The 141,861-nt window shown below is 39.3% G+C and overlaps 11 protein-coding genes across 19 annotated transcripts in view; 4 read left to right on the plus strand and 7 right to left on the minus strand.

Moving 5' to 3' along the window:
- Positions 1-10,179: 10,179 nt before the first annotated feature.
- Positions 10,180-27,787, minus strand: ptenb (phosphatase and tensin homolog B). The gene is made up of 9 exons (XM_026914998.3): positions 26,810-27,787; positions 19,238-19,322; positions 17,741-17,785; positions 17,356-17,399; positions 17,006-17,244; positions 16,586-16,727; positions 14,449-14,615; positions 14,099-14,320; positions 10,180-13,872 (listed from the first exon to the last, which is right to left on the minus strand). Exons 1-9 carry the CDS (start codon positions 26,886-26,888, stop codon positions 13,687-13,689), a joined length of 1,209 nt encoding a protein of 402 aa, XP_026770799.1. The 5' UTR covers positions 26,889-27,787; the 3' UTR covers positions 10,180-13,686.
- A 169-nt stretch (positions 27,788-27,956) lies between these two features.
- Positions 27,957-42,265, plus strand: atad1b (ATPase family AAA domain containing 1b). Of its 3 annotated transcripts, XM_026914999.3 has the most exons (11): positions 27,957-28,191; positions 29,278-29,368; positions 32,288-32,475; positions 33,575-33,673; positions 35,043-35,163; positions 35,256-35,456; positions 35,830-35,936; positions 36,083-36,172; positions 36,278-36,328; positions 36,411-36,538; positions 40,155-42,265. In XM_026914999.3, exons 3-11 carry the CDS (start codon positions 32,302-32,304, stop codon positions 40,273-40,275), a joined length of 1,092 nt encoding a protein of 363 aa, XP_026770800.1. In that variant the 5' UTR covers positions 27,957-28,191; positions 29,278-29,368; positions 32,288-32,301; the 3' UTR covers positions 40,276-42,265. The 3 variants fall into 3 exon arrangements, with proteins under 3 accessions (XP_026770800.1, XP_026770801.1, XP_053094954.1); XM_026915000.3 differs by lacking the exon at positions 29,278-29,368; XM_053238979.1 differs by lacking the exon at positions 27,957-28,191 and having other exon boundaries at positions 29,174-29,368.
- Positions 42,266-42,849: 584 nt separating this feature from the next.
- Positions 42,850-50,260, minus strand: papss2b (3'-phosphoadenosine 5'-phosphosulfate synthase 2b). Of its 2 annotated transcripts, XM_026915477.3 has the most exons (13): positions 50,242-50,260; positions 49,525-49,585; positions 48,092-48,206; positions 47,701-47,936; positions 47,430-47,568; positions 47,206-47,324; positions 46,256-46,369; positions 45,879-45,990; positions 45,454-45,659; positions 45,194-45,329; positions 43,793-44,061; positions 43,440-43,669; positions 42,850-43,308 (listed from the first exon to the last, which is right to left on the minus strand). In XM_026915477.3, exons 2-13 carry the CDS (start codon positions 49,549-49,551, stop codon positions 43,170-43,172), a joined length of 1,842 nt encoding a protein of 613 aa, XP_026771278.3. In that variant the 5' UTR covers positions 49,552-49,585; positions 50,242-50,260; the 3' UTR covers positions 42,850-43,169. The 2 variants fall into 2 exon arrangements, with proteins under 2 accessions (XP_026771278.3, XP_034165368.2); XM_034309477.2 differs by lacking the exon at positions 50,242-50,260 and having other exon boundaries at positions 49,525-49,673.
- Positions 50,261-51,038: 778 nt separating this feature from the next.
- On the minus strand, positions 51,039-60,069 carry minpp1b (multiple inositol-polyphosphate phosphatase 1b). Its single transcript, XM_026914626.3, has 5 exons — positions 59,391-60,069; positions 56,527-56,721; positions 53,704-53,801; positions 52,832-52,962; positions 51,039-52,250 (listed from the first exon to the last, which is right to left on the minus strand). The coding sequence occupies exons 1-5, from the start codon at positions 59,971-59,973 to the stop codon at positions 51,872-51,874; spliced, it is 1,386 nt and encodes a 461-aa protein (XP_026770427.2). The 5' UTR covers positions 59,974-60,069; the 3' UTR covers positions 51,039-51,871.
- A 5,668-nt stretch (positions 60,070-65,737) lies between these two features.
- cyth3a (cytohesin 3a) lies at positions 65,738-80,071 on the plus strand. Its single transcript, XM_026914923.3, has 13 exons — positions 65,738-66,025; positions 72,455-72,537; positions 72,628-72,692; positions 72,825-72,891; positions 72,965-73,083; positions 74,765-74,845; positions 75,121-75,233; positions 75,795-75,943; positions 76,045-76,156; positions 77,424-77,500; positions 78,257-78,328; positions 78,420-78,574; positions 79,326-80,071. The coding sequence occupies exons 1-13, from the start codon at positions 66,007-66,009 to the stop codon at positions 79,396-79,398; spliced, it is 1,185 nt and encodes a 394-aa protein (XP_026770724.3). The 5' UTR covers positions 65,738-66,006; the 3' UTR covers positions 79,399-80,071.
- A 266-nt stretch (positions 80,072-80,337) lies between these two features.
- Positions 80,338-90,926, minus strand: usp42 (ubiquitin specific peptidase 42). 2 transcript variants are annotated; one of them, XM_026914920.3, is made up of 19 exons: positions 90,524-90,926; positions 87,510-87,755; positions 87,198-87,407; positions 87,002-87,112; positions 86,819-86,918; positions 86,254-86,321; positions 85,988-86,058; positions 85,687-85,769; positions 85,428-85,539; positions 85,174-85,314; positions 84,955-85,061; positions 84,701-84,851; positions 83,981-84,607; positions 83,718-83,788; positions 82,679-83,605; positions 82,278-82,549; positions 82,024-82,188; positions 81,866-81,902; positions 80,338-81,735 (listed from the first exon to the last, which is right to left on the minus strand). In XM_026914920.3, coding segments are annotated over exons 2-18 (3,456 nt in total). In that variant the 5' UTR covers positions 87,748-87,755; positions 90,524-90,926; the 3' UTR covers positions 80,338-81,735; positions 81,866-81,900. The 2 variants fall into 2 exon arrangements, with proteins under 2 accessions (XP_026770721.3, XP_026770722.3); XM_026914921.3 differs by lacking the exon at positions 90,524-90,926 and adding an exon at positions 89,926-90,499.
- Positions 90,927-94,668: 3,742 nt separating this feature from the next.
- Positions 94,669-106,297, minus strand: eif2ak1 (eukaryotic translation initiation factor 2-alpha kinase 1). Of its 2 annotated transcripts, none has more exons than XM_026915378.3 (15): positions 105,530-106,297; positions 103,137-103,304; positions 102,063-102,199; positions 101,924-101,967; positions 101,718-101,811; positions 101,262-101,342; positions 101,029-101,125; positions 99,877-99,937; positions 99,461-99,794; positions 99,246-99,357; positions 99,011-99,117; positions 96,490-96,619; positions 96,220-96,299; positions 95,833-96,066; positions 94,669-95,030 (listed from the first exon to the last, which is right to left on the minus strand). In XM_026915378.3, the coding sequence occupies exons 1-15, from the start codon at positions 105,654-105,656 to the stop codon at positions 94,914-94,916; spliced, it is 1,923 nt and encodes a 640-aa protein (XP_026771179.2). In that variant the 5' UTR covers positions 105,657-106,297; the 3' UTR covers positions 94,669-94,913. The 2 variants fall into 2 exon arrangements, with proteins under 2 accessions (XP_026771179.2, XP_026771181.2); XM_026915380.3 differs by lacking the exon at positions 105,530-106,297 and adding an exon at positions 103,862-104,530.
- Positions 106,298-106,386: 89 nt separating this feature from the next.
- On the plus strand, positions 106,387-116,095 carry pms2 (PMS1 homolog 2, mismatch repair system component). Its single transcript, XM_026915377.3, has 15 exons — positions 106,387-106,824; positions 109,069-109,208; positions 109,318-109,404; positions 109,490-109,592; positions 110,364-110,547; positions 110,638-110,805; positions 111,151-111,248; positions 111,856-111,955; positions 112,030-112,114; positions 112,259-112,411; positions 112,508-113,369; positions 113,471-113,638; positions 113,721-113,821; positions 113,912-114,081; positions 115,717-116,095. The coding sequence occupies exons 1-15, from the start codon at positions 106,811-106,813 to the stop codon at positions 115,858-115,860; spliced, it is 2,577 nt and encodes an 858-aa protein (XP_026771178.1). The 5' UTR covers positions 106,387-106,810; the 3' UTR covers positions 115,861-116,095.
- Positions 116,096-116,248: 153 nt separating this feature from the next.
- On the plus strand, positions 116,249-122,274 carry rsph10b (radial spoke head 10 homolog B). Of its 2 annotated transcripts, none has more exons than XM_026915721.3 (19): positions 116,249-116,480; positions 116,557-116,632; positions 116,742-116,810; positions 117,941-118,114; positions 118,206-118,291; positions 118,384-118,504; positions 118,615-118,791; positions 118,875-119,105; positions 119,301-119,490; positions 119,620-119,728; positions 119,822-119,901; positions 120,036-120,184; positions 120,256-120,363; positions 120,656-120,826; positions 120,997-121,068; positions 121,154-121,211; positions 121,303-121,422; positions 121,695-121,884; positions 122,029-122,274. In XM_026915721.3, the coding sequence occupies exons 1-19, from the start codon at positions 116,272-116,274 to the stop codon at positions 122,234-122,236; spliced, it is 2,598 nt and encodes an 865-aa protein (XP_026771522.3). In that variant the 5' UTR covers positions 116,249-116,271; the 3' UTR covers positions 122,237-122,274. The 2 variants fall into 2 exon arrangements, with proteins under 2 accessions (XP_026771522.3, XP_026771523.3); XM_026915722.3 differs by having other exon boundaries at positions 121,698-121,884.
- On the minus strand, positions 122,264-129,407 carry dlgap5 (discs, large (Drosophila) homolog-associated protein 5). 3 transcript variants are annotated; one of them, XM_026915719.3, is made up of 20 exons: positions 129,258-129,407; positions 128,399-128,625; positions 128,138-128,316; positions 127,998-128,060; positions 127,856-127,886; positions 127,633-127,701; positions 127,433-127,525; positions 127,236-127,313; positions 127,112-127,152; positions 126,813-127,000; positions 126,392-126,679; positions 126,116-126,204; positions 125,846-126,006; positions 125,602-125,703; positions 124,530-124,779; positions 123,653-124,421; positions 123,103-123,151; positions 122,846-123,020; positions 122,690-122,736; positions 122,264-122,517 (listed from the first exon to the last, which is right to left on the minus strand). In XM_026915719.3, exons 2-20 carry the CDS (start codon positions 128,622-128,624, stop codon positions 122,413-122,415), a joined length of 3,003 nt encoding a protein of 1,000 aa, XP_026771520.3. In that variant the 5' UTR covers position 128,625; positions 129,258-129,407; the 3' UTR covers positions 122,264-122,412. The 3 variants fall into 3 exon arrangements, with proteins under 3 accessions (XP_026771520.3, XP_026771519.3, XP_026771521.3); XM_026915718.3 differs by having other exon boundaries at positions 127,856-127,889; XM_026915720.3 differs by lacking the exon at positions 122,690-122,736 and having other exon boundaries at positions 127,856-127,889.
- Positions 129,408-130,110: 703 nt separating this feature from the next.
- Positions 130,111-141,861, minus strand: part of ccz1 (CCZ1 homolog, vacuolar protein trafficking and biogenesis associated) — a 12,385-nt gene continuing 634 nt past the window's right edge. The window contains exons 2-17 of the mRNA XM_026914485.3: positions 140,592-140,666; positions 140,378-140,474; positions 139,459-139,556; positions 139,205-139,298; positions 138,593-138,673; positions 138,370-138,417; positions 138,191-138,274; positions 137,312-137,487; positions 135,963-136,044; positions 134,919-134,980; positions 132,776-132,887; positions 132,509-132,542; positions 132,271-132,388; positions 131,007-131,165; positions 130,753-130,880; positions 130,111-130,606 (exon numbers count right to left, since the gene is read on the minus strand). Coding sequence (XP_026770286.1) covers positions 130,551-130,606; positions 130,753-130,880; positions 131,007-131,165; positions 132,271-132,388; positions 132,509-132,542; positions 132,776-132,887; positions 134,919-134,980; positions 135,963-136,044; positions 137,312-137,487; positions 138,191-138,274; positions 138,370-138,417; positions 138,593-138,673; positions 139,205-139,298; positions 139,459-139,556; positions 140,378-140,474; positions 140,592-140,605 — 1,443 coding nt within the window. The 5' untranslated portion in view covers positions 140,606-140,666 and the 3' untranslated portion in view covers positions 130,111-130,550. The remainder of the gene's footprint in view (positions 130,607-130,752; positions 130,881-131,006; positions 131,166-132,270; positions 132,389-132,508; positions 132,543-132,775; positions 132,888-134,918; positions 134,981-135,962; positions 136,045-137,311; positions 137,488-138,190; positions 138,275-138,369; positions 138,418-138,592; positions 138,674-139,204; positions 139,299-139,458; positions 139,557-140,377; positions 140,475-140,591; positions 140,667-141,861) is intronic.

The following is a 141,861-nucleotide window of genomic DNA, read 5'->3' on the forward strand; positions in this document are numbered from 1 at the left end:
CTGATGGTGGTGCTGAAACACGGCTACGGTTTTGATTCCACATGTCCCACTGACATTAATATTAAAACAAACTACAGCATTGAGAGTGGCATTTGTAACTGACACAGTAATTATTCCTTAAACAAACTAGGAGCTGGACTTTCTGGGCAAAGGAAGAGAGGGGCAGGCTTGCACGGCTGCAGTCCTAATTACATCGAGTAGGGCTGCAGACTGGGGCAGCTTTGATCAAGCTCAAGCTTTAGAAGGCTGAATTCCTCATTTGCTCCTATCCTGTACTGGGGTCTGCATGGAAGCCTTAAGAGGCTTTAGACAAACAGTGCGTCTGATAGAGCTGGAACACAGGGGAGGAGAAAACGCTGGAAGGGAGGTACAGGGCTGAACTGTGCTTGACCTCACTTTACACAGGTGCTCCAGAGAAAAGGAACTCGCCATCCACTTTTATTTCTTACACAGATGTTGCTAAATGTAGAAGGCTTGCCAGCCTATTAAAGAAGAGAGAAAGTAAGGGATAGAGGAAGGGAATGGCCTTGGTGTTGGGAATGCTGGTAACACTGATAAGAGGACCATAGTGGTGCAGGGTAAAGGCTAGGCATTAGGAGTCTGGAAAAGTGGGTTAACCCTTAAATGGCCCCTTGGTACATTGGACTGCCCAGGCCTTCACACACAGATGCATACTCTAGTGTGTACTCATCTGCATAAAGGAAATGACCAATTACTTTACACATGTAAATATATCCACACACATTTGAGCCATTCTAGAAAAAGGCACCATGTTCAGATTTCCTCACTGCTACCTCTGTTGCTGGCATCTCATCTTTGCGGCCTGGCAGTGGACCGGAGTTTGATGACGGTGGAAAGTGGAGGAGGGCCTCCTACATCCAGTGGACATGCACTGTTAGTTTATTTTGCAGTAAGCATGAGGGGGCTGGCCCAAAGGACTCTCACCATCCCAGGAGCTTTACTTTCTCACCCACCCCCTCATCCCTTCCACCGGATCTGACTTCCTCTGGGCTGCGGGCGTCTGTAGAGGCCCAGCCCCACCACGTCACCAGCACACACACACACACACATACACAGGGAGAGAGAGAGAGAGAGAGAGAGAGAGAGAAAGAGACCAGCAGCATCAAGCAGAAATCAGGAGGCAGACGGAGAGCTAAATACAGACATTGTCTGGCTGCCTTTTTCCTCCGTCTCCTGCATGAGAGAGCTGTCTGTTCTCCGCTGCTTGGCCTAATTGAGTGGATGAGATGAGTTCGTGGCCATATACAGACATCCTTTCCCTGAGTGACTCCATTATTGTACTTCAGTGTTAGAAGTGCACTGAATGGCAGAAGAGAATTAGTATATGAACAATAAAGTATTATTTTAACACCATATGTATCTGAAATCCTTTCTCCCATGGTCTGTCTTTCTCAGTCTCTCTCTTGTCATGCTCCTGTCCCAGGCTCATTCTGACATGTTGTGCTTGCTGCAGCCAGGAGGTCTGCTCCGGAGTCTAGCAGATGGTTTTTAATAGGCTGGTTGATACTTAGATACTCATTACACTGTTGTGGGCCTAAAAGGTTCCATCTTGCTGGTTGATAATGTGAGTTATCTGAACGCAATCCAGTTTATTGCGCCAAATGACATTTAATCTGGGGTCCGTCCTTTTTAAACCTCACCAGATCCACTAGAATAGATTAGAATAGAAGAAAATTGAGGTCAGACTCTCAAGAATTACACTATAGTCAACGTTCCTTAGTTGTACAGTAAAATTAAATGATGCAAATTACCACTTGTGTTTTCATGTTTTATTAATACCTCCTTATTCAAGGACATTACAAAACCTTTGAGAAAACATGCACCTCCAGTGAGCTGTCGATACCTACATTCTTTCGGAAGACTCCGAGCTTCAAATTGTCACTGTCTGAATCTGAAGGCATAACCTTCATGTCTCGGGAAGAATCCTGTCTGTCCTGTTTTGCATAGTTGCTCTTGATGCAGATGCTTTTCAGAACACACACATGCACACACACACGGTGTCTCTTTCTATTTTTGTTGCACTTGCAGTGAACTTTGAGCTCCACACATGGAATGAGGAGATGGTTAGAATTGTCAGAGGACTGCTGAAAGTTCAGTGGGTTGGTAGTTCACTCGGCTTGACCCAGCTTTTAGGGCATGGTGTCTCAGAAAGCCTCTGGCCTACAGATCGAGCGCTACTAAACTAACACTTGGAGTACATATTGTTTTGAAAATATGATCTATTAGAATATGGTATTCTTGTTCTTGGAAGAAGAAAAAACTGCAGTAAATAATACAAATAAATGCCAGTGGCTATAGCATGCACAGTCGCATATTCAGGTTGTCTGTAGATGAGCTAAAGTCCAGGCATGGCATTGTCCTCTTCTAGGCAGACAAATATCAGGCAAATGGCCTTAATAGCTCACAGATATTGCATAAGCTGCTTCTAAAAGGTCAACAGTCTTCTTTCTAAACAGCCCTGGACAAGAAAACCCAGTGCAAGTTCTTGCGTGTCGCAGTAATGACCGCCGAAGCCCCCATGTTCCTGATTATCTTTTGTGGCTTTAAGCAGCCGCCCATACAGACACACACACGCATCTGCCACACAGCTTTCGTGTGGTATTTATTCACCTGCAAATGTCTGCTGCAGCTGCCTCCCCGCATTTCTTTCAAGTGTGTCTCATCTTGCGACCTCCGGTAGCACTGAGACACGAGGAGAACAAGAGGAGCTGTGTTGCCCAACATCTCATGGGGCAGAAGCTGAGCACTAAGTACTAAGTACACAGTGATTCTTCAGCCTGTGGGGAAAAAAATGGCCAGATCATTCTTCTCCACTGATATACAGTGAACGGAATAGGAAGAATGCCTAGCGTATATCCTTATAGGCTGATACAGGGGAGGCTGAAGTCTCTGCAATTTCATAATAACAAAGAAACTAGGAATTTGTGGCTAATCAGTTTAACAAAAAGACATATTTGGGATCATTTCTATTTGTTTATCAGGCGGTTCTTTTACAAGATTATTATTATTAGATAGGGATGTTTTCATTTAAAACCTTATATTGTCAGTAATGACTCTTAAGCTTAATTTAAGAAAGCTAAGACAGTCTGTCTAATATTAGAATTTAGACTCTAATGCTGGCTTTGTTGGCATTCAGTGAGCCAGACTGTTCCCACTCATACATGCTAGTGTGACTAAATGAGGAAGCAGAGCTTCTAATCTGTAATAATTAATTTAGCAAGGTGGCATCATCTCTGCCTTACTCCAAGTGATTTAATGTGTTCTAACTCTATAAACAGGGAAAAGAGTTATGCCTTCAGTGGCCCAGTGACAAAAAGGGAAAGAAGGTCCAGAGTTTTATCCTCCTAAAGGTTTTTTTGGAAGATGAAACCAAAAACTATATTAGCTTGGAGTTTGATTAGGATAAGCTTCAGTCATAGCTTGGCTGAGTGTGTGTAGTGTCACAAGCACTCATGTCCAGCTTATTGCCTACCTTGATAATCCTTGATAACTGACAGGAGTGTTTCCTAGCACTGGTACGGTACTTTTCCCAGTTCTAACATATCTGTTTTACTCTCCAGGCTGAATCAGGTGTTCAGAGCACAGGGAATATGAAAAAGTGCAGTGCAGGGGAACTGAAGACCCAACAAGGTCTTGGGTTTTTTCCTCCAGTTCTTGTTTAATTTCCACTTCCTGCTTTATTCCTGGCTCAAACCAAATGCAAGACAGCTGTGCAGCAAGAAGAGGGTCGGGCAGACCGCTGAGTGTTCAGAGAAAAGAGAAAATGCTTCAGCAGTTTTCCCAGGTTGAAAGACTCTATAGAGACGAGAGCAGTATTAAGCTCTGCTGCAGGGCATGGTGTGTGTGTGCATATGTGTTAAAGGTTAAAGTTCCCAGGACGAGGCTCCAGCCGTTTGACCACACTTAGCATTACTGAGCGCACACACAGCTCCTCCATGCTGGGACAGAGGGCCCAATCTGTTCCAAAGTTCATCCCAGACTCTAGGCAGGACCCGGAGCAACATGAGAACAGCTTTGGCTTTTTTTTTCAGTATGAAATGTTTGTGCAATCAGCATGACTGGGGATATTTAAAGATTCAATAAAAAGTCAGTGTACATTGTTTACAGTAAATGTCTTCCCAAAGAGCAACGAAATGGTTGAGTCATGCATGTCATAACAATGCATACCTTGGCAACACTATTAACATTAACATGCTACATTTTAATGCAAAATCACTTTACATAAATTTCTTGTACATTTTTCCACAAGCTATGAAAGAAACATTACAAGCACTTCCTCAGGATAACTGTAACAGATGCATAATTAAAGCGGGAGACAACAGGAAGACACGAGCTTCCATAAAGGCAGAGAAAATAACTGAGTCACTGAAATGTACATTTCTGCTCCATCCATGCCAAACTTTTGATCTAGAATTCTGCCAAGTTCAAGACTTGATTTACAGAGAAAGAAGTGAAAACAAAGAAAGGCCGGTGGGAACATTGTTTTATAACCTTATTCTTTATTCTCTGTGTTGTGTGCTCCTGGCAAGGAAGAGGGCAGTATGCTTTTTGTAGAGAGGTTAAAAGGTTGTGGACTCCCCAGGGGGAGACTTTACTCCGTTTTTGTTCCTCTGGTCCCAGTACTTCCTTTAGATGAGAGTGGAGTAGTGGAACACATCTGCAAGGTCAGTGCATTTAGAGGCTGGAGAGAAGATTCAAAATGTTAGGCCAGACAGAACATCTATCCCTCCAACAAGGCTCCAGAGACCACAGGGACCATTGTCCGGATATACTACCTTCAGAGGAATTCACTTGTAGTGGCAGATGTCGCAAGGCACAGGCCTGCAGCAGTGGAGCTTTGGGGAAAAGTGGATGAACTGCTGCTGCTTGAAACTGTAGTCCAAAACCACCTTAGAAGAGAGCATTTTGTTATAACAGTAAATGCAAATTGAGCATGAACTCAAAATGGTTCAGAAATAATGCAAAAATGTAGTTGTGAAACATAAAGAAAGCTAAATTCTTTAACTCAACGCCTCAAAATAAAAAAAGAGTAGGCAAGAAAAGGGCTGGGCAGGATAAGTAATGTCATGAGGAACTTTATTAGATTTATTGCCTTGTTAAGATACTGCTTGTGATAAAGAAGCTGCTGCTCTTCCCCCTCTTCCAGCAAACATGCGTGCCATTCAGAATCAATAATCTAATCGTGAGCATTCATGCATGGTGCACACGCCATTGGCATGGACATGACCTGCTGTAATGTCATGTGACATGCCTGCTCTCCGTCTGCATTGTAAATGAGACTAATAGGGCTGAGGTAACGATCGAGATTGACGGCGCTCAGACGTCTAGTTATTGAATCAAACTTGTCCCTCTGAAACAAGCAGCTGAGTGCAGTTAATCAATAAAGCCTGAGGGTAGAGAGCTGAGATGATCCATCCAAACATGTGTTAGGAGTTTTCCAGTATTGATTTGACTTGATCTTAAGCCACTTAGTGATGTTAAATGGCTGTGGCTATGCACTTTGCTATGCGCTTTACTATTTTTGATACGTTATAGAGCAGTAGTGGGGTCTGCCAGGTGGTCATGAAGCATAGTCAGTGGGTCTGTGATTTTTGTTTTTTTTACAGTGATGGAAATCACAACCCACCATTATCAAAGGTATATTTTACTATTGAATTATTTTGCTGTAGTTAGTAGACTGGTCACTTGAATTGAATGGGTTTAATCCAAACCTCAAAAACAAAAACAAGTAGGCTTACATTCCAAGAAATAAAGGCACCAGATATTTTTCTTGCCGCTGGGGTGGAACCATCAAGGGGAGATCATCTGTATGTATCTTTTACCTGGGGAGGTGCACATGTACCTTTAATTAGCTTATGGTAAAGCTTTAAAAGGTACAGGATTAGTCATTAAGGTCTGATTGATTCATTCGTTTATCTTCAGTAGCTGCTTTATCCTGGTCAGCAGTGGTGGATCCAGAGTCTATCCTGGGAATACCAGGCAGAGGCAGGACTCATTCATACCTAAAGGCAATTTAGCATAGATAGTCTACTTACATGCTTTTTTTTTTTTTTTTTTTTTTTTTGCACACAGACAGTAACCCATGCTCAGAATCGAATCATGAACCTGGAGCGTGTGGGGAAAAAGATGTATCATTAATAGTATTATACCAGCAATAAGGAAAATGTTGGTACCTTTAATTTGAGAATGTATAAATTTTGTTAGTTTGGTCTTAATGTGTTCTGTCAGTGGAAAGTTCAGGAATAAGAAGCTCCATGGTTTCAGTAGCCATAATATTATTGTACACATTTAAATAATGAGCCTAATATTTGAATAGTTGGATTATGTTCATGAAATAAATCTGATGGGGGTCTGTGAAATTTATTTTCCTGGCTGCAAAAAATTTGAGACCCCATGCTATAATGTCCATTGGATAATATAGAAAAGATGAACAATAATGAATAGCAGTACAGATTATGCTACCTGTGATTAAGCAGATTGGAATCAGCCCCTAATAAGTGAAGTAATAGTGTTTTAAAAGCCCATAAGATCTTGTATTAATAGTGAGACATCTTTATGTGTAATGACACAAAGCCCAGTGAGTTACAGGTGCGTTTTAAGTCAAGTAACTAGACGAGATTCCTGTTCGCTCTTCTGCAGTCATGCGTGCATTGTGTGGCATGACTACATTCACCATGTTTTACAGAGAAGCTAGTTTTGAAACATCAGAAATTCTTCCTACCAGCTTTTCACTTACATGTCAAACAGAACTCTCCATCTTTTCTTGTAATCTTCTTGTTTTTGGTGCTGTTCATAGAGCTGTATATTATTGTTGTATAATCTCTGCATAACTCCATGAGCAGTGGATTGTACCTGCACTCTGAAGGATGTTGGTTGTTTAAATAGCAAATATGTAAATATGTTCACAACCGTTTTTTTTTTTCAGTTGCAGACCATGCCTGCAACTAATTAAGGAATAAGTTAAGGAATGAATGTAAAACTATGGAAGGAAACAGAACTTAGTAAACCTTAGTAAACCTAAAATAAACAGTTTAGTTTTACACTTACACCCATACTTACATTTAATCCGAATATCATTCATTTATCTTCAGTAAGCGCTTCATCCTCGTCAGGGCCGCAGTTGATCTGGAGCCAATCCCGGAAACACCGACCATGAGCCAAGAATACACCCTGGATGGAACAGTTACCATCCAGGACAGTTTAGAGCAGCCCATCTACCTACCAGTCATGTTTTTGGTGGTGGAAGGAACCGGGAGAACTAGTGCAGACACGGGGAAAACACACACAACTCCACACAGACAGCAACCCCGAGGTCAGGATTGATCTGGATACCCTGGAGCTGTGAAGCAGCAATGCTACCCCCTGCACCACCATGCCTTCTGAATAATTAAATTAACTGTAATGTATTTGCTGTCATTGTAATTTCAAGTTATGAAGTATGAAATTCGTGTTTCAAAACATTTAGGAATAAAATTCAGTTCAGTGTTTTCAAGTCAGAAATCTCGTGAACCATGGGGGGGAAAAGAGATCTTTCAGGGAAAAAGTGCATACTGATTTCCTAAATGTCAAAATAATATGATGGTTGTGGTGGTGTACTATTCTTTACATACTACTTAGTATGGTAGTATGTGGTTTAGGATGTGGCCTTGGATGCAATCAAACTAACATGTGGCCAATTATGAAAGCCCTTTTTCCTCCACTTCCGCACTAGGCCGCGTTGGCAGTGAGGCCAGTGATGACTCGGCATTGTTCTGGCCACCTGTCTGTCTCTCAGTAAACACTTATCTCCAGGAGCAGGACACACTTCTCTAAACACACACACACCCTGAAATACTCTTTTTTTTTCCCCCCTTTCGCTTTCCTGCCTAATCTGTTCTTTTTTTCCCTAGGAACACATTATGTAAATTGCAAAATAATGCACATTCTTTTATGAGGCTGTTTAGTAACGTGAATTTATGGAGGTGAATGTTTATCCAGACATAATCGTAGCTCGTATGGATTTCCTCTCAAAATATACAGTCAGGATATACAATGTATGCAGGAAGACACAAATAAATACAGTTGCATGAGAGCCACTGACCGCACACATTTCACAATGACGCAGTGTGGTATGTGGTGACCAGCAGCCTGAAATCCTGTTCATCCTGTAGCAGACACTGCTTTTGTTACTCTTATTTTAATAGAAACAAGATTAGACATGCTTAGTCTAGACAGACCACTAGTGCAACCTCTAATGTTAGAGAAAATCTGCATTTTTGTTTTAGGTGCATTAACTACCGATTACCGATAACTAGCGATTAGTGGAAGAGCACTGCTTTCTCTTTAATTCATTAAAGTTGCACTCAATTATGAAAGTCAATTTTGTCGGTCATTTAGTCTTTTTGTTGTTTTTGGATGGTCATCTTGATAGTGAAGAAAAAAAAAAAAAAAGGAGTGGTGCAACTATTATCGGGAGATTGCAAGTTCGAATCCCGACAGGCTGTACTGGTTGTACTGTCTGAGTGGGAGGGATGGCATACTTTCTCTCCCCACTCAATCACAGTGACACTAGCCAATCGTGGGTGTGTGACCTCATGTATGCAGAAGAGGACAGATAGCATGTTCCTTTGAATGTTTTACACTGTCATGTGACACATGAAAATTAAAAAAGTCTCTGAAACTTCCCTTTCTGAGCTGTTGTAAGCTAAGTAATTTATTTAAATGCCACAACACAGGATCTGCTACAGAAACCTGATGGTTCGTGTTTCGAAATGTCGCTGAACAACAGCCCATTTTTTCGTGGGTCCTCTGCAGTGTGTAAAGCCCAGGTGAGTTAGTGCACAGTACCGTCCTGTCCATCTACATGCATGACACCATGTTCTAAAACTGGGTCTAAAACAAGCACTTTTTCCTTTTTATTTAAGTAAACAAGGCACTTCCACAGAAATATTTTGCTGAGTCTACATCTGGACCATGGTCCTCCAGTTGAAGGCCCTGCACTAGGTGGAGACCACCCCACACACACACACACACACACACACACACACACACACACACACACACACACACACACACACAGCTTATTCGGTAATTAATAATTCAATATGAAAACATGCAGGCTAGAATTCTGAGGTTGTCCAATATAAACTGAATACACCATGAAAGAAAAGCAAATCAGGAAAATCATAGCAGCAGCTCAGTCAGAATAGAAAATACAGAATGAACACTAATCAGTAGCTGAAATAAAACCTGTCATAAGCTGCTTTTCAAGAGACATAAGAGCAGGAGCTTGGTGAATATCCAATGCAAGCGAGTTCCAAACCTTGAGGGAATTTAAACAATAGCCCACGTTTCTTGCCTTTCACTCTCAAAACGTTCAGCAATCTTGCCGTCGGTGCTTTTTGGAATGTAGTTAAGGTTTGTAACATGATCTTTCATTAGATTCTGATGAGCCTGAAGTTTTGTTTAGCACCATATTATCTGCGCTGTCTTCCAAAAGCAGCCATACGTCCTGCGGCACTGCAGAAGGTTAGTGAACTCATCACGCCGCTCCAAATGGTTTTCTTGGGCCGTGACTGAGGAATACATTCATGTTTCCTGCATAAACTCAGCCTGGATGGCTCCACTAGGTCCAGCGGCGACGCCGTTATTTACAGACAGCAGGTCCGGATGGTAAATCAGAGGTCATTAGCATTAACACATCTGCAGGCCAGCACTACGGCACGCCGAAGCTCTGCTCAGGTACATTTTTAAAGCCTTAGATTATTGGACTTATGGACGAAAACATCTCCAAGTGTATTTTTATAAGGGAAAATTGCATCCAAAGAGCAGCTTATTTACAAGTGGCTGTAAATATTTTTCAATTCTGTCCCAATAATGTAAATTATGCACAAGAGGAATTTTCTGAGAAGTCAACAGAGAAAAGGCTTGGGCTTGGAGTCAAGCGGCTGCATGCTGCCATGAAATGTAAATATCGCAAAGCTCCACCTCGTGTGCTGCTCAATACCGAGAACCTAACGTATAACTTCACGGTCATGGCTCTACCTGCTCATTTGATAGAAAACTGCCAATAATATGAGGACCATTCTAACATAGCATTGATGTTCTGTAACAAAATTCTATACCAGTCTGAGGAAATATTCTCATACCATAAATAATCTCTTAATAAGGCTGCAGCAGTTGACAAGAATGAGACTTTATTGGATTTATGTGGGGTTTATAACACTAAGATAAAGGGGAGTTTACACATACAATTACAAACAAACAAGTGATTTGTATGAGCATCATAACCTGTACATAACCTATACAATATTTCATACATTGTTGGTTGTGTATTCTCAGTGCATAGCATTACACACAGAGCAACTGTTGCACATCACAAAATTATCTGAACAGGCTGAAATGGAATAAGGCTCTGTTTCTTCAAACGACTGAAAATATACCGAGTTTACATTGCGCCTAAGTGGAACTGAACCCAGAGGAGAAGTGGAGAGGGGAAAATGAGGATGTGGCAGGGGCCAAAGCTCCGTGGGTCCTCTGCAGTGTGTAAAGCCCAGGTGAGTTAGTGCACAGTACCATCCTGTCCGTCTACATGCATGACACCATGTTCTAAAACTGGGTCTAAAACAAGCACTTTTTTTTCTTTTTATTTAAGTAAACGAGGCACTTTGTGGTAACCACAGGCATCATAGCATATTGCACAAATCAGCTAAAACTAATGACATGAAACTTACACACTGGCACCTTAATATATATATTTTTTTAAATCATTAAAGCTGAAACGTAAAATTTTTTGATGCTGCCTGTGAGCTCCACACAAGTTTTTTTTTTGTTTTGTTTTTTTAAACCCGTGCCACATAAAGGATGCAGATGGTTTCAGGAGGTGTTTGTATTTGATGAATTACAGTACTGAAGCTAAGTTGTCTGAATGTGTTGGAGTTAACATGGGGATGGGGTAGTAGAGTTTGTACTGATGTCCTAAGGATGGTTTGTGACCTGATGCTAGCTTGTGATGCCCTTGAACGGATTTGTCCTATTTAAAACAGCATATATTCAGAAATCAAAATACCTGCAGAGGGTCTTGTGAATACTGTCATAAATAATCCTTTTTTCATGTTCAGTCAAAGGTACTACATGGTTCTATGGGGGATGATTATACTAAGACACTTCATTCCATCTTTCATCCTATATATTTCACTGCTTGCATGGCTTTTACTGAGGGGGGCTACTGAAGTATGTGTGTGTGTTTGTGTGTTGGGGAAAATACTGTGGACTGCTGACTGAAACCCTGCAAAAACCTGTAACTGTGCAAAAGTTTAGCACAATATGTTGCTCTGTTATAGTAGCTTTAAATAAGTACTATGTAGTCAGTGCTTGGGCAGAATGGTAGAAAGCAAGAGCAGAAAGTAAGCATCGTCAACTTCAAGTAAGGCAAAGAATACCTCCCTACTGCCTTTGGATGAAAACAAACAAACAAACAAACAAAAAAAATCATCAAGCTTAATTTTGGCAGGTTTTCAGTGATAAAATGTAAACAAAAAAACTGAACCCTTGATGTGTAAGGATGTCTTTTTTTTTTTCCTGGGTTGGCTACTGTACAGCTGCATTACAGAAGACAGAGAACCTCGTTCTCAAACCTCTGGAGAGTGTTCTTTCTAAAAGAAAGCGACTTGTACAGCACGTGTGCAGAATCGGTGAGAAGAGTGAAGCCATGACGTCAACAGCAGGAGAAAGGCAGCTTGCTCACTACCCCTCACCCCTCAGCGATGATTCTTGCCCAAGAGACTGAAAGTCTATTTTCTTTTTGTTCTGGCTCACGACTCACGGTGAGACAGATGGTAAAAATTTGGCATGCCGAAAAAAAAAAAAAAGGAAAATTATACATATTTAAATACTTGTGTGTGTATGTATGTGTGTAATTTTATATATATATATATATATATATATATATATATATATATATATATATATATATATATATATATATATATATATATATATATATATTATAGGGCTTTAATATGTCTGAAGCAAGCACAGGACATGTAAAATCTGTAGCTGCACCTCATTCCAAAAGGAATGAATCCTGTTCAAGAATGGAGGGAGAAGGGGGGCTTTAAAAATGTAGAGAACCCAGCCAGTCAGACAGGAGACGTCTAACAGTCAGAGCACATACACAAGTAGCACATCTGACAGAAGCACCCCTACACAGACACACATTCTTGGCTCCGAAATTATTGTTCATTGTGAGTTTGTAGTTTGGCAGTTTGTAAGCACCAATGTTGAATAAGCAAATGATCCAGGTTTCATTAGACCACACAATAAGGCTACAAACAGTTTGAGGAGCCAAGAATCTGATGTCTGACCAAAAAAAAAAATCAAGGCTAAAAGAAAAAGAAAAAAAAAAAAAAAAAACAGATGGGGAGAAAATGAAACTATGGCATCAAACTCTGGATGAGGTTTCTTATAGCACTTAGGGGAACACAAGCTTACATTCAAGTCTCTTTCAGACACAGCGTTCAGCAGGTATTCTCCACACAGCCAGACCACGAACACAAGCCCCTCACGCAAACCGTCAAGCACACAAGCTCAAGCGTGTTTAGCACATTGACTAGCATGTGATTCGACCCACTGTGGCCATGCAGAAACCTCAAGACAAGTTCCGTCTCATATTGTTAACTTAGTGACGCAGTAAACAGCCTGACTGACTGACATTAAGAGCTTAAAACAAGAACCCAGAAGAGATCTGCTCGATGCCAGCCGATTAATTACACATTAGCAGTTTTAATAGGGAAAAACCCATGTGATATAAAATATAATGCCGCTGATGGCTTAACAATTAATACTAATACACCTGGTGAGAGAATGACGTGGGGCATCACCTTGTAACTAAACATAACCAAACCTTAATGCCAGCAGAAAAGTCGCATATGAAGGGAGAAAAATAAAATCGTATAACATTTATTTATCAACATGGATACTAATTCAATTAGCATGCAAACCTTTGTCCACTATTGTGTCAACATTATTGCAACACTGGTTTCCCTGCTGTGGTAAATTTAACATAAAAACATCACATCACTGACAGAATATTGGGGTTACGGTGTTTTTCTGCTGCATTTGCGGTTAACAGACAAGGGTAAGAGGGAGGGGGCAGTTAAAAGGTCATATAGTCTAATATGCAGAAGAATCATTATTACTATGTTAGTGGCATTGATGCTAGCAGACTATGAATGTTTGCACTGCACTATTTTTTTTTAAAGGGGTGGGTTAGTCTGCGGACAGCACGAAAAGCTTCACAGTAGGTAAAACAGAAGGCCTGATGGATGGACGATCGTGCACTAGAGGAGGGCACACGTAGGGGATGGATACTGACTTTAGCACTGGCCTTGTTATGAACAGGAGATGCAGCAGCACACTTCACCCCCTCCCCTCCCGCTCCCAGCTATGGAGGTGTCAACAACTTTGTCAATAAAATGGGCAAACGAAAAAAGCTAATTGGTCAGGAATAGTGTCCCTAAAACGGAGGCATCTTACATGAGAAATGTCCCACTTATGTACTTCTGTTTCGGAGAGGCAAAAAGAAAAAAAGGACTTGCTTTCAGTTCATATTCAAGTTTTCTCCTTTTTACAACTCTGGTTTATGTAAAGATTCTTTTTTGTCTTCCCATAAACAAAATAATAAGTTCAAACTTTCGTTATCTGCGTGTGTTGATCATCGTCCAGCTGTTCGTTTTCTGGGTCTGAGTCCGTTGTGTCAGAATATCGATAATGGTCCGGTTCATTGTCACTAACATCCGGGGTTACACACGCTGAAGTGCTGGCCTCTGAGTTGGATGGTTCCTCCACTGTTTTTGTGAAATATAGCTTCACCTGTGAGAGAAAGCAAAATTCTCAGAATTTGAAGACAATGTATAAGCGCTAAGCATTTTAAAATTAATTTGTATTTGCTATAACTAAAAAACACACAATAATCTCCTTTTATTTTTTGACATATTTTCCATGTGTTGTTAGGAACATTACTCAAATTAGACTAGCCTATCGACATCTAACTACCAGATACCACATTGCTGCGTATTGTGTGTGAGCCTGAACTCACCTTGAAGTTTGGGGAAAATAATCTGTTGGCTTTGTCTTTGTTGGCCTTATCCAGGTCATTCTTTGTTAAAACCAGGATTAGATAATCCTTGTCATTCTCCCCCCTCTCTGTGCTCTGGATCCCATCCAGGTCCTTCGGTAAACTCCCGTTTTCTACCTTCTCTGAGTTCTCCTCTGGTCCAGGGATGAAGAAAGTGTTCACCCAAAAGTGAAACATCTTGTCCTGTTTAAAATACACAGCACGGTAACTTTTACACCTGATATTTAATTTAGAATAAATTAAAACTTTGTAGTCTCTGCGACATGTGACTGCACTTGCTGTGTGCTGAGGCTGATTTAAGAGCTGCGTACCTTTTTCTTCATCATGTTCTGTTTGTGGAAGAATTCCACTTTGATGTCGCCACACACAGGCAGCGGCTGAGGAAACTCAAAGTGCACATACTTTTCTTCACGCCGCATGTGTGCTGGGTTAGAAGTGTGGATCTTCACCTTCAGCTGGTACACCACAAACTGTGGATCTGCGAGAGAGACATTTTCATACTGTTACTCTCCTCCTCAGAGCGCACACACGCACAGGCACACAAACACGCACACACATATACACCAGCCTTAACATTAAAACCACTGACAGGTGAAGTGAATAACATTAATTATCTCTTTACAGTTGCACCTGTCAAGGGGTGGGATATATTGGGCAACAAGTGAACAGTCAGTTCTCAAAGTTGATGTGTTGGAAGCAGGAAATATGGGCAAGGGTAAGGATCTGAGTGACTTTGACAAGGGCCAAATTGTGATGGCTAGGCGACTAGATCGGAGCATCTCCAAAACGGCAGGTCTTGCGGGGTGTTCCCGGTATGCAGTGGTTAGTACCTACCAAAAGTGGTCCAAGGAAGGACAACCGATGAACCGGTGACAGGGTCATGGGCGCCCAAGGCTCACTGATTCATGTAGGGAGCGAAGGTTAGCCCATCTGGACTAATCCCACAAAAGAGCTACTGTAGCACAAACTGCAGAAGTTGTTAATGCTGGCTATGATAGAAAGGTGTCACAATGCTGTGTATGGGGCTGCGTAGCCACAGACCAGTCAGAGTGCCCATGCTGATCCCTGTCCACCGCCAAAAGCACCTACAATGGGCATGTGAGCATCAGAACTGGAGAATGGAGCAATGGAGCAATGGAAGAAGGTGGCCTGGTCTAATGAATCACGTTTTCTTTTACATCGCGTGGATGGTCGGGTGCGCGTGCATTGCTTACCTGGGGAAGAGATGGCACCAGAATGCACTATGGGAAGAAGGCAAGCCGGTGGAGGAAGTGTGATGGTTTGGGCAATGTTTTACTGGGAAACCTTGGGTCCTGGCTTTAATGTGGATGTTATTTTGACATGTACCACCTACCTAAATATTGTTGCAGACCAAGTACAGCCCTTTATGGCAACAGTATTCCCTAATGACAGTGGACTCTTTCAGCTGGATAATGCGTCCTGCCACACTGCAAAAATTGTTCAGGAATGGTTTGAGGAACATGACAAAATAATTCAAGGTGTTGACTTGGCCTGCAAATTCCCTAGATCTCAATCTATCTATGGGATGTGCTGGACAAACAAGTCCCATCCATGGAGCCCCCGCCTCGCAACTTACAGGACTTAAAGGACTCTAGTGCTAACGTCTTGGTGCCAGATACCATAGCACACCTTCAGAGGTCTTGTGGAGTCCATGCCTCGATGGGTCAGAGCTGTTTTGGCAGCACAAGGGGGACCTACACGATATTAGGCAGGTGGTTTTAATGTTATGGCTGATTGGTGTATATACACAAACACACACATTCATACATAGATATAATGTAGTAAGTGTCTCTGCCTTATTGGTGGAGGATGAGCTTCATTGTACAATTCTACCCATTTAATGGAGTGTACTTATAAATGTTCATGGAAAAGAAAAAAAAAAAAAAAAAAGAACCCAGAAAAAAAAAAAAAAAAAAGGTTTGGGATGGGTTCAGGGCCAGACGTCATCTATAAGGAAAGGGACTGCAACCCAAACCGATAAGTATGATGGCCAAACTGCTCTCTTACAAATACAAACAGTCCCTTTATGACAGAGTCTTGGCAGACTGTCTCAGTAAAAGGCGTAAGTACATCATAATGATGTTCAGTTTGAACCTTCTTCATCTATGGCTAAGTGAGTGAATTGACTGTTTATGAGGTGTACACGCAAGAGCTCCAATTTCAAACCAAAGTAAGCATAAGAAGTGATCTGAACTGATCTCCTGGCAGTCATATGGCTTGTCAGAGAAAACTACATAAAAAATGCAAACTTATGCCTCAAGGGCTACTTCAGTAAAAATGTCACCCAGTATGATCATTCAGAGCTTGAAGGAAGTGTGGATGTGGGGATGGGAGGCTATAATCAGAGCACCAAGAGTGCCTCGACAGGTTAAGTAACAATTCGAGAACTAATAGCAGCTCAGATGCCTGTGAAAACGAAGCACTTACTGCAGGTCCCGCCACTGAACATGGGCACCGTCTCAAACATCATCTTGTGAAAGAGCAGTGCCACCGGTTTGTAGTCAAGCTGGTTCTTCAGAAGGTAGCTGTAGTAGTAGACATATCGCCTCTGACTGGGGATCGTCACACCCTGTAAACAGCAAATTACCAAAATGTCTTCCTCGGTTTACTACGCATTACAGACAACAATACTGGAACTTGTTTTAAATTCAGTTGATGGACTAACCCAGACTTTACTTCAGCAAAGCTAATGACTCTGAGTCTTCCTATAGCATTAAACCTTAACTGTATTTGATCAGATTCAATGATGTGTAAACCTGATTAACCATCTGTTGCAGTGAAAAATGTAAACAGAGTCCAATTTTTCATCGTGCATGAACACACGCAAAGATAAGGCTCTATAATTACCTTCTTGTCTCTGGTCCTGACCTCTCCATAGAAGTCCAGAGCCTCTTTTGCTTTTCCAAACTTGCCTCGGTGTAATAAGTATGCGCAGATCATTACACCCGTCCGGCCCTTTCCAGCTTTACAATGAATGGCAGCCACATGATTGTCATTTTCACTGAGCCACTTATCCAAGTCTTCACAGAATGGTTTGATGAGCTCCAACTGTGGAGGATTATGATCTTCAAACGGGTATTGTGCAACTGCAGGAGACAAACAGAAAGGTCAATGACTTCTTACTAAACCTAATTATTTCAGGGGTTGGGGGGGATGTTATGTTGGGGGAGCTGGGCTTTGCGTGTTTGGCATCTTACCTCTGCAATTAAATTTGGCAGCATCGTAATGTCTCTCTGCACATCTGAAAAGGCAACAAAAAGAAAACATGGCCTGTATTAGCAAACTCTTACAACCAACAAAAAAAAGAAATACTTATTTCAGGCAGGTGAGCCCAAAATGAAACAGTAGATTACTTTTAAGCTAATCTCTTCATGATTTTTGCATAACTAATTAAGCCGAAAAGACAACTCTGGAGAGAGGAGTACGTTTAATTTCTAGGAGAAAACACATGTAGTCCCATTTTATATGATACTTTATGGCTGAAAGAAACACAGACTGATTTACTAACCACCTAATAAAGCAGTTGGCACAATCTCTCAAAAATAAAAATGATGAAAATTATATGACTTAACGTATACTTACAGATTATATATCTTGTAATGATTTTTATGCTTTGAATCCAGAAACCTGTGGAGAGAAAGCGATAATTACATTTCCAGAAACATACGATGTTGAAAGTTGCATCTGTCTCTATGCCTCACTACTTCTGTCCAAACCACTGTCTGATGAGTACGGCTCTCGGCACACAGACCATTACAACACTCGTACCACTCTGACAAACACACCATTTCAGAGCGGTCAGATGCACTGAAGTTCATGCCATTTATATACTATGAGGGCTACAAATGATCTGTGGCAAAAAGTCACTACAATATCATTTCTTTTTCCCCCCTACATTATGTTAAAAAAATAATAACAACATTATATTTAAACGAAGTGTGCACGAATTCCTGTGCTGACCCCTGCCCCTGTAAAAGTAGCTTTCCTCTGCTGCATCATAATTATTTGAGATCATCTCCAATTTCAGATAAACTACTTTAATGTGCAGATTATGTGATGCATCTATGCATATTCCATCAATCTGCAGTGAGACAGCGGGACAGAGTCATGCATCATATTGCTCTTTTTCTGCCCCAAACATGCTCATTCTCCAAATATCGCTGAGTGCACTGTGTTCAGATGGGAGGAGCTGATAGAGAAGTTTATCTCGTTGACGTTAAGTCTAAACCAACATCCAGCTAGGGCTGGGCAATACGATGAAATAACATCGTATTAAATTATGTCACATTTAGGACTGTACGATGTTGAAGAAAAATGTGATATGCGATAACTTGTTAAATAATGCAATATGTGGTACGATAATGTTATAAGGGTGTAAAATCAATTTAAATTATTTTTATCTATATTTAAAACCTGAAAGAAATAACCAACAGACATGTTTCATGTTCTTCTGAGGAAAAGAAAGCATTCTCTGCTATCTGCATCATCCTAAAACTTTGATTTTTCATAATTTTTTGAAGTATTACAATCATTCAGTTATGGCAAGCCCTTGCGATATGCATAACGCGACATTTACATTTGCGATATTTCGATAATTTCGATATATTGTGTAACCCTAGTCACAATACACTTCTGTGAGAGTTTGCAGATATTGTGATATCTTTTTAGAATTATTATATTAAAAAAATATACTTTATCATTATAAACTGATTGGATGGTATTAAATCTTTGTGATTTTCATTTTCAGTGTTCAATAATGAATTATTTTAGACATTAAATAAGAGCATCATTAAAAGCATGCACTGATTTTATTGTTGACTGTTTTGCTGAGTTTCTTAGCAAACTTATATATCATATTAGCATATTGTGTATCTTAGAAATGTCACCAACTATCATGATACAATATATTTTTGTCAAGCAGATTTAAAGCAGACAATGTCAACATCTCTTCCACATGTCATAACCTAAGAATTATCCCAAAAAGCTTGAAAATCTTTGCAACACACGGTACTGCAAGAAAGCAATAGCAAGTTTAACATTGTGTGAACTTTTCTGTTATATCACGTGAGAGCTACTTACCGTACGACGTCGTCTATGTTGTTTCTGTACACCCCCTCGAGTCTCTCAGCAGGAAAGCCCATAGCAATTATGTTGGGATAAATATCTGTTCTGCAGAATTAAGGAAACCCGGCAAAGACATTTCTGGAGAGCTGACAATGTTGCAGCCAACAAAAACGGCCATCGCCACATTCTGGAAAGTAACTGCGCATTTTCAGCCTGTTATGGCTTATAAGCATACTTCATCTCCGTAGAACCATAAAAGGGTGAGCCAAGGGGTACATTACGTTACAGAAACACTTTGTTTCAGACACAGAGAGAAGCAAACACATGAAGGCAACAATAAGCCAAAGTAGAACTTCAACTACTCAGCTAATGTGCCATCCTACTTTCAGTGTGCAGTGAGAGGCCAGAGAACAGACTCCTGGCTAATACACAACAGATGGGCCTCGCTGTAAGAGACTGATGCATGGACCTCTAACCCAGAAGGCCACACAGGGGCACTAAATAAATCACGCTGAGCCTCGGCCCGGCCTGGAATCGCTTTCCTTCCTCACCTTTCTATAACAAGTGCCATGAGAGCTCATCAGTCCTCGCTGCCTGACATTCACACGGAGCAGTGGAGCAGCACACACGCAGGGCTAGAGACACACTTCTTACGACAGAGGCACCTCATGTCAGGGCTCAGCTCAAAAGAGAAACATGTATACAAAGGGGCGAGAAGAAACTGCATTGTAGGGCTGGAGGATATGTTATAACAGTGAAAAAAAATGTGGCAATACACTTTTCAATTTTTTTTTTTTAAAAATAATTACGGACTGGAAGGAGCTGATCTTACATTTTTTATTTTGACTTCATCTTCAAAATAAAAAAAATCTCTTCTATTAGTAAAGATTTTCTCTCTTACTATTTATAAATGAAATGTTTATTAACAATAAACAATATTATTATTTATATAGAACAGACTTTATATGCAACACTGTATCGCCGGCAGGTTGTGAGCAAACCTATAGGTCTATATAATGATACAAATTGTGTATCGTAATAATGCATTCGAGAATCGTGATATTTTTGTCATATCAGGTCAGCCACCCCACTCAGGCAGAAGGGAAACGCTTCAAACGCGACATGTTCGTTTACAGCTAGTGAAGCAGACGGACATGTTGAAGAGGAAATGCCTTCTGTAAGTTAAGCCCTTTTCCAGATTCATTGTTAACCTCACCAATGCAATTCCCTCGACTTCATTTCACTGTCAAACTACAGCATGTGTAGAAGAATTCACACAACTACAAGCCAGACTAGCATGTAATTCCACTATGTTCCTATATTCCCAATGAAATCAGGCATAAAACACCATATCTGGCCAAAACTACACCACTGCTTCTTGTGTACGCGTACTGTTTGTTTCGTGACAGCCCCTTATTGAAAACTATTAAAAGGGCTTTCTGATATCAGAACCGTTTCCTTTCATTATAAAATGAACGATAATGCAAAGACCAAAGAGGAAGCATTTATCGTTTTAAAGGCCACTATAAACAAGCATAAACCAAGAGCAAATGGCAAAGCTGATCCATTTTGTAAACATTCAGGCTCAGCACTGTTGAAATGATTAGTGTACAGATAACTGCTGAAACAGCCTGGGAATATTTAGTGATGAAACTCAGTTGTAGAGTTCACAAAATACCACATTTTCTGAAAAACAATGTTTTGCCAACAAACATGAGAACTAGAAAAATACCTTGTGAATTTATAAGAAAGACATACAACAACAGTGTGCACTCAAAATAAAAATCCTACATTAACAGTCTTCCTACCCACAGACCAGCTGGCACCCATTGCCCTCTCCGTTATTTTCAACATTATACACGTCATATTGATTTATTATTTCATCATTTATACTAAAGTCATAGAAAATCAGAACTTAACTTGTTAACATCTGGTGTTTCTATGGTCTAATGGCGCTGCAGTTTGTTTGGTAAGAGGCATTTTTAAACTGACACGCACCAACTATGAGAGAGGTCTCTGAACTGAACAGCTTGAGGTCCGTGATTTCCTTCTGTGCAGAAACTCTTTATATGACATAAAACCAGGCTCAGCACTACAGACACCTACTCTAAGAGAGATCAACATTGATTGTATAGCATTTCTATTTGTCACACAGAAAAGGACAGAACCAGAATACTTCTGTGATGTCTACCACAAAACAGTGAGACAGTACACTGTTCTGTCTTACTGTATTTAATCATTCTGCAATAATTTCCTTCATTATACGCGTTTACATAAAGACAGCCAAAGACTTCAGTATTCCTCATGAATAAGTACCACGAAGTCTGTATCATGCCAAAAATGCAAACCATATCCTAACTACATTGTTCCACACACTGTTTAATCCTCTCAGCACTGCACATTTCTGACTTTAAGATGCACACACCAGCCTGCAATAAGAGCTTTCCCTCTCACACAAACAGTGCTGTGCTTAAAACCGACATTTGAGTCACTGTTGTAGTTGGACAGCATGAGGTTGATATGTACAGCTTCCCAACTAGAAGGAAAAAAAAAAATTCTTAGGGCAAACTCTGAAACACTTTTCTGCATTCAATTTCTACTTGAACTTCCACTCCAGCAGTTAGCCCATACTTCTTTAATCTTCTTCCACTATCCTGACTGAAGTTCTCCTACGCTGTCCTACAAGCACACAAGCTCTAGAAATTAATCCAATTCTGCCAATACTCCGGCCTTTACTCATCAAAGCTGCACAGATTTGAGCGTACGGAATGACGTCTGAATAAATCTGTGTCTGATTCGTGAAACTCTCACGACATCCAAACGAGCAGTGATTTGAGTGTAAATGATGAATCAGCTTCAGGTGCATGGACAAGCTTCCACCCACTAGTCCCTTATTTACATGACATGTCCTAATTTACCCTCATATACATCTAACTTACATGAAAATCACCCTAAATTAGGCAGGTATTTTGATAGTGAGCCAGTAAAAGGAAATTGTTCAGCTGGCTATCAAGATCTGAAGAAAGAAAGTAAGAAGGAGCAGTCCAAAATGAATAAGGGAGAAAGAGAAGAAAGAGGGGAGAAAAGAGAGAGAGAAATAAATAAATAAATAAATAAATAAAAGTTACAGGTGCTTTTCTCCAAGGTTGCTACAAATATGGAAGTATCCTCCATTTTTTCCATGAAGCTGTTTAAGGCCATAATCAGGTAGAAAACTGAACTGTTTCCAACCTCACCTGCAGGTAGTAATGGGAACTATATTTATAGCTAGGGTTTTTACTCACAGCACAGACACTGTACTGGCAAATCTCACATTTCCACTGAATGCTCTAACAAATCTCATGTAGCCTGAGCGAGCAAACATGTTCCCACACACGCTGCTACAGAAACATGTCCTTCTTCAGCTAAAGTGTGTGTTTCACCAACCCAGCTATAAATAGTCTTCCTAATCAGTTGTTAACCACCAGGTCAACGTCACAATTGTTAAAAAAAAAATCCATCAACAAAATCAAACACAGTGCCATTTACTTTCAAAATGCCTAAAAATTAGAGTTCATATTGAATTCACATTAAAGCAATAATCCAGCGGTTTTCAACCTGGTCTCTACCTATACATCTGTGCATGTACGTTAACCACAGACAAGAGCTTCAACATGTTTCCCTGTTTCCAGTTGATTCAAAGCTCACTCATGAGTCATGGGGCACTTGTTGAGGCGGACAATAAACGTTTTGTAAAAATGGATTCACTAATACTTCAGTCAAAGGACTTTAAACGATAGCCTAAGTCTGTAAAATTCATCCTTTCATAGGTAGAACTACTTTTTCAGAGCAGAGCACTGATGGTTATGGGTTAGCAATGTAGTTGCCTGGATCTGTGCACAGAACCTATAAAAACTGTCGGGAAAGCGTTAAAGTGCACGAGATGGATTGAGAGCCACAAACTGATTCGGTACTTTGACGCATTTCCTTTCGAAACAGGAAGTCAAGGAAAGAGTGTGTCGAAGGGCTTGAGTGATTCTGACAAGACACACCGCAACTCACAGCCAATCTAAAGAAACTTTTAGCAAGCCAGCTAAATAAGCAACTGAGACTTTTAACTGCTGTTTTCAGCTGCGTAGGATTTCTCACTGCCAATTTACCCACTGTGACTTTGTTGTTCACCATCCTGCAACAGAGGTTTCCAACCACCATGCCTTGGTTTAGTACCTCTACAGCAGTAGTACCACAGAGACAAGCTTTACTAACAAGCCTCAAAATATCTCAATCTTCGCTCTTTCACTGTATCATACACGCATAATAGCTGCGGGTATGCTACCTGCACCGTAACACACAGACCATCACAGTCCATGATGTTTGGAAGTGAAGTCACGTTTGAGCTGATTTTGGAGAAGGAATGAGTGCAGACCTAGACACACACACACACACACACACACACTCCAGATTTTCAACACAAAAGGAATGGTTTTTAAAGGGAACAATGTGCCAAAAGCTGCACAACCAAAACTACACGAATGACCACGTTTGATGTTAACTAGAAGCTAGTACAGCGCGATATCTGCAGTTTGTTTATGGGGGTGGGACACATGCCTTCTAGAGAGCATTTGATTGGAGGCAAATCAGACAATTACAGGATGAGTCATCAAAAATCTTTCTCTGTTTTCATGGAAATGATAAAATGCAAAATAAAAATATCTGGAAAAAATGTCATTTTTAAATATATTTGCGTCCTGAATGGCAAAACACTTGTGTGTACACACACACACACACACACACACACACTAAATAAATAAATAAATAAATAAATAAATAAATAAATAAACACTCCTCCACAACACTGATTCTGACTTCATGGACACTTTAAGTAACAGAAATTACTTTTACTGTTTTGCTACAGTGTTGGGAAATTAAATAAAGCTACAGGAAGCGCTTTTGAATGACATCTCATTTACTCCCTTTAAGACCTGTATTGTTAGTATAAAGGTTATAGCTTCAACTTTACGTCATAGTCGCACACTGTAAACAGTTATTAACAGTTATTGTAAACCGTTTAAATGCAAAAGCTGCTCTCAGATGTCTTATTTCTGTTTTGCATCTTCCATTCTTGTTTAGTTCAGGGAAATGTCAAAATGAATGTCATAAAGAAACAAATATATATGCTATGAATGCAGTGAATAGAGTGCACATATGCGTACAAGAGCAGCTTTATGCACAGTGCAAATGAATGCAAATTTTGAAACGATGACTGTGCACACATGCACTGCAAAAAGAAAAGAAAAAAAAAAAAAGAATTACTTCTTAACGGTAACACTATAGCCTTTAGGTTCAGTAACACCATGTGGTCTGCTAGAGCCTATAGTTTCAAGAACACCATCTGGTCTACTTCTGTGAGTGCAGATAGGTTTACTTATATAAAAGCAACTAATTAGTTCTGGATGGGAATTTGAATCTGTAGCAAGCTCAGGCATCATATAATCTAGGCCTAAATAAAATGGATGATAATTTGTGCTCTCAGAAAGAAGAAATCCTGCTAATAAATCAGCCGACTAACCGCAGATTTTACCCTGGAATGTGGTACGAAATGCTACACCTAGAAAGCAAGGTGAATGAGATGCCACTACATAAATATCTAATTCATGACCAAAGCAGAAATGTGTGAAACTTCACAAATGGGCAGTGTGAAGTGAAAAGGAGTAGTTTGCGTGATGAGCCTAAAGTTTCACCAGCTCCATTTAACAGCCAAACACTGAGCCAACACGATTCATCACTTATCTGTCGAGTAGTAATGAATATAACTCAGGGTGGCAGTTGTTTGGAGATTTGTGTGTTCCCACTTTTAACACAAACTGCAGTCTATGAAGGTCTTGTAATTAACTGATGAGCTGAGGTAGATGATTAAATGAACAAGAATACTAAATCCTGACAGAACCATGGCCATCATTCACAAATGGAGTCTCGAAACCCTTGGAACTAGTCTCGGCCACTTCACCCACCTCCACACACACACACACACACAAAAGAAAAAGAAAAAACGTGACCTTTTAACATCTACCACAACTGCCAATATAATTTTAAGCAGCTGAACATGGAAAAAGGATTGCCACTTCCTTTAACAGGCAGGGTGGCTCAGGCATTAGTGACTGGTCTGCACTAGTGATTGGAAGGGTTGTGTCTCACAAAAGTGGTCGTGAGTTCGAATCCCCAGTCCAGAGGATTCTTACTTTTACTGTTTGGCCCCTGAGCAAGACCCTTAACCCTCAACTGCTCAGCTCAAGTGTAAATCACTCTGGATGAAAGTGTCTGCCTAATGAGTAACCGTAAATGTAAAGTAAAGAGCTGTGTGTGCGTGCAGTCCCAGCCTGTAATGCATTCGGACACAAATCAGACGATAAAGCTGGATGGTAAGGATGAGTGCAAGCGTTCCCCATACAGAAATGCAACATGCAGGGAAGTGTGTGAAGCCTCCGTTCTCCTGCCAAAGACAAACCTTTCATTTACCTGATCCAAAAAAAGCAAACTAACAAAATCATCACACAGACAGACGTAAGGTAATAAGGACTATTCTGTGTAAATGGACAGAACAAATCGCAAAGAATATTCAGCTTAACCCTAAAGATCTGATTTCTTTCAGGGGACAAAAAAAAAAAAAAAAAATCTCAGTAATTTTTTTTTGGATATGAGCCGTCCAATTTGGCAATCTGTTTGGTTTAAAGGGGCTCTTAACATCAGCCATTTTCTGCAAGCAGCTGATGCAATGCTCCTTTGTGTGTAGCCCTGATGGTGAGTGTAATCTTGCGTTATGTAGGCCAGCCGATCCTCTGCGCACAGCACCACACCACCACCACAACACAGTATCACACCACACCGCACCGCACCACAACACCACACCGCCACCAACACAACACAGCACCACACCGCCACCAACACAACACAGCACCAACACCACACCGCACCACACCGCACAACACCACACAGCATCACAACACCACCATAACACAACATTACACCACACATCACATCACCACACCAGCACCACACTTTTGTTTCTGATCAAAACCCCAGCTAGCTTCAGCGAGCTCACGATCACACTCCGACACTGAAGCGACCATCACATGCAACAGCAGTATCAGAAGAAAGAGAAGAAAGAAATCAGTAGGCGAACAGATGACAGGATATTCAGCAGCTAGTCTGCGACCTCTCAGGCAGAACAGAGACACTGAAGCGACCAGCAGCAGCTCTAACAATCACTTCAGGCGAATTAAAACCCATTAACGGAGACATTTCCGAGCAGATGTGTGATGATCCTGATAATGCAGACTTTGCCACTGGATGGAGATGTGATGTCATGCTGACAGACTGTATGATCACTGCTTGCTCTGACAGCCTGCCACTCTCACTGCTAACAGTCTGAGCACAAAAGGGTTAATGTTCACTTCATTTCCTTCACTGATGCTCAGCTGAGCTAATCAGACCAGGGGTCAAAACCTCATTCACATACCTTATACACACACATGCACTCCTACACACTCATTATATTCATGTTAATAAAGAAAGAAACACATGAAGTAGGTGTGATTGTAAAGAGGATACACGTCAAGTCCAAATCAAACCCATCCTCCTGGTATCTCCTTTTGTTTCGGCTGACCATCTTCTGTATGATCGTAGCCATAGCTGTGAAAGGAGTCTTTAGGGTTTTTAAAGTAATCGAGAGTATCGTGGCCTCCGGGTGAAATGCCGTCGTTAAGGCTTTTTTTCCTCTTCGGGCTTTTTTTTTTGTAACGCAGTCCTTTCGGATGCGCTAGCTTTAGCGTTAGCGTTAGCTTCACCTGCTAGCTAGCGGCCGTGTGCTGGCTGCTGCTGCTGCTGCTGCTCGCTCCTACAGAAGGAGGGCCTCGAGCAGGCCCGGCCGCCCAAATCCACACCGACACGGCCAGAAATCCTCCGGCTACGAAGGTACACGCGTCTCCACGTCTCACAGAGAGATGTTTCCGAAGCACGCCAAGTCTCTGAATCCGCCGCAGTCGCCGTGATTGTGCCCGAAATGCGGAGAGAAAATCCTCTCCGACGTTTCTAAAGCAGAATATGAGCAGCAGCAGCAGCAGCAGCAGCGGCAGCGGCGGCGGCGGCGGCGCAGGAGGAGGCGGCAGGCGGCAGCAGGCAGCAGGCAGGCGGCTCCGTGGGGCTCTAACGAGCGGCTAGCTGGCTAGCTAGCGAGTTAGCAGGTACGTACATCTTAAAAATACATAAAAACGCGTCAAAATTCAACCATCCACGTCGTCGTCAGTATTCCAATACATAAAGAGAAATTTGACAGCCTCCACCATACGATTAAAAAAAAAAAACCCTCCTCGGTTATATTTGTAAAGAAGGAGCTGTTTGCGTTAGACTCCAGCTCTCGTCCCCGCTTTTCCTCTCAGTGGCTCCTGCGCTGCTAAACTTCCATCATGGCTTCCAATAAGAAAAGGGGTAGGCTCAGCCACAATGGTGCTCCGCGGCACAAAATAGTTCCCCGAGACACAACGTTTTCAACAGTTATACTTTAGAAAATCACTGCCACGATTGTTAGTTTTGTATAAACCATAGATAAGCGGTTAGGTTCACACGCACAGTGTGTTATTTGTCGATTTTACCCATATTTTTCCCACCGGTGGCGGAGGGATACCAGGCTCGACACTCATCCGAACTCATTTTTTGTTCCTGAGTCACGTGTCTCTCTGAAACGAGGGAAGTGTCCAGTGTTTTATATCAGATTACTTAAAATATCGCCTTTATCCTGTGTAATGAGCCTCTGCGCTTCCAGATAGCGTTGTATTGTCTTCCTGTGAGTAAATCTGTGTGAAAGATCTGTGCGAGTCGGCGGCGTGAGTGTTGCACTGAAGAGAAAAATCTCAGTAAGCGTGCATTTGCCCCCTTGGTGGACAATTCTGCAAGAGAGGGCAGGAAATTACTGAAATGCTTACGCAAGCAGAAAAGTAAGTCAGAGCAGAAACCGCAGTTTAGGGCTCTCGAAATGAAACAAAGCCGTTTTGTTGTAACAAGGTCAGATAGTTTATAGAGCTGATTTGTTTTTTCTGCTTTAACTTTTGACTGGAGTGAGATGTGGGATTGATGACTTGCACATAGTGAGCAGCTCTCTGCTGTGCTCTGTGGCCCAGAAGGGCGGGACACAGAGGGCCAACATTTCACACAGGGCTTTTTTTTTCTTTTTCTTTCTTTTTTTTTTTTTGACGACAAATCGTTATTCTTTAGCGCCATCTGCCAGATTATTCAACACTACTCAAAATACAAAGGCTTCATAAGTGAGCTCGATAAAGAAACAATTAGCTATATCACAAATGAAATAGCAAAATCCTAATATTTTTATTATATGTCCACTTTACTGTCAGTTTACTCGCATGGGGCTAAAAACGTTCAATTAACTATCAATTCTTTTCCTTGCCTTGAAGTTTTAGCCAAAACTAAGTTGTTGTGTTCATATGAAATAGACAGTTGTTGTGATTTCCCTGAACAGCACCTTCACTCCGGATTTGTGTTTTGTGTTGATGAAAACTGCACAGCCATCAAGTAACTCTGTCCATCACATGTGTTTTTTTTTTTTCTTTCTAAGAAAGTGTTTCTGATGAGAGGTTTTTCGCCACAGCGTGTTTTGTGTATGTTAATGTTATTGTGTCACTACATGACAGCACTCATCAGCATGCTGCGTTAGAAAACTGCTCTTAGCTCTTTAACAGGGCCATGCGGCGCCCAGCAGCGTGCGCATGCGCAGTACAGTCCGGACAATGACGTCATCCCAGTAACCCAGCAGCAGGGTGAACGCGCCGCACCGGTAGAGGGAGCAATTTTTAATTTTTTATTTTTTTGCGTCTTTCGCACAGAGGAAGAGCCAGGTTCGGTGTTTTTTTTTTTTTTTTTTTTTAAGTGTTACCCTATATTTTCCTACATACATCGATTTACATATTAAACCATGGAATTGGTGTAAAAGACAGAATGAATAATGTGTAACTGGTCATCACGCATCCGCTCCGCTTGGGCTGTATGCTGTTTACGCTTTCGCACAGTAGGGGGCGCTGCGCATCTGTTCAGTTGGTTTGCAACCGCTCATTAAAGCCACCGAAGAAGTAAAGGCGGAAGAATCGGCGAGTCGTCGAGGTGAGTGTGTTATACAGTTTCACCTACTGTAGAAACCGATAATAGCTTTATTGTAAGCTAAATAAATATACAAGTATACAGTTTTAAAAGTCATAAACCAGCTTCACGCGTGACATTTACTCATCCGCTGTCTAATTCATAAAGTAATCTCTTTACGTGTGTATTTTAGTGCTGTGCTAATGAAAAGGTCAACGCTAATCAAAAAAAGCCAAGCTTTCACTTTTCAGCTAACTGACAATAGCTTAGTGTCCAGCTTCAGAATGAATTACAGTATAATAACAAAAACGCTATTACCTGTGCGAAATTGAGAGAAACAAGCTTTTTGAAGCGACCCTCGACATTAATGTTACAGCTGTCAGGCTATGTGATATATCTGGCTGAGAGCTCTGAGTGAGCTAAGTTAGCTGCTGAGCTAGCTAGCCCACCTCACTGTCATGGCACACAAACGAGCTGTAATGTAGCTCCAAGAAACACTTCAGTTTACTTGTAATCACACACATGGAGCCATGGAGAGGATCTGTTCTCTCTGTCTCTCTCTCTTTCTCACACACACACACACACACACCCCACATGTGCTTAAGAGATGTGTGTGTGTGTGAACCAAATGTGGCCACAGGAATAAAGCCACATGTTCACTTATTAAAGCAACACTTACTTATTCACACCATATTCACTCCACTGCTTGTCACTGGTGTTCCTTGTTGATTGTATGTATCCTTAATCATCTATAAAGGGAGATTTAAACTTGGCTCCACTTATTCCTGCATGGCTCCTTCGGACAGTACTGCACACGATTCTGCAGAAAAGAGTACTTTCTTAGTCTTAAACCATTAAAGTGACTCTGGATGCTCGCGTCTATAGAAAGCAGCACTCATTAAGTAGGAATTAAGGCCTTAGTTTACAATTTGTTCAATACAATCATCACATAGTACCTAACCTGATTATATGGTGCTTTTTAATTAATATACTAATAATTTCTGTGTCAAGAGAGCATTTTTTTTTTTTTGGCTCTATTGACCCTTAAAGTCTAAGCAACACATTGTTTTAGGTCAGGATTCTTCAATGAGAAACATCACTCATACCTAGTGTGTCAGTTAGTAGTCTATTATTTTAATAATGCATGACTGTAAATAAGTGCACAGTCCACAGAACTATAGGTAAATTTCGTATGTGAAAATTAAAATTCATTATATAAAAGAATGGAAAAATAGCACTCATGTAATGAGTCTTTTATGAATCACTGTGTGGAAGAGCCCACAACTGCAGGCACTCTGTGCTCTCTGCATCTAATAAAAGGACTGGGCTTATCAGAGTCAGGAGATGAAGTCAAGAGTACGCATCACATCTCAGCCGTTTAGGGGTGTCCATCGGGACGCGGATCCCATTAGATGAAGCAAAAATGTTGAGGTAGTGAGCGGTTTTTACTTCCTTGTGCACAAGAGCAGGCAGTTATACGTGAAGCTCGCAGAATAAAGAACAGACAGAGAGACATGAGAGCATGCTAGTTGTATGCGCAGTGCTGCGTGATGCATTTACTGCTTTCATTCAATCATCTTCAGTAGCCACTTTATCCTGGTCAGGGTCATAGTGTTTTAAATTGCTAATTGGTTTATACTGTGATAAATACAGGCGTCACAAAAGTCTCCATACACAGAGGACTATGTATTGCAGCACCACATCGGTTGTGCCTTCATCAGTGGATGTTCATGGACGTCTTCTCCTCGGTTGGTCCTCAACACTTCCAGTCTTTTTGAGTTTGTTAATAAGTTTGGCAGCAGTGTCATGTGTGATGTGCTTGCCGTGTTTCCTGTTAAAGTTCATCGCAACCTTGCGACAGCTTCCCTATCCAGCCATGACAATGATTTCAATACATTCTCCTTTTGTCACAGGCATTCTTAAATGTTTTCTGAAAAAAATATATAGCATAAATTAAGTATGAAAAATTTTGGAAGACATTTTTCTAAAAAGTGTTAATTTTCCCCATGTATGGAGACTTTTGGGACACCCTGGAGAACCAACAAAGTCTGTCAGAAAATATCACAGGCAGGTGCAGTGATAACTGCAGGAGGTCAAGCTTTCTATGGGGCAGGAATGGGGGCGGATTTCTACCCTGCTAGCAAATGATTGGGTTTGCCGTTTACTTGGATTCACATATTGCATTTCATATAATATTTTGATGAACCTAAAGCATATTTTATACCAAAAGCGTTGTGGAAGCACGTGTCGGGGCATGCGCCATTCGCATCTCTGCTTTCTGGTACTGCTGTAATAAATGTAACGTGAAAATATTTCTAAATACATGCATCATGACTGTACATGGGCACATAAAGTTGTTAACGCAATCAGAATTTCACTTCTGCGTTGTTTTGTAGCAGAAGTTTGGATTGTAACTGACACCAGAGTGTGAGCTGCTGCAGTAGGCTACAGACTGAAATATCGCCCATCTGCTGTTTAGATAATGGCCATACACTGCAATATATAACATGAACATTTTTTCTGTAGTGTTTTTAGCTAGAAACCGGGACCGTGCAGTGCACAAATACACTCATTTTTATTTTAAATAGCCATTCTGCATTATAAAATCACTCTTTTAGGTGGTGTATTCTCTCCTCTTTCAAACATCTAATAACAGAAAGAGATGTTAAACATTCTTTTAGTAGGAGAAATGCACAGCGTGATTGTTTTAGGATGGCAATGTTCCAGCACTACTAGGAAAGGTTTCTGCACGGGTTCACCCTCGTACTCATTGGTCTGGGTCAGAGTAAATAAGACAGCTTAAATGTTTTGTTGAAACCTCAATATATTATCTAACAAAGTAATTTGTTAATCTCACACCACACACTCTAAATTTAAAAATAAATCTGGGAGCCATCCGTGTTTGTGAATGCAACTGTGTTCTGTGGCCTTTTTCCCCCACAGGCATTTAGGTAATTATGGTGTTGAAGGAGATACCAGCAGACAATATCACCCGGCCCTTGGGCCGCAATGAGGTCATTGGTTTACTCTTCCGCCTTACGATATTTGGTGCTGTTACCTACTTTACAATAAAGTGGATGGTGGATGCTATTGATCCAACAAGAAAACAAAAAGTTGAAGCACAGAAGCAGGTAAATAAACTCCAAATGAATAATCTTTGATCATTTCTTTTTTTTAATTTCTGGTTTTTTTTTTTTTGTTTGTTTGTTTTGGAGCTCTGGTTTGTTTTGGTTTTGTTTCATCAGACATCATTCTTTTAAAGGGTTTTCATTTACCTGGAACTAGTAGAACTAGTTCAGTGTGATTTTTATATTACTGTAATGCAAATTAGTGCTGCAGAGATTATGTGACTTCATTGATTAAAGGAGTACTATATAGGAAAAGAATTCACACCAGGGTCGGTGAATACAGCTTGATATAAAGCAGAGGCGGAATGTCTGGCATAAAATTCATGTGAATTAAATGGTTGTATAAAAAGATAATATATGAGAATGAGCATATTAATATGAAACTATCATTTCTGTTACAAACAGAGCCAATCTCAGACCTGTTCTATTGTAGGAAATCAATCAGCACCTCCAGATCTGAGAATTCAGCTGCGCTGTGGTGTAAGAAATTTATCGACAGTGGATTTTTATATTGCTGATTTGTCATTTACTTAACCAACCACAGAAATGTGTTATAATGTAAGATCACCTAGGCCTCTGTTCCTGGGTAGAATTTAATACGATAGTGAAGCCGCTGGGGGCAGCACACAGCGCTGGCCCAACACTCTTACATGAATCTTAAACGATTTCATTTGCAACGTAAAGTCTTCATGCTTAGATAACAAGAAACCAAGCGGACGTAACTTAATTAAATGTACTACGGGACGTCCGCATTTGTTTGCCATCTTTTTCCCCCAATTTTGTCTTCTTCCAATTCCCACTCACCAGCTGGCTTAAATATGTTATACACGATATTATTTTTTTTAAAAAAAGCAAAAACAAAGTGAAATTAGTTTATCATTTTCATGTATATTTGTCAATTAATTCACATGAGAAATCAACTGTTATTAAATGTTCTTTTTTTTTTTTTTTTTTTTTTTTTTTTTGCAGCCCTAATGCAAATTATGATTGCTACATATAAGCATTGTACTGTGTGTCATAATGATATTGCATATTAGCAACACAATTGTAGATTATACTGGTTTGGTGAAATGACTAATTAAAAATTCCTGCTTTCTTTCAGGCAGAGAAACTCATGAAGCAGATTGGAGTGCACAACGTCAAGCTGTCTGAGTATGAGATGAGCATTGCAGCCCATCTGGTGGACCCGTTAAGTATGCAAGTGAGGATGCTGTTTAGCTTCAGTCCTAAACTTATGCTTTTACTCCAGAGTTTGTGACTTGATGTTTGGATCAAGTCCTCTGTGTAGCCTTGTCTTGGCTGATGATGATAATTGCGAACAGTAATGCACACACACCACTGTTTATCAACAAATGAACATATTAGTGAATTAAATGAGATTTCTGATTCCCTTTAGTTGCCTTGCAATTAAAAACATAGTACAAGTAATAACTTATTTTCGTAATTAGCTTCTTACTCTTAGCTATAGTTTATATGGTCAATTTGCCAGTAGAGTTTCTTTTTTTTTTTTTTTTGGCTAAACAGTCACCAATGAAGCGAAACTATCACCAACGGTATCTTTCCATTACATATTAACTTTTGCTAATTGCAAATAAGAAACAATTTGCAACGTACACATACAACGTGATGCAAACAGTCACATATCCCGACTAAATCAGCGTTACACCACAACCAATAACATACTTCCTGTGGGATAACAACCGTAACACTGCATTGGTGTTACAATCTTATCTGAGTTATTCATCAACTTATCACGTATCCAGATCTACCAGATGCCAGCTGCATGCCAACAAACTATTTGGAAGGCGTGCAAGAAGGCAGCCTTTTCTTTCATCTTTTCTTTCACCACTAAAGTAAGCATTTGGATGTCACTACTGGAATGGGGTTCTATGGTCGAAAGAGACAGAGCTCTTTGGCAATAAACGCTCAAGATGGATTTGGTGTAAAAAGAAGGGTGGCTATACACAAAATATAATCTCCACTGTTAAGTGTGGTGGAGGATCTGTGCTGTTGTGTTTTTGTTTTTCCAAACATCCTGAGAACCTTGTTAGGATGCATAACACCATCGACTCCATGACGTGCCAAGATATTTTGAATGATAATCTGGGTGGCTCTGCCAAAAAGCTAGCAATGGATTGTGGTTGTATCTTCCAGCAGGACAGTGATTAAAAATGTACATTCAAATCCATACAAAAATGTTCACTGATCACAGAATGTAGCTTCTGATATGGCCACCCCAGTCCCCTGATCTAAAGCCCATTGAAAGCCTGTGGGATGAGGCTAGATTCCTGTCATTTTCAGTGTGAGATTCGGCTAATTAACCATTTTTTCATAACCTTTTTTAAACCATCCTTACCAAGAGTGCCAATAATTCTGGAACTGATGGTAACATTTAATTGTGATTACCTGAAATAATCCCAATTAGCTTGAACAATTGTGATTAGGTCATTAGGTAATGATTGAGACATACCAACTTTAACATGAATCAGTGTGTTATCACAAGACTTTTTTTTTTTTTTGTGGGGGGGGGGGGAAGAGAATTGTTTTGTAAAATCTTGATGTGTTTTCAGATAACGTGGAGTGATATAGCTGGCCTAGATGACGTAATAACTGAGCTGAAGGACTCAGTCATTCTTCCCATCCAGAAAAGGCATCTGTTTGAAAGGTCAAAGCTTCTTCAGCCTCCCAAAGGTGAGGACATGGATGAAACTGTTTGTTTGTTATGGTGCATTATTACAAACCATGCTGAAAACAGTGTTATCAGATAGTCTTGTCTTTACCAGGAGTGCTACTGTACGGTCCCCCAGGCTGTGGAAAAACTCTGATAGCCAAAGCCACAGCCAAAGAGGCCGGTTTCCGGTTCATCAACCTGCAGCCCTCCACTCTGACGGATAAATGGTACGGCGAGTCCCAGAAACTGGCTGCAGCTGTCTTCTCCCTGGCCATCAAGCTCCAGCCCTCTATCATCTTCATTGATGAAATTGGTGAGCACATACATGTAAAAAATAAATGGTCTGCCAAGAATTACCCATCGTGGGTTTGAGGTTTTTTTTTTGGTTGTTTGTTTGTTTTTTTAACCCAAATCTAGATAATGTCACCTGCAGTTCATTTTCTGTGTATTGGTTTGAGGAAAAATCAACTTGCACATATCGGCCTTGGGCTGGGATTTTTGAAAAATGATGAGTAAATAATGCTGTCATTGTTGGGCTGCTTTCATTTTGCAACTCCTAGGAAAACTGTCCTAGATACCGAAAGAGGACACTAAGACAATATTAAGAGTTTGGCATGTATGAATCACTCCAGTAATACAATACATGCTAAACCTGAGAATAAATATTACTTCCTTTTCTCCTGTAGACTCCTTTTTAAGAAACCGCTCCAGTTCGGACCATGAGGCTACTGCCATGATGAAGGCTCAGTTCATGAGCTTATGGGACGGACTAGACACAGATTACAAATGCCAGGTACAGTGAGCGGGTCTATGCATTTTTGTGGTGTAGTTTGCTTGAAAGTGTCTCAGGTAATAAATAAAACAGGCTCTTCAGGTCTTAAAGCAAACACACAATGAATTGACTACAAGATTTTGTAAGATGGATTTCCCTTTGTTCAGGTTATAATTATGGGTGCCACCAACCGGCCTCAGGATCTGGACTCGGCTATTCTTCGCAGAATGCCTACTAGGTTCCACATTAATCAGCCTGTAAGTGTCAGCACGTTTCCAATATGAGCAGGTTTCAGGTTTAATTGAATTACCTCTGGCACACTGCTCTATTCATTAGCTGCTCCTGTTTTTTTTTCTACACAGAATATCAAGCAGAGGGAATCGATACTGAGGCTCATCCTGGAGAATGAGAATGTAAGTGTTAAATGCATAGATTGAGCCTGGGTCTGACTGGTGTGCTGAAAATATATGCACTAATCATTTTTCAATTCTGAAGATTGGGGCCAGCGTAGACCTGCGTGAAATAGCAAAACACACAGATGGCTTCTCGGGAAGTGACCTCAAAGAGATGTGTCGAGATGCAGCTCTGTTCTGTGTACGGGAACTCGTGCATGCTGAGGAGAGGTAAGCCTTGGGAAATTTCTAGCTTAGGTAGTTATATCAGATTCTACAGAAAGTAATCATTTGTGTATAAGAAATAATATTATATCTGTATCTATATATTACAAAAGAGAGAATCTCTTGTATTGTATTGTACAGTATATGAATTGTATTATAAGATCACATGCGAAAAGTTCATTGTCAGAATTATGAGCACATGTACAGTATTGTGCATAAGTCTTAGGCACATGCAAAGAAATGCTGTAGAGCAAAGATGCCTTCAAAAATAATGAAATTAAATGTTTCTACATTAAAAAGACTACTAGAAAGAGCAGCAAACAGTAATAAATGAAACAAAGTCAGTATTTGGTGTGACGATCCTTTGCTTTTAAAAAAAAAATAGAAAAGTAGTCTCGGGTGCAGTGTGTGCCGTTTTCTAAGGAAATTAGTTGTAAGTGTTACTGAGCATCTTGCAGAACCAGCTACAGTTCTTCTGGAGACTTTGACTGTCACACTCGCTTCTTATTTTTGCGGCAAAACTCAGCAGCCTTCATTATGATTTTTTGTCTGAAAAGTGTCTCTTACGTAATATGCTACTTTCTTTACTGACATACAAACATTTTTCTGTAACATTTAATTTTGTGATGGAAATGTTTTTGTACTGAATCAATAATGTAGAAGTCATAAAATAAAAATCTATAACAAAGTTTGTACTAAAAAAATAGGGTGCTTAAGACTTTTGCACAGTATTGTATTTCACAAAAACACTAATCGCTTTAAAGCATTGTTTAAAGCTTTGTTAACTTTCAGGTTTTCCTTTTATATTTTCAACAAAGTTTAGTTAGCAAAGCAGCTCTTTGTGGAGAGCCCACACTAACCAGCTATGCAGTGAAACAAAACATTATAAAGAACATACTTGGTTTGCCTATCAATCTTACTAAAAGCATTTTATTAAACTGTGACACTGAAACATTTACCTATGTGTCTATATTATTCATCACACGTGGTGAAATTCAATATTTTAACGACTCAGTATATCAAATATCTCACTGTAATATGGCACCGTTCTTTCATTTAATGCAAACGGTTTTCAGTGGACAGTGCAGCCTGAGTGTAAATCTCCTTTTGTGACCCTAGATTCAAGTACACTATATACTTCAGTAACAGACACCCATGCATGGCACACTTCTCACAGAGCATAACAGTTCAATAAACTATCGTGTATTTGTCTATGATTAAAGACTGTGCAGTTTATCTGGTGTACACCATTCATGAATATACTGAAGACGTGGCCATTTTTATTTTAATCCAGTCATGCTGACTTGGTTGCAGAACCAAGTGATTTATAAAGAAGTGATTCACTTTGTTTCGCTGTCATTTTGACCTGTGACTTTGTTCAGATTTTCAAGGTGTAATTTCACTGTAGCTCTGTGTAGCACTACCAGCATTGAACTTGGATGTAATATCTTACTGGCCTAAAGTGACCATTTGCTTTTAGCTGACAAGTTGTTACACCTGGCTTCATTTTCAGTAACATTATTCTGCAGAGTGACAATATTCAAGGCATTTGAATGTCAAGCAGTATCATTCATTGTTCATTTAAAATAAATAATGAATGATATTGGGGTTTTGGTACTTGCTTAATGCAGTCTTTCTTTTATAATGTATTGATATACAAAGATTGAGCATGAGGCATGGTATTATTTAGGCTGATATTTTGTATTATGAAGGCTGGAAGTACTAACGATCAAGAAGAACTTGTGCGTCTACATACCCTGTAGCAAGCAAGGTATGTTGAAGGTTAGGGTATAATTAAGGTTAAAGCAATCAGTGTGAATTCAAGACAAGAGGTCTACATAGTATGCATGGAGCTTTCTGTGTAACAACCTTGTGCATGTCATGAAGTCACTCCCGTCTCTGTAACTTGTACAGTGTATACAATGCAAATCTGTCATACCTAATAATTGACGTCCAAAGCAACATTGCTTAACAGATGTGTGTCTGGAGAAATTCGCAGTACTATTGAGAGATGGAGAAATTGAGAGAGATATTAACAGAGATTGGAGACTTGTATAAGTACAAGTTATTGAATCTTTTTGCTGTGTATCCTGAAGTAGCCCAAGCCAAAAATGCAGGTAATGTGTCACTTTTGATGTGATAACCACTTAATATGATATACCTTGACTTTGAACAGGCATCCAATGCCTTTTTATTTTTCATCTTTTTTTTTTTTCCTTGGATTGTTGGAAAATGGTGCATGTTGCTGTTGAAATGCAAAACATCTCTCCTCTGGAGGGAAATTCTCCAGGCTCTTTCGTGTACATGAGGTCTGGGCTAATGCCTTTTAATGGTTGAAGGCTTTTTTTTTTTTTTTTTTTTAAGAAGACAAATGCTATAACTTTATCATCATACTATTGTCTTCACTGTTTTTACTCTGACGAGTAACATAACATAGTGTAGACTTTGTTAAGAAAATGAAATATATGATCCACTTCTCAGTCAGTAATGTAATTTAAGAAGTTTTTGAAGTTTTAAGAAGTCTTGCCCTGAGGAGAGGCATCTGTCTGGCCACTTTGCCATAAAACCCAGATTGGTAGAGTGTTGCAGTGATGGAAACTTCTGTAAGTTTCTCCGATCGCCACACATGATCTCTGGAGCTCAACCAGAGCGACCATCACGTTCTTGGTCACGGCGCTTACCAAGGTCCTTCTCCCCGATTGCTCAGTTTGGCCAGGTGGCCAGCTCTAGGAAGAGTCCTGGTTGTTCCAAACTTCTTCCATTTAAGAATTGTGGAGGCCAAAGCGCTCTTGGGAGCCTTCAATGCAGCAGAAATTTTTTTGTAGCTGTCCCCAGATCTGTGCTTTGACACAATCCTGTCTCTGAGCTCTGCAGGCAGTTCTTTTGACCTCATGGCTTGGTTTTTGCTCTGATATGCATTTTCAGCTGTTAGACCTTATATAGACAGGTGTGTGCCTTTCCAAATCATGTCCAATCAATTGAATTTGCCTCAAATAGTCTCCTATCAAAGTGTAGAAACATCTCAACGATGATCCAGAGAAATGGGATTCACCTGAGCTAAATTTCAAGGGTCTGAATAGTTATGTCAATGTGATTCTTTTTTTTCTTCTTCTTCTTTCAGTTTTTTCTTTTTAACACATTTGCCGAGTAATCGCAAATCTGGTTTTTGCTTTGTCATTATGGGGTGTGAATTGTAGACTGATGTCGGAAGAATTTAAAGCATTTAGCATAAGGCTGCAACATAATAAAAAAATGTGAAAAAAAAGAAGGGGTCTGAATACTTTCTGAATGCACTGTACATTTATTCATTTGACAGGAACATTTATTCAGAATGACTTGACGTAGGAAAACAATCCAGTCGTACAGCAGCACTATCTTAATTGACCCAGGAATTCTTTTCACTTTACACTGGTAGGGTGTGGGCAGTTTCAGGAGATCCAGTATTTTGTTAGGTCATGCTGAACAATGCAGAAAGCAGACCTGTTTTGTTTGCCACAAGAATATAACTATGCCAAGTCATTGTGGCCTATGTATTCTCATCAATTTCTGTTTATCTTAAATGACATTTTTGGCCCGTGTGGTGTAAATAGTTTTTTCTTAACCAGCTTGTATTTCTGTATAGTTCAGAGGAAGACTACATCCGACCCATCCAGCAGACTGACCTCCAAAAAGCCACTGAAAAGATGAAAAAGTCGAAATCGGCAGGAGCACCAAGTATGCTGCTGGATGCAGCCTTGGACTGATTCTGATACTACTGGCCAGGGTGAATTATTTCCCCAGAAGATTATAATACTTTTTGTAAATTTAACATGTTTATCATATAATATGGTTTGCATAAGAAGGTGCTCTAGAAACAGGATATTTGATCTATCAACTCTCTCTTTGCAATATGCCTTTTTTTCTTTTCTTTTTTTTTTTTTTTTTGGCTATTTTTGCCACATCATACTATATGCCTTTTGGGCATTAGGTTTGCTAAGAACTTGCTGCATGGGATATTAGGAGAATATTTATAAAACTGTACAGAAGCAGGCAACATGTGTATATAAAGCACCTAGGTCATATTCATTTCAGACAGTTAAAAAAATAACAGATCAGGAAGGGAATGAGATTCCTTTGTATTTCTAAAGGATTTCTACTTGCTGGTTTGTTTAGTGACTTACGTTTACAGATACTGGATATATAGTGTAGACACCCCTGTTAAAATTGTAGGTTTTTGTGATGTTAAAAATCAAAGCAAGATGTCGGTTCTATTTCCACCATTAACGGGACATAGCAGCCAATCTGAAGCCATTCCACTGTTGACTTGGATTAGTGCTTTGGGTTGTTATTGTGCTGGAAGGTGAAATTTTTCTTCATCTTCACCTGTCTAACAGAGGCCTGCAGGTTTTTATGGCAAAATAAATGCTGCCACCACCATGCTTCACCGTGGCTATGGTGTTCTTTGGGTAATAAGCTGTTGTGCGCCAAACATTTCTTTTAGAATTATGCCCGCAAAGGTCTGCCTTGGTCTCATCAGACCATAACACATTTTGCCACACAGTTTGGGGTGATTGTATGTATGTTTTAGCAAATTGTAGGCTTGGATGGTTTTTTTTTCTTCTTCTTCTTTTTTTATGAGAATAAACATGGCAGACTTGTGAAGAATATGAGAGATTGTCACATGCAGGGAGTGAGCAGTACTCGCCACTCTTGAGATCCCGTAGATGCTTTGTAAGCTACTTGTATACATGGTTAAAGCAGTCAGATGAAACCGAGATGATGTCAAGAAAATCCTACATCCATCCATCCATCCATCCATCCTCTGTACCACTTATCCTACACAGGGACGTGGGGTAACCTGGTGCCAGTCCCAGGGGACTCGGAGCGCAAGGCGGGGGAACACCCTGGACAGGGTGCATACTCATCGCCCACACACAAACACACACACACACACACACCTGACAATTTGGAAATACCTACAACGCATGTCTTTGGACTGGGGAGGAAACCTGAGTAACCAGAGGAAACCCCTGAAGCACAGGGAGAACATGCAAACTCCACGCACACAGGGCGAAGACGAGATTTGAACACCCAACATTGGAGATGCGAGGCAAACGTGATAACCACTAAGCCACTGTGCCCCATCCCCAAAAACAGCTGATCTTTTTTTGGGGTTAATCTGACTCACTGAATGTGATTGGTTAACTCTGAGCACAGCCACATGCTTCATTATAAAAAGATGCAACCTGCACACTTATGCAACCAGGTTATTGTAAGTTTTTCTTCTTTCTAAAATGTTTTTGTTTATTTTTCACTTGAATTTTTGGTTATGTTTATGGGTTATGTCACATTAAAGGTGGAAAAATATCTGACGTGATTTATCTTGGTTTCACTTATTTCCGTGACAAAAACCAGACAATTTAACAGGGGTGTGTAAACGTATTATATCCACTGTACAATGGTCTTTGGATTGAAATACAAAGCATGTTTTTGAGCAGTGTACAGAGAAAAGCTTTTGTGATGTGTAATGTGGTATTTTCTCTAGCAATAAATAGGGGTGTACAGACTGTCTGTGACCTAAGCTATATCTGTCCTTTAAAAAACTGTTCAGATGTCTTTTCTATTAGTGTGTGGATTCTGAAAAGATTTTCTACACAGAGGAAGAAAAGTAGAATAGAAGTTAACTTAAGTGATGAGTATAAGTTGTTAGCTCTTATAGTATGTATATAATGCTTAGTAAACAATGTATATCAATCTTTTCAATTTTGTGTGATTAAATAATGCTGTGTAACAGTTTGAACACACACACACACACACACTGGAACACAATGTTTTGTGTACTACTGGATTTTATTGGTAGTATTGCCCATGATGAAAAATGATCAGAGAAGAGATGAAATCATACAAGTATGAATAAAAGGCATAATGTATACTACATTCATTTACTGAATTGTAATAAATAAGTTTAGGTTGTTACTTTACCAAGACTAGCCAATAAATATGTTTTGTCCTTCACATGGATCCTAAAGCACTCTGAATATCCTCATAGACTCAGACATCACTTTGAGTTAGTTTTGCATAGTTAGTTTTCTGTACATTAAGAAATTCTGTAAAAGTTCATCCTGAATATGGGTTAACAATTTCAGGCACATGAGAAAGTGGATATGTAAACTGGATATGTCAATGTGAGTAGTTCACACAGTGTTTTTTGAGGTACGTTACATTTTTGAGTTGTAGTTCAATCTGCTTTTAAGCATTATGCTGCAGTGTATATCAAATGTAATACTTTGAACAAGACTAGACAAAAAGCACACTAAATGGATTTTTTAAAATGTACATAAAATGTAGATGATTACATGACAGGAAAATTTAAAAAGCTTGTAGCTTACATGACAAATGACTGTGTTGAAAAACTTCCCCTGAAATGTTGAGACACAAACCCTACACAATTTGCTTTATACAAGCTCTACAGAAACATTTATTTAAAAATAATCTGTTTTAAATATTGTACAGAAGAAATACAAAATCATTTGAGTTAAGAGGACTTGCATTTATAAATATATTGGACTAAAACCCTATAATTTATGTATAAAACAGAATAGAATAGATAGCGTTTATCTGTTGCCTTTTGTGAGCTGGCGTTTCACTGCCTTACACGTTAATCTTTTTGGAGGGAGCCATAATACTCAGTGAGGACCTTCCATGCCTTGGGTGCCATGAAACCATCTGGAGGATTCTCCCCACTGCGAGCCAGTTTCCTCATTTTGGTTCCAGAGATGAACTCAAATTCACTGTGCCTGAAAAGATCAGTATGCCATAGTTTTAGTAATCTGTTTCCATTAAGCGCCATATCGTTTTTGCAGTGTCTATTTCTGACATTCACATTTTCAAAATTCAAATCCATTGATTAGGAAAATAAGCCTCTAACCTGTCTTTGTCATAGAAGTCCATTGCTTTCTTCACTTTATTGTAAGCAGCAACTCTGAATGGAATGATTTCAACAGAAGTGAGGCCCGGTGCCATGGTCAGCACTTTGCCACCATGTGTGGGCTCATATAGGTCCTGTTTAGTCTCTGGATGGGGCATGCCTGCTGGGTCACGGCCCACAATGTAAAAGTTGGAACCAGCAACCATTCTGGCCCTGCAGTGCCATTGTACCTGTAGGGATACACATTTACACGCTTGAACGGTCTTCGGCTAATATCAGAGTGTGTAATCAGTCTCTTTTAAGCTGGTGTCCAATCAATCAATAGCATTAGTTGTTAGCCATAGTGATCTCACCTCTGTGGGACCAGCATACATCATGGGCGAGGGAAAGATGGCTATGACAGTGTTTGCAGGATCTAGCACACCATCCTCAAGAACAGCAGCATGCTGCTTCATGCGCCAGTCCAGCGGCACATCATCATCTTTGGTCCAGCCACCCAGCGGGTGCAACAGCAGCACGGGCTTCTTGTAGCCACGCTCCAGCAGCTTCTTCCTGGTGTGCTGCATCAGGAGCGCATGGCCGTTGTGCACTGGGTTGCGCAGCTGGAAGGCAAAGACTGCATCTGCGAGAAAGGAAGATGTTGTTTACGTTTGAGAGATCTTCATGTTTCTCACTGCAATTCATTCAACAGCACTGTAACATACATTATAACAAATGTGAGACATGCAGATGTTCTGAGAACGTCCTGAACCTCTTGAAATGTTTACTGTACTGCAAGATGGAAATAATGAAGGCTTGTAGTTTAATTACAGTGTACAAACAGGAAGTATTGCCTAGCTGATATAAGGTTGCAGCTCTTTTGTCCAAAGAACAGCACATGAACACCCATGTGGGGAAAGTGAGAAGGTCTGGTCAATTTGCAGCTTCATTGTTCAAGCTGCTCCTGGATAATCTTGGCCTGGTAGCACCAGCTATTATCTAGCTACAAAAGAAATAAATCTATATATAGAAATAATTCTATTTATAGATGAATATCCAATTGCCATTAAGACTGCTCGATTTGAATGGAAGTGATGTTTACGTAATCTCTGCCATTCAAATACCCAAAAAATTCTATGTTCAATGGGCTGGAAATAAATGGAGAACAGAACCTGATGGGACAAGAAAATCTCCAGTGACACTCCCAAACTCCTGTATGTTAAGGAATCTCTAAAACAGTCTAAACTGCATGTTTTGAAGCTTGTCCAATAAATATCATTTTCATTTCCAGCAGTATCAAAATATAGAACTATATTCACAATCTGAGGCAAACAATAGACTCATTAAGCCACCCTGCACACACGTACACACACAAAATGACTCATGATAAACTGGTGATACTTTACACTTTATTGCATGTTCATGTTAATGTCTAACTGTGTCTAAGGTTACAAGCTACAACAACACACCTCTGCACTGTAATGCTCCAAATACAGATAGTTAAGCCTTGGGGAACAGCTCTAATTCATAAATGGTGAGCACTACGCCTTACAATTATTGTAGTATCATTTTTGCTATTGCATATTGCTGTTGAAGTTTAAACTAAATTCTAACACAAGATTCCAATTGACTTAGTATGAATTCTGCATCAGAGTCTTTCAACAATAATAACTGCTTAATTCTAGTGTTAATCATATTAATGGCTATTTAAAAAAAATAAATAAATAAATTAAAAAAAAGATTACCCTCTTATGTAAAAGAACCTCTTGCATTACCTGCTCCCATTTCCTTAAACTTTCGTTTGAGCTCCTTTGGGGTGAGACGGTATTGATCTAGACCATCATTCCATTTGATTTTCTCCAACACCTCCAAGTCTCCACCGGCCAACCAATCACCACCTTCCATAATCATCTAAGAAGAAAGCCAGGTTGTAAAACTTAAAGAAAAAGAACTGCTATAAGACATTTGAAAACAATATAAGATGGCATGGCATAATTATGAAGTATGGTATGAGTGTTTATGAATATTCTCAGACCTTGATGTAAGGGTGCTGGATACATGTGGTGCCCCACTGTCTGGCACAGCGTTCCTCCTTACGGTGCTCATAAAACTCGGGGTTCCTCAATATGGCCACTCTGCGACCCTTATACTCCATGGCAAAAGCAGCACAACCATTCAACCTGTCTTTGTCTTCCTTGGACACTGGTAGGACAATTGGTACAGAAAGGTTGATGTTGCCACCTAGAAGTGAACAAAAAAATAACATTTAAAAGCCTTATTCTCCACAAGCAGCGTTCTGCTAGTGTACTGGAACTAAGATTGGGTAAAAAGAGGAAATCTTATCCATCTCCGATTGTTGTGAAACACAGTTACAGACACAACAGATAGATTTTCTGTAACTGAATCTCAGAGTGTCGATGTTAATAAAGAGGGACTTTTGTTGTTGTTGAATGTCTTTACCATCAAGTAGACTGCCAAAGTGAAGGACCTGCAGATACTCTCTTTCCCTCATAAAGCCTTTCAGCGGAGTAGCCCACCCTTCAGCCAATACTTGAACCCATTGAAGATCCAACTAATGCAACAGAAACCACAATTCAGATTACTGTTTTCCTGCTTAAAATTTATTGCATAATTGCAGTTACACTGATGTGCAAATTCATTCCACGAATGTAACTGATCTAAAGGACTAAGAATAAAAGGAGTCACCTCAGGATATAATGACAGTTTGAACGTCATCAAAGGACGTCATATTGATGTGGCAATTTAAATGTCTTAGTTTAAACAGTTCAACAGGCTCCACTTAGGGATATATTGTGCGTAGGTTAGTGCTGCATTACCTTGGTGATGTTTACAGTAGGAAGTATGTTGGCATCACTCAGTGCCAAATCCATCTTGTTTTCAGGGACAAACAGCTCATTGACCTCCTCTGTCAGACCACTGGGCACAATTCCCTGCAAGCAAAGAAGACCATTCTCGTCATCTCCTAAATCCTAATACTGCCCTGAAAACAAAAATGACAAAATCTACTAGCACCGGGTCTGTCTCTTTAAAACCATATACAATGGGGACCAAAAGTCTGAGTCTGAAAATGCTTCCGTTTGGCTTTTTTTTTCTCAATTTAACACATTTAACACATAAGGTTTTCATTACAAATGATATTATCAGCAATAACATGAGTAAAAACTAGAATCTTGGAAATATTTACATTAATTTAAGAGTTTCTTAATATTTGGTTTGTCCCCTTTTTGCACTAATAACAGTGTGCACTTGAGCTGACACGGACTCCACAACGTTGTGTAAAACCTGACGATCCATGTTAGATCAAATCCATCCGTATGTCATCTGAAAATCTTTTGTAGCAAAGAGTTAACAAAGTCAATATCACAAATTTGCTTAAATTTAAATAGTGACCTAAAAATTGTGCAACGCCATGAATATTGAACAGTCAGGATGTTGCATATTTTCTTCTTTTTTTTTTTTTGTTTTAGAATTTTCAAACTTCTAAAACCTTCTGTTTATTTCCAGTTATAAATGTTTTTAAAAAAGACTTTCAGTGTGGTCTCAGACCTTTGGACCCCACTGTATGTTTTGTGAACACAACACTAGAGCCATGGTTCTCAAAGTTAGCCTAATATTTGAATAGGTTTATTATGTTCATAAAATACATCTGCACTGAGGGAGTACTGTGGAATTCTTTTTTACAGTTAAGAAAATATGTGGCTGCAAATCAGGTTATTCTGCCCTGCTCTGAAGGTTTTACAATTCTCCAGAATTTTCACTTCTTCACCTGTTCTTTAAGGAGATCCACCACTTGCTGAATGCAGTCATTCACCGTGAGCTCTCCTGTCTTCAGTACAAGCTCTGGGGAATCTGGCTTCTCGTACTCAGAGTCAATCCCTGTGAAGCCTACGAAGTAATAGAACCAGTGTAAGAGTTAAACACATCTGACCACATAGTTACATAGTTTCCAAAACATCCTATTAGATGCAACAAAGTCTGATCAGTGTGTACCTTTAATCTCTCCAGCACGGGCCTTTTTATAAAGCCCTTTGACATCCCTGCTCTCACACACCTCCAGTGGCGCATCCACGAACACCTCAAAGAACTTCAGGTTCAAAGCCTCGTGGACCTTCCTTGCTTCATTTCGATCCTTTGGGCATCATAGCAAAACACAAAGCAAAGTTGATCTTAAATATCTGGTGTTCCGAGTAGGACCGATTTTTGGCAGACATTTATTGAGCTGCATATGTACTGCATACTTATATATTTAGGTGCACAATACCTTTGCAAAAGGAGAGATGAAGCTAGTGATGCAAACCAAGCCACCATCAGCAAACAGCTTGGCAACCTCTGCAATACGGCGGATGTTCTCTTCTCTATCAGCTGTGGAGAAACCCAGATTCTTGTTCAGGCCATGACGAATATTGTCACCATCAAGAGAATAGCATGGAATGCCATGGGAAACTAGGTACTCCTCCAGAGCAAATCCAAGAGTAGTCTTCCCTGCACCAGACAGCCCTGGATGGAGATAAGAAACATCTCACTGAGATTGAGTTTTTAAACTTAGCCATTATAATGAATGATGATCCCAATTTGAACTGGATTTAAGCATAAAAACTCAGATAGTATATTGAGAAAGGGATCTATTCAGAATGACTATAAACAAATCAAACCTGTCAGCCACACAGTGCAACCTCGAAAGCCACCTCTTGTTCCCACGATTTGGCCTCGTTTGCTCCTGCTCACATGGTGTGCCTGGTAGACAACATTGGTTGCCCTTTGGAGAGCCTAAAAAGCCCGGGAAATTGCACAATCAACAAAGGATACGAGATAAAGCGTATCCAACATTACCAGGGGTGAAAAGTTTTTGCTATCTTCACTTCATCTGTAACTTAGGATGTAAGTTAAACAATTTAATTGGTTACTAACTTCATGAGGTTAAAGGTTCTTCAGTGTTTTAGCACTTCTTGTACAGAGCCCCAGGCTTTAGCGTGTGAACTTAGCTCTACAAATATTACAGTTTTATATAACCATAAAGAAGTGTTTAGCAGCAAATGAGGCAGCAGCCACCCTCCTGAATTCTGAATCAACTAAAAGCTGGCGGCTTCATTTCACCGGCATCTCCACAAACTTCATTTCGTGTCTGAATGTTAAAGAGAGAGAGAGAGAGAGAAGTGGAAGACTAAGAGGGAGGGGTGGACTTGGGGAAACAAACAGCACTATTCATGCAGGCCAGTGGAGAGGAGAGGTGGCCAGGCTGGAACACAGCCACACTTCTCTCAGCCGTTCACCCACCCTAGCAGGTCCAACGTACATCAGGGCCTCCTTTGACTCCCATAAACACTGAGCTACTTTTTCTGTCACAGTAAAACTTGTCTTTTCATAAAGAACCCTGACTGCAACTGAATCGTACGAATAGTTGGAAGGTGGTTGGCAGATTATCAGCATAGCAAAGGAATGTCTAACAGATAGAATCTGACCTCTGACAGAGGGTGGTAAAATGATACTGATAAAACAAAATAACAAAGAGACAGCTGATCGCAGTGATTTTAACATTTCCGCCCCAAAAAATAATGACTAAGGAAAAGCAGTAAAGCAATAAAGATGCATCACATAATTATGGATAAATAAAGAAGTTTCTGAAAAGGTGGCAAGAGAGGAAATGTCAGTCATGAGCAGCTTGTATAAGGTGCATAACTCTGAAAACACATACAATTTCGACTAAATTATAGAGACTGATCTATGTAAAAAATAAATCAAGTGTCATTGAACAGTAGGACAGTAGATCTACATCTTTAAAAAAAATCATACTGAGCAAAAGAGTTAGATATTTTTGATCTCATCTGTATCCAGAGCAGCCCATATAGTTATACAGGATAAAAGTGCAAAACTGACCAGAAACTGACCAAAAACTGACCGGAAACTGACCGGAAACGCTACAGCTGACTCTCTTCTGTCCAGATTTACTCAGCAGAAACTTTTACTGGACACTGTCTCTTTCCTCCATGTATCATGCTGTTTACCTAACTGTGATTTACTGCATGAGGGCGATTAAGAACAAAACAAAACAAAACAAAAGGTTCATCGTTCCAGACTTTGTACTCACCGTTTTCTGCGTTCTGGTCCCAGACATGATGCCACTGCTTGATTTCAGTGTAGTGTGAAACCTGTGAAGATCGGAGGTCGAGTTATATAGCAGTGAGTGAACCAGAGAAAAGCTCATGGACACGTAGCACATACAACTTTCTTCCTGAAATTCCTCCCCGGCGTATCACAACTCAGAGAAGCCACGAGGGGGGCGTGGCCCACGCCGAAATTTACATACGCCTCTCCATGGCGGGGTGTGATTGGATGTCATTTGAGGCGGGGGCGTGGTGTATGACTCGAAGATCACTGAGAATTTTGCTCTGAGGAATATTCACAAAGACTTCGCTGTGTAATGATGAAATGCAAATAAGCTTGGAAGTTGGAAATGAAGATCTGGGAATGGATGTGAGAAAGAAACTGAAGAGACTGTAAAAAGTGTCTATCTGTCTGTCTGTCTGTCTGTCTATCTGTCTGTCTGTCTGTCTGTCTGTAAGTTTTGGCCTGTAAGACCCTACTTACAAACATTGTACTTTTTTATGATGGCCATTATTTCTCACATCCATTCCCAGATCTTCATGTCCATGTTCCTAGTTTATTTGCTTTTCAGTATGGAAATGGGATGAAATGGGATGAAGTGACAAAAATTTTTCACTTACTAAAATACTATCCTGACAAGGACATGAGACGTGGGGTGCTAATAAATCTAATAATAATATATAGATCTTGCACTACTTACGTATGATGTTTAAAATTCCATCACCACCACCATAAAAAGCATTCTAGCATCTCTGTATCCTGCTGTCAGAACTACAAAGCAAATAATCTACTATATACCTAAACAAATAGTACGACTAGTCCGCCTGAATGTCTGTTCCAGGTGGGTAACTTGTCATCCTGAAGGATCATAGTTCAGCGATTTGCTTGTTCATACACACGCAAGCAGACTTTATTGGGTAATTCCCAAGTTAAGTAGGTGTGTTATGGAAGTCATCCAACTGTGTTGAATGGTCAGCAAATGACAGGAGTTGGCTGAAAGTGAATATGTATTTTAAATAGGTAGGATTTACAGTGAAACTTCTTTTCATTTACTTTCAAGCATTAAGTCACTCACTGACTTTCAGTAACTCCTTTATCCTCAGGCCAGGGTATGGGAATCTGGGAGGATGGATATGGGAACACTGGGCATGGATGGGATACAGGGTACCACGCATACACATTCACACCTAGGAGTTCAGCAATTTATCTCAGTCAAATCACTCACTGGCATGTTTTTGGGAGGTGGGAGGAAACCACAGTACCTGGAAGAATCCCCCACATGGACCCAGGGTGAACATACACAGAAATGTCGCACAGACAGTAACCCAAACTTAAAAGATCGCATAAGGGACTCTACCCACTGATTCGTCCGATTTTGGTAAACTCGATTAACCTTTTACAGTCAGGTCCAGAAGTATTTGGACAATGACAGAGTTTTTGTGATTTTGCCTTTATACACCACTACAATGGATTTGAAATAAAACAATCAAGATGTGATCGAAGTGTAGACTTTCATCTTTATTTTAAGAGGTTCCACAAAAATGTGGCATTTACCCTTTAGGAATTACAGCCATTTTAAGCAAAGTGCTTCCATTTTCAGGGGCTCAAAGGTATTTGGACAAAGTGACATAATTGTAAATATAACCATAATTTTAATACTTGGATGAAAATCCTTTGCAGTCCTGACTGTATATTCTCAACATAATTAGCACTAAATTATAGGCAATTATAGGCATAATCATGATACACACTCTCAAAAAGAGAAAAGCATTTCAAGAAAGTTGAATATATTCATATTATTTGTAGCAAACCAAAGTAGTATTTAGCAAACCAAATTCTTGTTTAATCCTTACTTTGCAAAAACAAACTAATTTGTTGGATATTTGTGTTTGTCAAATATTTAAGCCTGATTAATAAGAGGATATTGACAGAGCCACCATCACTCTATGCATTTACACAACAGGCTACGTCAGTGCAAACCAAACCAAGACACCAGACTGTTTATTTTAAAAGTGCACACTTCAAATAAAAATATGTCTTTTTTTATTTGAAAAATAAAAAAATAGTAGAAATATATTTGGTACCTTACAGTCTGAGTACTTAATCAAATTTGGCTTCTGTTAAGAAATGTTCTAACTAAAGAAAGAAAAAACTCATAAAACCATAAATAAACCGCATATTTGGTCACCAATAAAATCACACACATTTGGTTAGCCATCTCACCCGTGATTTCACCCACAATAAAAGCTTGTTCATTACAGTACTGGCATATTCACTTTCACCCATTTTCCTTTACTTTCACCCCCAGCCAAACCTTTTGCTTATCTACATCACAGTTCAGTGTTCTTGACTTTATCTTTAGGCAATTCACATTCTTTCTTAAAATCACAGCCACCCAGGAGATCAGAGTAGTGGTTCCTGACTGTGTCATACAGTGGAGCTGGGTCACTTATGTTAGGAAAAGCCATTGGTTTCTCATTGAGGAAGAACTGGAGCCTGAGTCCATCTGTGCAGTCATATAGGACAAAGAGCAGGTTTGCGGCGTAAGGCACTATTTGACTGCTGCGGAACTTGCGGCTGTGCTGCAGAAGGAAGTTCTTGGCCGTTAGTGGCGTTTCGTCCCTGAAGAAACCCATCAGAGACAGCAGAGGCAGCAGAGTCTCAGCATGGCCCACCTGAATGGTAACTGCCTTCATCACCTCTCCAAACCTGAGTAATGATCATAAAATAAAGAGATTGAGCTTTACATCCAGCCTAAAATCAGTCAAAAAGAAATTCAGCAGCTGAAGAGTCAAGAGTTTTTAGATCTTCATTTATAGGTGCAGAAAATCAGTATGGCATTTCAGCTGTCGCTCACTCAGTCAGTGCAAGTCCATTTAAAAAAAGTGTAAGGGCGAGTGATAAAGGGGTGTTCTTGAGGTTAGGAACGGACAGTATAGTGTATACAACTCACACCTGAGCTGATATTGGTGATAAGTACAGTACAAATATAAACATAATTATAGAAATCAGAGTCACACATATCTAAAGAGTCTGATAGTCTGACAGTCTGAAGCATATTCTCTAACTGGTCTGACCAGTTGTAAATGACAAAGACTGTTGCCACATAATGAAGCCTTGTAAAAGACAGGAATCAATACACAAAAGGCAACATTCATTGCTTAATGTCATAGTCTTGATTTACAAAATCAAAGGACTTGTGGGTTAGGGAGCCAGTTTTAAACTTGTAATATTAATTTTCAGAAATTTAAGGAAAAAAAAATTAAGCCTGCCTTGCTAAAACTGCCTACCTGTAGTCATACGCCGCTTGGTCGAGCCTCCTGAAGACATCATGAAAGAGGACGCAGCTCGATTTGCGGTTGATGTCATGGCCATATCCCCTTTTCCAGTACTGTTTCAGATCATTTTTGTATTCGAGGACCTGGAAAACAAAAACAGAACAACCTGCTCATACCAGTGGCATAGTCTGTATTTAATTTCAGCAGGGGATTAGGATATATGCTAAATATCATTATCTGTACAATTAGAAGTACGGTGAGTGTGATGCACTCATGCATTTTGAGTGGATGTCAGACAGTAGTAGAAGCACAATTTTACCATCAACCAACTTTAAAATAAAATAACTTTATCATCCTAGTAATACAGTGGAAATGACCACTGTAGATCTTACCTTATAAAGCCAGATCTACCATGGATAATGCATGATAAGCCTCTGGCTTATACAGTGACTAGTCTGTTAAACCTGATATATGCTTTAAGCTGAAAGTTTGAGCAGTTTGTAAACACTGACTGTCAATATAGGTCAACAGTAAGAAAGCAGTTTTACAGGAATCCGGATATAGATTTAAATTCCTAATGAGCAAGCCACAGGCGACAGTGGCAAGGAGAGTCTCCCTGAGACAACGTGACAATGTGGAAAATGTGGAAGAAACCAACAATACTAAAAAAAAAAAAAAAAAAAAAGGAACTTATCCTCTTCCTTTACAAATACATGCTGTTGAAGGTTATGTTTGTTGAAGTACACTCACTCACTGGTAGTTAGTGAAAAGTTGGAACACCTTGTTACAGTATTGTTTTGAACGACACACACAAGTGTGGCATCAAACCATCTATAACACTACATCTCAACTCACTCATTTCAAGAGAATACTGTAATGCTTGCCTGAGCATCCAATTCATCCAGCAGTTTACACCACGGAGAATTCTTAGACTTGATTGCAAACTCATAGGAGCACAAGAAGAAAGCGGCTTCAGCCAAATCTGTGGAGAAAAAGAAAAAAAAGAACAGTAGGTTTTCCATAACATCAGGTGGTTACAGAGAGAGCTTCGCGATACACCAGCTCTCAATCCTTAGAGCAATGTTTGAAAGTGCCATACTGGCAAATGAGCCCTAGAATGCTTTATTGTGCTGAATTCACATGCACCATGTGAGCTTATTTTTACTTTGGTAAACACTCACATAAATGTATTAGTGTAGAGACGCAGAGAATGGGATTATGGTTAATCTCAACTCACAGAGGAGCTGGAGTTCACACCTCATCTGTAAAATACACGTCATTACGCATTATCTGTATAGTACAGAGCCTCTCTGCCTTTTCACCACATACCTCAGAGCACAAAAACAAAAACGTACCCTATAACTGCATAGATTTAAAAGTACACGCCTTTTGTCTAAAGGCAAAATGATTTCTTGGCATGCTTACGTTGGGTCGTTATTGATGACAAAACTAAAGCTAAAGGTCAGATGCTTTTTAAATGTTTCTCTCTTCTGAGGTGTGATTAAAAGACAGAATACGTATTACTAGTATTATTATAGTAATACAGTATTATAGTATAAAGTTGAGGCCACACAACTAATCAAATTTAATTATAATTGACCATATTAAGCTAATTGGATATTGTTAGTGTTCAGTTTTATTGAGTCTAGTGTTTTAAATCATGATATTTAAATTCTTATGTTTGAAGTGTCTATTTGGATGCATATTGAAGTAGTTATTTTTATAGTTATGTTTAGTCTAATGGTGAACTGTGAAAAGATTAATACACAATTAAGGAGTGACTAAGGAACAGCTTTATTCCGATTCACATATTTACACAGGTTTATAATGTACCTGGTAATCAAAAGGGATTTAAAAATTGTCTCATTAATTGTGATAAATAATCATCAATATTGAGTCATTATATCAGATATACTTAAGCAAGCTTTGGTGGCCTGGACTTTTACAAGCACAAATTTTCCCTCAACATTTTATTTTTGAAATAATAGATAGAGTGCATTTAAATATTACATTTTAAAACACTAAATATTTTTTTATGACTAGAAACATATTTTTAGTAAGTCCATTGATGAATCCTCAGTGTTACCTGATGAATTGTTATGAATTTACCCATCATTGTAATGGCCACTTTTATAATTCCTGTGTAAATTTACTTAAAGGTGTTCCCTGACCTACTGATATTTTTTTAGCTAATCCTGAAGACACTCCTTGTTCAAGAGTTTGTTTTCCACAATCTTTTAAAAAGAGACATGTGTGTGTTTTATTTACAGTGAAGTTGTCTCTACACCCTGTTCCTCAAGGGAGAAAGTTTTTTGTGAAGAAAGGGAGAAAGGGGAAGTTATATATTATAATTATTAATCACAAAGGATTTTCTCACTAAATTGTGGTTGTACTAAGTTTATAATTAACAAGATCTCTTGTAACTTTGCAATAAGTCTAATGTCAATTTGGTAATTATTTTTCCAAATTTCTGACTTGCTGGCATATTGTACTTCAAATGCTTTTGTAGTGAAATTTACAGAACTTATATGCTGTAAGGTCTGTAAATTTCACTACAAAAGCATTTTAAGTAAATATTAAATAAATGCATAAACAAGCAAACAAAACTTGGGAGAAAGTAAACTGCTATTTTAAAATAAAATATATCATAAATGCTGGTGAAAGTCCTGACACAATTTTATGTAGTTTGAAACATATCAGTACAATGATAGCACACTTTCATTGTAATCGCCTACAATTACTTATGTATTTTTTTTTTTTTTTTTTTTACAAACTTAAGTTAAAGTCAGCTACCCCAGCAACACTATAGCCAGCTAGCTAACCAGGCAATGTCGACTAGCTAACATGAGCTAAGTTAGCTAGCTTTCATATACTGTGGGCTAAATCATAATTCTGTAATTACAGTCAATGTTTTGTGAATGATATGTAATTTATCACATCAACAAACTTCTACAAAGGTTATTGTCAATATATAACCTGTAACCTGATGAATTATTTCTAAACTTTCTCCATTTTTCACTGTTCAGACTCCGACTTCTACACATTCACTCACATGTCCTCTAAACTGAAGCTTTAGTAAATATGCAGCTCAGTTTACAATGTCACTCAATACATTTGGGAACGTCTGCTTACAATTTCACAGATGCAGACATTTAGTTCACCCCCTAGCTGGAATAAAGAACTTGAGAGACCAGATGAGGCCTACTTATTAAATACATAACACTTAACAGGTTTTATATTGTGCAATTACACTGGTATTTTATGATTATTACTTGTCACACTATACGAAATGATCCCAAAAGAATCTTGGCTAAAGATCCTCTAGCAATACACCTGCATTTAAAGAAACCGATCACTGATCAGTGAGATCCAGTGCAGAAAACAGGGTTTCTTAGAGGTAATAAGGAGATTTTTTCTGTCCATCAGCATGTTTCGTTTGCATTTCACCAGCCGTCCTATCATCCTATACTGTTCCACTATTGGTTGCTTTTAGATAAGTGTTGTAGCAGTGGTCACATTCTGAGATTTTTATTCAAATTTTTCTGACACTGGCAGAACTTTTTCACTGGCCATCTTTAGTCGCAATAAAGATCACCTCACAAGCAAAAATTTATTTTACAATATACGATTTTTGTCAGTGACAGCAAAATCGAGCTGAAAATCATACAGATTAAAGCCAGCTATAGTGAGACCATGCAAAATTTTACCTGGTGTTATATGACTGTGTGGAACCTGTAAGCGACTGGCCACCCGTCTGCAGACTTCATCCATCTCCAGAGACGACTTGAAAAGTTTGACCTCCTTCAGGGCGGTCTTGTTGTGCTCAACATCTTCAACAAATCTTTTGCACTGATCGAAGAAGCGCATGAGTGAATCATTCACGTAGTGTCTGAAACCCACATCTACAAAAATAAAGATGGGAGTTGGCTGACAGCATGAAGAGAAGCCAAAAAGAAAGATGAAGGCTACTAGAGTAGTGTATCAAAACCACATGTTTTTGCTATTACTATTCACTACTACGCTACTACAAACTACAACACACTCTCTGCTGAAACAAATCATAAAAAGATACAACATATTCAGCTTGTACATTACAGGTTTCTCTTGGTATTGTAATGGTTATTAATGACATTTCATGTTCTCCTTATGGTGACGTGTGATTGAAGACATGGTAGAAGTTTTTCTAACAAGATTTAAAGATCCTACAGGCATCTGCTATTCTCTGATAGTGACATTTGGTAATAAAGAGTGATTTCTTAGTAATCTGATTGACATTAGAGTTTCGTAATAGCTGCAAAGAAACAGGAAAGAATTGTGATTCAGAATGTGATTCAGAAATCGGTGGTGGAAACGACTTGCTCAACCTCAAAGCTACATGTCTTTGCTCAGGTCATCTTTCACTTTTTCTACTAGCTTCCCATCCATTTCCTCAGTGTACCACATGGCCCATGGCCCATTTATTTTTAGTGTCACTGATCCACTGGTCAGTGCTGGATTCCTCAGTCATCACCACATGATGCAGGCAGTAGATCTTTTTAATGTTTTTGGCTGTAGGTAAGTGTGTTTTGGAAAAGCACTGCTTTGCAACATTCATGGTTATGTAGAAGGGTACAAGCTGAATAAGTTGTATCTGTAACTGATTTTTGAATTAGTGGACACTTAGAAGGGATTAAAACCATTAGAATGAGATGGAAAACTAATAGATCCTGACAGACTTCTGCTGTTATGGCTCCTCTCGCAATTCGCACTGGCCTGATTCATTCTGATACTACTTCTCCTTGGAGCTTCTGCACTTGTGACACACTCTCTGCTGCTGTAGATGGTCGTACATGTAGACCTTAAAGATTGCACTTCTCGAAAACATTTTACGCCCAAGTCTCACCCCTTCTTCAGTGGATAATCTCATATCGATGCTGTATATGGATGATTTATACCTGTACAAGAACTGCTGCTGTAATCTATGATGCTGATACTGAACACCCTATATAGTACTGTTTGACTTTATAGTATACAATTGTGAAAGAATAATGATTTATAGGCCCACTATCCGGTGTCACCGAGAAGAGGGTTCCCTGATGAGTCTGTTTAAAAGTTTCTTCCTCATGTTGTCTCAGGGAGTTTTTCCTTGCCACTGACTTGCTCATTAGGGATCTAAACCTACATGTGGATTTCTGTAAATCTGTTTTGTGACAATGTCTATTGTTAAAAATTCTGTAAAAATAAAACTGGGATAATATTGTGATTTTTGTTCATAGTCAATTAAAGTAGTAGACTAGTTATGCAGTATACACATTCACTGAGCACTTTATTAGGAACACCTGTACAACTCATTCATACAATTATCTAAGCAGCAATCAATCATGTGGCAGCAGTGCAATGCATAAAATCATGCAGATACGGGCCAGCAGCTTTGGGTAATGTTCATATCAACCCTCAGAATAGGGGAAAAAATGTGATCTCAGTGATTCTGATTGTGGCATGATTATTGGTGCCAGAAGGGCTGGTTTGAGTATTTCTATAACTGCTGATCTCCTGGGATTTTCACACACAACAGTCTCTAGTGTTTAGTCAGAATGGTGCAATAAAGAAAAACATCCAGTGAGCGGCAGTTCTGCGGACGGAAACACCTTGTTGATGTGAGAGAGGGCAATGGAGAATGGCCAGACTGGTTCAAGCTGACAGAAAGGCTACAGTAACTCAGATTATCACTCTGTACAATTGTGGTGAGCAGAAAAGCATCTCAGAATGCACAACACGTCAAACCTTGAGGCGGATGGGCTACAACAGCAGAAGACTATGTCGGGTTCCACTTCTGTCAGCCAAGAACAGAAAGCTGAGGCTGCAGTGGGCACAGGCTCACCAAAACTGGACAGTCGAAGGCTGGAAAAACGCAGCCTGGTCTGATGAATCTCAATTTCTGCTGAAACACACAGATGGTAGGGTCAGAATTTGTGGCCAACAGCATGAATCCATGGACCCAACCTGCCTTGTGTCAACAGTCCAGGCTGGTGGAGGTAGTGTAATGGTGTGGGGAGAGTTTTCTTGGCACACTTTGGGCCCGTTAATACCAAACAATCATCACTTGAATGCCACAACCTGTCTGAGTATTGTTGCTGACCATGTGCACCCCTTCGTGGCCACAGTTTACCATCTTCTAATGGCTACTTCCAGCATGATAATGCACCATGTCACAAAGCAAAAGTCGTCTCAAACTGGTTTCATGAACATGACAATGAGTTCAGTGTTCTTCAGTGGCCTTCCCAGTCACCGGATCTGAATCCAGTAGAACACCTTTGGGATGTGGTAGAACAGGAGATTCACAGCATGAAAGTGCACCTGAAAAATCTGCAGGAATTGTGTGATGCAATCATGTCAACATGAACCAGGATCTCAAAGGAAAGTTTCTAACATCTTGTAGAATCCATGCCATGAAGAATTGCTGTTTTGAGAGCAAAGGGAGGCCCTACCCAGTTTTAGTGTAGTGTTCCTAATAAAGTGCTCAGTGATCCTGTATTTTACAGGCAACACTGTGGAGATGGTAAGTTAAAGAAAAATCAGTGGTGTGTTTTACCTCCAGCATCCCAGTGTTTGAGGAGTCCCTCCTGGAAAGCCTGGATGCTGTCCACACATCTGTGTTTGGAGCTGCTTATAAACTCCATGCGCTCGGCGCGGAGGTTTTCTTCTGAAATCAGTGTGGGAAACGACTTGCTCAACCTCACGGCCAGATGTCTCAGGTCATCCTTGCCTTTCTCTACTAGCTGCCCGTCCATATCCTCAGTGTACCACATGGCCCATTTGTTCTGAATGTCGCTGAGCCACTGGTCAGAGCCGGACGCCTCAGTCATCACCACATCATACAGGCGGTGCAGCTTTTTAATGTTTTTGGTTGTAGGGAAGCGCGTGCCGTGTCTGATCAGCGCCACTAAGTGCACTGCCTGACAGTCAGCAGCTGGAGGACTCACCAGAGATTTATTCACAAACAAAACATCATCTATTAAATGTGGGTTCACTTCTTCATATCGTCCTTTGGTCCCAAAGTAAACAGCAATGGCTGGTATGCTTGAGTGTGTCAGCTTACAGTAGGAAACACGAACCATGATCATACTCAGAGCAGCAATGACAAAATGTCTGTTTCTGCACACTGCAGATTTCATCTTTAAAATGCTTTGGCGTAGAGATACCTGTTCGACATGCAGCAAGCCGGATGATCCAGGACGCCGACTGCTTCAACTTTACTGTTGTTTTATTTCCTACCCGTATTCTGAAAAGCCCCGCCCTCTGCGCCTGATGATTGGCTGATAGTCCATACTCAAACAGTTGCAATAGGCGGACTGGTAGCGAGTATGAGAAACGAGCCAATCATAGTGCAGAAGGTGGGACTTGTCCTGATACAGTTGGTAAAAAAAAAAAATAAAAAAAAAAAATAAATGGCTGAATTACTTCCGGGTCAGAATACAATTGCCTTTTTGCCATTGAATATTATTTTTCTATAGTTTTTTGTAAAAAAAAAAAAAAAAAAAAAAAAAAGGAATGATAATAAATAAAAATAAAAATAATAATGATCACATCTCTTTGTGTGGAAATTATATATTGATACATAGGATTGCAGTTAAATGTGCAATAATATAATCCTGACTAAATTACTGTAACATGAATATTAGTGCTTCCACTAGATGGCAGTAATGCCACTTACTGTCAAAAACAGTTTACACGCCTAGAATTTACAAAAAATAAAGTACGAATGAGAGCAAAAATGTTTCCCATGGTTTCTAGGTGAAAAAATAAATAAATAAATAAAAATGTACATATGTTTTACAATTAATCTACATAATCAATCAATCAATCAATCAATCAATCAATCAGTAATTCCTGTTAAAATAAAATAAAATATTAATAATAAAATATTACAAGCAAAAGCATATTATATTACATTATATCACATTCATTTTTTGAACCAATATTATTTTGTTTGTTTGTTTGTTTTCACTTTTAAAATCTTAACGCACACTATTTGAACATTTTTGTAAAACCTAACTTGTCTTGTTGTAATACACTAAATGTGTTTGCCTTCTTCATTTTGTCCTTTGGGAATACACAACCATTTGCACTCAGTGATCTGTTGCCTCTGTTAGGTATCTCCACATTTCACAGTTCTGAAAGGAAACACTATTTGCCTGTATCTGCTTATTTCTGAAACAGAAGAAGTGTGTCATGCATCCAGCCATGTAATTATCATAGCTCAAACGTATCTGATTAAGTTTACAATGAACAAGCCTGCCACTTATTTACAGTATTTGTATTAGTGTTTTGGGGATGTGCAAAAATATTCATGAATTGTGCATACCCTGAGTGAAAAATAAAAATAAATAAATATAAATGATCTTCTATCAGCAGATGTAAACATATAAGAAGATTAAATACCAGCATCTCTACAGATCCAAATAATTTTTTCCAGAAATGATGCTTAGCTTTGGGTGAGAACTTCACCTGGTGAAATGTTGGCTTGTTTATATCTACACTCGTAGGTCATACTAGATACGTGTATCTAATAAATTGGCAACTCAGACTAACGTTGTTTCAGCTTATGAAGTGGTTTCCATGGCCACCACACATTTGATTTTACATTAATTTGCATTCAGTTCTGAATGTAAATTACAAAACAGTTCCCACAGAACACACCCAGAGCCCACTGATGTGTATTTGCCAGCCAGGAACAAGGAAAAGAAGCATGCAAACACTAATCAGATATGCATGAGGGGAAAAATTTACCTGTCTTTGTCACTGTCTGTGGGCAGTGGTGGCTGAATGGTTAAGGCTCTGGGTTACTGGTTGGAAGGCTGGGGGGTTCAAGCCCTAGCACTGTCAAGCTGCTGCTGCTGTTGGGCACTTGAGCAAGGCCTTTAAACACATCTGTATCATGGCTGGCCTTGTGCTCTGACCCCAGCTTCCTAGCAAGCTGGGATATGTGAAAAACTGCATTTCATTGGCTCTGTGCTTGTACGATGGCAATAAAGTTGAGTCTTATTTTTAATGTTACCCACGTGCATGTAGACCTCATGTCTACATGTGCCACATATTTTAAATACTTTCTGCATAATGATGCACTATTGTTTAACCCAAGTTATATTTTATACAATATTATTTAGTTGCTCCTACAAATTATTTTGTATGTATAATGACCAGAGTAATTACAAGAGGGGAATGTAATTACCACAGAGGAATGTCTGAACTCATCGCTGGGTAAACACCTATAGGTATGAAATGAATTTCTTTGTGCTCCAGGCACAATTTACAGTTCGGGCTCTCTAAGATGTCTACATCACCCTGAGCATTTATGGCTGGTATATTAAAAGAATTTCCTAAAAAAAACTTTTGGCAGTCCAAACAGGCAGACATCGCACAGCATGCAGAGAGAAAGCATTTTATTTGGTTTTTCTTTCCTCTATGCCTGAGAAAAAAAGGAAAAGTTGCAGCAACAGGCTCTTCCTGAGCTGCAGCGGATATGTTCTTTGTTCCTTACGCAGGATGTCATTCCCACCCAGGAGTCTCCGTTTTCCCCAGTACATCACACACCAGCAGAGTCAACTGTTCCTGCTCTTTTTCGCTCCATGTATGACTTTCAGTGAAACTTTGTATGACTTTTGTATGACTTTTCTCCTGTACAAAGGCACAGTGCAGTAACTGCAGTTTTGGTAAATTTGTTTGCTTTTTTTTAGTTAGGGTAAAAAAATAACCTTTTGACATGGTTTATCTTGTGACAAAGTAACCAGGTTCAAAATTTGTTCTATTTTGAAGAAAACATCCATCCACCCATTTTCTGTACTGCTTATCCTACACAGAGTCACAGGGGGTCTGGAGCCTATCCCAGGGGACTCATGGCACAAGACGGGGGACAACACAGCACCAGAAGATGGGTGCCAACCGATCACAGGGCACAATCACACACACTCACTACAGGCAATTTAGAGATGCCAATCAGCCCACAATGCATGTCTTTGAACCAGGGGAGGAAACTGGGGTACCTGGAGGAAACCACTGAAGCACAGGGAGAACATGCAAACTCTGCACACACAGGTCAGAGGCAGGAATCGCACTCCCAACCCCGGAGGTGCAAGGCAAAACGTGCTAACCACTAAGCCACCATAAGAAAACAATCCTCCTCTAATTTCTCTAACAACACACCACTAACTCACCAACTAAAAACCAAGGGAGAAGACAATAAGAGTAGTTCTACTTAATTAAATTTCTCATGTTCTTTTGGAACTAGAGGAGTATTCCCATGTGATTATTTCCTTGCAGAGTACCAAGAGCAAAGTCACCTTGTGACCATGACCATAATTCCACATCTGTAACCTATAAAAGGTCACCACTATGTCACACTCTTCCTCTTTCCTATTCTCATCTTGCCATTAGAAAATGGCTTCAAAGATATAGTGCTCTAATCCGATAATTTTGTTATCGTTAATTCTGCACCATTAAAATGTGCATGAGTTAACACACACCTTACATGATGGTAATTACAGTGTTCCTATTCTTGGCATGGTTGACTGAGTAATTAAAAAGACATACGACCTATTGTTTATGTTGGGATGTAGCAGCATGGGCACTGCAGTCGCAGAGTAATGAGCATTACTAATTATCATTTAGCAACGTGTGAATTGTTGAACTTATATTATCGTTCCAGATTTTTGTATTTTGGGGTACAATGGCGAGCTGTTTGTTCTGCCAGGCCTCAGTGGAGTTGGATGATGAATCATGCCCAGATTGTTTGGGAGCATCTTCGGAGTGAAGCACATATAGTTGCTGAGCCTCCAGAAAGAGAAAGTTAAGCTCATTTGCTATGTTGTAAAGCACAAACAGAAACTTGCAGAAGGCTCGCTTACTCAAACCCTAGAAGGGGTCTAGTTGGCATCAGGCATGACCCAAATTCAAGAGCTATTAGCAATAATGCAATAACATAATGAAGAGCAGAGTTTGGAGGAGCTTAGTACAGCTGCTTCACAGAAAGAGAAAGCCTCTGATGCACTCTCAGTAGTGTTCGATTCTCTTAAATTGAGCAATGAGGCCACACCAGCAAGAGGGTGCTTATAGCCTACCATCTGCATGTCCTGACATTCATTACATAATGCAGGAGTGGGGTTCAGCAGCAGCAGTGGTTGCACTGTAGGCTGGTATTAAAGTGGCCTTATCAAAACTGAATACAACAAACACAGCTGACGAAATGTCCTATGCTGTCATATATGAATCAAAAAAAGTGACTGATCTGTTCAATGTTTCAGTTTTACTAAAGAGCCTTATGCACATTTAAGAGCACACTGAAACTGCTACCTGATAAAAGGATACACACACTGGCTACAATGCAAGATGGGTAAGGCACGATTCAACAGAAGTACCAGGGGACACTGGTGTCATATCTTAAAGTACACAGTTGACGGTGGGCTGTTTTTTTCCTTTGCAGCTGAAACACTGGAGCTTGATAAAATCAATTAGGTGGCTACAGAGCACACATCTTCATGTTTACATAGTATCATTTACAGTTTCATAATCCAAGAAGCTTTAGAAGCCTAAAAAAACAGGAACTTTTTCCTTTGTTATGCGTAACAGATATAATTCAAATAGTGAACAAATGTGATTGGGTTATGATCGTAGATCTCAAAGATCTTTAGTTCCACATTCCAGCTGCTGGGATGCATAGGTGGTTCCCTTACTTCCACATAAGAGGAGTGACATATCAATTCAGGGTCTTTCCCTTTGAGTTAGCTTTACCAATGAAATAAGCACGTGTAAATACTCAGCCAGTGCTGGGAAACCACACAGAGTCCTTAATTTAGTCAGATTTTTTTTATCACCAGCTTTCAAAAATGTCAACAATGAACTCACGTTGAAGTGTAATCTTAAGAATTTTTTAACGGTATTACATATGCAGAAGTGTTTCCTAGAATGCTGGGTGTTGAATGGGTGGAAAGGTGTGGTTTGTGGAGAGCCACTTCCCACTATTGTCGAGTAATTCTTAGGACACCCACTGAACTGTTGCACTTTTAGAGGTTCGGGAAAAAAGATTCATGACAATTTTATAAATAGTTGGTTATTTTGGAATGTTGGTGTTTAACCATTGATGATTTATTAAATAATATTAAACATATTTGATGTATCAATGCGAAACAGATGCTATTTTAACTTACAGCTGGAAGGGTGTACTTTAGGTAAAGCATGTGCTAGGTGATTTCTGAATGCTCTCGCATGTGTGTGACTCACAGAGTACAGGCTTTAATAAGTGAGATCATTGCTCCTCTTACACAGGAATTGGTCAGACCTGTCCAAGTAATACACAAATTCCTGTAAGATACTTGGTCATCGGTATGTTTATGGATTCTCAATCTGGGCAGAAACCCACAAACCCTGCTGAAATTATGAAAACCTTTCTATATCACAGTAGCATTTTAGTCCAAATGTGTTATTCAAAGGCAGTTTGTCTGTTCTTCAATGGCAGTTGCAAATCCGTTAGGACACAGTTAATGATTAACACTAGAAAACTTCTGTATTCAGTGATCTTGTATTCACAAGCCTCAGCAACAAGTATGCACAAAAAACTACTAAAATATGAAAATATGTTTTTGTTAAACTGTACTAAACAACATAACAGAATATTATATAATGGTATATGTTTTCCATAATATTTACTATTATATATAAAATAATATAGTACAAGAAATATAATGAAGAAAATGATATAAAATACTGGCATTCCACCAGAAAGGTTTAAGAAAGAAGAAATAGGTGACTGTTAATTGAATGATTGTTAAATGGAGGGAGACTCAGCACTGATGTGATTTAAATGGATCTTTTCTGAGCCCTACTCCCGGGGGCGGGGTTAGCGGGATGACGTCACGCCGCCTCTCGTCTGTATCTGAGGCTGAATGAAGCAGCTCTGTCGCTCTTTCAGCTTTTCTCCGTGGATCGGACTGCGTGAATGTTGGCGATATGTGCACTGAAATTTGACCTTGCTTTACGAGAAAGCTTCATTCTGACCGGCAGTGGACGCGTTAATAAGAGGATCCTGTTGCTCTGCAGTTGGGTCACCTCAAATGTGAAAGAGGTGGAAAGTCAGTAAACAGGCTGTCTGACCTTGTGTTTGGTTTTGTTGTTTGTGATAAGCTCTTTATCTTAGATCTTTCCCTGTCACGAACATGGATGAGGACAGCACAGGTAAGACTATGTTTTATTTTCTACCCTTATTCACTATCCACTGCTGTGACTGATATTCTTATATACATATATATATATATATATATATATATATATATATATATATATATAGAGAGAGAGAGAGAGAGAGAGAGAGAGAGAGAGAGAGAGTCTTATTTATATAGTATTATAGTTTTTTTCTGAAATAGTTTCTTTAAATTTCTGTAATTTCTGTATTTCTATAAATGCTACTTTATGTGTAGTTCCTGTATTGCTTCCTTTATAAAAGGGAAGAAAAAAAATTACAATGTTTATTATTATTATTATTATTATTATTATTATTATTATTATTATTATTAAGCACGTGACAGGCACAAACTTTTCATTATCCAAATAAAGTATCTTCTAACCCATATAGACCCTTATAACCCTGTTTTCCTTGGTTGGGAGTCATCGGTGTGGTCAGCATGCTTTATGCTGAGGGAGCACTTTACAATAATCTGTTTTCCATGTCTTCATTTCATTAATTTTAAATGTTGTGTCAGCTGTTGAATAAGCTTATTCATCTCTAGTGTTCAGTCACTAACATGTGTAAGCCAGTGGTTCTCAAAGTGATTTTTTTAATCCTAACCTTAATAACTGAAAAACAAGTAGAGCTATAAATATTGTCAGCTTGGACCTGGTCCTCCTGTGGAAAGTTTATCAAAAAAAAAAAAGCTTTGATAAATAGCTAGAATATTACTATACACAGCAGAATAACAAGTCTAATATTTGAATAGTTCATTAAATAAACCTGCCCTGAGGGGTTCATGGAATTTTTTTTTTACAGCTAAAGGGGTCTGGCTGCCTGGTGTAAACCCTGGTGTAGGGGCATTGATATGATTACAGTGTGTTGTACGTCTGTGGCCATTAAAACTCTGTTAGTCCTTTTGTCAGGTTATCAGCATGGAAGAAGGATATGTGGTCCTAGAAAAATATACTATTTGGCCAAAACTACGTAGACATCTGACCGTCACACCCATATGTAGTTCTTCCCCAAACTGTTGCCACAAAGTTGGAAGCACACAATTATCTAGAATGTCTTCATATGCTGTAGCATTCAGAGTTAACTTCACTGGAACTAAGGGACCTAGGCCAAATGTGTTCCCATATGACAATGGCTTGCCAAGATTGGTAGAGAAGAACTGAGTGTCCTGCACAGAGCCCTGACCTCAACTCCACTGAACACCTTTGGGAGGAATTGGAATGATGGCTGTGCACCAGTCCTTCCTATCCAACATCAGTACCCAATCTCTCTAATGCTCTTCTGGCTGAATGGACACATCCCTGCACACACAGTCCAAAATCTAGTGGAAAGCCTTCCCAGAAGAGTGGATATTGTAGAGTGGATATAGCATTATTATAACAGTAAAGCAGAACAACTCAATATTAACGCCCATGGTTTTGGAATGAGATGTTCTATACTAAGGTGTCCACATACTTTTGACCATGATGATAATGATGGACAAATATTGCATATTTCAGTATGTCATTGTCTGCCTTTGAAGCCTGTTTTCAAAGAGGATGGCATTAAGTGACAAAATAAAACAAGATAATTTTTTTTATTTGGCTAGCAATGAATTCAAACAATATAGCTATACAGTTTACTCTGATTGTAAAATCCTGTAGCTTATTTCCAGTGATGTGTCACCCCTGGATATAGTATTGTTTCATTAACGTCATCATTTATAGCATTTTGTAAACAATACGACTAATATAGTTTTCATATTACAGTATACAGCACCCCTAATAGAGATACATTGCAAGTTACCATGAGACAGATTTTTAAAAAAAAATTTCAAATAATAGTTATTAAAACGGAAGTCTTCTGTATTCTGTTATTTTCCACATTTTCCTGTGACTGACCACACCACTAAACGTTTATCAGTATGCTACTGTCTGTGCATGTGTATCAGCATCTGATGAATTGTGAAGTCAAAGTGAATAAATCTCTTTCATTATAACAATTTCATTGACTTCCTCAGCAATGCAGAAGCTAGTGTGTTTTATTTGGCCGTGGGAAAACCCAAATGGAAAAGCTTCCCTCCATTTTCTTTGGCTGAAGGTTGAAAGGTAGAAAAAGGAAAGCTCTGAATTAAGGCCACTCTGCATGGGCAATCTGCCAAACTACCTCAGTTCTTTTTTTTTTTTTTTATGTGTAAATAAAGTATGGCTTTAGCAATGGCTAGTGTTAACTCTAGGTGCTTGTACCAGTGCATGGTCTAGTGAAGTTTGGCAGTGATCTGTGCTTTTATTGCAAACTCAATGCCACTGTTGTCTGGCTCTCCTGAGGGTGCTGTCTGGCACTAGATGAGACCCAGGCAGGGGTCATCACCTCATTAATACTCATTATAGGGAGCATCGCTGCTGACCTAAACTCAGGCCAACACACTGACAATTTGCAATTTGCATTGTCTTTGCAGTGATGCATCATTATATTTTTTCATCACATCTAAAAGTGTTTTCTAGCCATTTGGTTTGCGTAAAGCATGTTTCAGCCTGCTTAGTGACATTTGTACTTGAAAAGTCTGTATCCAAACCATAACAGGATCTTCAATTAATAAGGAGTTGGGTTTGGACAGCAATGCATGCATATTATATATAGATTGCACTTACTGTATGAGGACATATTATCAACTGCAGCTTGTGAATTAATGCCAGTGAGTGTTTTTCCTGCATTTGAAAAAAGAGGCAAAGTGTGTGAAGAGCTTTTTGTTGTCTGAGTGGCACATATGGAACTGCTTTATGGGAACATTGGCTTTTAAGATGTTTTCCCAGCAGGAGATGGAGATGAGTGAGGTGATGGCATTTTTGTGTGGTTGTAATGTCTTCATTCGTGACACAGAGGGAGAAAAGGAAAAACTGAGAGGTTCTGTCTTAGCTCTTGATTCTTACAAGGGGTGATTGTAAAAAAGCAAATGAGGTTCAATTTTGTCTGGTACAATAAGCCTTTCTCTGTGTCTCCTTTAGAAAAGCACTGGTCACAGAAGCACTGCTTTTTAATGAAAGCACTGTTTTATTAAAAACAGTTTTTATTATTTATTATTTTGCCTTAATAAATTTATAGTACAGGTTTTATAAATGCTTATAATTGTATGGAAATGATGACAGTAGTCAATATGCTGTAGTAAGCAAAGACAAGTTTCACTATTTGCTAACATTAACTGGCTATATTTAACTAAGGTAGCCTGTTTTCCTTGCTAATGCCAGGTTGAAATAATATTGATTACAGTAGCTAACATTATTGGCTAGACAGCAAGTCAGTTCTAGCTAATGGTAAATATTGATTATTTACAGAATATTTTGCTTCTGATTAATTCATTAGCAAACTACGTAGCAATAGTTATGTATATGGCCAGCAAACTTATAGACACTGAATGATGTTTTCAGACAAAATGGTGTTGCTTGTAATAGTTTAAATAAGTAATTATGTTAGTAAGTTAGTTTTTATATAAGCTTTACATAAGTAGCAACTTTATTTTACTTTGAATAGAATACATGTTTTGGATGGATACTTCTACTTACACTAATTGTGTAAGATTTTCACACACATTATCTATACTTTTGCTTAAGTTTAATCTCTCAGTATTTTTTTCCATGCCTGCTGAGAACAGATTCTGTTCATAATTTTTTTATTTAAAAGTTATTTCAGAGAGATATTAGTATACACCAGATATTAAATAATGTAAACCGTACTTTAAATATTTATTGAGTTTTAACATTAACATTTAATATTAACATTAATAACACATCCAAGACTTGTTGACATCATGTTAGAACTTCTGCCTAAAACCAATTCAGAGAGAAAAAAAACAGATAAAATAGAAAATTTTCACAGAAATTACACAATGCATGATGCCTAACATATGTATGTCGTGAGAGGAACAGTTAACTTCAAAAAGTAGCTACATAATCTGATATATAAAAGATTTTCATATGTAGTTATTAGCATGAAGTTTCTTTTGACCTCCAAGTTGACTTCACATTTGTGAAGTTTTTTCCCCTGATAATTTTATAACAGCATATGTGAAGAACAGATGTTATAGTGTCTGCTTATTTCCTTAGTGTTTTTGTTAATATTCTTGTGCAATAAATAAATGGATTTGGGGCACTAAGGGAATAAAGAGTAACACATGAGAATCAGGAACTGCTTTATACTGTTTTATACAGAGCTAAGCTCTTTTTCCTGTCCATCTGGTTTACTTGTTATTAGAATGCACAAGCATCTAATGCAGGTGCAGCTGAACAAACACAAATTTGCTACAAGCTAAACATTTGTATTTGCACATTGACCTCTAAATTAATTGGAATGTGCACAGACCAAATAATAGTGATTTTTACAGAGGATCCAGGAACCAATAAATCTGTTTTATGAAAGGCAATCTCAGTATCACATAAGGGCGGAACACTCAAGAGAATCTTCCAAGCCAAATACTCTCATCTAGGCTGCTTTCATCAATCCAATTTGACATCATATTGAATTACTCAAGTCTCATATCTTGGCCGTGAAAGTGGCCCCCCATGAGACCATCCAATCCATTGCCAACATTAGTCATCTAAGAATTACCTCACTCAGAGTGTATCTCTTACCGGAACTGAGAGACCATATTACTCCATATTCCCGTGATACTGCAGACACTGTCCATCTCAAACATGGAAGTGTGTTTAATCCATTTAGATGATTTTGGGGATAAAAAACTGGGATAAAAAAAACAGTTACACAATGCAGTGTATAAGAATGTAGAGACTTAGAGTGAAAAAGTGGTTAGAGGGATTAAGGACATGCAATGAAGTTTGTTAAAGGCATTGATTCACTGTTTGGTTTAAGATAAGAAGATTATAGTCCATGCTAGGATCAATTTGCATTTCACTGCAAGATCTAAAACCCACTCTGTTTTTCGCATTGTACAGCAGTTCATGGAATTTCATCCATTCATCCATCCATCCATCCACCCATTCGTTCGTTCATTCATTCGTTCATTCGTTCATTCATTCATTCATTCATTTGTTCATTGTAGTGAAGTAATTAATTAACAGTCACCATTGCATTTCTGCATTCTATACCTTCATGTATATCTTTTGAAGTTGCTGTTGTGAAATTCTTATGTAATTACACAATTATTGTTTTTTTCTTCAGGGCTGGTATAAAAGCTGAATAGTCTATTACTGAATGCTAATACTTTATTAGGTAGTTTATAACTTTTCTCTAACCAATCTGTATCACTGGCTTTGGTTTTGGCATCATGATACAATATCAGCCAGAAGTCACTGTCTTAAATTTCACATTGAACATATCGAATATATATCTCCAGAGTGGTTTTCATTTCTATATCTGACATGTGAGTGATGGTGGAATATCAGTGAAGAAGGTAAACTGATTTCCTTATCCAGCAGAGCTTTGATCTACAATCTGCTATGTCAGTCCATAAGACAGGCATCATGTGTAGCAGGGTAGACCAAGAGATCTGATTACGTTATCTTCTGTTTCATCCAGTAAGCTTCATATCTAGTATAAAAGCACAAGCACTGCTTTGGGAGCAAATGGCACATCTTTATGTCGTGGGCATGTTAGCCAGCTCAACATTTTGTTGTGTAATGAACAAATGGCCTCTAATTAAGATTGAATAAACTCTCTTAAACAAACAAAAGGAGGTTAGATCAAATGAAATTGTCATGTGTCAGAGATAAATCTTTGGTGAATGTTGAACTTTGTTTCATTAAATGGCTACTTTCCCTCTATTTTCAAGAGGTGGATGGAGAGAACAGCAGGAAATCCCACATTACCTCACTTCTTAGCTCTTCTTCCAAATTTGTGTTTGTTACATAATGAGAGATGGACAAAATGTTCTTAAATCAACTGTATCAACCACGCAAAGCACCGGCACAGTCCAGACTGCCAGAACTGCATAATTTCCGATAATTTCCATAATAATTCCATAATAATTTTCCAATAATGTTAAATAAAATTTAAAGTAAAGTATTTAAAGATTTAAAGTAAAGCTGCTTATATTCTCATGTAAAAGGTATAAAGTGACAATAATGATTGTTAACTTTATATAAACCTATATATGAGCACATGAAGGGGTGTGCGTGTGTGTGTGTGTGTGTGTGCATGTAAAGTGTGGCACAAGCGAAATTTTTTCCACATCATTTGACCCTCTGTGCTTCCTTAGTTACTGTAATTTAATGGCTCATAGTTTCCCAGACTCTGTCTAACATTATACTATACAATGCTGCTACTTCCACCCTTTCCAACCACCCTGACGTTTCAGTTACTGTCATCTGACGCTTTGTGGAAAAATGCTTACTGTTGAGTTTAAAATATAACAGGTAATTACTTCATTGCAAAGTGAACATTACTGATAGAGGAATTGTTTTGCCTTATCTTTGTTTTCTCCTTTTTTTCAATAGTACCTGAAGATCTGTCTCTAGCAGAAAGGGATGAACTGTCCAACATTCGACGAAGAAAAAAAGAATTACTTGATGACATTGAAGTATGCATGATTTAAATAACAGTTACATGATTTGAGAAAGAAGTCTAAGTACAGGTTCCATAAAGGTTCACTTTCTTCTTTGTCTTGCAGCGGTTAAAGTTTGAGATTGCTGAGGTGATGACAGAGATTGAACATTTAACATGCATGGGAGAGACGTACGTGCACCTGACCACCAGCTATCCACTTAACTGACTACTTGTGCTGCTGAGTTATTGTTTCTTTAAGACATTTCATCCGCAAAAATAGTCAATGAATAGTTATTTAATGTTATTCTTTTTTTTCTATAGAAAGACTACTCAGAGGAATAAGCAGATGGCTATTGGAAGAAAGAAATTCAATATGGATCCTAAAAAGGTATTGGATTAGGTGGATCTGATATGGTTTTTCATTAGATAAAGATGCTAAGACTTAAATGTAACATTTTTAGGGTATCCGGTTTCTTTTGGATAATGACCTGTTGCAACACACACCTGAGGACATTGCTCAGTTCCTATACAAAGGAGAGGGCTTGAATAAAACAGTCATCGGAGATTATTTAGGGGAGAGGTAAGTTGCAGCATTTTATCAATATAAAATTTTTGCCTTTCTGTCCTGTTTTAAAACCATATTTACCTTTATAAAAATTGTTATTCTTTGTTATGTCTTGCTTTGCAACTTCCATATATATCCATCCCTTACTGATGAAGATTAAATTACTGATATATCCGTATATCATCCATATATCTATTTTATTACGCACTGCGGTTATTTTTACTACTTCATTTATTACTATATTGTCTTTTATTCCTACATTGTTGTGATATATCTGTTTTAGCAGCCTCTGGCACATGAATTTCCCTCCAGATGAATAAAGTTCTATCTTATCTTATCTTATCTTATATCCCCTGATAGTCTCAGCCCATCAATACACTTCCCCTGATAACATATAGGGATGTATAATATGGTTCTTGTACCACATCTCACACCAAGACCTACAGAAATTGCTTTTTAAATATTGCCAGCTGTCAGTTTCCAGCATTGAACCACCTCCAGGAACATCAGATAGCGAGTTTTCTCCAGTCCCAATCCATTTCTCCAACACATTTTTCCAGTCGCATTAAAATTATGTGAAACCGGCTAAGGTCATAAATACTGTCCCGACCTACTGAAATGTACATAACCGATACTCTCGTGTTGGAGACGTGTGTATGTGTGTGATATCATTAGAGTAGGACAGCAAAGCGAGAAAAAAAAACCCTTCGTATTATGTTGTACTCTTGCTAGAGCATTTTAAGAGTAGACATTTTAAATTCAACATTCAATGAGAAGCAATTATCTCCCAGTGGATGCTGGTTCACCTTCACCTTTTCTAAAGGTTGAGACCGCAGTTCAGCAGTGATTAACACCACTTTACACATGAAAAGCGCGAGCTTCTATTAGGGTTAGCAGATCTTGCCTCACAAGTACGGCTATTCTAATCTAATTGATATAGAAACAAATAATATTTTGCTGATATTTGGTTAGATTTAGCTGCTGTTTGGGGTGAACTGTAGTCAAACCATTGCATTGGATTGAACAGTGAATTTGGCAGCCTAATCTAAAAAGCCATCTGTGCTTTGTACAGACCCTAATTAGACTGACATCCGTTATGTCCGTGGCAGCGTGGTGTGTAAATCTTAAATATTGATACCCATTCCACCCCCACTTCAATACAGGGATTTTACTGAGGATCCTGTGGAACTGACTGTGATGGTACAGGCAGATACATGTGTGCAGATGGGTAATAAACATAATGTAGGAGATGTAAAAAAGGAGTCCTCTTTTTAATCACCACAATTTGTAAACAGTAATGAATGATTTACTTTTGGCAGTTAATGTAAATTGTATTTGCAAAGATCACTTATGCGTTATCACTGAGGTTGAAGGTGCAATTTGGATGCAAGGCGAGTCAGAGGTGTGTAATCAAGCTGATTAGATCAGTCAGTTAAGTTTTATTTCTCACCTACTTGCTTTATTGCACCTCTGTGGGTTCTGTATGTTTAGTACTTTTATAGGCAGGATTATTGACAATAATATTAAAAAGTAAGTTTACGCCCTTCTTTCTCAAACGTTGCTTTGCTTTTGTCCTGTATATGTGTATAAATTCCACATATTTCATATTTTACATATTCATTTGATTCAAAGTGTGATTAACCCTAAATGATCAGAAAAAGCATCAGTGACTTTTTTTTTTTTTTTTTGTTCTCAGGGATGATTTCAACATCAGCGTTCTGCAGGCCTTTGTGGAACTTCATGAGTTTGCGGACCTCAACCTAGTGCAAGCTTTAAGGTGAGCAGCCTGTTTTCTCCAGGTGTACTGAAAATTTACACAATATCATAATGCTTGTAATTACATCTCATATTGACTTTCTTCATGAATTAAACCCAGTTTGTGTAGACGAGCAATATGATACTGAAAAGTGTCCTGTTAACATATACTTTGGCAGAATATATACTCTAGAATATATGACTTGTTATTTTAGTCACATTTGTCCTATTTTCCAGAAAAAGATGCCAAATATTTCAGCTGTCATCAACTGATGTCTTATTTCCTCTCTCTATCAGGCAGTTTCTGTGGAGTTTCAGACTCCCTGGTGAGGCTCAGAAGATTGATCGCATGATGGAAGCTTTCGCATTGCGATATTGCCAGTGCAACCCAGGCGTCTTCCAGTCCTCAGGTTAGAATCCTGAAGGATTCTCCTGGCTGAGCAACTAAGATTTGTTCAAATAATACATATGATCATCAAAGTCACTTAAGAACAGAGCCTTTTTACAGTCATCTCACTTGTGACATGAATAATTCAGCATTGTACACAAGCACTAGTTATATTAGTTACATTCCCTCTTCTATAAGAATGAATTAGAGGAATCTACACAGAGTGTGGATCCTTTAAGAAAAGAGCCTGCTGGGATAAACAGTGCTGATGTTGGCTTAGTGTGAAGCTCTACAAAATGCAATGCTTTGGCAAGAGAAAAAGACCAACATGCCAGGAAGAACTATCATTTATTTTGAAATCAGGAGTTTTTGTCCAAACAGGTTTCTTTAAAATAGGTTCACGATTAATTAAATGGAGTGGAACACACTATATGCTGTCTAAATTCCTCAAAGGTTTTGGGTTTGGATGATGGTCAAAACTATGCAAAGGTCAAGGATAGTTCTGTTTTCTCTGTGTAATCCTCTGGGCACTGGGTTTGCAGAGAGCTCTTTATTAATTATTGAAAGTGTCTTTGCTCTGCAGACACGTGCTACGTCCTGTCATTCTCCATCATTATGCTTAATACCAGCCTGCACAACCCCAATGTCAGGGACAAGCCCACTGTTGAGAGATTCATCTCTATGAACCGTGGCATCAATGAAGGTGGTGATCTGCCTGAGGATCTGCTCAAGGTGAGCCTCATAGAGTAATAATGATAAGAAATAAGAAATATAAATGTGATCTTCATCCAGATGTATGCAGCTGATCTTTTCTATGTCTTATTTTCATGCAGAATTTATACGAAAGCATTAAAAACGAGCCCTTCAAAATCCCTGAAGATGATGGCAATGATCTGACGCACACATTCTTCAATCCAGACAGGGAAGGGTGGCTACTGAAGCTAGGCAAGTCAGCCAATGACACACAGATATTAAAATGTGCATTGCTACCCCCTTCTAATCATACCTCATAGAAGCTGTTTTGTTGTTTAAATTTAGAACCATGTTTTTTTAGTTGTTGTTTTTTTTTACAGTGATTTATTAATGTGATAAATGTAACGAGGCAGAATAAAAGTAGGCCCAAACAGGAACAACAATTTGTAAGATGTTTTGTAAATGTATGATGGTGTGCACTCTCTGGAGAACGAAACACTGCTGGGAGTGTAGTAGTTTCAGCTGAGAGAGGCTCGGGCTTGCCTGCAGCTGCTAGGTTCTCTCTGAGGACCTCCATTTGCTTGTCTCACTTTTCCCACTTCCTCTTTTTCTCTTCACTCATATTAAGTGCCACTCTTACTCCAGTGAAACTAAATCCTGCTTTTCATGCCACAGTTAAATTTCACTCTGGTACAGTTTTTCTGAGCTACTGACTCTATCTCACTGATAATTTCATGAACGATAGCCACTGTGCTACAGAAAGGCAGCCTCATTTACCGTTTGTAACATATGACATTTTATGTTTAACATACTTTATTTAGGATGCACATCATATTCAGTGTAGTAGAAAAGTAATCTGTGCAGATCTCCTCAGAATAACCAGCCTGTTACAAACAATTTATAGCATGAAACAGTGCATCTTTTTATTGTGCCCTATATAATATGTAGAATAATAATTCTACATATTATATATGTAGGACATAAGTTCTTTCTCTGTACAATAATAACATTAGATTATGAATATATGTAGTGAAGTAGTGAGGGAGAAAATGACTAATTAAATGGGATTACTAATTATTTTCTGAGTCTGTCAACAATCTGAGATCTTGGAATTCAAGGTTCAAGTCTGTGATTTTAAGATATTAAGCCATATGTTAAACCTCAGGAAGCTTAAATCAGATACAGTGAATTTTTTGTATTTTAAGCAGTATTTTGGTATAAAGCGTCTCACATATATTCAGTGACAAATTAATAACATATTTAACATTAACTCATTTTTGCAAAAGAAAATAAACATTATTATTCAAAGTTCTCAGTTGAACTTAACAGATAATTATGAAAAACATTAATACAGTATTACTTTATAATCACTATTACTACTGTATATCATATTAATAAGTAGTTATTTATCTCCTATGTAAATTCTGTGGGACTATAGTCACCTTACATGTTTTTAATTTTGAAGTAAGTATTCTCAGGATGTTATCTCTGAGGTTAGTGTTGCTTTGTCCTCTCACAGGAGGAAGAGTGAAGACGTGGAAAAGGAGATGGTTTATTCTCACTGATAACTGCTTGTATTACTTTGAATATACAACAGTAAGTAAAGCTACACAAATGGTGATGAATACAAACATAATAGAGGGGAAAAATTGGAGAAAAGGAATATTAAAGAGGTCTCATTAGTGCAGCGGTTCTTGGTTTCAGATAGTTCTCATATTTCAACTGATATATAAATCAATAAATGGCTTAGGACCACAATACATCTCCAATATGGCATTGCTTATTATATTTTTATGGTTAGGGGATGGGGAAGTATTTAATCTGGTAAATTTATGATTTTATGAATTTATGGTTTAGACCCGACACCCTTCACAGTGGGCATTATTCATTGGAACACAGTTTGCAGTCTCAAGCCAAAATGACAAAGATGGTTTTCAAAATTGTACTAAGTGAATGTATTATATTAATTTATCCTGATTTAATTGATGGTTTATTTATGCAGCACCTTAAATGACTCTTATGTATGAAATGTGCTGTACAAATGAACTTGCCTTGACTTGGTACCCTTCACAGCTAATCTAGCACAGCTGTACCCTATGAGAGTGCACAATAAAAATAAGTTTAAATCCCACTAACATAGTAGAGATGAGTTGGCAATCCTAAAGCAATCGGTCCCCTGCTGCGTGTCCTCATCAGTGACAGGAAATTTTCTTCCAGTGTCGTGAGCCAGATTTAGCTCCCAAGCAAACAATAGCAGCTTAGTGTGCAGTCATTTTCTTCACTATCTTAATCTCTCTCCCCCTCATAAACATGCTGCAGTATAAAGCCTTAAACTTGCTTATATATTTCCAGGACAAAGAGCCTCGAGGGATCATTCCACTGGAGAACCTTAGCATAAGAGAGGTGGATGAGCCAAGAAAACCAGTAAGTACTGCTATTAGTGATCCTGTTACAAAGAAAAATGATTTCAGAATGACATTTTAAAATGTAACGCTTCGATTCTGACACCTTTTAGAACTGCTTTGAGCTCTACAACCCAAGTCATAAAGGTCAAGTAATCAAGGCGTGTAAAACAGAGGCAGACGGCAGGGTCGTAGAAGGGAACCACGTGGTGTACAGAATATCAGCCCCTACTCCTGAGGAGAAAGAGGAGTGGATCAAATCCATCAGGTATGCCTCATGACAGCCTCTAAAAAGTGGGTGTTTGGTATATCTCTCTCTCACACACACACACACACATATATATACAGTCAGATTTTCTTGTAACTTTTATACTTTCCCATTCCTATAATGATAACGCTAGAGGAAGACAGCAGCTCAGTGCCAGAGGTACTGGAGTACACAATCACTAACCCACACTGTGGGACTGATAAGAGTAGTGGCGCATGACAAACCAGAGCTCTGTGATAGTGGATTTTTTCCGGTGGATAAAACAGCACTGATTATTGCAGAGAGTTAAGCTGAAAGCTACACAGGTTTTCCCAGTTCTGTCACTCTTTTCCCGTGGGAACTAAAACGCATCCTTTGTCACATAAAGTATTTCTGGCAAGAGGTTTGAATAATAGCTGTCTTGTAGTAATAGTGGAGAAAACAGAAAATACACATTACAGTATTATAGACGCAGTGGATCGGAATCTGCCTGTAAGTGTTAAGGTCCCATGCCTCAGTTATTATAGTGTGTGACTGGGTCCACTGTGCTCGCAGACTGTTTATGCAGTAAACGCTGTATCAGCATGTCCTGTGGAACTGCTGGGAACCCTGGGACATTCCGTCTTTAACCCTTCACTACCAAAAGGAGAAAGTGTATTTGTGTAGTGTCAGTAGTGAATAAACATTACACAATCCTAAAGCAATGCATTGTGTTTCCTAAGCCCTATAACCAGGATTTTCTATATTCATTAGTCCCTCTTATGGTTTGCAGGGCCAGCATCAGCAGGGACCCTTTCTACGAGATGCTGGCGAGCAGAAAGCGGCGTGTCGCCACTAAGAAGTGACAACAGGATGACCTTTGCTGGAGAGCTGATCGCTAATAGAGAGTCTGTTGTCTGCTCATTTACAGGGGAGCGTATTAAATCAACCTGAAGGAGGTTAGCTGCAAGACACAAAGACCTCCACTCTGAGCATCAAAGACTCTCAGCAGTACAACTCTTCTTGGTTGGTGCATACTTTATCTGGTGATCTGCAGAAAAACTGCAGTATTCATTATTTGTTGGTGAGAAGATTGACAAAATGGACATTTGCTTGTGGTGCGACTCACAAAAGTACATTTTTAAAGGATAGCTGTGATTGTAACACAGTCCCTACCCTATGTACACCAATGGAAACTCTTCAGGTTCAGCAGCAAAATGAAACACACAGACACTGCTGAGGAGAGTCAGTACCACACTGCCCTCTGTTGATCAACTGCAGCAATTACCACAATTTTTTTTAAATATTATTTTGTAAAATTGGACTCTTACTCTCACGTTATCATTACCTTATTGACACCTATTTACCTCAGAATAGAGACGCTGATAGCAGTGCAAACTGGTCAAAAATAAATTTTGGGCCCAAACTTTTCTGCAATTTCCCCTAAACAGGGGGGCCTTTCAGGAAATGAATTATTCTATTATTTAAAATTATTTTATGATCACAGATGTATCATGTGATCAAAATCAGCAGGACTGATTATGTTTTTTTTGATTATGAGTTTTGCAATGCTACTATTTTTTTTTTAAAAAAACTTTTTTAGTCATAGGCAAATGAAGGATGTTTCTGTTGTGTTTGTGATGCCTTAAATGTTTTTTGCAAAACTCAGTCTTTGGTTACAGGATTTTATTATAATTATTTATTTTATCCCATTGTCCCAAAACCAGTTAACTCTGGCTTCCACCTAAATCGCAGGCCAGATTCCCCTCAGCCTAACTGGAATAAAGAAAATGTATAATTGTGTTGGTCTTTTTGTGAAGCCTTGGAGCTGAAACAAGGGTATGCTGGTCTGACTGAAAAAGGAATAAAAATAGGCCATGTGAATTACGAGTATTTTTTATAATCTTAAACTGGTCTTTTAAAATCCCTAAGTGGTAACTGGTGAAGGTCCATGAGGTTGTTCTTACACATTTTTTGAGGGCGAAGGCTCAGTGTGGGGGAAATAGGAAACGATACAAAATGTGAATATGTCTACTGTGAAAACACAAATTCAGTGAGTGATAAATAAAATGGAAATTGTGAGAATAATTTAGAAAAATGGCATTGTATTAATTGTTGCACAGCAAAGACAGACAATTTTTTTTTTTAGTTTTTTTTTTTTTATCCAAAAGGTGAGAATAGACCTCACCCTGTACAAAGCCAAACACTCAACCCATCATCACATACATATTCATTCATCCCAACAAAAATCTGTAAACATACTGAGAAAATATTACAATTGTAGACATTAAGGCCTATTCCCTCTCAATTAATATAGAATGTACAACGTAGAATTTTTCGACATGCTACAGTAAAATGTAGGATTTGAATATAACCATTTTCACTTATTTTTGTCAAAAAAAGGGGGAAATATTTTAGAACATGGCCTACATTATGCTGAGTGGTTTTTCTAAAAGAAGTGTTTATACTGAACTCCTGATACAGGATTGCAAACAAATAACTGATAGTACAGTTTAACTTAAATTCACAGTATTTTAACATGAAAATAAAGATTAAAAACATACACACAAAATAATCCACAGTCATACATGATATAATGCAATGTACATATTCCTATGTGAAGAAAATTGGAAAAGTCTGTATAATGCCATTAGATGGATCCTGGAGATTGACAGTCTCGAGTTTAAAAGAAATTACAAAAATGGGGAAAGTAGGCAGAAAATGTCAAGTGTGTCCAGGTTAACTGTGGTGTAAGTGCACACAAAGCACTAAAGAAAATCTGTTCCATTGAGATTTTAAACAGAAACGTGAAAATGGTGACATCATAGCTTGCAGCCGGGAGACAGTCTTTCCACTTTTATGCAGCATTTTAGTTCACTTATTTCGTCATTCCCAGGTATGCGTCCTTAAAGGGAGAATGTGTCATCTTCACAAGTGAGAAAGTCCTGAGTCTATGTCTGAGCAGCAATTTTGATGTTAAAGCTCCAGGCTTCTTCTTCCGGTTTAAGTGTATATATTAATATTTTTTACATTTTTCAGTGAGTTTTTCTTCAAAGTTCAGCTGTACAGCATGGTAAAAAAAATCCTTAATCCTAAAAAAATTTAAAGCATTTTTGTTGCAAAAAAATACAGTATGTCTTTATTGAATAAAGCACCTTTACAATATTTAGAAAGTGAAGAGTTTTTCCCTTGTCCTCAGAGATCTGGGGGGAGAAAAAAAAAAGAAAACAATAAATATGCATAATAACCATATTAAAACTAACTACATCTTATTTTCTTTTGCCACCAATCAGACGATCCTAAATACTCATTTTACTACCATCAATATCTCACCTTAGGTCTGAGGCAGGTCTCCAGAACTCGCTGTTCTCTGTGAAAGACAGAGAGTGCTGCTTTAATTTGGTTGTCTTACATTGTGAGAGTAAGTAGCTCAAGAACACTACATTAATTCCCAAAGAACAACATTCTTCCTACAAACAAATTACACTTACATCTGCATGGCACAGGGCCTGTCTCTCCAGTTTCTCCTCCACATAAGAACATCTTCCCACTGTTGTTAGAGGAAGTATGGTTCAGGTCTCCATATTTGACCTGTGCGTCCATTTCTTTATGACAGAATCCTTGGACATATCCATTGTAATGGTTTACGCCATTACCTGCAACACATGGACAAGAAGTTCAGTGTGGAGGAGAATTTTACATCAAACCAAATGGTCTTTTAAAAACATAATGTCATGTTGCATACCTGAGTGACCATTGAGCTGGCGATGGTCCTCAGTGCTTGACTGCTTGGTATGGTGAGGAGAACCATCTCGGTCAGAGCTGCGCTGGTGCCTATGGCTCCTCCTCTCCTCGCCATTCCTGCCTTTCCAGTCACGCTTGTCTGAGCTGAAGGTGGACCGCCTTTCTCTGTGAGCTCTGTCCTCCGCCTCGTACCGCCTCTTCTTCTTTTTCTTCTTTTTGTGTCGGCAGGAGCTGCTGTCCCGGTTCTTGTCAGACACATCCCTTTCTGAACTCCTGCAGAATGTAAGCAATATTAGTTACAGAAATTTAAAACTACATTTGGGGAGGAAAACTATTTACAATAGGGGCAGTTCTCTGTGTTGCAGGTCATAGACGACAGAAAAAAATAACATGTTTACCTACCTGTGCTTATCTTTATTTTTCTTCTTTGATTTTTTGAATTTCTTGGCCCTGTGCTCCTCAGACGTGCTGTCTTCGCCTGACAAACTGCGTTTTCTGGTCCCGTGCCGGGGCGAGGAGCTTGTGGAACGTGGAGATGAAGGCTTTGCTCTATTGCTGCTCTGCTCTCCATTGTAGTGCCACCTATCACGACTGTCATCGCGTGCACGGTGCCAGCCCAGCTCTCTATAATAGTGGCTTGAAGAGCGGTGCGAGGTGTGGTATCTCCTTTCCCGCTCCCAGTCCCGTGACCACTCCTCTCGGGCTCTTTTGTAGTGGTGGTCTCGGCGGTGGTAGGCATATCTGTCCCAATACCGAGCTGCCTCTTTATCTCTGTGGCGACTGCGGGAGCGCTCCTTATGTGGATAATACTCTCTCTCTGGCCGATGACCATGTCCATAACGTTCTCTGCTCCTGTCCTTGAGGTCTCTGTAGTTTTGATTGCTCTCCTTGTCTCTATCTCTGTCCTTTGTGGCAGTAGAAACATGTGGCTGGTTTAAATCTCTATCATGCTCTTGGTGCTCAGCCAGTATTTTTCCTTCCCAAGAGCTGGGTTCGCCTGTCTGACATATTTTCATGTCTTCTTTGCCATTTGTGCCATTGACAGTCTCTGTTTCCATCTTGGGTCTGTTTGGTGATGCAAGTTCATCACTTGCCTGTTGGGTGAGACTGTGATTGCTCAGAGTGGACTCTGTTGTGGCCTTCACTTGACTTGATGCCTCTGTTAAGGCTGCCTGCGTGCTAGGCGCCACTTCTCCTGCCTTAGCCAGTGCCTGGGTGTCTGCGCTGGGTGTGGGTGCTGGGTGTGAGACTTGCTGAGTGAGTGGGTCAGTGAGTGGTTTAGCCCTTTCCATGGAGGGTGATGGAGAGAGGAGGCCCTCTGACTTGGAGCTGAACAGAGAAAAGAAAAATAGTAAATGTTATTTATTTTTATTGTATAATGTAGCATGCACCAGTTTGAATGAAGATAAAGAGGTTGTGGAGATTAGGAAAATTTGCTTACCTTGACACACTCTGGGAGTCCAAACTGTTAGTGTCACTTATGGAAGATTCAGAGGCTGGACTGTCTGATGCCTAAAAAACAAAATATCACCAACCAAAGGATGTTAATAGCCACACAGGTATATCAGTGTAACAAGTGTTTTATGTAAATAGAGAAAATACTAATATCCGTAAAAAGCAAAAAAAATAAAAATAAAAGACTATTGTTTTTGTTAAAATGGTAAAATATCACAGAGAAGCAGCCTAAGAGAAGAAGTTTCATACCTTGTCAGAATGTTTGAAGCCATTGACTTTGTGATGGCCATTCAGGGGGCCATGTCCCGACCCATTTGCACCCGTGTGAGACTCTGAGAAGCTGTTAGATCCATTTGTCTCAGGCGAGAGTGAGCTTGAGCTATGAGAGAGGGGGCTGTGCATGCCACCGTTCCCAATGGATGCCTTGGCAACGCCATAAGCCTTAGCAGTACCATTGTCCAAGACTCTGCTCTCCTGGTCAGACTCCTCAGATGATTCCTCGTCATAGGGAACCAGGAAAGTAGCACTGCGATATGAGGACGTGCCATTGACCTGCTTGGAGCGCTGAAATTTTGAGGTAGAGGATGAGGACTGTGGGTAAGAATAGCTGGCTGACGATGAAGAGCTGCTGGAGGTTGATGGGGCCCGGTTGCACCGCGCCACCTTTCCATAGCCGACAGTAAAGCTCATCTTGGGCCTCTTCTGCGGCTCTGGGATGCCCATGGGGTGGACGGGTTGATGAGAAGCAGAGGATGGAGTGGAAGAGTAAGACAAATTGGAAGTGGCTTTGTTCACTCCGCCGATGTCACTGCTGCTGGGCTTCGAGCCACTGTGATACTCCTTTGAGGAGCCGTTGCCATTGACATAAGAGTTATTCTGCAAAATAAGCAAAATAGTTATCTAAGGTGGATCTGACAATTGGAAATTTTCTTGTCAGTAAAAAGCTCTTTGTTCATGCTGTGGCTGTACCTTTAACATGTGAGGAGGAAGCTGTGGGCCAATTATGGATGAGGAGGTATAAGAATGCCCATTTAGCTTGGGTGTTACAACTGGTCGGGGGGAGGAGTGGCCTGGAGTAAAACCCATCTGGTTCAAATCTCCATTTTTCAGATCTGTAGACCTAAAAATAAATCAGAGGAGAGAGTTTTTATTAAAAAAAAAAAGTGCTACAACCCAATTGAAAATGTATTTATATTTCTGTTTAAGCATTAACTATAACATACCCTTGCTTGATGTAGAACAGCAGGTATGCTTGTTGGTTCAGCACAGATCGTAAATCAGTGGGAGTCACTGATGAATCATTCATCTGATACCACTGGCCATTACTTGCCTGAAACAAAGCATCACATATTTCCACATTAGTCCATCCATCAGCACCATCAGAAAGCTCTTGTTTAGGCTTGATAAAAGGTTAAGAGTTGTACATTTGCAGTAGGTCTCACCTTTACGTAGCAGTAGTAGTGTCCGGCATAGCAGCTGAAGCCTGAGTGCACCAGCACAGCATACAGCCCGTAAATCTGCGGCTCTCCATGAGACTGAGACATGTAGGGCCGCAAGTCAAGATACTCAGAGTATCTCACATCCTGTGCAGAGGAAGATTTACAACATATTACAGCAAGAGATTTTTCTTTGTACAATGATATGTCAAGATAAACAATTTGCCTGGCCTATTAAAACATTTATAGGAGATACCTACCTTGGAGATTTTGCCTCCATTGAAGTTGGCAAAGCGCTTCAGAGAGATGGTGAGCACATTGGAGTTGCGGTGAATGCTTAATCTTTTTGAGGCTTGAACCATTTCCTTACAACTACAAGAACAACAGAATGGATGAGGCTGATAGTCTATACTTTATTCAGCAGTAACTGTTATTTTGAATATAAGGTTCTTGTCCATATTACAGAGTGAACATTGTTATCATATAAATGTGAGCTCATATATGGCATGTGACACTTACGTGCTGCACTTGTAGGCATTCTCCCAATCCAACTGTTCGGCCTTAACAAACTGCTCAAGAGCCTTGGTAATAGTTGGGGCATTCTGCAAGACAGCACAAGTAAACATCACTTTAATGTAACAGTTTGTTACATTAGGGACGAGCTACAGTCCATCCTATACACTATATGGGGCCTGTATTGATCAAGTAATAAAGCAGCTCTCTTCTGAAATATAAGGTCTATACAGTACAGCACAGTTATAGAAGTAGTACAGCAAACATTCAATAAGAATACCAATGCTTTTTCCACAGCGAATGTTACCTTGATATCCAGTGCAATATCCAAATAAGGATCAAATGTGTCTGAAACAGCTTTGCAGTTCATACACTTCACTGTGGAAACAGAGATAATTCAATTAGTCACTCCATCAATAAAATTTGTGTAATAATAAATCACTTTATTTACAAACACTGCTATTAATAAAAATGCATATGGCATAAATTTTAAAATTTATTAAAAGTTGCCTCCGTCACATCAAAAAAAGAAACGCAGGAGAAAAAAACATAAGTGCATAATTGTAAACTCACCTCTGGACCTCAAATATCCTCCAAATATCTGATGGATCAGAGTAGTAGCCTGCGTTTGCCTGTCCAATCTAATAAAATGAAAATGTCAAACACTATCAGAGATGGAAATCATGTAAACATCACTTGACAGCTGGCAAGAGAGTTTTGAACTGATTCAGTTGGGTGTCTAGAACACTTAACCAGATGTAAATAATGTAAATAGATTTAGCTAAAAACACACACACACAGATTCCACATTTAAAAGATTTCCCCTCTCGTTTTTTTTTTTTTTGAAGTGACATTAATTTCCTCCTGCAGTGATTTGTTTACAGTGTGGCTACTCACACACAGAAACAGATCAAAGGCTGCATACTGTAGGTCTAAGTGGATCTACATTTTTTAAAGTATATTTTTAATGGTTTTTCCAATTTATAGTATTCCACCCCCCTAAATTTCCAGGGCAGACAAGCAGTCAATAGAATACCAGGTGCCCAAATGGTCAACAGATCACATAAAACAACTGAACAATCACTAATACCAGAATACTAGCACCACACTGATTTGATTATATTTTAAGCAGACTCACTTATTGGTAGGCAGGCAGGACTTTTGCATAGCATCCACTGTGTACCGCAAGAACTCATGGGCATCCTCTTGATTCCCACACCGGAAATGCTTTGCAATCCCTAAATCAAATACATTTAAGAATGCTTAAATCCAAACAGTAATAGTATATTATTTTTTCATTTATCAGGTGGTGTATACTCACGTTTTAGTTCATGCAACACGCCAAGGGGCTTAATGGCGTTCCCCGAATTAGCAAACACCTGGATGATGTGATTCTGCATGGTACACAGCATGCAAAATCCGGGCTCATGACCTTTGAGGGTAAATAAACCAACAGTTAGAATCGCAGTATGCCAAATTCATCAGAAATTTATGCAGCAAGATGTGTGATGACCCACATGTTTTGGAATGCTCTCTGGACAGCAAATAGTTGGCAAGAGGTGCAGTGTATGAAAGACACTGAAGAGCTGAATTCAGAAAACATGTGTTGCCCAGGTTCTGGAGACCTGCTCCAATACGATGGACTTGGGTCCATTTCAAGCTGAGACGCTCTGATGGAAACAGGATCTTCTGGGGCAGAGTGATGCCATCGCCACAACTCATGGCCACTGCATGATAAAGCAGACAAATCAAGCTTGATAAGCTTCTCCTACATACAAGAAACATAACTGGATAACCTTGTAAGATGAAGTAAACCATGAAGTACTTGCCTTGCTCATTTGACCTCTCAGCAGGAAGTGCTGTGGTGCTTCCGTACACAGCAACTTCGAGGCTTGGAGCTACACAGGTAGCCATGGCCCTGGAAAGCTCAGCTGTAGAAGAGTCGACACTCCAGCTGGAGCTGCCGTCGTCCACGCCTCCAGAGGAGACAGGAGTCAGGGAGCTGGAGTGCTTGCACTGCGCTGACTCAAAGTCAGATTTCTCTGAAGCTTTGTCAACTATAGTCATCGTTCATTCTGTAAAATGCACATATTATAGAGCATACAATCACTTTTCATAGCGTTGAATGGTTTACCCTAAATGAAATGCTGTGTGATTTTCTGTGATTTTCTGTCCTGGGCTCATGCAATATATTTTTTGACATTTAAAATCATGAGGCAATATGCCAATAAAGCGCCCCTTTAAACATTCATTCATTTTTTTTATGTTGCTAATAACATTGTACATGTTTTGGTCTTTTTAATATCTAGCTTAGCCGTTCTACTTGAGGAATATAATAAAACTCTTTCCCCAAAAAGGTACTGATATTGAAGTATGAAGTATTTAGCTGATCTCACTAAAGTCATGCACTCATTATGGATAATTTTAAGGTTGCATTTTAACAACTGAAGGCAGTAAGTCTGTCTCATATTAGTCGTTACTAAAGAAGAACAGCATTATAAAGCATTTAACAGACTGCTTTTAACAGAGCGTACCCCGCTACACTACACGTTTTGAAAAAGCACTGTTGCAGACAGAGTGTACCCTGCTACACTACACGTGTTTTGATGGAGCACTGTTGCAGACAGAGCGTACCCCGCTACACTGCACGTGTTTTGATAGAGCACTGTTGCAGACAGAGCCACTGCACGTGTTTTGATAGAGCACTGTTGCAGACACAGTGTACTCTGCTACACTACACGTTTTGATAGAGCACTGCTGCAGACAGAGCGTACCCTGCTACACTGCATGTGTTTTGATAGAGCACTGTTGCAGACAGAGCGTACCCTGCTACACTGCATGTGTTTTGATAGAGCACTGTTGCAGACACAGTGTACTCTGCTACACTACACGTTTTGATAGAGCACTGTTGCAGACACAGTGTACTCTGCTACACTACACGTGTTTTGATAGAGCACTGTTGCAGACAGAGCGTACTCTACTACACTGCACGTGTTTTGATAGAGCACTGTTGCAGACAGAGCCACTGCACGTGTTTTGATAGAGCACTGTTGCAGACACAGTGTACTCTGCTACACTACACGTTTTGATAGAGCACTGCTGCAGACAGAGCGTACCCTGCTACACTGCATGTGTTTTGATAGAGCACTGTTGCAGACAGAGCGTACCCTGCTACACTGCATGTGTTTTGATAGAGCACTGTTGCAGACACAGTGTACTCTGCTACACTACACGTTTTGATAGAGCACTGTTGCAGACACAGTGTACTCTACTACACTGCACGTGTTTTGATAGAGCACTGTTGCAGACAGAGCGTACTCTACTACACTGCACGTGTTTTGATAGAGCACTGTTGCACACAGAGCCACTGCATGTGTTTTGATAGAGCACTGCTGCAGAGAGAGCGTATCCCGCTACACTGCACGTGTTTTGAAAGAGCACTGTTGCGCAGAGAGAGAGAGAGCGTATCCCGCTACACTGCACGTGTTTTGAAAGAGCACTGTTGCAGAGAGAGAGAGAGAGAGAGAGAGAGAGAGAGAGAGAGAGAGAGAGAGAGAGAGAGAGCGTATCCCGCTACACTGCACGTGTTTTGAAAGAGCGCTGTTGCAGACACAGTGTACTCTGCTACACTACCGGGGCACCACGTGACTTGCAGGAAACGCAGGAGGAACGTCGACATTAGCGAAACCTTGAACTTCACTCAACCAACCCGCTGTTGTAGGTTACAAACAAACCAATTTAAAAAAAAAATAAAATAAAAATAGAGCCAGCACTGTGAGATATTGTTGACTTTACTGGTTAACGCATGGCTGGTTTGTGCCCTGCGCATTGTTAGGCTTTAGCTATAGCGCAGTAACCGGGCAGGCTAGCATTAGCCGTAATTATGAACAGGCGCCGTTCTGTCACGGCCTCACGATGTAACGAGGCCACAGCACAGCGTATGTCTGTGTTCAGTTTCGGTTTCTTGAGTAGTTACTTAACACTACAGTGCGTCTTCATTTTAAACATGAAGACGCACTGTAGTGTAGTGTAGCGTGAGAAGTGAAACCCAGGCGCTACACCGCCGTCCTCCCATTACAGCCGGGCAGTTAACGGGCAGTTAGCTAGCTAGCTCCGGCTCTCCTCAGCGGCACGGGCCTCGTGCAGAAACAGCTCCGAAAGTATCCACCACTAACATTTTGTTTTCTTGACGAAACACGACAGAAAAAGACAAAAAAAAAAAACACGAGAAATTGCGCCACTTACCTGTCCGCACGCATATCTGCTCGGGTTTTCATTGTGTTGTGAACGCCATGGTAACGGCGAAACACAAAAGTGTGACTATTACACAATCCCAGGCGCATATTACTGTACTATGTAGTACACAGTTTAAACTCGGTACTGCTGTACTAAACAGGAGGTCACACACAGTACGCCATCTGGTGGCCTGTTACTCCGGCTCAGTGTTCAGTGTTCAGTCCGGCATTATGCCGCCTTGGTCGTGTGGAACAGCCCGGCTGAACACGAGACGACTGCGCTGCCGCAAACCGAGCGACACACAACACCTACACATGCAAATGTACAGTTAAAAGGCGGCGGTTACATGAGTGCGGTGTTGTGAACGTGTGCGCGGGGAAGCTGCTGGACACCAGAATAGGAGGGGCACGAGATTTAAAATTCGCCGGTGCGCTTTAGCTCAGAAACATTAGCTTTAGAGCTAGCGTACTCTCCGCACCGACATCAAGAACTCACCGCACCAACCGGCCCTCTCAGCTCACCCGCAGCCACACGAAAGAGTTACACAGCGCCTACAGTGCTCCCAACAACAATCATGTATAATATTACAATCAAATCATGAACGTACCTGTGATTTTATTAATAATTATCTAGTTGTGTTCGTCCATTATAATATCCATAGAGCGTCCGGCGGTGAACAATGACGTAGTTTCCCCACTGCTTACATCCGGGTAACAGGCAGCAGGTTTCAACCAACCAGCAGTGGGCCTGCGGTGTGCGTCTAGGAGCCTATCCGCCAAAATGTCCGACACTGTGTGGGCTTACTATAGACAGGCGCTTTGTTTTGTCGTTTAAAGTAAAAAGAAACGCTTTTTGTTCATGAAGGTATTTAATTTGTAAACATGTTATCCCTTCAGTGCCTGTCTGGAAGCCGGTGGAGTGAGTGATGGTGGTGATGGTAGATCTCACGGTCAATAACACTGGCACGTGTTTACATGAACTGAGAAAACGGTGGTGTGTTGTTCATTTATCAAGCCTGTTTATAAAACTGTGGTCTCATCAAAGTTTTAATGAGCTTTATCCTAGCATAACCGAAATGCAGTGTTCTCGTTTGGATGCGTAGCTTTCTGCAGTATGAGCTCTGTGGTGTGGACAGTGTGACAGAACCCCTGACTGCCTCTCTGTAAATCCATAACACACATAATAACATATAACACATAACATATTATAATATTCTCTGGATCTTCAATCTTTTCAACTATTAAAACAAAATATTAGGCTCACAAACAATTATATTTTGTCTGAAGTAATTATTACTTTTGATTTCTAAACATTTCACCCACAAAAGGCCAAACCAGTTACACATTTTGTATTATATTAACAACACTTGTTCTTTAAGGTGTTAAAATTAAAGTTAAAGTCAAGCTGCATTACACACATTTGTTTTTAAGTTATTAATATGTGGAAGGGAAAAAAGCCAATTCAGTTTAAGTGACCAATTAGGCTTAAAGTTATAATAGTGACTACAGTGTTGATAGTCGTTGATCATTATCTCCATCAAAACTGGCTATACTTTATGGACGCCCTAATCTGAGAACCATGACACTGTGCTATTATTAATACGAATGTACACCATCATAAACTGGCCAGAAGCCACACAGAGGAAATACAACCCTGTATGTTTGAACCTGCTGACTCTGAGACTAAAGAGACATTTGAAGTGAAGTGAAGTGACTTGTGGCCAAGTATGGTGACCCATACTCGGAATTTGTGCATTTCTGCATTTAACCCATCCAAGTGAACACACGCCCTTTTCTGGGTGAAAAGGCAGCCTTTTTTGCTGCGGCGCCCGGGGAGCAGTTGGGGGTTCAGTGCCTTGCTCAAGGAACTCACCTCAGACGTGGTATTGATGGTGGGAGAGAGCGCTGGTCATTCACTCCCCCTACCTACAATCCCTGCCGGACTTGAGACTCAAACCCACAACCTTCAGGTTCACCTTCGGGTTACAAGTCCGAACGGCTAACCATTAGGCCACAACAATGTTTTTTTTTTATACTGGCATCTACTGACACTGCTCACTGCTAGTTAACTGTGAGTAGTAAACTGCTAATTTGCTTTAGTCATAGTTCAGTAAATGCTGGACTATAATGTATGATTTTATCATAAACATTAGCTAAGATAACTTGCATAGCACACAAGTTACGTAGCTGAATGTTTCTGGCTACAGTTTACCTCATCCTCTATTAATTAACACATCAGACCATGATAGACTCAATGGCTTCAACTGATTAATTGAGATCACAAACTGACTGACAAGTGTTGACTAAATAAGTGAATAACAAATTTGACCCAAATGAGTTTAATAATAATAATAATAATAATAATAAGAAGAAGAAGAAGAAGAAGAATAACCATTTAAAATATCACAGATTGAGGGCAAGGGGACAGTAAATCTTTTTACTTTTGTGAGGGTTTATTTATTTATTAATGTTTAATTAACAATGCACACACTAGCATTTATACAAAGAAACAATTGACCAAAATAAAGCTAAAGCTATACATAAATAGGATACAATAACATGTCAAAAAAAAAAAGAATAAAACTATACATATGTATATACAGAAATATTTGTCACAAAAAGCTACATATAATATTCACGTAAAAGATTGTAATCAATTATATCTACATTTTTAGTTCACTTTTTTCTTCTGAATAATTACCTTTTCTTGTTCATCATTTTGAGGTGGAAATTCTGGATTACCTGAAAATGGAGACAGCAAAAACTTGGAGACAAAAATAATGACATTTTCAGTCAATTCCCAATCCAACAGAGTGTGTGTGAGAGAGAAAGAGAAAGAGAAAGAGAGAGAGACCCCTATACATAAGCTTTGCTAGGATTAAATCTGGTGTATTTGTGCATAGCACAGATTTAAACTAGGAGAAGTGTGCGCGTGCGTGCATAAAGTTCTAAGCGGATTTACGTCACGAAGACATAACCGGATATTCCTCGGAAGAACATTACGGTAACGCCCAGACCCTATTTTGGGGGAAGAAGGAAACAAAACAAAACAAACAAACAAAAAAAACAGGGATGAACGAACAAGAGAGACACGCTGAAGTGTTGCACTTTGCATACTAATTACAGAAAGCGGGACATGTTTTCATCCACACAGTCAAACACTAGCTAGCTTTGCTCACTAAGGCTCTTATAAACCACACGTTTTCTAAAGCACCTAAATACATTTCCCCAGCTTCCCTACAGACTTGAAACGTAGTAACGTGTTTGGTAACCGGAAACACTAGGCAAAGTCACTTATCTCCTTCTCGGTCCTTACCTTATCATCTTGCTTCGCGCGTGGAACCGTCTGGAAAACTGATCACCATGGTAACGCGGAAACAGCTAGCATCCACTAGCTAAGGCTTTTATGAACCGTATACACCTCGTTTTCTAAAATATCAACCCTTTTCCAAGTTTCCCTACAGACTAGAAACGTGGTAACGTGGCTTAGAAAATGTTTTATAGCCGGAAACATTATAATTTAGTCACTTACTTTTCTCGACCTTGCCTTACCTTGCCTTTAGGATTAAACGCTCATGCGCAGCGGATTGAGGACGCGCACTGAACATATTACAGGTCTCACATAATCTCGTGACACTCTCGCGGTATCCTAAGTGGCGCTATACATCCAAAATGTATTTACTGTATGGAAAGAATTAGCCAACTAACTAAAAGATGAAGAAGCATTTAGCCAACACCTCCCCTAGACTGGCCAACAGCCTCTGCTAATAAATATTTCTAAAATAACTTGAATGGCAATATACACTCACGGAGCACTTCATTAGGAACACCTGTACACCTACTCATTTATGCAATTATCTAATCTGCCAATCGTGTGGCAGCAGTGCATTGCATAAAATCCTGCAGATACGGGCCAGAAAAGCATCTCAGAATGCACAACAGGTCGAGCCTTGAGGCAGATGGGTTACCACAGCAGAAGCCCATGTTGGGTTAAACTTCTATAAGCCAAGAACAGAAAGCTGAGGCTGCAGTGAGCACAGGCTCACCAAAACTGGACAGTTGAAGGCTGGGGGAAAAAAGTAGCCTGTTCTGATGAATCTCAATTTCTGCTGAAACACACAGATGGTAGGATCAGAATTTGTGGCCAACAGCATGAATCCATGGACCCAACCTGCCTTGTGTCAACAGTCCAGGCTGGTCTAGGTAGTGTAATGGTGTGGGGAATGTTTTCTTGGCACACTTTGGGCCTGTTAATACCATTTAATCATCGCTTGAATGCCACATCTTATTTGAGTTATTTGTTGCTGACCATGTGCATCCCTTCAGGGCCACAGTTTACCATCTTCTACTGGCTACTTCCAGCATGATAATGCACCATGTCACAAAGCAAAAGTCGTCTCAAACTGGTTTCATAAACATGACAATGAGTTCAGTGTTCTTCAGTGGCCTTCCCAGTCACCGGATCTGAATCCAGTAGAACACCTTTGGGATGTGGTAGAACAGGAGATTCACAGCATGAAAGTGCACCTGAAAAATCTGCAGGAATTGTGTGATGTAATCATGTCAACATGGACCAGGATCTCTAAGGAATGTTTCTAACATCTTGTGGAAACCATGCCATGAAGAATTGAGGCTATTGCTCATCTTTTCACCCTGTTTACAGGTAAATAATCTGGTCACACTGGCCCTGAGCTTGGGAAGTGTAACACAAGCATAACACCCATTTCCCAACTTGCAAACAAAAATCTGCCCATCACAGAAATATAAAATACTTTAATGGTTTAAAGACAGAAGAAAAACATGAAATTGTGCCCAGAAATCCACATGTGTTCTGAGTCAGTCTAATATTCATCTGAAAGGTTATCTATTTATTTATTTGTCTTTATACACCTTGGCAAAGTTGACTTCATACACAGGAACACGTCACAAAAATAAATAAAAGAAAACTATTCACATAATATGCCAAAGTCTCACTTGGTAGAGAATAGTCAGTAGTAGTTATAATGATGCCTTCTCTGGTCCATTTTGTGAGGTTTGTAGTTCACTGATCTGTCTTCTGAGCTGAATGATTTCCTCTTCTTGCTCAGAAATCCTCTGGTGTAAATTGTGGATTACCTAGAAATTAGAGCACACATGAATATTCTATGAATATTTATTTTATCCTAATTCCCAATGCAGCAGGACTTTGCTTTATCACATGGCATTACCACAAATCTGAGACAGAACCTCAGCAACACACCTTTCTAAAATCTACCAGCACACTGTCAAGGACCTCAGTCTAACTGTCTAATTCTATTTGTCTAATCTAATATACAGTATATGTACTTTACCTTTGTGACAAACATGGGTTAATGATACAAGATATAAAAAGTTTTTTAAAATTATCATTGCCTAATTGTTACTGATAATTCGCTTTTTTTGTATTTTGTGTAAATGGGCCAACTACCACTTCATTATCAAGCTTATCATCCCAAAAATCTGGGGTATAATTAATTATACAATTAATCTCAACAATGCTTAAAAACAACCCTGTATTATCTCTGCTCCTTAACTCCTGTAATCATAAGCACAGCTGCATTCTTAAGTCCAGTGTAGATACAATATGGCATAACTTAAAATTGAGCCCTAGTGTTGGAACATGGCTTTTCAGTGTCACTAGAGCTGATTAAAAGTGGGGATAGATATACAATTTGAAAAACAATGCTCTACAACAAGGCCAGAACAATAGGATAGAACCGTGGCTATACACTATTTCCCCCTTAGGACCATAGGAGCAGCAAAAGATAAAAATCCTCACAGCCTGTCACTGAAGTTGATTTTTTTTTTTGTAACAGTAAAACAAACCACAAGAAACTTTGTCAGACTGAATTTTATTACTTTATATGCAAAATTTAGAAGCCATTCCAGGCACACATACCATGTCTTTGTTGTTAAAGAGATCACTTTGCAGTAGCTGGGATGCACTTGGTCGCAGTGAGGGGTCCATGCTGGTCAGCAGTTTAATTTGCTCAGTCAGGACTGGCCAGTTTTTATACAGGTCATCTGGAACCTTCCCCTTTCTCAGGTCGCTGAGTGTTTGCACACGTTCCATCTCTGTTCCAAATGGCTGGAACAACTCAACAGCGATCACCCCAACACTATACATATCTGACTGCAAACACATTTGAGACAACAAGTTCAGAGAAAACAGCAGAACTTGGTGTCTACTATCAGGCAGTTCAATGAGCTGTTCCATATAACTGGTTATACTAATATACTAAAGCACTATATCAATATGTGTACCAACTCGTGTAGATTTAATTACCTTTGAGTCATAATGAGAGCCCTGCAGTTGTTCTGGAGAAGCATAAACAAAAGTGCCCACTCCTGTAGTGTGAGAGGACTCTGAAAAACAACAAGATTGTAAACTCAGGCTACCATACAGAAGTTGAGACGCAAAAGACACCAAGGCTCTCAACAAAAACTCACTACTAGTGGATCCAAAACAGGCTTGCAAAGTTTAAATAATATTGTGTAGGATGATGGTGTAGTGTAGGCATTTTTCAACATAATGAAATAGCAATTAAGATCTCACCTGCGTTTCCATTTACATGAGAAGTGGAAGATAGCTGTTCATTTTCATTCATCACAATATCCTTACAAGCCAATCCAAAGTCACCTATTTTTACATGGCATTCATGCCCATTCAGGAAAATGTTCCTTGGCTGTAAACAAACAAAAGTAATAAACATTTCAAGACAATTCATTTGCTGTACCAGCACAGTGATGTCATTATACTTTCAAGTAAATGCAAGTTTACCTGAAAGATTCAATATTTAAACATTTTTGGTACTTTTAGCAAGTTCTCTATCAGCACATGCTGGCTAACAGAAATGGGAAATGTCAAGAGATCTCTTGCAGTCCATCCTGCTTCCATTTCAAACTCTGCATGCTTCATTTCATAAACTATATAAAATTCTAAACACAGACATGACACATTAAGAAGTTTCATCAAATCATTTAGAGTCTGGAAGTACAGGATGTCTGCCCCAACATAAAAGAAAAGGGTGGGTCCATAAGTATTTGGACAGTGACAATTTTTATACCACCACAGTGAATCTGAAATGAAGCGATCAAGATATGACTGAAGTGTAGACTTTCAGCTTTCAGTGAACTGTCTTGTGGGCTTCTGCTGTTGTAGCTCATCCTTCATAAGGTTGAGTGTTTTATTCTGGGATGCTTTTCTGCTCACCACGGTTGTTAAGTGATGATTTGAGTTACCATGCCTACCTATCAGCTTGACCCTGTCCTTCCATTCTTCACTGACCTCTTCCCTTGTCAACAAGTCACTGGGATAAAATTTCTTCCGGTTCTGATGTCTGATGCGAACATTTATATGCATGGCACTGCTTCAACATGACAGCTGATTGGATAATTGCATGAATGATCAGGTGTACAGGTGCTCCTAATAAATTGGCCAGTGAGTGTCTACACCTGTATCCAGAGTCCTCCTCCAGTTCTACATTAATGTATTTGTTGTACAGTGCTGCCCTTGACTACCAAAAATGTAGTTTTGTGTTCTTAGACTATAACTGTACTATTGCACTGTACACGTCCTGTAGTGTCCAGAAGGCTGTTGAGAGTGTCATAAGCCAACCAAAACAGCTCAAAATCAAGAGGAATCAAATGTATCCTGTACTTGTGAATGAGTTCTTTGTACGGTGCAATAATTTACTGACTGGCAGCTACACTGATAGATAGGTTTATGTACTTTTTTTGAGCTGCAAGAGGAAATATGGGTTCTATAGTTGCCAAAAATTATACTTACTTTAATCAGTGCAGTCAGCCTATACACATCAACCACCTTATTGATTTCTCTACAATAAATCTTTCTATGCAATAAGAGAAACAGACACAGTGGTTGTCTACAGTTTCCCAATTCTTTTCTCAGGACCCGACTGTCCTTCCCATATACCCCATTGCTTCATTTAAGAAAGTGTAAAGTCTCAAGTCCCTCCTGGAATCTGGTGCTAACACAAAGTTATGATCATTCTTTTGCACATTCTCAAACATGATATAGCTACCTTAAATAAATGAACATTCCAGAATGCTCTTTTATGCTAGAGCATAAAAGTGCTCTACCTGCTCATTAGTGAGCAGTGTGGCAAAGTCTATCTGCACCTTGCACAACTGGGCAAACAAAGCAATCATGCAAGCAGATAACAACAATGCTCTCCACCCGGCTGACCAAAAGTTCTCAGAAACTTTGGCGCAATGGGAGTCTCCTTATGTAATAAACAAGGAGGGCCATACGATATGATTATTGAGTCTTTTAGTGACCAGATGTGATAGTTTCGTTCTCCATGCTGCATTTTAACCCATGCTGTATTTCAACCCACATTAAAAATATTCTTCTGCAAGTAGTATGTAATAGGATTCTTCGAGAGAGAGGATGAAATTTATCAAAATGTATCAAATTTCCTACAGCTTTGAAAGTGGGGCTGATCTCAACAAGCTCACTTCCAGTGTCTGTTTCTCTTCAAGATCAGGCTGCCAATCTTAAAATCAGCAATCTTCATGAACAAACTTCTGAGCCTCACCAACCCCCTGCCTGCATTTTGTATGTTTTTCTCAATACTCCAGACAGACAGCCAGACTGATGCAGATAACTCTAGATAACTAGATAACTCTATCTTCCATAAATGGAATGCTGCATTAGTTGTTGTTTTTCTTCTCCCTTTGGCTGCTCCCGTTAGGGGTCGCTACAGCGGATCATTGGTCCGCATATTTGATTTGGCACAGTTTTTACGCCGGATGCCCTTCCTGACGCAGCCCTTTTATTAACCCGCAATTTTATCCAGGCTTGGGACCGGCACTGGGAATGCACTGATGTGGTTCCCTGGCTGGGAATCGAACTCAGGCCGCGGCAGTTAGTGCACCATGGCCTAAACACTAGTCCTCCAGGGACCCAGATGTACAAATTATTGAGAAACACAAATGGAATCATTCCCTTTTCCTGTTACTCCCCATTTTCTAAATTAGAGCCTCATCCCACAGCAACCATAGTTTTACTACTGATCTATTTCTGATTTTATCTTTTGAATTTTGAAACCTACCTTAAGGTCTCTGTGCATAATTCCACGGGAGTGAATATACTCCACCCCTTCAAGTATTTTCTTTAAGATATCAGATGCTTGTTGAGAGTCAAATGATTGAAAAGAACCTGCAAATCAAGAAAATGTAACCAGCTTGCACTTATATTCACAGACACATGCAAATGTGCAAGGAAATGACCACATCCAATACTACAAAGCAAGTAACCTATGCCAGTTAATAATCCATTAAATTTACCTGTTGACATTGTGAGTTCTGGCTTTGGTGTAGAGTTCCTTTCCTGAATCCAGTCTTTCAATGAACGCTCACACAGCTGCATTTGGATGTAGAGCATTAAGTGGAACTGAACCTGTAGAATGGACATCAGTGTCAAACTAATAATGAAATTAAAACATTACACATTACATTTTTTTGCTTTGCCAGCATTGTTTGGAAGATGATGAACAACATACCTCCTTTGGATGTTTTTCAGCCCACTGCTGACTGCTCATATCAACATATGACTCCTCTGACAGTGTTGAACTTTCCCACCGAAGTGCAGGGCAGGTCTCCCCAGCAGAGCGCGGCTCTCCCAGGAACGCACATGGAACAAAGTTATGTGGGCTGTGCACAATTTTTTTGGACAGAACCTGACTCCTCTGCTCTGTTGCCACTGCAGATCTTAGAATATTATTTGAGCTATTCTTTAGCACATTTGTAGAGTGTCCTTTTCTGTCCTTTGAACATTCAGAGTTTTCAAAAACAATGGATGATCCATTGGTGCTACTCGTGCTCTCCTCTACAAGTCTGCAAAAGAGATTCATTCTCATGAAATTACAGAAGGCATGTTTATCTGCTCCATTTCAGTAAAGAATGGGAATGATCTTACCTTTCTGTTTGTGAGGGTGTTTCTAAAGCTGGTATGGTAGCCAGAAGAGTAGGTTTACAATCTAGAAGAAAAGGATATAAGTAATTATACAACAGTTAGTTCTGGTTCACTAATTTGATTATTTGAGTGGTGCTCAAAGAGTGCTTATATTTCCTATAACTGCCCTGGGACCTTTCACTGTATGTATCACTCCGCTCATCTGTGTTCATCACGTGAAATTCCACTTCCTAGTTCGAAACCGTTACTACAGTACAGTTCGCGACATTACCAGCAGACATGGCAAATGATACATTTCAGGAATATAACTTTTGACTTAAAATATGAAAGCTCATCAGTTGAAGAAGGGACACCAATTGTACCAGAAGCATCTCACAAATCATTGTGAGCTAGCTAGCCAGCTATCCGACAAGCTATTTGTGAGTGTAGCTTCTTCGGGATCTATTTCCAAAAATACACAGAACATTTGGCCATATTCTGTCTGTTGTATAAAAGCAATCTCGCACTCACAATCATGCGGTTATACTGAATATCGGCACGGCTGTGATTAACTACAGCACTCAGCCTGCGGGCTCGTGTCTATGGCCGAATTACAGCTGTGCGGATATTCAATATGACTGCACTCTTGCTCGTGCAATATTGCTTAATTAGTTGTTTTATGTAGTCTACCCTACAGACATGTACACGCAGTGGTTTATTTTGGCTTACAACCTCTGACATAGGAAATCAAGTAAGAAACTGATCAAGTAAAAAAAAAAACAACAAAATCTCAACCAAAATATTGACTAATGAATATGCATATATGGAATAAAGAACAGCCTCAATGGAGATAAATAATGAGATAATAACAATAATAATAATAATAATAATAATAATAATTTATTTAAATCTTGAGATTATGAATGTAAACATGTATTCATGATAAAGCACATTAATCGTATCTGTAATCATTAATGAAAATGACTAGAAATGTGAATAATTCAATAAAACAATCGAATAACTTCAAATAGGTCAGTTATAAGCATTCATGTTTAAATCATGATCTTTGATCTTGCGAGGACCTAACAGATGAACAAAGAAGTCAGAAATAACTTTTCACTTCAGGAGGAAGGCTAGTTATGAGCTAAAAATGTATACTTAATATAAGTGATTTACTCTTCACAGCAGGCTGCACATGCTCCATCCACGCAGTGTGATATCCAACAATGTTCAGATGCTGAAGACTGGACAGAACTTTAACCTCCCGTATGACCTACAACAAATCATTCATACAATTTATGTGTTCATACAATTTATTCATCCAATACATATTACATTTCTACATGTTGGTCCTAGGTATATATGACAAACTAAATAATCTGTTGTACTTCATTAGATCATCGCTCTACCTTCATGCAGTCGTTCCTCGTCACATTCTTGATCAGAATCTTTTTTACAGCGTAATGCTGTCCATCCAACTTGTTTATCACCTGTGAACAGCATTGAGTAAACAAAAACTCTTGCACTCTTGCACTATGAAACAATTTTTTGCACACTACATTCCTCTAAAGGCTGCTAAGCATTCCTCCAAAACCTGCTGAACATATTTTTACATATAACGTCTATATTTGTCTACTAGATTCTATTCTATTCTATTTTACTATTTTATTCAATATATTCTGCTTTTATTATGTATCACTGTTGCACTGTGGGACGAGGCACTAAGGAAAAACATTTCACTACATGAATACATCACATGTAAGTAATATGTATGTGACAAATAAAGAACCTTGAACCTTAAAATGTCACTAAAATGTAAAAAGCCATTTAGAAACCACGATACAATACGTCATAGATCACCACACCTTAAAGACTTTTCCATATGATCCTCTGCCCAGTGGTGAGATTTCGTCAAATTCACTGAGGTAGCGAGAGGTTTGGAAAAGACCATCTTTTGTTCTAAAATATAAAGGATACTAAAAGATCTATTGGATAGACAGTACATGCATATAAAATATAAATACACCAACAAAAGCACAGTGTAAATGTCTATTATCTATGATCTCCTTACCTTAGCACAGAGTTTTGGCGATCAGCATTTAGGTACATTTCATTCTGTCAAGAAACAAAACAAAACAAAAAAAACAGATTGTCTCATCTTTTCTCTGAGAAATGTAATCAGTTATGGCAGTTCAGGTTACTGTGTTTACCTGAGGAAACAGTGATGAGCTGGCTGCATGCAGGAGCTCAGCGAAGGCCCGGCTGTGCTGCAGTCTCACTGTGCTGAACTCGTCACTGATGGCCAGGGGAGAGAGGAGGTTCATTGCTGCTAGTCGCTGACCAATCACTAAAACAGGCCAAAAAAAAATCTAACTTAAACAGACAAGCTAGAAAGCGATGCAACAACATTGGCAATGACAACTAGCCATTGAGAAAAATATTCATTAGTAAGTAATTCTATGCTAGTTTGTCCACATTAGGGAAACAGTGATGAGCTGTTGTTTTCCAATTTTCAGGTAATAGTTCATTTTAAACTAGGAACTATAAACGGAAAAGGATTCAAAATACTCCCACGCAGCCAGTGGGATCGGATTTGATGGAAGAAGGATACCAAATTTCATTGCAGTCACACACTTGAACTGAAACAGTATAATGTACGTCTGCATAGAGGTAAATATTAATATCTACACTTGTGCAGTTGTTTATTTGAAGAGAGTTCTAGGTTCATGTCATTAAAAACTGCAGTTAAGCTGGCATATGCATCCTATAAGTAAAAGGCAGAGACCATATTTTATCTTTATTCATTAATGATAAAACAACTGCTACTTAAAAAGATCAATATGTAAACAGGCCTAGACTCTGCGCACTAAATATTGCAATATTTAAGTGTGCTCATGGTGCAATATCTGGTTTGTATGGTCTTAAATAAAGACTAATAAACCACTTATGAAAAAAAAAATAGTAATGATAATCATTTCATATTTTCCTGAAATTTTGATAGACCATGGTGTTGTTTAAGGAACTACGTACAAAAAAACATACACTGTAATTGATTGCAATGTCTGGTGTGAAAGCTGTTAGATCACACAAAATTATCGGCACCCCTGGTAAAGATTCAGTTACAATTTGTACTTTTTCATAACCATTTTTACCTATATTTCTGGAGCTGACTATAGACCCTGACTACTCATGAAAATGTGACACAAACAAGCCTAGTCCCTATTGAATTAAACACATAGCTATCAATGTAGCAACACTGCAACTGTTTGTGGTAATGACCTTACCCTTGAACAGAATGCGAGATTGTGCAGGGTCTTTCTCGTACACAAAGCACAAGTGTTCGAGCAGAGACCCCAGCAGCAGGTGGTTAGGGATGGCAGAGGCAAACTCCAGAAGGGACGGATACTGTCTTCCTGCTGTCAACACCTCACAGTTATTATCCGAATCAGAAGCTGTGTTAATACGAAAAGGAAAAATGAAAGGGACGTGTTAAATCATGTGGCTATGGAGCATGGGGTGAGCAATATGTCAAAAATATCTTGATACTTAAAGACATTTTCACAAGTCACATATAATCACAATATTTACATGTCCTAACAAAGTGGAAACACTTCAAATGTTCAATTATGGTTTTATTTAATGTTTTATTGAATTATTTATTAATCTGACAAGTTCAATATTTGGTACAAGAACACTTTTTTTTTAAACAAATCTTTACAAAACTACTTGCAATACTGCATATTACTATGTGTAATGATGCAGTCAGTTAGTTAAAAAAAAAAAAAGACAATACCCAGGACATCTAAAAAAAAAAAATGTTTTTGTATGTAATTTATCACAATCTCAATATTATACCATCAAAAAGCCCAGTCCCACTACCAGGAAATCACCATTTAAGGCCTACATATGCACAAACTACTTCTATGAAATGTACACACAGGCAGAGTAACAGTAACTGACTTGGCCATATCAGGAATACAGCAGATCTGGTTAAAGCATCATTTCTTACCTGCAGCGATAAACTTAGCTATCAAACCAGCAATGTCTGTTTGTTCTGAATCCATTTTGGCTTCTGCTACATTCACATTAAGTTATTACAAACGAATTCACTGATGCTACATCTTCACTGCACAGCTATGAGCAGGGCAGGGACGGGCAACGCTTATCAGCATGAAACATGTCATTCCCCACCTCTAGGGAGCTTCACAACAAGATTATGAGGAAAACATATAAAAGCACTATTATGTGAGTTTTATATTGTGCAACTCTTGTGTAAGTCATATGTGTTATGAGGTTACACACATCAGTTAGTACTCTAAACTATCAAAAATGCAATGACATCTCTCATAAATGATAATTCAGAGTTCATTGCTGTGGATTAGGTTATGGAAGATTTCTGTAGGTTTACTTACGTTTGCGTGTTTTTCCAGTGGTTTCCCAGAACACATTATCTAGCTCATCAGCTAATTATCAATCCCTTCATGACCTGCATCAGGTCTCCTATATTCAGGGGTGAAAAACGCTCGAGTAATTGTGCTTCATTACTATACTTAAGTATTACTATATTTTACGCATTTTATTGAAATTCAACACTTTTTCTACTCAAGTAAAGTATTTTTCCAAAAAAAAATAACCATTTTTACTCCTTATTTTTTGACCTTCAGTTTACTCCTTACAAATCTCAAACACCTTTTTTTTTTTTTTTTTTTTAATTAGATGTTTTCTTTTAATAGAGTTACAGATTCATACAAGAGGTGTCTCTATTTAAACGACATACTACTTAGTCATGCAGGATCAGGCTCTCTTCATCTGTTAAAAATATTTACTTTACAACCTTTACTTAAGTATGTTTAAACGTAGATCTTTTTTTTTTTTTTTTTTACTTTGAATCATTTAATTTTTTGCCTCCATACTTCTACTTTTAATTAAGTAAGCTTGGATAAAGAATACCAAAGAGATTCTCTGTACTTTTTCCACACTTGGTTATACAATAAGAGATGCTCAGTGGCTTGCATACAGAACTTGCGCTCAGAATAACTTAATTACAAAGAAAATATTGGGAGAGGTAAAATGTCAGTTTTGGGCAGACAGGTTTCCTTATAGCTCCTTATATAGCTCCCTATGGTGGTCTCTCAGCTGATGGATGGGGTAGATGTCACTGTACTGCACCACCCTATGGTGGTCTCTCAGCTGATGGATGGGGTAGATGTAACTACACTGCACCACCCTATGGGGGTCTCTCAGCTGATGGATGGGGTAGATGTCACTACACTAGCACCACCCTATGGGGGTCTCTCAGCTGATGGATGGGGTAGATGTAACTACACTGCACCACCCTATGGGGGTCTCTCAGCTGATGGATGGGGTAGATGTCACTGTACTGTACCACCCTATGGGGGTCTCTTTCAGCTGATGGATGGGGTAGATGTAACTACACTGCACCACCCTATGGGGGTCTCTCAGCTGATGGATGGGGTAGATGTCACTACACTCTACCACCCTATGGTGGTCTCTCAGCTGATGGATGGGGTAGAAGGGGGCTGACATATTGTGTACAGGAATGGATGTGTAGAAATATGGTAGGATTACCTTGTGATATGAGTGTATGTGTCATGCTAATTAGTGAGATCCACCTTAATAAATGCAAAGGAGACATGATCTCTGTCAAGAGACTCACTGTCAAACTGGACGTCCTCGTCGTCATGTGTCAGCTCGAACAGTCCTCCGCCATGTGTGCTTGTGTCCCTCAGCTGTGTGTGTAGCAGCACACTGTGACTGTCTTTCACCCTAGAACCTTCTGCCATGACACCAGCTACACTACACTAACTCTTCACTTTATAAAGCTTTTAAAGCATCAAGGTCGTCCACTTTCGATGCTTCCATCAAACGGTTTAACATACTGGAGAAACCTACTTACTGAAACCGACCAGTAAACATTGTACAACAACTAAAATAGTAAAAAGTCAACCCAGCCGCTAGTATTCCGCCATGTCAACTGTAAGGGAGCGTCTCAAAAGGTCCACACTGCATAAGGTCACTGTCCCAAAGCTCTCAATAGTTCTTGTGTTGGAAGTTTATACAAACCAATTTACAATTTGATGGATATTTACTTTTAATTATACAAGGCAATTTGTTTATAACCTATTAAAACGGTCTCGTTGTACTCCAATGCTTGACAAACGGTTTTTAATTTGTACATAGTCCCTAACTGCTCACTGCTCGCGGGATGATGAAACCTTTCAAAATAAAGTGTCAGAGACGCAAAAAAAAGTTACAAATTGACGCAAGATTTAATACTAAACTTACAAGCAAAAAAGTAACGCCTAAACAAAAGATCTGATGTCATATCAAAGCCAGCAGTGACAGCAAAAAAGTATTCTCAACAACGTACTACGACACCTCCCAGTATACAAAACACTAAACACACTCAACGCTACTGGCTATTGTCCGCTGGCGAGCTGCTAAATTCAAGAACATACAACCATTTATATGCTACTTTCTGCGCACAATGTGTGGCAACATGATGCGCTCAAACACAAACACTACGTCGGACGACCTCTGAGCAGCGATCTACATATGATTTCTTACCCAGAGTTTCGTTCGGTAATGAAATGTAGATCAACGAATTCGCGCATTTCCGGCTGAACTCGTTCACATGCGCCGAATTACTGCATCTAGCGGGAAGTTACAGTGATAATGTGGAGAGATAATGTGGTTTTCTGTGATGTAAATAATGCTGTTAATTGATATAGTCTCCAGTAAACGGTGTAACTAGCTAATTAAGCGAGGTATGATCTGAATGCTAAAATGGGAAAACTGTGTTCAAACTGTGGCGGTTGTTTAGCTAACTAACATTCAAACACTTCATGTGAAAGTCAACTATTTCAGCGTGTAATGATTAATCCTGCCTGGAAGTCTACTAGGAAGTGTTAGTGATTCAGTAGCTGCCTCAGGGACAATGACAGAAGCTTGGTGAGTTTTTTTTTTCTTCTTCTTCTTCACATATTTAAAAAGGCAAAGGTCGCATGTATATTATTGGTGCAAAAAGCATGAACCCATAATGACATTAATCTATTAGCTTCATAGTGGTTCTGTACTTCCTACTCCTCCAATTCATATACACTCACTGAGCACTTTATTAGGAACACTACACTAAAACTGGGTAGGGCCTCCCTTTGCTCTCAAAACAGCCTCAATTCTTCATGGCATGGATTCTACAAGATGTTAGAAACATTCCTTAGAGATTCTGGTCCATGTTGACATGATTGCATCACACAATTCCTGCAGATTTTTCAGGTGCACTTTCATGCTGTGAATCTCCTGTTCTACCACATCCCAAAGGTGTTCTACTGGATTCAGATCCGGTGACTGTGAAGGCCACTGAAGAACACTTACTGTCTTATTGTCATGTTCATGAAACCAGTCTGAGACAACCTTTGCTTTGTGACATGGTGCATTATCATGCTGGAAGTAGCCATTAGAAGATGGTAAATTGTGGCTATGAAGGGATGCACATGGTCAGTACCAATGCTCAAATAGGCTGTGGCATTCAAGTGATGATTGATTGGTACTAACAGGCCCAAAGTGTGCCAGGAAAACATTCCCCACACCATTACACTACCTCCACCAGCCTGGACTGTTGACACAATACAGATTGGGTCCATGGATTCATGCTGTTGGCACCAAATTCTGACCCTACCATCTGTGTGTCTCAGCAGAAATAAAGATTCATTCAATCCAGACCAGGCTATGTTTTTCCAGTCTTCAACTGTCAAGTTTTGGTGAGCCTGTGCCCACTGCAGCCTCAGCGTTCTGTTCTTGGCTAACAGAAGTGGAATTCCACATGGTCTTCTGCTGTTGTAGCTCATCTGCCTCAAGGTTCAACATGTTGTGCACTCTGAGATGCTTTTCTGCTCACCACAATAGCACAGAGTGGTTATCTGAGTATCTGTAGCCTTTCTGTCAGCTTGAACCAGTCTGGCCATTCTCTGTTGACCTCTGTCATCAACAAAGTGTTTCCGTCTGCAGAACTGCCACTCACTGGATGTTTTTTTTTTTTGTTGCATCATTCTGAGTAAACTCTAGAGTGTGTTGTGCATGAAAATCCCAGGAGATCAGCAGTTATAGAAATACTCAAACCAGTCCATCTGGCATCAACAATCATGCCAATCACATTTTTCCCCATTGTGATGGTTGATATGAACATTACCCAAAGCTGCTGGCCCATATCTGCATGACTTTATGCATTGCACTACTGCCACACGATTGACTAATTAGATAACTGCATGAATGAGTTCCACAAAGTTGGAAGGACATGATTGTATAGAATGTCTTTGTGTGCTGTAGCATTACAATTTCTCTTCAGTGGAACTAAGGGGCCCAAGCAGGTTCCTGCATGACAATGCCCCTGTGCACAAAGCAAGGTTCATGAAGACATGGTGTGACAAGTTTGAAGTAGAAGAACTCAAGTGACCTACATAGAGCTCTGACCTCAACCCCACTGAACGTGAATTGAAGCGCGCTCCAGGCATCCTCGTCTGACATCAGTGCCTGACCTCACTAATACTTTTGTGGCTGAATGGGCAAATCCTCACAGCCACAAAATCTAGTAGAAGCACATGTGGGTGTGATGATCAGGTGTCCACAAACCTTTGCCATATAGTGTAGGAAAAAAGTACTAAAAAAAGTTTCTTTTTTGATTTAATACTTCTGGTAAAATAATTGCATTTTTTGATGAGTCATCCTTATGTTTGATTAAATGCTCTGTAGAACATATTTGTCACCCGGGGCAAGTCTTGCTCTACAAGCTCATTAGCAGCAAACATGGTTCGTCAGTGTGTTTTTGGCTGTGTCTTCCTTTTTCCAGCCAAGGGATGGTTGGAAAAGGGAATACTTGGGGTTGGTTTGGAGACTACAGTTGACAGGCATAGATGAAGGTGGCGGTATGAAGTACTCCACAGTTTTAAAAAAGTCTCTCATTAAACTTTTAGCTGTTCTCCATAGTTATCTTTTTTTTTTGCTAAGCCACTGTCAGGTTTGGATAGAATCTGCGGGTTGTGGCATATCTCGAACTCTGTTGGTTGTTGTGTAAATCAGTCATAGTTTCAGAAGAAAATATGTCAACATACAGAATCAAATCGTGTCTCTCAAACTGCGGTTTATTTTTAGTCTAGAGTTGACTGCAAATGATCCTGATTTGTCGGTTTGTAATTCCAGCTCGGAGCCAGCCAGAGCCATCAGGGCCATTGATAAACACTCGGTGCATCAGATCTGCTCTGGGCAAGTGGTGTTGACTTTGGCCACAGCTGTGAAAGAGCTGGTAGAGAACAGCATTGATGCGGGTGCTACACAAGTTGGTGAGTGCATGAGATTCAAGAGTGTCATGAGTATTATTGGGGATTCCTGATGAGTTGAAACTGTAGAATAGCATAACCTAATTCTGAGCTGTTATCACTGGGATTTCAGACATCAGGCTCAAAGAGAACGGGACAGAGCTTGTGGAAGTCTCTGACAACGGAAAGGGTGTGGAGGAGGAGAACTTTGAAGGCCTAAGTGAGTTACATTCACAGCACAGAGTTTGTTTTTTTGGGGGTTTTGTTTTAATTTGGTGTGCTTATGTTTTTCCTTGTATCCACAGCTTTAAAGCACCATACATCGAAACTGCGAGATTTCTCCGACTTAATTCACGTTGAGACATTTGGCTTCCGTGGTGAAGCCCTGAGCTCACTGTGTGCCCTCAGGTTTGTCCTTATACTTTCTGAGTCTGTGTACCACACTACCAGAGTAACAGAGACCACAGCACCATTACAATAGAAACAATATTCATTGTGATGCACTGATCTGATATTGAATAATGATATTTGATATTAAGAGTTGCTTTGGTTACTGTGAAGATGTCAGTATCGGCTCAGCATTGGATGGCCATTACTCCGATTTCTGAAATCAGCATCATATTGAAAATTAATTTGTAACTTAAGAAACACATGAAAGGAAAATCTTCATCTACAGTGATGTTAAGATGCAGATGACAAGAGATGAAAACAAAAATGAAAATAAATACATTATGTACACTCTATACAGTTATAGTCAAACATGACTACTTTTATGAATTAATATTTATTCAGTATAAGTGTTTATAGACACATCATTTGAAAGACACCTTAGAAAAACATGCAATATAGCTATGATATGGCTTGTTTCTTTATTTCAGGTTTCTGTTCACATTTTCCTTTCTGAAAATTAGCTCTGCTCCACTTGAAATAGCTGCTTAGCTCTGCCCCTTTCCCCTCACAGGGCAATAGTAGTTTAATAGAGAGGATGAGGTTGTTTGGAAGGAATGGAAAAGCTTGTGACAGTCTGCAGAAGGCTCTAATGGTCCATTGTGTAGAGTAATAAAAGTATACGATTCGAGTTCAGCTGAAGTTGTGCTTCTCCCAGGTCAGAATAAACCAGAGATATATTGACCCTTGCTTTTGCTGTAGAGTTGAGTCTTCTGTAATAACTGTTCTCAGTGATCTCAGCGTGGTGACCTGTCATGAAAGTAGCCATGTGGGCACTCGGCTCGTCTTTGACCACAATGGCCGTCTTGTCCAGCGAGCTCCCCATCCCCGGCAGCAGGGGACCACCGTCAGCCTTCAGCAGCTCTTCTCCACCCTGCCGGTTCGCCACAAAGAGTTTCAGCGCAACATCAAAAAGGTTTAACTACAGCGTGCAAAGTTCAGATGCTGTTGTTGTGTAATGTTGAAAATGTCAGTGTGTGAGTGATTGGGCTGCTTTACCATACAGGAGTTTTCTAAGATGGTCCACGTCCTGCAGTCGTACTGCATCATCTCCACTGGTGTGCGCATCACATGCACTAATCAGCTTGGCCAAGGCAAGCGTAACACAGTAGTGTGCACCAGCGGGAGCCACAGCATGAGGGACAACATCGGAGCGCTGTTTGGGCCAAAACAGGTAGTGCTACTTCAGTAAACTATTTTAAGAACCAGCTCACAGCTACACTATTTTGGGAGCTTTCTGTAATCAGATGTGTGTGCTCCATAATGCACAGCAAAATAACCACATAAAACTGTTGCTTCAAAAGTAAAATGGTCATCTATGCACTTATCTATAGATTACTATAAACAGCAGTGCTCTGCATAGTTCATGTTTTTCTTAATGGCAGTCATGATGATGACATAAATCCACTCCCAAGCTCAAGCCAAGACATACAATGCAGAAGATTTAGAAGCATAGATATCATAGATATTTATTTTGGGATTCATCTTGTCCTTAATCTGGATAACACTCTCTTCGCAGCTCCAGAGTCTACTTCCTTTTCAGCAAATATCTCCCAGTGAGAATGTTAAAGAGGATTATGGATTAACTGGGGAAGAACTTCCTACAGATCTTTTCACGTGAGTTTCATGTCAGGGTGTGTTTTCCTTTTGGGTGCGCATCATTTAGGCAGAACGCAGCAACCGATCAAGCGGTCTGAGACCTTCTGAGATCTTTATCTGCTTCCTGAATGCTAAGTGAACTATAGTGTAATTGCAATGAGAAAATGATTCGACTCTGAATCAACCCAACTGCAGGAAGTGAACCAAACGTGCCATGTGTTTTGGATTGTGGGCGACATTTTTTTGTAGATGTGAGCTGCTAAACTGAGCTGTGAGGGGTAAACTGAGCCAAAGGACAGAGCTGTAGTGCTGCAGAAATGTTATAGATATTTAGCTTGATGAATAAAAAGAGAAAATAAATGCTGGATACATTAAATGTTAGTTATTATAACACTAGTCATTTATATAATTATCTAGGAATTTATTGAGCGTTCGTTTAATTATGTGCACTTTGCAATCAAACCAAACCAAATAGCAAACAAAAGAATCAATTTCACTCCAATTCAGAATCGGCAAAGGTAGTAGCGCACTGATGCATCCAAATTATGACTCTGTTTCCCATGCAGATATTTTTTTATTGGATATTCTATTAAGGGTTCCTCATTTGTTTGCACTTGCATTCCAGGATCTCTGGTTATGTATCACAAGCCGATCATGGTGTGGGACGAAGTGCAACTGACCGGCAGTTCTTCTTTGTTAACAAAAGACCCTGTGATCCATCCAAGGTACTCACATTTAATTTAATCGTCATTATTCAGCTTATATACTCTGTTTCTTTCTAATGAATGTATGCTTACAGGTTTCCAAGCTTGTAAACGAAGTCTACCACATGTTCAACCGTCATCAGTACCCGTTTGTTGCTCTAAACATTTCTGTTGCTTCAGGTAAGAATTAGTGACAAACCGAAGGCTCGTAGTATTTAAAAAAATAAATAAATAGATAGATCACGTACAGTATATGCAGCATAATACGTTAAACACTTTCTTTTCTTTTTAGTTTTTTAATTTCTGTTTTTCTCCACCATGTAGAATGCGTCGACGTCAATGTTACACCCGATAAGCGTCAGATATTTCTGCAGGAGGAGAAGCTGTTGCTTGCTATCCTGAAGAGCTCTCTCATTGCCATGTATGAGAGTGGAGTCAATAAAATCAGTCTCAATCACACACCACAAATCACAAGCAGTATGTATGCCAAATCACTGCATTCTCATGTTCAGTATGAAAAATTAGACAAATTATTATTTGTTTAGTATTTGTTTCACTGTTCCTGTTTGTCAGTTTTTTCCAGATGTAGTGATTCTGCTAATAGTTCAGAAGGTCCTCGAAAAGCTTCGCTGACTGGATTGACTTCAGAAGATGATTCAGAGACTTTGACACAGACCCCAAAGACATCTTTTAACTTAGCTGGACTAAAGGCAGCATTTTCAAAACAGCAGGTTTCTGGTATTGGGACAAAGACCTCTAACAGTAAAACTGTGGATAATGGTCCAACTAAAAAAAAGATGCATTCTTTTTTCCATTGCTCAGAAAAGACTAACTATAGCAGATCTTCAGATACTGCTTCAGAAAAAGCAGCTTCACCACTGAAGGCTTTGAAATCTGGCCTAACCAAGGATGAGCACAAGGATGAGCACGTGGAGGCTGATTCAGGTTTGTCAGAGCAAGGCTCCATCACAGAAACCCCGGAGACTCTGTGTGGAAGCAGTTCTGAATTCGACTCTCCAGATTCAGTTTTAGAGGAACCTAGCATTAAACCAGAGCCTCACAGTGAGTCTGTAGATGAGGTGCATGATGTTTTAGAAACTTCAGAGCAAGAAACGGTGTCTGATATTAATTCTGAAAGGATTTCTAGTCCCAAGGCAAAGAAATGTAGGTGGGATGTGAACCTATCAGAACAGCCCGAACTGCCATCCTCCAGCACGAGCGGTGATTCCTGTGGACTGTATGACAAACCGGTCAGAGTGCAGAAGAAAACAGTGCCTTTGCAGTTTTCAATGACAGAGCTGGTTAGAAGGATGGAGAGACTAAAGACCCAGCAAAGAGGGCAGAATGATCAGGAGCCAAAATATAGACGCTTCAGGGCAAAGATTAAACCTGGTGAAAACCAGAGTGCCGAGGATGAGTTGAAGAAAGAAATAAGGTAGAGGGATCACTTAATCTTCAGTTTTGGTTCTCAGTAACTGGCTGATGTATTTATATTTTTTATGTATATGTATTTTTTATTTATTTTTTTTTTTTTAGCAAGGACATGTTTAAGGAGATGGAGATCATCGGTCAGTTCAACTTGGGTTTTATCATTATCAAGTTAAACTCAGATCTTTTTATTATCGACCAGCACGCCACAGACGAAAAGTACAACTTTGAGATGCTCCAAAAGGATACTGTCCTAAAAGGACAGAGACTTATAGTGTAAGTCTGGACTTTGATGCATATTTAAAAAGTAATTCACATTCATTTGGAAGTAAAAGTGCATTTTCTGTTTTCATGTCAGTCCACAGAATCTCCACCTCCCTGCTGTAAGTGAAACTATACTGATTGAAAATCTCGAAATCTTCAAGAAAAATGGCTTTGACTTCCTCATTGACGAGAATGGTATATGCAAGAGCACACCTACTATTTGTAAGTGCACTGTGTACGTGTGTACCTTATGTAGAGGTTTATAATAAGTGTCTTATTTTATAGCACCAGTAATGGAGAGAGTGAAGCTGATATCTGTACCCACAAGTAAGAACTGGACCTTTGGCCCAAGTGACATTGAGGAGCTCATCTTCATGCTTAGTGACAGTCCTGGGGTCATGTGCAGGCCTTCTCGAGTCAGGCAGATGTTTGCATCGAGAGCATGCCGCAAATCAGTGAGTATAGCCTCATTTGCATTATTCTAATACTAATACATACATTGCATAGACCACTTTGAAGATATCTTGAAGCTATCAGTTATTTATGGTGACCGATAAGTGCAAAACTGCTCCCCGGAGGCCGCAGCAAAAAAAGGCTGCCCACTGCTCCGGGTGTGTGTTCATGGTGTGTATGTGTGTATTCACTACTGTGTGTGTGCACTTGGATGGGTTAAATGCAGAGCACAAATTCCGAGTATGGGTCACCGTACTTGGCCACAAGTCACTTCACTTCAAAATACATTAACAAATCAACGACGATCCTTACTGAAACTCACATGCTCGTTGATGATGGCTATAGTGTGTGCCAATCTGAGACACAGAGCTAGAGGATGTTTATAGTAAGGGGAAATACGAGCCTAAATGAGTCTACTGATGCTTTTATTCTTGCTTATTTTTAACAAGGGCATTCATATGATGTTAATTTTGATAATGCTATGCAAAGTTGGCAGCTTAATGAGTATGCAAATGCTGAAACCTGCCTAAAGGGGCCTTGATATTCAGACCAAAGTATTACTCCTCACTGTAATAACATAAGTGACTTTGAAAATAATGAAATCATTTTCGCTAGACTAACAAGATAACAGACTGAAAAAGTGCAGTTCTTTTTTTTATGAGTCATACACTGTGTCCAATCAGCAAAGCACGTGTTCAATAAGGATCTACCCTTTGAGTTTTGAGTTAATGGTGATGTGTCTTTGAATGTGATGTTTAGTGGTTTTGTTGTTCCCATCTCCACCCTGTGTGTGTGGAGTTTGCATGTTCTCCCTGTGATTCGGGGTTTCCTCCGGGTACTCTGGTTTCCTCCCCAGTAAAAAGACGTGTTGTAGACTGATTGACATTTCCAAATTGTCTGTAGTGTATGAATGGGTGTGTGAGTGTGTGCGATTGTGCCCTGCGATGGGTTCGCACCCCTTCCAGGGTGTCCTCCACCATGTTCCCCGAGTCCCTTGGGATTGGCTCCAGGCTCCCCCACAACCCTGTGTTAGGATAAGCTGTACAGAAAATGGATAGATGGATGGATGGATATTTTCAAATGCCCTTAGTGCTTCTCCCCTTTGGCCACTGAGTGGCAGTCTTACTTATAAATCCTGCTCTGAGATTTACAACTATATAAGCTGTCTTTAATGCAGTATCTTTCCCATGAAATATCAATATTACATATTACAATTCTTATATATCAACATTGCAAATTACAATTCCTTTTGTTTTGTGGTTATTAAATTGATTATAAATTTATATTATTTATAATACAATAAATTATAAACTGTGTCAGACATTACATTGTTCCAAGTAATTAGGTGCTTCAGACATAATTATACAAATAATGTTAATAAAAGTTAAGTGCTCAAAATTAAGTGCTCCTTATTGCAGTGTTCAGTGTGACTAAAGTGAAGTAATGACTGACCGCCACCCTGATTGCAGTCATCTGAAGTGTGACAGTTCAGTTCAGATAACAAGATGCAATGCAAATGATGACATGATGCAGTGTTGCCAAATATGCTGTTTTTGGTTTGTTGATTTGTTTTGAATTTCAGGGCCACTGTAGTTACTGTGGTATAGTCATTAAAAATGAGTCCTTTTTTGTCGCAGGTCATGATAGGGACTGCACTGAATACCAGTGAAATGAAGAAGCTTGTGGTCCACATGGGGGAAATTGAGCAGCCTTGGAACTGTCCTCACGGCAGGCCGACCATGAGGCACCTGGTGAACCTTGATGTCCTCTCTCAGGACTGATGCATGATCGATCATTTGATTTCTGTATTCAGGAGCAGCTCTTTTTCCTTCAAGCTGGAGCAGATCTTTATATATGGTTTCCTGTACAGACTGAAACACATACTCTGTTGCCGTTTTAATCTTTGTTATTGCTCTGTGTTTTGTGTGTGTGTGTGTGTATGCATTTCAGTTAACTTTATCATCATTCAACTTATTACGAGTTGTTTTTATATTCTGTGAATTCCTTTTATCTGTGCGTAAATAAAGAGCTGTTAGAAGACATGATAAACGCTTCTGAGGTTTGACCCATGTGACCCACCGTACAAACACGGTCACCTAGCAACCTGTTGCTGTACACAGACTACCCTAACAAGCTGGTTCAAGAAGCAGCGCACTATCCGACGAGTGTGTTCGGCTTTCTAGCTGTCTGTAATGGCGGAAGGAGACCAGAAGGAAAAGTCAGACAGAATGACATTAGAATTATCGCTTAATGAAGAGGAGAGTTACTCCGCCTCGAGTGTGGCTTCAGACGCGCCAGCTGAGCAAGAAGCGCGTGCGGAGTTAGCATTAGCTACAGCAGAAAACACAACCGAGCCTGAGCTTCCAGCTGTCCATGTCCTCTCAGACATAATTATTCACAGGTTAGGTACTAAACAGGAGCAAACTACTCTCTAAGTGGAAGTTAAAAACAGAAAAACTGACCCGAGTGTCTTTCAGATATGAAGGCGGCAGGTCAGGAGAGTTGTTCCACGGGGAAGGAGTGGCCTACTTTAGGGGTGGACATGTATACAAGGTGGTGAAATTATAATTATTAATAATAATTGTAAATAATTCAGAGCAGCTCTTATAATGAAGTAAGAAACATAATCAAATTGAGTGATTTTGCAATACTTACTCCCCAGGGAAACTTTGTAGATGGCTTTATGCATGGTCATGGAGAATACACATGGGCAGATGGTTTAAAGTATGAGGTGTGTAGACTTTTGGTTGATTTCTGAACAAAGAATACAAACATCATTGTGTACAAGTCAGTTCATATTCAAATTGTGTTATTTATGAGGATAAATTCTGCTACTGGATAAACCTGCCTGCAGAATTTAATTCTGATCTTAATGCAGTTTTACACCTGATTTGGTTAAGACATTCATTCATTCATTCATTCATTCGTTCATTCATCCTCAGTAATGTGCTTTATTTTGGTCAGAGTCCCAGTGGATCTGGAACCTATTCCTGGGAATATTGGGTGCAAGGTGGGAATACACCTGCAGAGCACCATGCGCACACACATTCGCACCCTCATTCATACGTACGGGCAATTTAGTGTCGCTGTTCCACCTCCTGGAATGTTTTTGGGAGGTGGGAGGAAACCCGCACAGACACAGAGAAAACATGCACAGAAACACCACGCAGACTATAACCCGAGCTCAGCATTAATCCAGGGACCCTGGAGCTGCGAGATGGCAATGATACCTTGAAAAGATTGTGATGGAAATGTAAGGCATAGTATGATAAAATGGTGAGAATAGTAATAATAATAATAGTTCAGGGTGTGTTCCCACTTCATGCCCAGTGTTCCTGAGATTCCCAGGTTCCCGGTGTTCCCAGGCTCCGGATCTGCCATGACCCTGCCTAGGATAAAGCAATTACTGAAGATCAATGAATAATGTAAAACAGTATCACACTGCTTTAAAACTGTCAAAGCCATTGCTTCTCTCAAGGCACTTGTTAACGTTTGTGTATATATAATTAATCATTAAAGTAAAATTTGTTCCTTTTGCTGGCTTTACCGTCTCATCCTGGAGAAGAGTCAGAAGACATTTTGATTTTAAATAAACTGGCCACCCAATGGAGGTTAGTTAAATTAGTCTCTTAGGACAAAGGCAAATATATGAAAACGTTTAAAATTTTTAATCACATGATATCAATTTTTAGACCCCATATAATAATAACAGTACAGTTTCCACATTGTTTCCACACTCTTGAAAGAAGTAGGACTCCCCACCTCCTAATTCCAGTTTAACCTCAGGAGTCAGGAGTGTTAGAGCTAAACTCTACAGTAATAGTACAACTCTAACTTTCTAACAATCATTGCATTTAATAGGGGGACTTTGAATCAAATGCTCCTATGGGACATGGGACATACACGTGGTTAGACTGTAGCACCTATGAGGGAGAGGTATGCAATGGCATCTGCCATGGCACAGGAACTTACAAATCTGCCAAAACCTGCACTGTATACAGAGGACAATGGCACAAAGGCCAAAGACATGGCAAGGTAGGAAAGAATATAGTCTAGTGAGTTTGACTTCATGGATTTTTGAATAAATGTACTTTTCTTAATTTAATGCATAACTTGATTGTCATAGGGGACAATGTATTACAATCAAGAGGCGACATCATGGTACAAGGGTGATTGGGAAAACAACCAAAGAGAAGGCTGGGGTATGCGCTGGTATGTGCTGACTCCCACAATTCCGAATTTCATTCAGTGCTCACACTCCACTAACACATGAACATTATTGATGCACTTCTCTTTCACACTAGCTATCCATCAGGAGACACATATGAAGGCCAGTGGAAGAACAGCGTGAGACATGGGGAAGGAACTATGAAATGGATTCATTTGGGTCAGCAATATAGCGGGCAGTGGCTAAATGGTGTTCAGGTCTGTCAGTCTCTCTGGTCTCTAGTCTTAGGCAATTCACTGTATTCCAAGCACACTGTAGTCCTCATTGCCATCTCTACGTGGTAAATAGATCTACATATTCTCTGCAGCATGGATACGGGATACACACGTGGTTTGTGCGGCGAGTTTCTGGATCTCAGTATCCCCTCAGGAATGAGTATGAAGGAGAATTTGCTCAAGGCCTGCGTCATGGTCAAGGAACGTTCTTCTATGCAAGTGGAGCAGTTTATTCCGGATGTTGGAAGGATAACAAAAAACACGGTCAGGTAAGTTATTTTGAGCTTTCTATGTCCTAAAAAGTAGGCACATTGTTTTCTTCCATGGCATTACTGGAAATGTTTTGTTACAGGGAAAATTTATTTTCAAAAATGGCCGTTTATATGAAGGGGAGTTTATCGATGACCGTATGGCGGAATTCCCAGCATCCTCCACTATTTCATTATGTGCACTAGGTGGCTTACCTAGTAGAGCTGAAGAATCAGGCAATAGTGCTTCACTACTTGGGCCTGACATGGCTTTGAACATAGAGACTCTATTAAACCGAATTCCTGAAGCGCAAAGAAGGCAGGAGCTCAGACAGGTCAGTGTGGCCCGGACTGTTAAATCATTTTATCATGGTTCAGGGTTCGGAAACACAGGCTTATTGACATTCAGTGTGCAAATCTGGTGCATTATCTAGTAAAGGTCTTACTGTTACTTACTTAATTCCCAGTAGCCTTGACAGGATGCAGTGTTGTACCTACTGTGATGATGTTCAGTGTGTTCGTGTGTTCAGGTGGAATTTGCCATTATGAGACATATTGCATTGCTGAGGCCAATATACAGTCTGTACAGCAGCCTTGGACATGAGAACTCTCCAGACAACACTTTCCTGCTCAGTCACCTACAGTTCTGGCGCTTTCTTAAGGACTGCAGTGTCCACCAGCATGGATTAACACTGGCACAGTTGGACCACCTTATTAACAGTAAATACATTTCTGTAAAACTTGCTGCATGTTTTCACATGTTCGATTTCTTTTGGTAGAATGATGTATAACATCAAAAACCTCTTTTCTAGATAAACTGATGACATTTTTCTATTCATCTTCATATAGAGGATATCTCTCCAGGGGAGGTTCATTCACCCTTTAGTACAATGTTGCTGAGAAAGTGGATTAGTTGTGTTGTCATTGCAGCATACCATATTTACCACAGAGACTTTGAGTAAGTGTTGCTTTTTCCTAAGTATGGAGTTGATCACTGCTAACAGTGTGAAGGTTTCAGGATAAAATCTTACATATTTTTTTAATGGTTCAGGTCCTCTAGCTATGTACTTGCAGAGTGCTTTTCCAAGCTCATGAGGCAGAACATCATTCCCAATGCTAAGAATGTAAAAGGTAATTGGATATTCATTATATAGGGCCATAAGTACAATATGGTTTTCACTATCACCTAACTTATTTAATTTTCATTGAATCTCATCGAAATGTAATCAGTTAAAAACCCACATGATGTATAATATATAACACAGGACCTCTTTACTGCCACCCTCTTCGTGCTGTGATTGGCAAGAACTATACAGACAGATGCTGGGAGATATATCAGACTGTCCCTAAAGTCACCTCAGCTGCCATCTCTGACAACATCATGACTGCCAGGCACTTCATCTGGATGTTTAAGGTAAGGACTTATCACTAGAGACAATTTTAAATAAAACATAATTTAACAAATTGGCAATTGTTTATGTACAGGTTCTTGGTCTCTTTGACCATACACTAACCACAAGAAGATTACTGGAGATCCTTTCACTGGAAAATCCTGCAATCTACAGTTCTACTCACAGTAACCTGGATTTGGAGGTTGGGTTCACTGTTAACATCACATTTCAAAGATAACTGCCGTGAGTAATAATGCAACCCAGTCCTTGAAGACCCCAGACAGAACATTTTTGCTCCCAGCATGCTAAAACCAATCAATCCGGAGCAATGAATATCAGGTACATTAACCAGGAACTGGGTGGGAGTAAAATGTGGACTGTCTGGAGTCACTGACTGGTTTGGGAAAAAATTTCAAATGAAAGAGGAAATAACTCAAGATAATAATTAAAAGTTTTGGGATGGGATATTGTTGAATATAAGAACTGCATTGCAGATCACTTTTCTGGAGTTCTTTGAGGCTCTGCTGGGTTGTGCTGAAGTGAAGAACACAGATGGATTCAGAACTGCACAACACAGACAGTGTGAGTTGGGTTATCCTGTTGAGACTTCCTCAAGAGATCAGATGAAAAACAGCCCTATTCTGAGCCAGTTGGCTTCTCCTCAGGTTAGTGAAAATGTCCAGGAAATGATTTCACATTTCATGATTGACATTTCAGTTCAGAAATGTGGAATATGAATGTTCACAGCGCTGTCTTAGAGCTAATACTGAGAGAGTGTGATTAACCTAAATGAGATGTACCCAATTGGACATGTTTCATTATTTTTGGTCTCCAGCAATATGAGTCAACAGTGCTGTCCTCAAGCACCATCAGTTCATCGGCTGCCACCAGCGTAAAATCACTTGAGGTTTCTTCTGCTTTATTAAGTTATACAATTTCTTTAAATTCCTCTGTTTACAGAAAAAAACTCCTAAACACGTTTCTCCTTCTAGGAATTTAAATCCAAGGCAACAACACAGTCATCCCTAACTGAAGAAATACAATATAAAGGTACTATCAGATGCACATATGAATAATAGTTTTGGGTTGTAAACAACATTAGACTATGTATGTGTTTCTCTGGCTTTTTATTACGTACTAGATCAGGGAATTGACCTATCTAAGCTGGCTGTTACAAAAACACCTGAGATGGAATTGAACAAACAAACTACAAGCAGTGTTTTAGACACACATGGGACCAAGCCACCATGTACAAACACAGGTACCAGCTAATTTATAAGTTTCTCTACAGCGCTTACCAGACCTGCATATATTATGTGCATAGATTAGATTCTTAATGACTCAATCAGGCCAGTAATGTTTGTGCTTATATTGAGCACCAACCAACACTGGGTTCAGTCTAAAGCTAGATGAACTGAGCAGTTTAAAGTTCACCCATCCTAAAGCATCTCCACTAGAGGAATACATGCTACTGTGCAGCACTAGTCTCCATCACCACCTGCCTCTTACTGTGGTTTGTGTATTATTGGCTAGAAGTAGCTGAAGACGGGCGACCAGAAGAACAGCTGGAGAACTGGATCAACCGTATTCACCAGTTTTTTACACACATATTCTTCCCAGCATATGAACACACCTTGGTGTGGAAAAAGGAGATGCAAAAGGAACACCAAAGACAAACCACAGAACACAGAATCACTCTAGAAAAGGCCAAGGCGAATGCTAAGTACTTTATCTTTAGACTTCCTAATTACATCTCATTTTGACAAGTCTCATTTCATTATAATGCAAATTATTTCAGTAACTCCTGCTCAAGGGATGGTGGTAATAAAAACAAATACACGTTATTGATCAGACATGTTGGTTTTAGACTAAGAGAGCAACGGAGGGCAGAAGAGGAGAGCTCCAAAGAAAAAGAGGAGAGCTTCAAAGAAATAATGGAGGAAGAGGAAGAGAGAAGCCATGTCTTAGATGACCAGAACAATTCACCTGCAGCTCTCACAACCCCAGTGACCTCCTCCAACTCTGTGGATTTGAAGCAATCACCCACCAACAAGAAGAAGAAAAAGAGAAAATGACACCAAGGTTTTCCAAAAAAAAAAAAAGCTTATTTTAATTGATCAGAATTTTATAAATGCAGAAAGATATATATAAATTTGGTCATCTAAGTACATTTAACATAAATCTTACTGTGAAAAGTAAAAAAGTAAAAAGTAAATAAACCACACACACAATGTCCACATCTCTGCTCAAATTAAATATTGGCAGGCGGTGTAAACATCATGAGGTCACGCTCACACACCGACTGTCTCACTCTCTCCTTCTGCTCTGGGGTGAACAGCAGCGGGTTGGCAATCATCTGAAACATATCAATGTCTGTGAGACATGTGACCTTGTAACACCACAACTACTGTGATATAAATTTGCTTAAAGCTTAAATGCTGATAAAATTAAAGAGTATCAGAGCTATTTTTATAGTGCTGTTATATGTGAGAAAGTGCAATAGAAATTCAAGGAAGAGTCAAATCCACCTCCTCAGTCCAGGGAGTGACCACCAGTGGTGCCATTCTGGGGAAAGCTGAATTAAAAAGTGTGAAAAAGAGAGTGAGTGGTGAGGGCCACATGCTTAAATCCACCTCCATGAAACACCAAGGTGAAAACACCAGTAATATGAACACCTAGAGTACCTGTAGGAGTCATCAGTGCATCCTGAACAGGCTCCTCTGCCTGGGCCTGAGGGCTCTCCATTTCAGCATCTTCTAGGCCAAGTGAGAACCTGTCCACTGCCATACTATTCACAGGAGATAAGCTGCATCGGGCTGTGGGTTGCAGGTATCGCTCAAAGTCCAAGCCGGTAATACTCTAAAATAATAATAATATGTACATTATAATCAATTAGTAGAAATTTCCCCATAAGCATTACTAGATGATGTCTTATGATTACCTCACTGTCTTGATTTTCAGTCGCTTTACAGTCTGCACTGATAGGAGATCTGTAAAGAGAAAAAAAAAAATCATTCTGTATAAAAATGATGTATAAAAACCTGCACCTAATTACATTTTGCTTGTAGGAAAACCAGTGGTCCAGTCTAGAGACCTATATTTGACAGGTCGATCTGGTTTTCTTGCACATCTTCCTAAGAAAGCCAAAATTAAGATGCCATCCTATTTGGGAAAAATCTCAAAATTTATAGTATGACATAAATCTTACCTACAAATACAGTAAGAAAATTAATGAAAGCACATAATACACAAATTTGATGAACACTAATCTGAAGAAGAATCCATGAAGTAACCGCAGTGTAAATTAGTAGGTGTGCAAAATCAAAATGAACTGATACATATGCACCAGATTCATGTCTTTCTAAACCTGAATTCCCGAGTAGTTCACAGTTCAAATTAAGCTTTAAATTGTGAATTTATATTTCTTAAGCAGAACTCTTAGTTAGCCTTTTTTCACAAATTTACAACTGGAATTCATTAGTGGTGTTTACCTTTCATCGACACACGTGTCAGTTTCGTCTGATGGTGCTGGAGAGATGACTTGGACTTGCTGTGGTGTGGTGGACATCATACAGGGGGAGGAAGGGATCGAGACACAGTTCTCCGCAGTCTCTGCTCGTGGAGTTGTCTTGCATGCTGAAGGCGAGTGGGTGAAACTCATAGCGTGAGCTTGGCTGTCTGAGTGGAACATGTCCACTTCATCAAACACAGTCTCTTCAGTTTGCTCCTGGGACAATGCTGTCATGGCAGACTCTTGAGCACTTCCCTCAGGCTCTGTACTGCTGCCTGAATGCGCAGGAAGATGATGTGGCAGTTCTTCCTCTAACTGGCAAGGAGAACTGTGTGGCTTGATCTCTGCTGACTGGTTCATCTGATCATCTACTGGTGTAAGCATGAGATCTGACTGGGTATTGTTGAGACTTGTGTTATGATCAGGCTGGCTGAGATGTGTGTGAGAGACTCCATTAGGTGACACACAGGGGGCAGACCTGTGCTGCTCAGGGCTGATGTGAAGGGGTTTGGGGGAGCAGGGAAGGGGATCAGCATCCTTTTTAGGAGTACAGAGAGGAGATGCAGTGGTGCGAGCTACTGCAGCAGGAGAAGTGGGAGGGGATGCAGTAGGAGGTGCACATGGAAGAGGAGATGGATGCGCGACTGCAGTGGCTCTCTGCTGCCTGCCTGGTGTGCTGAATTTAGACCCGTGTGGGGAACCCTGGGTAAAGAGAGCCGCACTCAACCGAGATGATCTTCTTACAACACCTGGGGATAATTGTATTCATACCTTTACACAGCTGACACAGTCAAACACCGTCACAAAACATCACAATGTGTTCAGAGATAATTATCAAGGCTGTAGTGAACTCGTACCAACTACTTTGACGGGACTCTCCACCTGGAAGAAGCCTCCATGAAAAACTACTGTCTGGGCTGTCAGCGTGTTAGCCAGGGCATCTGAAGCAGGAGCCGAGTCATCTTGAGCTCTGTCTGAAGCCTCAGCTGCTTTAGCTGCTGCAGCCTGCTTGGCCTTCATGGCAGCTTTCACTGCAGCCAGACGACTCTTTGCAGCTGCGCTGGCTCCCACACCTGCTCCAGTCTTTCCTCCTGCAGCAGGGGGCTTCTGCAAGATCATGCACAGGGAACACAGGAATTAGTAACACATCTCCCACTCATCTGCTCAGAATCATGTGATACAGTCCAACATATGAAATTTAGCTGGCATCAATTTAATAACATACAAACAAACACAAGAGTATTATTTTAGCGACATGTTTATTGGGTCTTGTGTGAATTAGACTCATCAATTCATTCATCTTCAGTACTTTTAATCCTGGTCAGGTTCAATGTGATTTACATTACTTATTTGTTTATACTTAGGGAAATAGAACCAACTAAACTCATTACAAATATTGCAGACAGGTACAAAAGTAACTGCAGGAGAAAGCAAGATTAGTCTCAATTTCTTCAGAAGTGGGGTGTGGAAAAAAAAAAAAAAAAAAAAACCCCAAAAAAAAATGACCCTGTGCACACTTCTCATCTGTTTCAGTGTGAGGTAATATAATTTAGGATTGTATAAACAATTGATTATATTAGAAAAAGGGAGGTTTGCTCTGAGGAGGGGGAAGGACATGCACCTTTCACTGTGAATGGCAGGCACAGAAAGGGAAGATAATATCACAGTGTTGTTTAGTTTGAATATTTATTTGCAAACATTTAATTAAAATAAATTTCTAAACAATTATGATTTTTAAAAAAAAGCAGCACAGCTTTGCAGCAGTACAGCCACATTGTTAATACCGTGATGGTGGCAACAGTTCAAACTGGTGAATCCATACAACCTTAGTATCATGACAGTTTTCCAAATGACTGGAATAATCATTAAACAAAGAAACAAAATTTCGATTTGAACACACAGGAAGTATGTTAAAGATCGTCTATATACCTTGATCACTTTTTTCTGCCTGGTGACAGGTTTGATCTCCTCTTGCCATGCCCTGGCTTCAGCTTCTTTCAATGCATTAAACTTCTTATCAACATCTTCCACCTAACACAAGAGGCAAGGTGAACAGAGCTCAATGATTACTGAGTCTTTTATATAGTAGAAAACACATTCTAAGGCAATGACATTTACCTTCTTATTCAGTATATGTTAGAAGAATTTCAGTAATGACGTCTCAAATAATCACCTGAAAGTACACCATGTCCCAGAACCCCTGCAAGTCTGTGCAGGTCGTGATCTTCTCCCCTCGGCCAAATTCACAGTCATCCACCAGGCCGCTGAACTGGCCGAAGCGCTCCTTCATCAGCAGCCTGGCTTGGCCAACAGCTGTGCGCATTCGGTCCCGCACTGGAGACACAGAGAACAGGAGAACACATGAACTTCAAGACCGCATTTGCCAGGTGACTGAATTTCAATGTTCTTTTAGAAAAAAATAAATATGTAACTGCTGACTCACTCTCTTCCGGTATGGAGGAATCATCAAATCGCAATTCCCAAAATTCAGACAACCCAGTCAACCTTTCTGTCTCGCTAGCCATTACAGCCCTATACAACACATACAAGCACATGTACAGCAGATACCACATACTCAGAAATATATATATATATATATATATATATATATATATATATATATATATATATATATATATATATATATATATATATATATATATATATATATATATATAAAAATTACACACACACACAATACAAAGGCAACTGCTCTTACCTGAAATAGGGCACGTCATGCTGAGGTTCTGATGGTGCAGAGGAAGGAGAAGGACAGGCAGGAGGCAAAGGAGGAGGTGGAAGAGGAACAGAGGCAGGAGGTAGGGAAGGAGAGGCAGATGAAGCAGGGGGTAGGGGAGAAGGAGCAGACTTAGGAGCAGACTTAGAAGCAGAGGCAGGACAAGGTTCAGACATGCAGGGTGGAGGTGAGGAAAGAGGAGGAGCAGAGGAAGAGTCAGATGGTGGAGAAATTGGGCTTGCAGACTCCATCCGGGGTTCAACTGAGAAGCTGCAGAAAGCAAGACCAAAAATGTGTGCACTCCAAAATGCAAACAAGATAAACCATTAAATTGTAGCTTAAAAGATATCCATATTAAGATATCCACTCTCGGGGGCACTTCACTGGCACTTGAATGAAGTACCTGGGTGAGAGGAAGGCATCAGCTGAGCGAGGAGAAAGGGGTGTAGGCTGGAATGTTCTCAGACCAGAAGGGGGCTGGAACACAAATCCTTGGGGAGCAAATGAAACTGGAGTCACATTAGCTTCTTCCACCATCTTTTCCTCTTTAGGAGGGGAGGGATTCACAGCAGCGACCACCACATCAGCAACCTGGTGAAACATTTACCAAAACAGACTTATACTAGTCTGAGCTATAAAAACTAATATATATATATAATTATTATATAAGGCCAAGTTGTAAAACTCTGCAGGTTTATTTACCTTAGTTTCCTTCTTTTCATCTGCCACAGACTCTATATGTCCTGTTGGAAAAGTGAAATTTAGCTTGGATATATAAAATGCCCAGAAAATGTCTTGGAAATTATATATTGTGTATTGCCCTTACCCTGCATGTTTTTTCCTCTACCTGAAGAGGGTGCTGCAGGTTGCCTATTAGCAGATTTTGTTTTGGGAGGTCTGAGATCTAGCAATAAGTGAACACCAAACAAAAGAAAATAAAGAAAAATGACAGAATTTATGCGCAAAGCAGTGGAGACCAAGGCATTCTGAGAAAATCAGATAAATGAAAGAATTCAAAAGTACCTGCAGCAGGTTTAGCCACAGATTTGGTGGTTAGAGCTGCTGTCACAGCTTTAGCAGCTGATCGAGTAGTTGGAGCTCTGACAACTGGTTCAACTATCAGAAAGACAAGAGGACTTAAATCCAAACTCTATCTAACAAAGAAGAATGAATCAGCTTTGAGACCCATGAGGGACCATGTGGACAACGTGTCAGCAGTTTACCTGCAGCAGTTCTGCCTCTGACAGTCGCTGGCACTGACGACTTGTTAGCTCTGGTGCTGGGTGGCTCAGCTGATGACCAAAAAAAAAAAAGAAACCTGATTTACTGTGACAGGTCACTGCAATACTGTGCTTTCAAATGAACATTGAGGAAATGAATACAAATATTCCAGAGACAAAAAAAAAAGCAAAAGCCCAAACAAATGTCAGGAAAAATGCCTCATACCCTTCTTTGGTGCAGTCTGTTTTTCAGCTGGCTGCTGTGTGACAAACAGAAAAAGCTGCCATAAATGCACTTTCACATGCACATGTAACATGTAACATTTCAAAATATAAGAATTAGTGGAAAATGCTGAAGACTGATGTACCTTTGGCTGTAGATGCTGTTTCATAGAACGGGTCACTCTGGTGGACTGCACAGATTCTGTGGTCTGAAACAAGAGCACTCGAGTCACTGAACACTACAGTTGTAAGGTCCAAATGTGCATGCAAATTAAATTAAGCTCACCATTTTTGTGCTCGGTACAACAGGATTCAAGGGCAAGTAGCCCAGGGGCTGTGGGCGGTAGAGGCCAACCTTAAAGGTGCCTTTCTTTTCCTTTTCTCGCCTTTCTTTCTCCTTCTGCAGCGCCTTGTTCTCTTTAAAGCGGGCCAGCATCTTTTTCCTCTCCTCTGCAGCACTGTTATCTAGTCAAAAACATAGTGTTATTTGCTGTACCACATACTATGAAAAATGATTGGTTGGAGGGGAAATGTGTCTTATTTTTACCTGCTTTAGCTTTGCGTCCTGTCTCTTGGGAAGGAAGAACTGACTTCTCAAGAGTGGAGACATCCAAAGAGACCTCCAGCTCTGGAAGTTTGTCCAGGTTTCTGCGGAGGTTTTGCATCTTTTCCCTGTTCTCTTTTTGTGTTTGGGAGCGTCGCCTGGACATTTTCACTCTTATCATGGAGACACTGCTGTCTCGCTTGTAAAGATGTGCAAAGCGAGAATCCATCCTGCACAGGACGGATATTAATACAATTCAGTAATCTTTCTGCATTTAAAGGATGAAAAGGGTGCTTCATAACTACCACTGCATACCACTGTTAGTAATGTTTAAAATCAAGAAACAATTGTGACTAATCTCAAGTACATGCACTTCATAGGGTGCTTATTATGTCTTAGGGGTGACAACACATGCAAAAAAGAGGTAAAAACACAAAATATGAATATATGAAAAAGATTTAAAACTAGGACAGGAATGAATGCGAGCTTAATGCACAAAATAGTCTAGGAACAAACCCAAATAATCATTTTCTTCTTACTGTAATATGTCAGCTGTATATTTATAATTGCATAACAGGTCAAAATCTTTTCCTAGTATTGATAATGCCTAACAGCTCCACTCCAAGTCAGTTAAGGTTAGCTTGTTAGCTTTCTCATTAGCTGATTATAGAGAATAATAAACACAGTTTATATAAACACTGTAGTGGTGCCACCATTAAGGCTATCTAGTTATTATTAGCGTGCTAACCAAAGCAGTTGTTTAGTGTGATATTTTTCCCAGCTCACTCAGTCTTCCTCTCTCACACTGACGTGAACGTTACTTGTAAGCGTATCTTTGGAACTTGGCTATGTCTTTTCTTACCTGTAATTTGTAGCTGTTTATGTTAAAACTGCCTGTTCGTTGGCAACTAGCCTAATAAAAACGCATCAAATACGAAGTAAATAAACGACGTCCTCTTCCTCGAGCACTTCAGTTAAAACATAGACAAGATGGCGGGTAGGTTTTGAAAATTCGACACTCTCCTTCTGATTTGCTGATGGAAACCCGGAAGTCGGAGCTGATTGGTCGTTTCCTCTGCGCGAGCGCACCTACAAAGCCCTTGGTCGATGCTGTGAGCCACTGACGCGAGATTTCCGAATTAATTTCTCATGTGTACAAGGTGAAATATTAAAAGTGTACTTTGCAAGAATATACCGTTTATTTTGTCAACTCATTCAATTTTTTTTTAAATCTGCATCAGCATTGTAGATATATCATCACATATTACAGCACGGTACCGTAGAATAAATATTTCTTGCATGTTTTCAAAAATGTCAGTGAAATCATGTTTTATCTAGTTATTGTGAATTATAGAACTGAGATATTCATTGTTTTGTATATTTACATTAAAAAATGATTACTTCCATTTGACCAAGTTATGCAAAAACAAACGAGCTATTCTAGGAAAAAATATTACCCACATTAATGATTTAGGAAGTGTGTAAAACTTAACTAAACCAGAGAAGCTACAGGTTTTTTTTTTTTTTTTTTTTTACCGTAAAACCCTATGTACACGCACTTCTCTAATTTTATTTTTACACATTTTTATTTTATCCTTCTCCATTCTACACACATTATAAAGCATAAACTAGGTGTAATTATAAGCAATCATATATCCAACACATCTTAGAAACGTGCACTGAGCAGGGGTAAAGACATGAAATACAACAACTACTGGAGTGAATTAAAATTTAATGTCAATTGAAAAAAGTGGAAAACATTAACAAACTATAATGAAGATAATGTAACAGCATGAAGGACAGTTTAAATGACATAAATACAGTCTTATTCAGTTAATGCACAGTTTAATTACTCTGTGACTATTCTGTCAAAGAAAGCAGAAACAAAAGGAATGGAACAAAAGAGGCAACGTCAATATTATATATATACACACAGTAAAATTTTGATTTAAATTGTCTAATTAATTACAAGAATGTAGTCTTTTTTGTATAGATTAAATAAAAATCTTTTAAAAATTGCATAATATGAAAATTCATTTTTACAATGCAATTATTGCATTACACTGATGCTGTCATTAAAACGTGAACAGCTGACAGTTTGTAGTGAAGCCATATCCCTCTCTCTCTCTCTCTCTCTCTCTCTTTTTTACTGTCCTCAATCCAAGAAGAAAATGTTATTGAACTGCGTTGCACAAAGCCTCTTCACCTCTTCTGTAATGCAAAAAGAGAAACAGTGATGAGTTTCAAACAGTCTGTCAACCAAATTAAACCAAATAGCACAACAATGAAACATTATAGCTGATAACCAATTACTCAAACTACATTTACTTAGAATTTGTGAGTGCACAGGGACATACCATTCACTTCAATTAAATTTGCATTCTTCTGGTTCAAAATGACATACAGCTCTCGCTGATCTGATTTCTTGCCCACTACCCAGTAGTCAGTCATCGCTTTTACAATGATCTCCTCATCTGCATCAACCCTTAAAGATATGAGGGAGGAAAAAATATAAAAAAGGTAATTCTGACAAATTATCTGATGAATCAAATAAACAATTAGCATCTGATTTGTTAGATTAATCAAGGCACAGTCCTGAGATGGTAGCTACCGTGCAAAATCGCTGTTGATGTCTCCAAGGATCTTCATGAGGTCAGGGTGGACAGAGGTGAGAGATACGCTAGCTGTTTTGCGCATGTGGATGGTGCTCTTCTCAGCCAAGTTCATGTGGTTGAAGTAGATGAACTTAAACTGGGGCTCCTTTTCAGGCCTAGTCATGCAAACACAAAACACACATGCTTTACAAACTGACATTCAAATATATACAAAAGCCCTAATATCCATACTTAGTGGTGAGTTGTACCATGGCAGTTGTTCATATTTAATTATAAAACAAAACTGTAGTATGTGCTTGGCTGAGGTGACATGAGAGAAAATCAGCTTATCGGATACGCAATAAATGATGATGTCCAGTAACTAGTGTTAAAACACCGTTCATTCATCAGGTTAATGTAGTAAGGAAAAAGATCTGCTCAGAGGATTAAGGTGAATCCTGGAAAGATAGCATGATAACCTCACTTGTTAAGTAGGGAATAAAACACTTGGGGGCATGCCATTACAGGACAATGATCAACAATGGGGTGGTGCGATGTGAAAACGGACCTACAACCCCAAAAGTGGATTGTTTTCTTATAACAGCATGTGTTTTTAATTCCTCTTATACCACAGCAATTTTTTACCAGTGATTACATTTTTAATTAATTAATGGACATCATACTTTTTATCAGCTTATAATTACATTTAATGTTGTAGAACATCCCTGAAACAAGTCTCTTACATTATAGCAGCTATAAACAGTCGTTCCCTCACTTTCTCTTGAAGTTAATAAGATTAAAAAATGCATCTGGTTACTGTGAAATCAGAAAAAAATGTTCCTTCTGTCCTGAAGCCTTTCCCGTCTTTCTGAAAACTTACTGACTGTTAAAGTGCTGATGCTGGAGACTTATAAATAAATGTTAAATGTCTCCTTACAGAACGCTTCACTATAACAATGCTAAGATTTTTTGCCTTGTTATCTGTTTATTATTAGACTTAGATTATGTAGAGTGCTCACTCTATAATTCCCTTTGTAAATTGCTACTACAGGATTGATAGCACGTTAGAACGAACTCTTTAATATAAACCTGTGCTTTGCCTCTTAGCCTGCACTACTGAGCTGTCCTGTTATAGAAAATTAATTAAAAACTTCTGACTAATCAAATTCGAGAATTCAACAATGCTCTGGTACAAATTATGTCAAAAGCTCAGATTTATTCAAGCAAAGAAAGAGAAAAGGCAAATGATCATTAAACTGCACTTTTCAGATTAGTACTGACCCTGATATCCGCCTGTTGATGTTGTACTGTTCACAAATATCTGAGGCTAGCAGCGTGAGCTGAGGACCGACCAGTGCATCCAGCTGCTCACAAAACTCTCGCGTCAGTTCCACTGATGCTGGAAAAAATGTTAATCACATCAGACATATTAGGCTAGTTTTCCACTTAGCTGAAGGACTACATTTACTTTCAACTAATATAACTACAAGGCGTAAATGCAAAAACACAGGAAACTCACCATTTATCATGAAGCACACAGCAGCACTCATAGCCTGCAAGGGAGATGATGGATATTTATATGTTTTCAATTGGGATTCATGTGAAAGCACCACATTACTTAAACATGTTGTCATAATCTAATATACTACAATCTCTCTGACATGTTTCTCGATGATTTTACTTATGTGCCCTCACCCTTGTCACAAACTTTAAATGGGATTTATACAAGAACATTTTTCTTGATGGATGGTCACCTAACAAAATTAAACATGGCTGATACTCTCACCTTGTAAACTATCAAATGTAGCTCCTCGTAACTGTTGTCTGTGTTCACAAATATTCTCGGAAACCTGAACTTTGTATCGGGATCTTTTAGGTTGGCTGGTCCAGTTAAAAATCTAGATTAATAAAAGACAAACACAAAAGGACAAGTGAAATAAATACCCAAGCTATTAAAGCTCAGAGTTACCAAGCTACAGAGTTTAACAGAAACATTTTACAGATATTATATTGAACACATTAATAGTAAAATAACGTTTTAAAAATCTTTCTGCCGTAATTCCAAGAGTTGCAGACATTTTACATTAAATAGTATTCAGACAGAAAGTTGTACATACATACTGCAGTGATGCATTCAAGTAAAGCACGCCTTTGCACAGTACTGGTGCTAGCGTGAAGACAAATCATGCTAGAGACGCTACTTATTAAGAATACAACCAAAGAAAGCGACTTCATGGAACTTAAATTCTATCTATAAATGGCTTGACATCCTATTAACCCTGTTTTTAACAGTGCACTCAAGGATGTTATTCAGACAGTTGTGTCATTGAACTCCTCATTACCAGTAAATCACAACTTGAGTATAGTGACATTACAGGTATATAATACAGGGGATTCTGGCAGAATTGTGTTGATGCTCAAAATAGTCACTCTCTTTAAAATTTTCTGCAAAGCCACACCCCCAAAATACACTATTCTGGAACATCTGATCGCTCGTGCAAACAAGAAAGCTTTCTGCATTAACAGGCAACATGACTGAGAGTAGAGACAGTTGCTTGTCTGAACTGGTTGGTCCTTTTCGGTCAACGTCGTTTGTTTATTCTCCTGTTTACAGAGCCCGCGGCACCACAGAGACTGGATTTCTTTTCTCTAAATGGATATTTTATTAACGGACATTGGGAATGTGTAGCTGTTCTGAATTAAAAATCACTGACCCATGTTCACCTGCATTGATAACCGATTAAAACAGTGCTTAAAGAAATTGTTTGTTTGTTTATTTGTTTATAATTAAAAGCCATGTCATGTTAAATTATAACAAATACATGTTTATCTTCGATAAAAAAATCTAAAACTAAATCTGACCTCACTTCATTAAAAATCTTTTCATATGAATCAATTGTTTAACAACAGAGTCTTAGAGGAGTTGAAACCGTCATAGTCCATTAAAATATGCCTCAAAGATATTGGACTTCGGCATACAGGACATAAAGGAGGATCTTCACTCATTAACAAAAACCTCTGACTGAGACTAGAGTGGCATTTCTGCAGCGGGTGTACATGATGATGTGCTCCCAGCGATTATCCAAGTAGAAACAACGATTTCTGCCAACAATAGGATTGAGTTCTTAAAGAAATTGTTCGATTGTCATAACTACCATATATGAACCAGAGCAAAAGTGTATACAAATATACTTACTTACACAAACAATACATAGCAATAATGGATTAATAATAGTTCAGTTTAAAATTAATTTCAATTGAAAATTTATATCAGATTTCTGTTAAGCTGATGTGTGACAATTGTTACGTTGTTAAAAGCACTATATAAATAAAATTGAACTGATTTGAACTGAATTGAATCTCACCACCAGTACAATACTGAACAACTGAAACTTGACACTACTAACCTGAGGTTACCTCAAGTCCAGGCAATGGCTGTGTAGAGGAAATGATCAGCTGATTACTAGTGTGGAAGTGGCTGATGACTAGAGTCCATGTGACCTTTGATTAAGAGCCCTGGCACAGTTCTCTGCCCTGATCACATAAACATAATGTTTGTGTAGGCATTCCTGCTACAGGAGGCTCAGTGGCTAATCTAATCAGCCTGGCTGACGAGAGCCAACACTATCAGCTCCACTCAGTGCATAAAACTACTCTGCAGAGCTAAGACTACTGCCAATAAACTGCAACACACACCACGCTGGTACACTCACTGACCTATAATCCACCATCCGGTAAAGACTCGGATGGAACAGGGTTTTGCTCCGGGCCATCAAAGCACTTCAATTTCTCTTTGAGCTATGTGATCAGAGGCAATCTATCAGAGTCGGGCTTTGCTAACTGAGCCAAGCACCCCGGACACCTGAGTCTAACACCAACAGAGGATCGGAAATGTGGTGCAAATCAAGAGGAGATGGTGCTGTACTTACCTGCCATAGTGCAACAGATTCCCTGTCACCTCCGGTCTCAGAGGCGAGTCCCTGCCTGCGAGCTGCCACAGCGCGCGCACACACACACACACAGCAAATTAATTCATGCTCTACACAGACTGCTATGCAGTTCTATGTAAATTCAATATACACTCACTGAGCACTTTATTAGGAACACCTGTCCACATACTCATTCATGCAATTATCTAATCAGCCAATCATGTGGCAGCAGTGAAATGCATAAAATGCAGATACGGACCAGCAGCTTTTGTTCATATCAACCGTCAGAATGGGAATAAAATGTGATCTCAGTGATTTTGACCATGGCATGATTGTTGTTGTTGGGCTAGTTTGAGTATTTCTATAACTGCTGATCTCCTGGGATTTTCTCTAGAGTTTACTCAGAATGATGCAATAAAGAAAAACATCCACCAAGCAACAGTTTTGCAAACCGAAACACCTTGTTGATGAGAGAGAGGTCAACGGAGAATGGCCAGACTGGTTCGAGCTGACAGAAAGGCTACAGTAACTCAAATAACAACTCTGTACAATTGTGGTCAGCAGAAAAGCATCTCAGAATGCACAACATGTCGAACCTTGAGGCGGATGAGCTACAACAGAAAAAGATTCAAAAGATTGGTGTAATGGTGTGGGGAATGTTTTCTTGGCACACTTTGGGCCTGTTAATACCAAACAATCATCTTTTGAATGCCACAGCCTATTTGAATATTGTTGCTAACCATGTGCATCCCTTCATAGCCACAATTTACCCATCTTCTAATGGTTAATTATAGCATGATAATGCACCATGTCACAAAGCAAAAGTCATCCCAAATGACATATCATGAGCATGACAATAACTTCAGTGTTCTTCAGTGGCCTTCCCAGCCACTGGATCTGAATCCAACTGAACACCTTTGGGATGTGGTAAATTGAGGCTGTATTCAGAGCAAAGGGAGGCCCTACCCAGCATCAGTACAGTGATCCTAATAAAGTGCTCAGTGAGTATGTAAATAATGCACTAAACAGTGAAAATGACCACACCTCAGGTTCGGTGTGCCTTGGAAACAGTGATGTTGTCAAGTATTTGTAAAGAATGCGCATGTCATCCTGCTCCAGCCCACTCCTGCAAAATAAAAACAAACCACCTGCATGACCATGTGGCTTGGTAAATTTGATATAGTATGCTTTATATACTTTCAAGGCTTGCTAGAAGGAGAATCTGTCTGATCTGCCAGGTATGTTGCACATACGAGGAACATACTCACAGGCAAAGTTCAGGGAAGGGCTTATCCTTTTCACTGTATATAGACATCTTGGTAATGTGTTGCACTAAGGTTCCCTTAACTGACATTGTTTACTGAGTTAATTAACAATAATAAACCATGGACTTCAGCATTAATAAAACACAAGTAACGTTAACAAAGTTACAACGTAAGTTAACACTTGCATTATCTGATGTTTGTTTAAACAGTAACCAAATACACCTGCACCTAAAAAATAAATGAGCAAAAACTGCAGCGAGTTCCAAAATGTTGATAACTCACTGAACTCTGATCTCCAGGTGTAATTACTGGAACTTGCTTTTCAGGATCCAATTCTGAATTTTGCAGTTTACAGCCACAAACATTTTCATGTGGGCTAACGTGGACTTAATTTGACTTGTTGATTGACTAATTATATATATATATATATATATATATATATATATATATATATATATATATAATTTTTTATAATTTCTTGTATTTTATTGTTATTACTATGCACCAGTACACCAAATAATTCCTTGTACACGTAAACCCACGGTACTTGACAATAAAGGTGATTCTGATTCTGATTATTAGTTCATCATAACAAATCAATTAATACAAATGTTAGTTACTTTGTTGATTTGTTATGATATTTTACTGTGCTAAAATATTGTCAGTTACATCAAGGGATCCTTAATGTAAAGCTTCTTATATGCAACTTCTTATATCTCAACCTTATAGATCAAAATTATTTGGTCAATATTAGAACATTATTAGAACATTGAAAACTAAGTAGGTTAAAGTAGCTTTCTCAGATAGTTCAATATTTAATGGGCAATATTTGCAATATTATGCAATAATTATTTTATAGGTACATTTGAAAGACACTTTTATCCAAAGTGACTGTGACTAAAGCTGAACACAATCTAAGCATAGAGCTGTTAAAAGCGCTGAGACTGACAGAAGTGTAGCAAGATGCAAGTTTCCATTAAAATGATCAGAAAGCAGAGCAGTATACTTGTAAGAATAACAGACAGAGCCACATCTAATGATAAAGTTTCGAATCAGTGCTGGTGCTCAGGAGTGCTAACTAACTATCAGTAAATTATGACTTAGTACATAAGCAGTGCTGAACTTTACCAGATGAGCTGGTCATTGTAGAGAAAGGCTGTGTATTTGACCAAACTCAAGCTTTCCTCCACTCTGTTGACAAAAGACTGGATCTTCAGGTATGTCATTTTGTCCAAGGGGAAGAAGCTGATTCCTCCAAACACATCCAGCAGGTCACATGACTGGAGGTGCAGCGTCTGTATGTACTACAGTAAAGCACAGACAAATACACACACAATGTATAAGAGCTAAAACATGGCGGTTTAGGAAAACTCTTCTCATTGTGATTTTTTTTTTTTACAATTCAGACATAGTGCAATGGACCATTTCTGTGTCAAGAAAAAACTAGAAAAATCATTGCAGCCACAAGTGCTGATGCCAGCGAGTCTTCCTATCTGAGGCTGACGTCATGTAATTTGACAGTGATATATAGTAAGATGCTGAACTGCTTTTGCACAGCAGTCAGTGCCATTTCACCCTGGGACCAGATTACAGCTTCACAGAGGGCACTAGGCCAAGGCTCGGGTTTGAACGGAGGTGATGAGAAGGGTTTCCCCTGACCACAGCTCAATTATTCAGACAGGTGAGTAAGCATGAGTCCTTCAGCAGTGCAATTTAAATGAAACAACTCATCAGACAAACAACACTAATTTGCACAGCTGAGTTTCTTGCTAGATGGAGACAAATAACTAAAGAAAATTAAAACTAATGATAGATTATAATCATATTCCTTTTAGGAGGTGTACATTTAATTTTTAATCATCCGTGATTGGTAATTGGGGTTTGTCTGGTATCCATGATCTCATATTCTAATTGCTGCCATGTGGAATATATGCACACTACTCACATTAAACTCACTCAGTGTTTTAGCTGATGAAGATCACTTTCCTTATCAATAGTTTATCTTACCCTGTAGAAGAACTTTTCAAGCTTTTGGGTAAGTAGCTCCACTCCACCAGCTTCAAACGTCCTGATGAAAGTGCCATTGAAAAGCTGGAAACAGAGACGAGGCCACGAACATGTAGCACTGAATAAGCAAATGCACTCAACAAATCAAGGGGTTCAGCAGAATGGAAAATGCAATTTACCTTATACATGCTGTAGCACTGCTGTAATACTGCACCATAAACAGAGTCCTAGAATGCAGGAGAAAAAACACTGTCATCAGTCTTGGTACCACTGACATTATATGCATTAAAAAAAGTACAGGCTCCATGTCACTGGCTCACAAGCGATGAGTATTTGTACTGGCCTAACACAGATGCATTATAATAAACCAAATTTAGCACAAAAAAAAAAAAAAATACAAACCAGAATTTCCTCTTCTTGGTATTCTATAGTAGGTGGTTTTCCATCTTTGTTGGGTTTTTCTACCATTGGGTTCCGTACGACCTCAAAAGACAAAATACCAGAGAGAAAATAAGACACCAATACAGTTACATATTAATACAAGAGGCAGCCCAAACAACAAAAGGATGCATGGTGCTGCTTTTGGGCTGAAGTCATTAATATGAATTGACTGAATTTCACAAAATGCTATTAAATTTGTGCAGGCTATTAAAAAAAGCTATTTAAATTTGACAGTGTAATACATATATAAATACATATCTCAAGCCTATTCATTGAGGTTCACATTCGTGATTCTCCCAATAAATAAATTTACACAAACTCAGGAGCACGAGTAGGATACAAACGTTTTTCTGATCGAACTGGATTTTTATAAATATTATGCTTCTTGTCTAAATGCCCTTGTTAACTATTTATGAATAAATATGTCCATAATCAGCTTGATAAATTAAGCCCTTTACTCAGAATACAAAATAATCACTGTTCAAGTGTTTTACAAAATATTACAGATGACACCACTCTATAGCAAAGTACATCAAAACATCAGCATTTTAAAAAGCCTTAAACATATAATACCATGACCATCCAGAAATTCTCTTCAGGCTCATGGAAGAATTGTCTGTTTTTCTGAGTGTGAAGTGATTTTGCTGGCTTTGTGGGACAGAAGGTCCTGCAAATGTCAAAAGATCAGTGAAATATAGCGACTATTTTGAATTCATGATTACACAAACACAGAATAAACTAAAGCTAATTCTGCCATTAACTGATATTATCATGTTGAATTATTATATATGCATACACACACAAACATACACATCATGGGCGCATACCTAGTAAACTGAACAATGGCCTCACAGAGTCCAACGTTGCGAATCTTTTCATTTTTCTCTACGTCACAAGGATGATAAAATAAGATCTTTTTCTCCTCCTGCAGGATAGAACACAGTGGAAACATTAAAAAAAGCATCATAATTATATATTTTTCAATATGAAAACAATAGCCCCTTAGATTACACAAGCAAAAAAAGTTAGCATTAATGAAACCCTGCTAAATTAAAATCCTTTATACAGCAATGGAAAGGGACCACCAGTGGACAATCACTGACCAGATTCTCAGTACAGCAGTGACAGCAGTGAGACTGGTCTATCAGCTAAATGAGTGTAGGAAACAGTGTAGAATTACAATCACTGCAACAGTCACATTTTGGCCACTATGTGAGTCACCATATATTCTCATTTTTAAAACTGCAAACTTCTGGGTCTCTTGACTTCTGGTCTGTCTTTATTTGTATGGCCCCATTATACTGTTTTGAAATCATGCACACTATCTGAAAAAGTCCTTCTTATTGTGACTCTAAGTTTAAATGTTATGACATCTGTAATATGCCAAGTGTGACAATAAAAATTTTAATTACATGTTGTTTTATTAAAAACTGTGACCTGATTGGTTAATAAAATTTCATTTACAAAAAAAAAAATATCCTGTGAACTTCCCATCATATAAAAAGATCACCCAGTTTTATGCGACCTGTCTTATGATCAGTCAAAAAAAATTCCTTAATTGACAAATTTGTTTTCACTTCCTTTTTCACCTCCTGGAAAGTTTCAAATGTCAGATATTCCAGTCCGACTGCAGTGTCCAATCCTATTCATCCATTAACACATGTAAAACTCGGCAAATGATTTTGAAATATCACAGCATGGGTAAATGATAAGAACTTGGATTCTTGTCAGATTGCTGAAACTTACCTCCCCTTCACGTGGTCCAAACTTGGGGTTATAGATGAAAAAACTAAGCAGTGATGGGCTATACTGTTTTTCCTGCATTCCAGAAGCCATTCTTGGACTGACATAACAGAAATAGCAAGAAAAAGCCATAAGAGATGGGGCATAACATCTGAGAGAAATTAACTAGACAATACAAACTGTTGGATATCAGGTGGATATTTTACTCAGTCAGCACCTGATCATCAGCATTTGTGTGTGTCTGAAGTTTGTTCGTCCTCCCTTGAAGCAGCCTGATGGGCATGCCTTTAATCTGCAGAACCAACATTTGGCAGAAGGACAAGAACATTATCTTTTAAACAGCGATGAATACAATAGCTCATATGTGACTAACCATAAACATAACCATATAGTCATATAGCCTACATACAGTGTCTTGCAAAAGTATTCAATCTCCCTGGAGTTGATCAGATTTGTTAGTATTCAACCCGCCAGATTCCGGAATGAAAGAAAGGTGTGAAATTGAAGACTAAGGAGGTTAAAGAGAAGGTTGCAGAAATTCATAACTTATATGGTGTAAAGGTGTGAATAGGTTGTAAAGACACTCGACATCCCAGTAAGCATCACAGTGCCCAAGCACTACCCTGACAAGGGCCTCCCTCAAAACTCCATGCAAATACAAGACAGAGACTGGTGAGGAAAGCCACAGTGAGGCCAACAGTCACTCTGAAGGAGTTACAGTACAGTGGCTGAGAGTGAAGGTGCACCAGACAACCATCTCAAGAGGTCTGCACAACTGAGGACTGTATGGGACCATGGCTAGAAAGAAACCATTCCTCAAGAAGAGCTATGTGAAGCACAAGAGTCACCCAGCAAATGTGTGTGTAAACGTGATGTGTTTTGTGTGTGTGTGTGTGTGTGTGTGTGATGTGACCAAGATGAAGATACTGTATGAGGGCAAGTTTCAAAGCGCTATGTGTGGTGCAAACTTAACACAGGCCATATCTCAATTAACACTATCCCTACAGTGAAATATGGTGGTGGCAGCATCATGCTCGTGCTTCACCTTTCAGCAGGACATCAGCCTCAAATACAAGGCCAATACAATGGAGGAGTGTTCAAAACAAAAAGATGAATATTCTACAGTGGCCGAGTTAAAGTCTTGAATCCCAGGTCTGAATCCCACAGAGAATCTGTGGCACTGTTGGTGAAAATCAGTCCCAAACAGTGTTCAAAGCTGGTAGGAACTTACCACAGATTAACAGATTAACAGCTGTTACTGCAGCAAAAGGTGGTTCTGCCAAGTACTAGTCTGAAGGAGCTGAATACTCATCAAGCAGCATTTTCCGTTCTTTTTTTTTTTTAAAAAAACAAATAATGAATTATGACTTTAAAAAATTTAGCTTAAGCATATTGGTTTGTAATGTAAATACTGACTGGAACAATCTGTTTTTGTAATCCAGACAAATCTGATGACTTTTATAAAGGGTTGAGTACTTTTGCAAAGC

This window comes from Pangasianodon hypophthalmus, chromosome 12, assembly GCF_027358585.1.
Source record: "Pangasianodon hypophthalmus isolate fPanHyp1 chromosome 12, fPanHyp1.pri, whole genome shotgun sequence".
NCBI lineage: Eukaryota > Metazoa > Chordata > Actinopteri > Siluriformes > Pangasiidae > Pangasianodon > Pangasianodon hypophthalmus.

Coding starts and splice junctions, on each gene's coding strand:
- usp42 (XM_026914920.3), bottom strand. CDS start 87,747: ATGACTATAGTTGACAAAGCTTCAGAGAAATCTGACTTTGAGTCAGCG. Junction 85,062..85,173: donor ACTACTACTGCTACGTAAAG/GTGAGACCTACT, acceptor GCTTTGTTTCAG/GCAAGTAATGGCCAGTGGTA. Junction 82,550..82,678: donor AAAAATAAAGATAAGCACAG/GTAGGTAAACAT, acceptor TACATTCTGCAG/GAGTTCAGAAAGGGATGTGT.
- rsph10b (XM_026915721.3), top strand. CDS start 116,272: ATGGCGGAAGGAGACCAGAAGGAAAAGTCAGACAGAATGACATTAGAA. Junction 118,792..118,874: donor ATAACAAAAAACACGGTCAG/GTAAGTTATTTT, acceptor GTTTTGTTACAG/GGAAAATTTATTTTCAAAAA. Junction 121,885..122,028: donor AAGGCCAAGGCGAATGCTAA/GTACTTTATCTT, acceptor TGTTGGTTTTAG/ACTAAGAGAGCAACGGAGGG.
- dlgap5 (XM_026915718.3), bottom strand. CDS start 128,624: ATGGATTCTCGCTTTGCACATCTTTACAAGCGAGACAGCAGTGTCTCC. Junction 127,526..127,632: donor CAGAGGCAGAACTGCTGCAG/GTAAACTGCTGA, acceptor TCTTTCTGATAG/TTGAACCAGTTGTCAGAGCT. Junction 127,153..127,235: donor TAGAGGAAAAAACATGCAGG/GTAAGGGCAATA, acceptor CTTTTCCAACAG/GACATATAGAGTCTGTGGCA.
- cyth3a (XM_026914923.3), top strand. Junction 74,846..75,120: donor AACCTAGTGCAAGCTTTAAG/GTGAGCAGCCTG, acceptor TCTCTCTATCAG/GCAGTTTCTGTGGAGTTTCA. Junction 76,157..77,423: donor AGGGTGGCTACTGAAGCTAG/GCAAGTCAGCCA, acceptor GTCCTCTCACAG/GAGGAAGAGTGAAGACGTGG.
- atad1b (XM_026914999.3), top strand. CDS start 32,302: ATGGTGTTGAAGGAGATACCAGCAGACAATATCACCCGGCCCTTGGGC. Junction 32,476..33,574: donor AAGTTGAAGCACAGAAGCAG/GTAAATAAACTC, acceptor GCTTTCTTTCAG/GCAGAGAAACTCATGAAGCA. Junction 33,674..35,042: donor TGGACCCGTTAAGTATGCAA/GTGAGGATGCTG, acceptor ATGTGTTTTCAG/ATAACGTGGAGTGATATAGC.
- papss2b (XM_034309477.2), bottom strand. CDS start 49,656: ATGTGCTACGTGTCCATGAGCTTTTCTCTGGTTCACTCACTGCTATAT. Junction 48,207..49,524: donor GGACCAGAACGCAGAAAACG/GTGAGTACAAAG, acceptor CGGGCTTTTTAG/GCTCTCCAAAGGGCAACCAA. Junction 43,309..43,439: donor GACTTCTATGACAAAGACAG/GTTAGAGGCTTA, acceptor TGATCTTTTCAG/GCACAGTGAATTTGAGTTCA.
- eif2ak1 (XM_026915378.3), bottom strand. CDS start 105,656: ATGGCAGAAGGTTCTAGGGTGAAAGACAGTCACAGTGTGCTGCTACAC. Junction 101,126..101,261: donor CGAGGAACGACTGCATGAAG/GTAGAGCGATGA, acceptor GATTTGTTGTAG/GTCATACGGGAGGTTAAAGT. Junction 96,620..99,010: donor TTATGCACAGAGACCTTAAG/GTAGGTTTCAAA, acceptor GTTTGTTTACAG/CCAAGGAACATTTTCCTGAA.
- minpp1b (XM_026914626.3), bottom strand. CDS start 59,973: ATGAAATCTGCAGTGTGCAGAAACAGACATTTTGTCATTGCTGCTCTG. Junction 53,802..56,526: donor ACACAGTCATATAACACCAG/GTAAAATTTTGC, acceptor TTTTCTCCACAG/ATTTGGCTGAAGCCGCTTTC. Junction 52,963..53,703: donor TGGATGAATTGGATGCTCAG/GCAAGCATTACA, acceptor TTTGTTTTCCAG/GTCCTCGAATACAAAAATGA.
- ptenb (XM_026914998.3), bottom strand. CDS start 26,888: ATGGCTACGATCATACAGAAGATGGTCAGCCGAAACAAAAGGAGATAC. Junction 17,786..19,237: donor AACATAGACGACGTCGTACG/GTAAGTAGCTCT, acceptor TTCTCTCCACAG/GTTTCTGGATTCAAAGCATA. Junction 16,728..17,005: donor TCAGGACCAGAGACAAGAAG/GTAATTATAGAG, acceptor TGCTGTTTACAG/GGTGTGACGATCCCCAGTCA.
- pms2 (XM_026915377.3), top strand. Junction 112,412..112,507: donor CACACCACAAATCACAAGCA/GTATGTATGCCA, acceptor CCTGTTTGTCAG/TTTTTTCCAGATGTAGTGAT. Junction 113,822..113,911: donor CTTCCTCATTGACGAGAATG/GTATATGCAAGA, acceptor CTTATTTTATAG/CACCAGTAATGGAGAGAGTG.